The sequence below is a fragment of the Theropithecus gelada genome, chromosome 5, assembly GCF_003255815.1.
Source record: "Theropithecus gelada isolate Dixy chromosome 5, Tgel_1.0, whole genome shotgun sequence".
NCBI classification, from domain to species: Eukaryota; Metazoa; Chordata; class Mammalia; order Primates; family Cercopithecidae; genus Theropithecus; species Theropithecus gelada.
Window position 1 is genome coordinate 14,184,346 of NC_037672.1, and position 133,499 is coordinate 14,317,844.

General features: G+C 40.4%; 1 protein-coding gene across 3 annotated transcripts; it reads left to right on the top strand.

The window, feature by feature from the left end:
* Nucleotides 1-11,849: 11,849 nt before the first annotated feature.
* Nucleotides 11,850-116,606, top strand: C1QTNF7 (C1q and TNF related 7). Of its 3 annotated transcripts, none has more exons than XM_025386103.1 (3): nucleotides 11,850-12,120; nucleotides 109,789-110,034; nucleotides 115,641-116,606. In XM_025386103.1, exons 1-3 carry the CDS (start codon nucleotides 12,108-12,110, stop codon nucleotides 116,270-116,272), a joined length of 891 nt encoding a protein of 296 aa, XP_025241888.1. In that variant the 5' UTR covers nucleotides 11,850-12,107; the 3' UTR covers nucleotides 116,273-116,606. The 3 variants fall into 3 exon arrangements, with proteins under 3 accessions (XP_025241888.1, XP_025241890.1, XP_025241889.1); XM_025386105.1 differs by lacking the exon at nucleotides 11,850-12,120 and adding an exon at nucleotides 47,235-47,455; XM_025386104.1 differs by lacking the exon at nucleotides 11,850-12,120 and adding an exon at nucleotides 101,862-102,179.
* The last annotated feature ends 16,893 nt before the right edge of the window (nucleotides 116,607-133,499 follow it).

Here is a 133,499-nt window from a genome sequence, read left to right on the forward strand (position 1 = left end):
TTGAAAACACCAAACAATATTCCTCAGCGTCCACCATCAGCCACTTTCTCTTTTGACGTTTTAACAGCTCAAATGGAAAACTGTTGGGAACCCAATTCCTGAAGCCTAGTGAGTCATGTTATCAAGTTAAATGATACCACCTGCATACTTTGTTTCATCTGGAAGGCTTTTAAAGTATTTTTTAAGGAGTTGAAACAGCTGGCTACCAGATGCCAATGCCAGTCTCCACTTCTTAAGTTGTGTTGGTGGCTTATAGTTGGGATAACTTGACCAATCCTTACTCAAGTTGGTGCCTAGTTACCTCTAGGCTGGACTTTTGTTGTTACGTGGCATTTAAATCCAGGACAATGGAAGGCTTAATAAAAAGAAGGTAAAGATGAGCCAGAAGTATTGTCCTAAGGACAGAGTGGCTGTAGCCAATAAAAGTTTTTGAATTTTAGTTTAGAACCTTGTGCCTAGATAAGTAAATAAATTAAAATTAATATATAAAAATAAGACCAGTTTATAGATAATAATTCAAAACAACTACCAAATCGCAGTACATTTCAATATTTTCTAACATTTATCAGACATATATCTGTGATACGATAATATGAGGACAACTCACAGCATGTCTGAAGATCAATAAATCATCATAATTTTTGCCAAATACTATAGCATTTCCTTTTCTGAACAGAGCACGCAAGCTGAAGGGAAGAGTCAGAATTCTCAAGATAACTGCGGAAATTATTTTCAGGATTTTTTTTTAAATCAATTTTGTAATAAAATGCAACTTTTTTATATGTACAGTTCAATGAGTTGTGACCACTGTCTACCATTGTAACCAATACCACAATCAAGACATAGGAAATTCCTGTCACCCTCTAATGCTTTGCTGGAGCCCCTTTGCTTTCAGTTCTACTCCTACCCCCAGTCCAGGCAACCAGTGATCGACTTTGTCACTATTGATTGGTTTTGCCTGTTCTAGAATTTCATGAAATCATACAGTATCTTCTCTTTTGTAGCTGGTTTCTCTGGCTCAGCATAGTGTTTATGAGATTTGCCCATGTTACATATATCAGATAGGATTTACACAATTTATTTATTTACACCTATTGATGGACATTTCAGTTGTTTCCAGTTTTATTGCTGATATGATTTGACTGTGTTCCCACCCAAATCTCACCTTGACTTGTAATAATCCCACCGTGTCAAGGGTGGGACAAGGTGAACATAATTGAATCATGGGGGTAGGTTCCCCCATACGGTTCTCATGGCAGTGAATAAGTTTCACGAGATCTGATGGTTTTACAAATGAGGTTCTCCTGCACAAGCTCTCTTTGCCTGTTGCCATGTGAGATGCAACTTTGCTCCTCATTCACCTTCCGCCATGATTGTGGGACTTCCCCAGCCATGTGGAACTGTGAGTTAACCTCTTTCCTTTACAAATTACCCAGTCTCAGATATGTCTTTATTAGCAGTATGAGAACAGACTAATACAATTGCTGAGTAGTGTCATATCATATGGATGTAATATAGATATACCACAAATTGTTCATTTATTTGCTTATAGATGGATATTGTATTTCCATTGTTTTGCTATCATAAACTAGGCTGCTATGAATATTTTTTATTAACTTCCTGTTGACTGGGTGGTGGCTTACATCTGTAATCTGAACACTTTTGGAGGCCAAGGTGGGAGGATTACTTGAGCTCACAAATTTGAGATTAGCCTGGGAAACAAAGTGAGACCCTGTCTCTAACAAAAAAAAAAAAAAATTGTTTAAATTAGCCAGGTGTAGCGGCATGTACCTCTGGTCCTAGCTACATAGGAGGCTGAAGCAGGAGGATAGCTTGGGCCCAGGAGGTCGAGCCTACAGTGAGCCATGTTTGTACCACTGCACTCCAGCCTGGGTGACACAGCGAGACCCTGTCGAAAAAAAAAAAAAAAAAAAACTATTGTAGACATGTTATTATTTCATTTATCTTGGTTAAATAACCTAAGAATGGAATTGCTAGATTTCATGATAAGGGTATATTTAAGTTTTTATGAAAGTGCCAAACAGTGGTTGTCCCATTTTATACTCTCATCAGCACTGCATCAGAGTTCTAGTTGTTCCATACACTTGTCAGCTTTTGGCACTGTTAATCTTACATTTTAGCCATGATATTTAGCCAGGTATATGGTGTTGCATTACTATATTTTAAACTTGCATTTCCCTAATGAGATGGACATTTAAGATGTGTTTTAAGATCAGAAGAAATGACAACTGCACTCAGGAGCAAAGAAGGAAGGTTAATGGGTAGAGTTACCATATATTCTGGTGTGTGAAGGACAGTCTTAGTTTACACTTAGTACTCTGGTGTAATACTGCATTAGTCAGCTCAGGCTGTCATAACACAACACCATAGTCTAGGTGGCTTAAACAACAGAAATTTATTTCTCATGGCTCTGGAATTGGCCAAGTTCAAGATGAAATTGCCCATCATTCAGTTCCCCAATAAAAGTTTTCTTTCTTGTTTGGAGACAGCTGCCTCCTCTCTGTGTCCTCACGTGTCAGAAAATGAAGAAGCAAGCTCTCTCATGTTTCTTCTTATGAGGGCAATAATCCCTTCATGAGGGCCACCCTTATGACCTCATCCTAACTAAATTACCTCACAAAGGTCCCACCTCCAAATACCATCACATTGGAAGATAGGGCTTCAACATATGAATTGGGAGGACACAGCTCACCTCATAGTCTTGTAATGGCAAGGCTTTGAATTAAGTTTTGCTGTTCAATGTGTGATGTAATCCATCTCTTCCCAAAGCCTTTAGTAAATGTACGTCTCTCATCAACTTTTAAGGTTGGATTTGTGTTTATAAGTCTGGTCCCAAGAGCAGCTTGCCCAACAAGACCCTTTCACATTCATGCTACAATTAATGTAGGCTTCAATTATATTAAAAAGTATGCCCTACTAATAAGAATGATATAATGAACTTTGGAGACTAAGCGGGGGAAGGTTGGGAGTGGGTGAAGGATAAAAGATTACAAATTGGGTACAGTGTATACTGCTTGGGTGGCGATGTACTAAAATCTCAGAAATCACCACTAAAGAATTTATCCCTGTAACCGAAAACTACATGTACCCAAAAAATTATTGAAATAAAAAGTATGCACTACTCTATGCTTCATATTATAGAACCATTAGCTTTCTTCTAGATACAGTCTGGTATTTTGGTTTGAAGAATGAAGCTTACAGCATAAATTGTGATGCAAATTTCAAAAAATAATATTATAAATGAAAATACATAATATCAAGAGTGGGCTAATTTGAAAATAAATTTGAACATTTATCCTCTCATAGGTTTCTATAACATTTTCTTTTGGCCCTTTGCAAATTGAAAGAATCATACTCCATAATCAGGTATGAGTTTATTCATGAAAGCAAAATAAAAGTTGAACCAAGGATTCTGTCCATTCCTGAGACCAAATCCAAGTAAACATGTTTTTTTGACTTTCTTCCCATTCCTCGTTCATTCTGGTAATAATCTATCATCAGAATGTAATCATTTCAATTTCATATTATCTCTTTCTCATTATAATGAGGTTCACAAGATAATGCCCAGCCCCAAGCATTGTATCTGATACCACTTAATGATAGTTTGAAAATGGGTGAAAGAATGCATGCACACCTGAAATTTACTTCCTAAGTCTGACCACCTTTTCACTACCTAACCTTTTGAATGGTTTCAGTCTTGTGTGGCTTCCTTTGGCATTTTAAAAATATGTACATAAACACAAGATATTGTGTGAAGCACCATGGATAATAGAAAGTTACAAAAGTTCAAGACATAATCCCAGCCCTTGAGAAACTTAGACTTTAGTATAGGAAAACAAAAACCACACATACACACAAAGGCACATACATGAAGAGCTATGACATGAAGCAGAAAGTGGTAAGTACTCCGTGAGTGAGATAAACTACTGCAGCTTGACAGCATTGAGAGTCCTTGTAAGCAGGGCTTTACTCTGCCAAGAGAACTATGCATGCAAGAATTAATAGCCAAGTGAGGGATAAAGTCATGCTTTTATTAACAGCTGAGCCAGTGCCCGTTAATACCACCCTCTGGTCGGGGAGAAGAAAAACTGATCTCTGGGAGTGGTGTTGAAAAGCATAAGGCTTATGCTTCGAAGTTGAAGCAAACCTTGCTACTCTCAGCCTCTAACCCCTTAATCTGCAAAGCCAGTGCTAAATCCAGGTTTTGTTTTCTTTTTAATCAACTGTACAGACCCAAGATCTAAAACACACTTAAATAATGGTGGATTCACTCTGTAGGGAGATGACTTGCCTGTAACTAAATGAAAACAGAAAATTGAAAATCATCCACCTCACCTGAGGACAGGGAAAAAATGTAGACAAGAGGATTGCCCACCCTAAGAAGATAAATAATTCCTTGTTCCACCACAGAATAGGAAGAGAATTCAGCCAAAGAAGCCCTAAATGTTCAAGGTTGCGTCCCCACAAATAGTGAATCATGGCCAGTGAATTTACCAAGCAGATGATAATGCCTTTTCTGTTAGAGGGAAACTAGACAAGGGAAAGAAGATTATGGAAAGGGAAGGCAAGTATCATTATATGAATGTGCTTTGCACAATATTTGTACCATAACGTGCTCCTCAAGTTAGCATTCTTTGAATCAAGTGTTTTCTTGTAAAACATAGAATATTTTACCCGTCAGTAGAAGACTGAATGCACCAATGGTACCACTATTTTCTATCTTCCTGTATCCATGTCATTTGGTGGACTCTTATCACCGACTTTTGGTCTTGAGCATGACATTTGTGTTAGCCAATGGGTCAATAGCAAACTTGATGCAAACAAAGACTTGAAAAAGTACTTGAATATTTCCAGCTTTTCCCTTGGGCTTCTCAGTTGCCTGAGAACATGTCCAGACTATCCTGCTGGAGGATGAGACACACAGAGCAGAGCCAGTTACCCAGCCAAGGCCATCCTAGACCAACCAACAGTCAGAAGACCACTAGACATGTGATAGCCTTAGCCAAGACCATAACTGCCCAGCCAAGCACAGCCAAGATCAGCAAAACTCCCCAGGCAACCCCAGATTTATGAGGAATAATAAAAGGTTACTATTTTAAGTCACTATGTTTGGGGGGTTCTTTAATATGGAAATAGTTAATTGACATACCCCTCTTCGAGATTCCCGTATATAACTACGATCTTCCAAACTTCTTTTACCATGGAGCATTTTAAGAGTATGATTCCACAGACAATACTCCAGGGAAACACTAGATTTTTTAAAAATGTAATAATAGAAATGCTCCATGGTGCCAATTTTAGAGATATAATAAAGAAAAGACAATGTGGATTTGATGACTGAATGTTTTGGGGAAGAAGAGGAAGTAAAACCAATAACATGTGTTTAAAATTCTAACCACTTGAGAGGACTGTGGTATTAATGACAGAATTAGGCAACTCAGAAAGAGTGGGTTTAAGGGAAAAAAGTTGTGATACAGTTTGAGATATCAAACCTGAAGGAAATGCACTACCTCCAGGAAGTGAGATCCTGCAAGCCTTAGAAAAGCACAAATGATGCCAAAGGAGAGGTTGGATTGTCCTGTAGATTCTAAATGGTGAACACCTGACCCATGAAAGGAGACCATGCAGAGGATGAGAATCAAGGGCTAATTAAGGCACCTCACATAGGTGTAATACAGGTGGCCACAACACGCAGAGGCCAAAAGCGGGAAAATGACTTCTCAAGTCCAATAGCAGAGTTGAGTCTATAACTCAGACTTTTGATTTCTTGGTCACCTTACCACACTGCTCATGAGTCATTTAACCACTAATTAGATATTGGCTCACTGGAGGGCAGCCAACCAAGATAGTAACCTAATTGAAATCATATTGCATGAAGAACATTTAAAATCATTGAACTTGAAGAAAGGGAGGTAAAGTTGGTGGGTGTGGGGGAGGCTGAAAATTGCCTTTGGATATCTGAAAGGCTCTTGCGTGTGGAAAACAGAGCAGAAACAGTCACTGTTGCTCAGAGAATTATTCTGATGCCATGTGAAGCCATGGCCCCCTTCCCTAGGAGCAGTCCAGCAGAAGTGGTGTGGTCATCTGCCAAGGACATGCAGATGGATCAGGAATAGAGTGAGAGAGTGAATTAAAATACTCTCAAGTCTTATTCCAAATCTCTGATCCTACAGTCTACAAACAGATCCTTTCTAGTCTCCTTTTCTAGTTTTGACTATCTGCAATAAGTTGACCTGCTACCCTAAATCACCAAGGAAGTATAAAGAAGCCTTCAGATTTGCTCACCATGGTCAAAACCTATGAAAAGTGACTTAGAGACTACAAACTCAAAGACATGACTTCCGTGTCTCCAGTACTCCACAGTGACAAGCACATGGTGGGCATCTGTGTGCCATCTGACAATTGGGAAAAAGCTCAGCACCTCCTGAGTGGCTTCCCTTTGAAGTTGGGTTGGATCATTTTCTACCACCCTGAATAAAAGCATTTCAGTTGAGCTCCAATCTCCAAACATTAGAAATGTATACAAAGGGATGGGGTTTTCAAGCAAGGTTCATTTCTCCTTGATCTCTTCCTCAATGTCTTCACATGTCTGATAGAACTCAGCAAACACTGTATTATAAAATCCAGGTGAAGCCACCTGTGTTTCAGGATATAATTTGAAACCTGGATACTGCATGCAGGCAAAGGAATAGAAATAAAGTTAACACACAAAGCCTACTACATGAAAAACATGAAAAATGTTCAAGCCTTATAATCGCATTCAGATAGGAAAGTGTTTGCTGCCTCTAGCCGTTTAGAACATCTTTCAAAAGTAATCTGTATTCATCTCAAATACCCATCTTAGCAATGAATACTAAGGAAAATACATGGTTTAAGCATATTTTCTTCATTTGACATGAATGTGTTTTCACCAACACTTGAGAGCTTGGATTGCTGGAACCAAACAGCCTAGGTTCAAATCCCAGATTTGTTTCTTACCTTCTGTGTGATGTTGAGCTGGTCCCTTAACCTCTCTGTATTTCACATTCTCCATTGGTAAAATAAGGATAATGTTGTATCTACTTCATAGGCTTGCTGACAGCATATGATGGGTTTGTACATTTATAGAGCACTAAAATAGTGCCTAGTACATAGTTAATGCTCAATGAATATTTGTAATTATTGTTACTGTTGCTTTGAAATCACAGAAGGATAAAAGGGTTTGACTCATTTTTAAAAGGTTTGTGGAATGAAGGAAGCTGCATTTCTAGTGGAAATGCTCCAAATACCTGAAGAGGAAACAAAGGGTGTGAACTAGGACCTTCTGTACCTCTGTTCTGAGCAGTTCAAAGCCAGTAGGAAAAAAGCATGTGGCCTCAGTGAATGGTAGTTAGTAGGAAAATTAGCTCTTGGTCAGCATTAACAAGACATTTCCTCTATTTCCACTGAGAAGCAGCCTGGAACAGTCAATGTCAGAACACACAGTAAAGCAAACGTTTAGGCAAGTGGAGTTTATAGTAGTAAATGCTATGGAGAGTATTTAACTTGTATTAATAACTTGGAGTTTATAATTTCCTTTACGCTCTGCTTTGAAGGTTGTTCGTGAAAATCTAATTGTAACTCATTGGATAATTTTCTTAATAAATGCATACATTTTTAAAAGATGGAGGGTAAATTTTTTTTTTGTTTTCAATATCTATTTCTCTCACTAATCTTTCCATGATTTTCAGTTTACTTAGTCTATTAGCACACAATTTATAAAGCTCAAATTTGTACAAGTACTCACAACTGGCATTTAGCTGGATCATCTTTGCAAGGGCAAGAAAGTAGGGATTTGTGGTTAAGATAAAAATAGCTATCAAAGGGCAAAAAGTTTCAGTTATATATGATGAATAAGTCCTAGATATTTATCATATAGCATAGTATCTATAGTTAACTATACTTATTGTATGCTTAAACATTTACTAAGAGAATAGATATTATATTAAGTGTTCTTATGACAAAATAATAATAATAAATAAGGAGGGAGAAAAATTTTGGGGGGGCAGATGGATATATAGGTGGCATTGATTGTGGTTTCACTGGTGTATATTTATCTCCAAACTCATCGAGTTGTATACATTAAATACGTACAGCATATTGTATGCCATTATACCTCAATGTGGTGTTCTATAAAACAGCTATCATTTGTTGAGCATTTATTATTGGGTTGGGACCTTTTCTCCATTCTTTAAATATAATATTTTACTTAATAGTCCAAGAAGCTTTCAAAGTGCTTGTATTAGAGCAACTGACACTAGCTAACTCTGACAAATATATCCCAAAACTCCATGGAGAGACACAATGTAAGTGTGTATACTATTTAGGAAGATTCAATGCAGGCCAAGCAACTCTCCTAGGCAGCAGACCACTGAGGGATCCCCCAGGGTTCAGCCTTCCTTCTATTACTGGGCTCCGCCTCTTCTGAGTCATTTGCTTCCAGCCATATGGAGAGAAGAGTGAGAAAGAATGTGGAGTAGACACATCAGCTCTTGATTACCTCAGCCCAGAAGTACCCACCCCATGACTTCTGCTCACATCCCATTGACCAAAAATCGATCATACAGTCAACCACAATGCAAAGGAGGCTGGGAAATGTAGAGGAATACATAAGCATCGGTAAGCACCAAAAGTATCTGCCATAGTTTACTCCCTGGTTACCAAGAATCAATGTTCTCTCCTCTTTCCAAACACAGAACATCCCTACTGCCCCCGCCACTGCCCCCACTCCACCACCCCCCCGAGAGTAAGCAACCTCTAATCCCACCTGCTCACTGCATTCAGCACCTCCGAGGTGATCTGGACTTCTGGGGCATGTGGAGTTATCTGCATAACTCTGGGTGTGGCCATCTCTTGATCCAGTGACCTGTGAACTAGAAAGGAAGTGATCTATGAATGAAACATACAAGTTCTCTCTCTCACACACACACACACACACACGTACACACTGTGTTAATCCGTTTTCATGCTGCTGATAAAGACATACCCAAGGCTGGGTGATTTTTAAGGAAAAAGAAGTTTAATGGATCCACGGTTCCACATGACTGGGGAGGCTTCACAATCATGGTGGAAGGCAAAAGGCATGTCTTACATGGCAGCAGACAAGACAGAATGAGAATCAAGTGAAAGAGAGGAAAAAAAAAAAAAGAAAAAAAAAACAGAAACAAAAATAAAAAGAGAATCAAGCAAAAGGGGTCTCCCCTTACAAAACCATCAGATCTCATGCGACTTATTCACTACCATGAGAACAGTATGGGAGAACCACTCCCATGATTCAATTATCTCCCACCTGGTCCCTTCCACAACATGTGGGGTTTATGGGAACTACAATTCAAGATGAGATTTGGTTACAAACTATATCTCTCACACACACACACACACACACACACACACACACACACACATACACACACACAATGTAATAGCAATAAGAGAACCATAACATAAAAACTAATTTGGAAAAGGGAAGAATGGGAAACACATAGCAGCCACTGATGCCCAGGCTGGCCAGGCCAACATAGTAAAGGCTCACTGCCTTGTGGGTGGTGTCGGTTCTTGGCCCTGGTTCTGCTCTCCAGGGAATATTACTTTGTCCACCAAAGGAGTATTTCTCTGTGGCCACTAGTTCTTCCTTCTGAGAGGCTCCCCTTGCCCATTCTCCTTGGCCACCTCAGAGGTGGGTTTCGGAGAGTTTCCCTCCATGCAGGCCTATAGCCAGCCTTGCCTGCCACTGGGAGAAGTTGTTCCCAACCTTTAGAGACATTTGTAGTACAGGATTACAGGCTTTTTTGTTTTTAGCAATATACGTCCCTCAAAAAATTGGTAGGCTACTACAAGTCATCAAATGTAGGTACTCTTTCCCGATTCCCTCTTATTTCTGTTTATAAATTAGCTATTTCTTTCCTGAGTTCATCTCATTCTTGAAACACTTTGCCAAATGCACTCAAAAGTACCCAACCCACACAACTAACATTCTCTCCCCATCCTTTTCCTTTAGAGCTACACGGTTACTTAGCATATATTGCCTTACAAACTGTCATAGGTGTCAGTTTCACCAAATGTTTAGCTACTGCAAAACATGGAACTTCATCTTTCCAACCTTTGATATCAGTTCCCTTGACACTCACAATGAGGCCAATGCCGCCATGTTTAGGTTTTTGTCAGAGCAGCATCCCATGCCTATTATCAGTTTTGAAATGGGTCAGGAAAAGCTAGGCTAGTTGCTGTCATGAACATCCTTAAATCTCAGTGACTCCTCAATAGGTCTTGCTAAGTACCTGATGCGCAGCAAAGTGCTCAATTCATATTTGTTGTATACAATTATGTGAATAGGTTGCTTTTACTTATTGGCATTTAATCTATCTCAACTAAGGAAACCAAAGTTCAAAGAAAGTAATACATCCAAGGTCATGTAACTGGAATGTGGTAAATCCAGGATCTGAGTTCAGGTCTATGACACTACACGTGCTAGTGCCTGCAAATCTCTCCTCAGTGGAAGTTAGAGTGAAAATAGACTCCATCTTTTCTCTGCATTCAAAGCAAATAACACCTAAAACTTGAACGTTTCCTTGTAGTTTTCAATCCTTTCTTTCTTTGCACTATTAAAATCAGAGGTATTATCCTCTGCCCATTGCATAATAGTTATTTTAGGTGACTCAGAAAACATAGCGGAAAAGAAGCTGTAGTTTTTGAAATAATGAATGAGGTTTGTTTCCTGAAACTTGTTTGCATAACTTTGCATGGTGAACATATTTAATAGATTATGCCCATGTCAATATTTCTATTATCTACTAATTGGTCTGTTTATTTAACTGATGTTTTCAATTCATTTAGGAAACTTTAATACATCATAACTATTCATTAATGTATGCCTGGCAAAGGTATGTATTGTCTTATGTTTACTTCTATACAAGCTTTGACATATTAACCATCTCTAATGGGAACATGTACGCAAACCAAAATTGTCAAAACTGTTGGTTGGTGTGAACATATGCAATACTTTATTTATTCAGTATTTTTTGAGCACCTGTTATCTATCAGGTACTAAGCAAGATCTGTTTTGAGATATACTATCAAATATTTTTCATATCACCATTTTCAGTTGATCACACTGTAAGTTGGCTATAATTTGAATTCACAAATGCTCGTGTGTGTGTGTGTGTGTGTGTGTGTGTGTGTTTTAGTGGCAGTTGATGGAAAGCAGTAAAAATAATAACATTTGTAACACTGGTTACAGATCAAATGTCAGAAGATTTATTCAGCCACAGACAGACACTGCAAAGTAAGCGTCTTCTCTAGTTCATGATTCGTATGTAAGATAAAGTTTAAAATAAGACCAATGCAAACATCGTTTTAGGCAGTTTTCCCTTTTGTGAAAAAAAATCGCATATAATAATTTAGATTTTTCATGCAGATAAATTAGGCACAAATTGCATGTAAATAATTCTGTTAGCAAAAGTGATGTTTAAACATAATTTCACCAGCATCATTTTTCCATAAGTTGGGGCATAAACTTTCCTGTGTACTCTTTTTGCTTCCAGTGACATGATACTATTTGGTCTTTAGGCATCACTTTAAAAGGCAGAGCAACTAGAAGTAACATGGTAACAAGAGCAATGGATAAAAGAGAGAAAGAGAACTGTTTAGATACCTGAGACCCCTGCTTTTCATTCGCCTCAGTCTGGGGATTGCAGAAGAACACTACCCACTCCTACTTGTTCTTAACTAGTGTATATATTTAAGCTCTTTGAAATGTGAGTATTATGGGAAGGATCGCAGTTGCTTTAAATTATAGAAGTTGGCAAGTGCCTGGGAGAAGGAGTGGGAGGTTGTTTAAACTGAGAAAGACAGTTGCAAAACTTCGTACAACAGCATGAGCTCCAAGCTTCAAATGCATTCTCATGCTCAGACGAGCACTTTATTTTTCATCAACTTATTTTTTGCATTGTTTTGGAGCAGCTTTGAATAATAAACACATATTTCTGCTTTAAATTTGTAATGGTGACTACATTCATGGGACAACCAAAGCAAGAAAGCCTCATGTTTTGGGGGAAAGTCTGATACCAGCAATGTCCAGACAAGGTAAGCTACCATTTTCACTGCAGTTTTTCTCTTTTCACCTCCTGTTCGGCCTTCATCAAAACATTTACTGGGAGAACTTAAGAAAGCTCCTTGTAAAGAAATGGGGGGACTTGTAAAAAGTATGTCAACAAATGATAAATCAGAGGTTAGAAAACCTCCGCAGGAGAGCGTTCTCCTACTTTCTATTCTGCTTGACGCATGAACCTCTTTAACTATCTTTCACTATATAAAAAATGCCATTGGTTTCAGAAAATGTAAGCGGAGTCTTCAAAATCTCCAATCTGATGAACGTAGCATTTGTCAGTGTGTGGTGACAGGCTAACTTATTGCCAAAGTCAGTTTATCTATGTTTTCTTATCCCGTTATGTGCAACTCAACTTCCGGAGCTGTGACTCTCCTATTAACTTGGAAATGTTTCCCAAGGAAGATTTTAATATCATTCCAAAAATTCTCCTAAGCGCAGTTACTATGTCTTCTTATTAACTTGTTTTGCAGAATATGTTTTTAAAAGTTAAATAAATCATTTGTCTTTTCCTTTGTAACTGACATGGGAGGATGTTACAGATATTATATATCCTGGGAGAATGAAACGTTCAACCCAACATTGATTAATTCAAGTCACAGTCGGCTGACAATGTTATCTAAATAGGGTGACTTTGCCTTCTCGATTGTGCCTCATACACAGGTAGGGAGCAGCGAGGATAAGATGTTTTCTTATTTTTCTGTGCATTGGTCACATGAGAAGTATCTTGTGGGTTGAGGTGGAGGGGCATATAAATATGTGATGTGTTGTTCCATTTTCCCTGAGAATGTCTCTGTTATCAGTGTTCCCATCTTTCTGAGGCACAATTCCAGGTGCAAAAAACCAGATTGTCACAGAAATCTGCACATTCTTCCAGCAGGCAGAGATTTTATCACAGCTCCACATTCATTCCTTCACGCACACATGCGTGCTCACAGGCAAAGGTTATAAAACCCTGTGGATTGACAGAGCTTGAGTGGTTTGGGACATTTAGGTGACCTCAGGCTGCAAAATCCACTGGTACAGAAACATTAGCAAGGTTAATTTCTCACCCATTAGGCCTGGGTGAGCAATGTGAGCACTGCCTGGGACCCTGCCCTTGGGCTGAGAGGGCTCTGTCTTCTTGCTACACCAGTCCTTTCTCTGTTTCTGGAATATTTTTTTCCTTCTGTGTCAAATTCTAGTTACATAAAGTGAACTGTTGTGGCTTCCTCTGCCTCATGGTCTCAATGATAAGAAAGCGATTTAGGTAAGAAGGACACTATAGAAAACCAAGATGTCAGCTTGATCGGCTCCTTGCAAAGTGATCAGGAGATACCATCAGTTGCCTCTCTCCAGCCATAGTTAGTGCGGCGAGTGACCCGCAATGCCAATTCCTTATCTTTCTCTTTCCCAAATCTTCTGTTCTCCTTTTCCCCTCCACTTCTATCTACACCAGCCCACAGAACATTAAGAGAGGGAGTAGCAGGTTGGACACACAGTATTACTGTCTCCTTGCCGGTCCTCTCGGCCCATCCCCAGGCCAGTCGGGGAAGCCCCCACCCTATTTGGAGTGGGGTCTCCGGGCCCCACCCATGACCTCATCGCAGGCAGCTTGAGAGCTGGGATGGCCAGCGTTTGCATGGCGCCTGAGTGCACCCTGGGGACGGGTGCGGCAGAGAAATGCACAGTGTGGCATGACGTGACTGCTGAGAAGCCGGAGCGCGAACTTCCTCACCGGCTCCAATGGAGGCTGGCGGCATCACTGGAAGCCAGGCCCGCCAGGCCCCACCCCTGAGCCCCAGAAGGCCCCAAAGAGGACAAAAACAAAAAGGCTATTAGGGTTGCTAATGAAGCCCAAGCCAGGTGACTCATCTAAGGCGCAGTCACTGGGGGGCTTTGTAATGAAACCTGGACAGAGCCCTGGAAAGGACAGGTCAGGGTTGTCCCATAAAGGGCGCTGATGAGAGAGGCCCACAGTGACCTAATCGTACCTCCTCGCCTCCGAGAGGCTGGGAGAGAAAGGCAGCATCTGCAAGGGACAAGAGCGTTAACCAAAGAACTGCCGGGAGTGTGTCAGCCACGCTGTGTTAGCTTTGGGTGTGAGCCAGGCTTAGTCCATGTTTCGGGCCACAAGTTTGTGAACCTGGACCTGAAATGCCCCAAGGTTAGGGATCAATGGCTGATGGGCTAGAAAAAGAGACCATGGTAAATCAATAAACCTTAACCGAGTGTCCACTCTGTGCCAGATACTTTACCAAGGCTGTTTGAACATGTCCTTGACAAAGACAGACCAAACATTAAAAACAGCATAGGAAAGATGGCAGGAACACAGAGGGGCTTTGCAAATCAGCCTGCTGAAATCAAAGGAAGCGTCCCACAAAGCTGTACTTGAACTAGACCTTGAAAGATGAGTAAAATATCATGAGAGAGCCAAGAGGGCCAGGGGTTCCCAGTCAGAGCCCGGCGGGCAAAGGCACAGAGGTGCAAAGACCATGGATGCACCCATAAGCCAAGTAGCTTGGGCGTGGCAGGGCTCTACTCCCCCAAGTGTCTTGCAATGAACAGCACTTTCATGGGTTATTATCATAATAGGAGGATAACCAAAAGTATATCCTGGTCAGGCAAGTTTGGGAATGTTGAAAACTGTGCACCGTGGTGCATCAGCACTCTGGCTCAGGGGTCACAAACATCTGGCTTCAAATGCCAGCTCTGCTCCTTCAATGACGTGTGAACTTGGACCCATCCAAACAATCAGTTTCTTTATCTGTTAAATGAAGATAGTAATCATATCTATCTTCTATGGGCATTGTGAGGATTAAATTAGAGAGTCTGTGTAAGGGTCTACTATCAAAATGCCTGACATATAATGAGAGCTTAGAGAATGTTAGCTATTCTTATTAGTTGCTAAATGCCCGTTTCTTTACCTCAGTAAGTGTCACATGTTTTAGTTGGCTAATGTGTGCACTGACTCCCATGATTGGGTTATTACTTAAAATCTAATGTTTTCCAAAGTCATTTGACCACGAAACCATTTTTTCTGAAGTATTAAATAGACCAATGCATGCTGGAAGATGGTGAGGTTGAGCTGTCCTGGTGAGTTGAGGTCACATGTCCTTGGAGGATTAAATCAAAGTTTCCCAAGATTTAACTGAAATGTACTAATCTCCACCAGTCATTTCACCAAAAAAAAAAAAAAAAAAAAAAAAAAAAAATTCTCTTCTGTATCTCTATGAAACAGAAGCCCAACAATTGGGATTCTCATCTCTAAGGAAATTAACTTTTTTTTTTTTTTTTAACTATGTTCAACTTTTGGGAGGAAAAGTGTCAGCAAAGCAAATTGTTTTCAGGATTTTTGCACTTGGAAGGTCAGCCTTTGCCTAAGTTTGGCGACCTGCTGTGGTGAAGGACAATGCAATAGGGACAGTCTAGAAGAAAACAGCATCCTACCTTCAAGGAGCTACCGATTGAATGCAGAAATAAAATGTGCATTCCAACATCTAAAATGCAAAATTAGATATTGCAATTTAGAATGTCAGAGAACTCACAGTGAATGCAAGTTCAAAGAAGATCACAGGTCCCTGGAGTAATACCAATAATTAGTCACATTCTTGGACACTTACCAGATACAAGGAATTGTGCTGAGTACAATAGAATTAACCCACTTATATCTTACAACCAGGTCACAAGGTGGGTGTAGACTTACCCATTTAGCAGATGAGAAAACTAAGCCCCAGAGAAATTAAGTAACCTGCCTGCAGTCTTTCAGGACCTAAGTGGCAGAGTAAGGTTTCAAACTCAGGTCCATGTGATTCTCTGTATCCCTCACCCAGGGAAGACTCCTCAGAGGAGGTAACATGCAATCTGGCCTTGAAGAATAGATAAGGATTGGTGAGAAGGGCCTTCCAGGCAGAGAGGAGAATATGAGCAAAAGCACAGGAGACTGAGAGAACAGCATGGAAAGTAGCAGGAAGGTTTCCCTCTAGACAAAGTGCATGTATATAGTGCAGAAGGAGATAAGCTTAGAATACTTGGTTGGAATCAGATCACAGAAAGCCTTGAATGCCAAACCACAAAGTTTAGATTTTCTTTTAATGAAGTAATCATTTAGGTTTGTAAACAAGAAAGTAACGTGATGAAAACAATGAATTGAATGAGTAACCAGTGCACAGCTGTGGCAGAGACTAAACTTCCAATTAGGAATCTAGATATGTCCAGGCAAGAGACAGCAGCAGTGGTTGCTCACACAGCTGTTAAGGAGTGGAGGTGCACATCTGGCCCAATTAACACCAAGACTTTGACCATCTCAATGGTCTTTCAAAATGACAACCCTCAGACCTCAGTAAATCCAGATTCTACGTGGGCCTCAGTTTAAACCCTGTAAAATGGGAAGGGTAGGAGGGGCTAGTTGACCTCTGAGGTCTCTCTGACTTCTCACACTCTGTGAAGATAACACTCTAAGCACTTTTATGGAAATCATAAACTATACAGTTCCCTATTCAATCAGCAGGTTCCAAACTTCTCTTTCATATCAAGCAGGCACATTTCCAAAAGAACGTTAGGGTCTACAAAATCTTATGCATTAACTGCTATAGCAATTACATAATAATAGTATTGGCACACAATGATTAGGGGAGGGTGCATTTTTATATATTCCTTTGGGAGAAACTTTTTCCATCCTCCTGGCTATCTGCCTTTTGTAAAATTCAACTGTCTACCTCTCATGACCGAGAACTTTTTCTGCAGTTTTTGACATATCAGGATCTCACAGTGCTGTGAATGGTAGTTATTCATGTAGGTGTCTTATGATCTTCTGCAGCTCCCAAATAGGTGGTAAGCTTTTAGAGAGCAGACATAAATATATCTTTAGATTTTCCAATGCCTTGCAACTATAGCAGGTCTGAATCTTATAAACACAAGTCTGCAAGAAATGTTCTATTTCTTTATTTTCTTGAAATCAACATAAATCTGGCATAGAGTCTATGCCAGCAGGAACTTTAGTTTCTTACACTATTTAGGCTCCTACCTCCACCACCTTTAACACTAAGGTCAGGCAAAAATCCTGGGAGGTATTTCTTCACACCAATTATGCCCAGTCTTATCTCATAAATGACCTCTCCCTTTGGAATCTGTGGATTCTGCTTTCAAGCCCTGCTTGGGGACTAAAAGTCACTGTCAAGGCCAAGAACCTGGTGTCTGAGCAGGACCAGGCAGCCCTCCCTTCTGAGGTCTAGCCAGGGTGACCGTTTCTACTTCTCACAGATTCACCGACCCCCAGTCTTTCCAGGTGTGAGAAAACCTCCCATCAAGAGTGTCTCATTCCCCTCTCCCCAGCATATACTCTTGGGCTTGGAATTTCTGAAAAGAAAGCAAGTGTTATTTTCAATAAACCTCTTCCTGTTCTGCAAAATCCTTGAAGCAAGGAAATACAGAAGGCTGGGCAACACTTGTGAAATGATAAGGCAGAGGTGAAAAACAACACATAAATTAATATTTAAATAAGGTATTCTGCCACCCAGCAAACAGGTGTTTAATAATCATCAGCAAAATAGGTGGCCAACAGATGATAAAACGGCTTCTTCAAAGTTACTCAGTTTGCCACCAGAGAAGGCATATATTATAATCAGATTAATAGTGTCTTTTTATTAAGTGCCTACTGTGTGCCGGGACTTTATATATACTGTCTCTTTGTCCCTATTGTTTAGATGAGGAGAGGTAAGTAGCTCACCTAACATCCTATACATGCTAAGAGAGGGAGCAGGTGTTTAAACTTATATAATGCCGGTCTTTAAAACCTGCACCCTTTCCACACTGCCACCAGGACTCTCGGAAAGGATTTTTTTATTTTCTATTTAGCGATCTGGAGTTCTATTTTTGCCTAATCCTTCAGTCATTATTTCCAACTAAAATGTATTTTAAATAGAGGATTTCTTAATGAAATTTATTTTGCTGAAAACTTAGTATGGCTTTGTTAGATATAGTAATGAACCCAAAGAATGGTTTATTACCCCATCTCACTGCTCATCCGCAAGGTTGTGGGGTGAGAAATAAAGTACTTTGTCTAAAGCTAGAGGGTTAGAAGACAGCTCAAACTTCAATACATGTTTGTCTGTCTTCCATCTCCAAGTAGAGGAGAGAAAACTGGTTCTAATTAATGAATTATTAATTGGTTCTAATTAATTAAGACTAATTATAGATTAGTATTAAATATTGGCAGTTTTAGGGCCTTCATGTGTTACCAGTGACATAAAGCCATGGCTCATGTCGTTGCCTCAAAACACATCCTACCACACATACTATGACAGTATTTTGAGAGCTGTCATAAAAACATTCATTGGTGGCCTTTCCAACAGCTAACATGCCCCAAACAGCTTACTCTCTTAAATTGGTAATTTTTTCTGGTTTCTTTCTTGCACCATTAAATTATGTAGAAAGACTTTTTATGAAGTCATTTTAATCCCATTCCTTTCTAAAAATCTAATTTGACCACAGTGGAATCTTATTAAGGGATTCTTTGAATGTATCAGAATTACCAATCCATTTCATCACAGCTGTATCTATCAATTTCCCAGATCATTATTAGCATTCCCTCCTTTCCTTCATAATAAAGACCATATTCCTTGACATGGCCCCAGGAGCCTTTGAAGGAGCTGCTTCTTGACTGCCTTCCTTGTCCATCTCTGTTCCTACCACTCTCCTCCATATTCCCAGTACCAACTCGTAGTGAACTCTTCACTGTCTCTTGGGTATCCTTCTTCCTTATGCAACAGGAATCTGAGTTCATTCTCTTGACTTTATGTGAATGTATAAAGTTTCTAACCTTCAACCACTTTATTACCTGCAAAACAATGGCAACTTTATATGATTCCAATATAATCTAGAGATGTAAAGAAAGACTCCCATTTCTTGAAGACAATTTATGTGCCAGGCTCTTAAATATAACAAAAATGTGTTCATTGTCCTCCTGTTTGTCCTTGGGACTGAGATGGAATGGTGTCCAGACAGACTTTTAGAGTTTATCCAAGCTACCGATCTCACCTTCAGCTTCAATGCCAGCAGCAGCAAAACACTCATACTTCATAAGGCCGTTCCTTCCGTTAATACACCACTGGTCACCAGAAAGTTCTTTATTATGCCAGAACCTGATCCTTCTTAACATCTCACATTCTGATCTTTGCTCTGCTTTTAGAAGTAGCAAGAAAAAGTCATCTTTCCTCTGGCATTTTAAATGCTTGAAGACTCTCATCATCTGCCTTCCTGGCCTTCTCCCAGGGTCTTCCTGTGCTTATAGGGAGGACTTTCCCCAGAAACCCTGTGGTTCACCTAGGATATGCATGCCCCTCTTGAAACAGACACCCAGACTTGCTCATCAAATTTCAGATGATTTTCACAACTTGTGCCAACTCCATATGGATGTTCTGGGATGGATAGTGGCTGCCTGAAGCCCTGTACTGAAAAGAATCTGAACCCAATCTGGAGTTAGCAGGAAGGTGTACAGAGTTCAATTAGTGATGTCTAAAGGAGAATCAGATGTTTTCCAGGGCCTCTGTACCCTGGATATTGCCTGACAGCCCAGAGTACGGAACTATTACCTTCTCTGATCTAAACACACTATTTTCCTTAATGCTAAATTTGCATCAGCTTTGCTAGTAAGCCCATCTCATAAAAAGACCAAGTGAAACATTGAGAGTATTTCTTAAACTTTCAGTAAGGCCTCTTTTAGTTCATAGTTAACTAAAAAGTGCCAGTTCCAGCCCTAGCCCTTTCTGGTTGTGTAATCACGGTTAAGTTACTCTAGTTCTCTGAGCTCTGTTTGCTCATCATTGATAATGGTAATAATATATATCTGTTCCACTGGACTCATTAGAAGTATTAAATGAGATATTATATTTGCAAGCTAGAAGATAGTTACTTTAGAAGCCCAATATATTTGGTGGGTCAGCTAATCTTTCTCTTTGCCTCTTTGCTATGGGGGATTTCCTCTCCATGGAGAAATTGATATCCAGTGGGGGATTAAAAAGAAAAGTACAAGCAAAAGGAATAAAAACACACTAAGTACTTAGTGAATGGATTTGCATGTGGGTGTAAACATGTCAAAGGAGAAAATTTCAGTGGAGATGAAAGTATTTCCACAATGCTGTCAAAGCAGAGTGACAAGCAAAGTCCAAACTGCCTCTCCCTGACTTGCTTTGATTATTCAAGGCCTGGGATGTTTGGTTTGGAATGATTTGTACTTGCCATTTGCTCACACAATTCTTTATTGCTGCCTTCATGCCTTTGCCAGCATTCCTCAGGGATATGTTATCAGCAAGACATTAGTGTAGCTCCAGGCAATACACTAAGTCAGGGGCTCTCATCTAAATCTGCAAGACCAAGCAGGAAATGCCCATCAGTAAATAGGCAGGGCAGAGACCCCGGAGACTTAGGTTGCATGCCTTACCTAAAGTGGGCAGTCACTGCAATGCATGGTGTCCTTGGGGCAATATGGCCCACTGGGGCCAGGTCTTCAGATTTTTCAGGAAAACTCATACATCTGGACAGTTTTATGTGAAATGCTTCTATTCTTAAAATCCTTGCTGTTTTTGACCTATAGAAATGCCAATGTCATATGGTTCAAACTAATATAATCTAGAGACATAAAAGGAATTACCATTTTCTTGCTGTGTGGGAAACCTCAAGAGCCTTTGTCATTCAACACCTATGTCCTAAATCAACATGCACAGGCATGCACAGTGCTCTAAAGTAAAACTAGACAGCAGAGCACACTCACTACACAGAAGGCACAGTTGCAGGTAAACCCTCATTCCATCCTCCCAACACCCCTAGAAGGTGGTACTAGGTTTACTCCTATTTTACACATGAGACCCAAAGTCTGCCATCAGTTAGAAGTGACACATACTTAAAAGAATATGTAATCTCCTTGCCAACAGAGCCAGTCTCCTTAAGTCTCTTGCCACACAGGACTGGAGGAGGAAATGTAAAATGTAAATTTCTGCACATTTCCCCAGAGTGAAGCAAATTGGGGTGACAATGATTCTCCAGGCTCTTCTTGGAAAATTTAAATCTTCATTCCCCGTTGGCCCCTTCTACGGAGAATCCACACCCCTTTCCTCTCTCTTCATCTTTTTTGTACACTCACCTCCCACTCATTCTAAATTCTTTTTTTCTTTACATTTATGCTTTATTTTCTGCATTATATATGACCCCAGATAACCGAAGGGCCTAGCACAGTGCCGGGGATATAGTAGAAACTGCATGCATTTCAGTTTGCTCTTTCTACACAGGATTTGAGGCAAAATGAAAGAAATATGCAAAATAAAGCAGTTTAAATGGAAACAGAAAAGCAAAGCCATGACATGAGGAGGAGGAGGAACTAAATATGTGAACCACAAGGACCAATCTGGTTATAATGATTGAGTGTGAAATTTCACTTCCTGGCAGCCAGACTCAGAGCCTTTGCAGACTTAAAGTGACCCATGTATTCTCTCTTGAGCTCTGGGTAAAGGACCAAAGGAGAGAAAATGAATTCCTTTTCTTTTCCTTGACCCGGGTCTTGCCTTGGAACAAATGTTTTTCCCCATATCTATTTGATTTTCAGCATCCATTAATCTCTCACTGAACATCCACTGCTGTATTGTGCTCAGACTTCACTGAAATCCTATTTAGAAAGATGTTTTGTGTAGTAAAGAATACAAGTCTCATAAGGAAGGCAATTTATAGTTGAAGCTGTTGCTAGGGTGTTGCTAAAGGAAATCTGTAACTCTTAGTTAATCAGAAAGCTCACTGAATACAGACAGAATCAAGCTACAGCTGGATGGTTTGTAGGAGAAAAATGTTAGCTAAAAGGAAGGCAGGGAGGGAGGAAAGAAGGGAGGAAAGGAGGAAGGAAGGGAGAGAGCAAGGGAGGGAGGGAGGGAGAGAGGAAATGAGGGAAGGAGGGAGAGAGGAAGGAAGGAAGGCAGGCAAGCAGGAAAGAAGGAAGGGAGGGAAGGAGGAAAGAAGGGAGGGAGGGAGGGAAGGACGGTGGAAGGAAGGAAGTGAGGGAAGGAGGAAAGAATGGAGGGAGGGAGGGAAGGAAGGAGGGAAGGGAGAAGGAAGGGAGGGAGGGTAGGAGGGAGGGAGGGAGGAAGGAAGGAAGGAAGGAAGGAAGGAAGGAAGGAAGGAAGGAAGGAAGGAAGGAAGGAAGGAAGGAAGGAAGGAAGGAAAAAAGAATTCTGAATCTTTCTTCACTTTTTCCTAAAGTTAGTCATTTTCTTTCCCCTGTAAAGTTACTCATTTTCTTCCCCCCGTCACCATTGCCTGACCTCTGAGATCTGCAGATGAATTCCTCTCTCCATCTCTGGCCACTCCCTCTCAGTGGAAATCTAGTCCTTTTCTTCTAACACTTTCTCCTGAACATAGAAATTTAACCACCACCACAAATTCTCTATTTCGTTTTGACCCAGCCCTTTTCCTTAGTTGGTTAATGACTAAGACTGTCATTGCTATATTGGACTAGGGACACCACATGTTAATAGGGCCATTATCAAGCTGAACCAGAGAGAGTGTGGGTGTCCAAGCATAAGAAATCTATTAAAACCAAAGCACATGAAGAATAGTTGCAGGACCTCAGGATAGCTGTCCTGGAGAAAGAAAAACTAATGGGAAATAGGAGACTGATTTCAGGTATTTGAATATCTCCTTTGGGTAAGATGTTTGAAGTAATTTCCCAAGATTTGATGTTAATTACTTAGGATTCTAATCCAAAAGGGTAGCAAAATGTAGGCTGACTCTGAAGTCCCAGTCAACCTGGATTAAAATCCCAGCCTTCAGTTTCCAGGCTCATGCCCTTGGGCAACTTCTCAACTCCATTTCCTTGCTATAAAAAATGAAGATAATAGTATCCATCTCATTAGAGTTTTTGTGAGGATTAAGTGAGATAATATGGTGTTCTACAAATCATAGCTAATATTAAAATTGCTGTTTCTTTTATGGAAGTGAAACAGAAAAGAAAGCATTAGATATGCAGAGTATTGTTAAAATTATAAAATATAAGATTTTCTTTTCTGTCTTCTTCCCTCCCTTTCATCCTTCCTTCTTTCCTCACTTTTCTTCTCCTCCGTAGCCATCTAGCATGAGCATACATTAGGTAAGCTTTCTAATTAAACACACATTTTAGCTTTTCTTTAACAACACCATAGTAACAACTAAAACTAAAAGTTGCCTTAATTATAAGATTTGCATCTTTTACTACTCGAAAGAACATCCTAAACGAGTTTTGACTGAGATCCTGAAAAAGATTCAAAAGAAGCCATTTGGCAAGTAGGAGAAACAGAGCATTGCAATATTACATAAATAAAGGAGAGTGGGAATTTTAGCTGTTTCTCAACCATGGCTGCACCTTAATGATCAACCAGGGAAAAGTCCCAAAGCCCAAGCGGCGCCCAGACTATTACATCAGAATCTCTGGGGGGTAGAACTCAGGTGTGAATAATTTTTTTAAAGCTCCTCAGAGGATTCTAATATGCAGCCGATGTTGAGAACCACAGTTTTAGGGGAAACAGCGGCCAATGGTGTGGAAAGCTGCAGAGCTGATAAGGCTGCATACTGTGTGAACAGCGTGAGGATGTCTGTAACTTTCTAGACTTTGCAGAGGCTTTTCAGGAGAGTTGAATAAATAGAAGTCAGGCTGTGAAAGGAAGGAGTTAGTGGCTAGGGAAAGTCTACACTAAATGTTACTTAGTCCTTCAACAAACATAGAACAATCTGGAAGGAAAGAGAGAGGAAGATAGCCTGAGGAGTTAGCAAGGCAACATAATTTGTTTTTAGAGTATGGGAGGCCTAAGCGTATTTGAACCAAAGGTGCATCTACTGTATCTTGAAAGTTTGCAATTTAAATTTTGGAAAATGATGAGAAAATTTTGCCTCTACCCAGTAGATTTCATCTGATGAGTTCAGATTCATCAGAGAATCTTAACCAAATATGCCCAAGCTGCAGCTCTACACCTCACTATTTATTTCATTTTAACCGCCATTGATTAAATTTCCCACTGTGTGTCAAATGTCATTTAAATACGTCTCTTCATCCTCACAAAAATCCTATAAAATGACTGCTTCCCATTTTAGAACAAGGAAATTTTTCAGATGAGGAAATGAGATTCAGAGAGGTTTGGCAGTTTGTCCAAAATCATTAAGTGGCAAAACCAGGATTCAAGCCTGGATCTGTATGACCCCAAGACCCACAGTCTTTTCAGTCTGCCACCATGGATGCAACACAAAAATTTAATCCTTGCAGAGCTGCATGCCCCCTCCAAAACCTGTAAAATGACAAAAGCTGTGTGCTGAAAGATAATGTCCCAACACCATGGCCTCTGAATAAAATGAATGAAAAGTGAAAATGTATCAGAGGCTGCAGCTAAAACCTCAGGTTGCAGAAGGGCTTGAGCAAGTATCAGATTGTTTCACAGAGTGCTGGGTGGGCAAAACAAGACATTTGCCATCATTGACACAAATGCCCAGTAAGGTAGTGGAGGAACAGCCAGAATCAGGATTGCTCATAACTGACATGAATCAGAGAATGCAGCATCTTGCACTAAGGGCAATTGGGGTTTGGGCAGAAATGGCCATTCTCAGCACTGTTCATCTCCACCATCTGCCTAACTCCTTCCTCCTTCCCTGGACACGTAGTCCTTGGCGACTGTTGCCTGCCAAATCATCTCACACACGCCAGCCCATTTGGCCATCTTCTTTGCTGAAATCAAATCTCCATATCCTTGATTACTCCTAAAAACTGATTAGTGTCCATTTGCAAGCAATATTTTCCTCCTAATATATCCAGGTATGCATGATCCAGAAGGCTGCTTTGATTTCTGGAATATTAGCTTAGAAAAGAATGAAATCTAATAAAAATACCATATTAGCTCCAAATAGCTGCATAATCTGTGTCAATGAGATGATTTCCATTTGGTGTGCAGACTGTAGTTATTAGAATTAGTTATCCTTTGTACCGAGATGGGGGAGTGAGCAAAATTTTCTCTCCCAATAAAAAGGTCTCAAATCTTGGAAATTGCTGGTGCAATCTCCACTTTAAAAAGCCAGTGACATTTTGTGTTGCCTTTTTTAAAAAAATAGTATTGTATTTTAAAAGAAACTGGCCTTCAAGTTCATTCCAGGACAAGTTTTAGATTCTTTAGGAATCAAGTTCGGTAAGACCATAACAGAGACTGTTTAGTTTGGACAGACAAATTGCCAACATACCCATAAAAGGGAGGATTGTCTGAGCATTTTTCTTTCAGCTCGTATTTTCAGATTTTCTTCAAAAGCTAGTCTAACAAAAATTTGAGAGGAGCCATGTGACACACCCATAAAACACAAATACCTCAAATAGAACTTGTGTCTCAGACCAAATCGGTCCAGGGAGTCTGTGAAGATGTGGGCAAGGCTGCCATCTCTGATGTCCCTAATTGGTTATAAAAGTCATCAGAAGAAAAGAAAGAGGGCCATTTTCTTTTATTATTATTATTATTTTAATATTATACTTTAAGTTCTAGGGTACATGTGCACAACGTGCAGGTTTGTTACATATGTATACTTGTGCCATGTTGGTGTGCTGCACCCATTAAGTCATCATTTACATTAGGTATATCTCCTAATGCTAGCTCTCCCCACTCACCCCTCCCCACAATAGGCCCCAGTGTGTGATGTTCCCCTTCCTGTGTCCAAGTGATCTCATTGTTCAATTCCCACCTATGAGTGTGACCATGCAGTGTTTGGTTTTCTGTTCTTGCGATAGTTTGCTGAGAATGATGGTTTCCAGCTGCATCCATGTCCCTACAAAGGACATGAACTCATCCTTTTTTATGGCTGCATAGTATTCCATGGTGTATATGTGCCACATTCTCTTAATCCAGTCTGTCACTGATGGACATTTGGGTTGATTCCAAGTCTTTGCTATTGTGAATAGTGCTGCAATAAACATACGTGTGCATGTGTCTTTATAGCAGCATGATTTATAATCCTTTGGGTATATACCCAGTAATGGGATGGCTGGGTCAAATGGTATTTCTAGTTCTAGATCCTTGAGGAATCGCCATACTGTTTTCCATAGTGGTTGAACTAGTTTACAGTCTCACCAACAGTGTAAAAGTGTTCCTGTTTCTTCACATCCTCTCCAGCACCTGTTGTTTCCTGATTTTTTAATGATTGCCATTCTAACTGGTGTGAGATGGTATCTCATTGTGGTTTCGATTTGCATTTCTCTGATGGCGAGTGATGATGAGCATTTTTTCATGTGTCTGTTGGCTGTATGAATGTCTTCTTTTGAGAAGTGTCTGTTCATATCCTTTGCCCACTTTTTGATGGGGTTGTTTTTTTCTTGTAAATTTGTTTGAGTTCTTTGTAGGTTCTGGATATTAGCCCTTTGTCAGATGAGTAGATTACAAAAATTTTCTCCCATTCTGCAGGTTGCCTGTTCACTCTGATGGTAGCTTCTTTTGCTGTGCAGAAGCTCTTTAGTTTAATTAGATACCATTTGTCAATTTTGGTTTTTGTTGCCATTGCTTTTGCTGTTTTACACATGAAGTCCTTGCCCATGCCTATGTCCTGAATGGTATTACCTAGGTTTTCTTCTAGGGTTTTTATGGTTTTAGGTCTAACATTTAAGTCTCTAATCCATCTTGAATTAATTTTCATATAAAGAGTAAGGAAAGGATCCAGTTTCAGCTTTCTACTTATGGCTAGCCAATTTCCCCAGCACCATTTATTAAATAGGGAATCCTTTCCCCATTTCTTGTTTTTGTCAGGTTTGTCAAAGATCAGATGGCTGTAGATGTGTGGTATTATTTCTGAGGGCTCTGTTCTGTTCCATTGGTCTATATCTGTTTTGGTACCAGTACCATGCTGTTTTGATTACTGTAACCTTGTAGTATAGTTTGAAGTCAGGTAGCATGATGCCTCCAGCTTTGTTCTTTTGGCTTAGGATTGTCTTGGCAATGTGGGCTCTTTTTTGGTTCCATATGAACTTTAAAGCACTTTTTTCCAATTCTGTGAAGAAAGTCATTGGTAGCTTAATGGGGATGGCATTGAATCTCTAAATTACCTTGGGCAGTATGGCCTTTTTCACAATTTTGATTCTTCCTATCCATTAGCATGGTATGTTCTTCCATTTGTTTGTGTCAAGAGGGGCGTTTTCTTAGTGTGCACTGTGTGTCTGGCTTGTGCCCTGGGTCCTAACTGGGAGTGGGACAACTAACTCGTTTGGTCATTCTTCCAATTACCCCTCAATGTTGGTATTATTTCCATTTCACCCAGAAAGAAAGAGAGGCTGAGGAAGATTAAAAAAAAAAAAATCTGGACAATACGGCAAGCATGTAGGGCAAGATATGAGGTGGAAAATGAGGCTGAAACTCCTTGTTTAAAATGTGTTTAAATTAATGAACTTATGAATCTTTGAAGACTTTTAAAAAAGAAATTTATCATACAATGACTCTAGAGGCCCTGATCTATTCTAACCCTTGAAAATTGGAAGCAAATGTGTTGTGGTAATCTAAAGCTTCAGTCAAGGTGCACTGCAGTATTCATGGATCTCAGGGAAGAGGCGCCACCTTCTCCCCCAAGGCTGCTGTGTGGAAGGCTGGCTGTGCGCACTTAGTCCTCACCCAAACCTGTTCTCCAACTAGGGTACATGAGGCTCAGAGGTCTCACACCTCATGGGACAGAAGGATGAACAGGGTCTGAAGGAACGGGAGGACTTGCGTAAATTTGGGAACAGGAAAGGAAAGACTCACACAGAGTCTTTGGTGAATGCCAAGTAGCCCTGTTTGGTCAGTGAAGAATGTTCTGGAAGGAAAGTAGTTAGGTAAAGGGTTGGATAAAAGAATACAGGAGAAGTAATTTTGACCTTACTCTGAAGGAAATGGGATTCCATCAAAGGGTTTTGATTGAGACAGACATGTGGAAAGCAGAGTTTTAGGAAGACAAAGCTGACCATGTGTAGGGGAGGGACTGGACGTGGGGAGGCCAGATGGGGAACTCTCCTCAGAAGTATCCCATGACATCTGAGGGTCATGGCTGTTCTGAGGCTCTGCGTGTCATTTGAGCTCGGCTGCGCTCTGTTCTGGGTTCCGGAAAGCCATTTAGAGGAAGCAGCATCTCTAGGCTGCCTGTGCTCTGCCCAATGTGGTTCACATTGGATGGTCTAAATCCCTGGCCTTTGATGTGGAAATGTCATGAGAACATTGAGTGAATTCCAGGAAATCTTCCAGGGAAGAACACACGATAAAAGAGGCCCCACACTACACACATGTTGACCTCAGGAAGCAAAGACACAGTGATCAGAGGGAAAAAGTAAGATTTTTTTTTCCTAATGCTACAAGACATAAATTTACATTATGGGCTCCCAGACAAAAACAACAGAATGGGAAGGGTTCACTTGACCTTGGCCAATACTTTAAGGACAATTTTCTTTAGACATGTTGCCTCACCCCCTTCCTGCTCATATATGCATGTTTCACCACAGGATTCTTGCATTGGGAATATCCTAGCCAGGGTGCGCTTTGGGGGATTAATGGGTCCAGGCTGTTTACCAGTTGTAAAAATTCAAGAAGGCTGTGCCACGGAACTAGGATTCAACCTGAGGGCACTCATTAGCCATGTGACCTTGGACAAGTTTGCTCAGTTGCAGAACAGTAATAGAAACATGAGGATCTGAGGAAATAGTACATGACAGCATCTTACTCAAAGTAAGGAGCTGACACAGCAGTGAGCAGGACCATAAATCAATGCAGGCAGAGCCAGGCGGGAGATGCAAATGAATGCTGTGGGCTGGGTGAAGACCTGAGGAAGTAAACCTCATGTGACTCACATGAAGAGGGCACCAGCTACTGCCCCCTCATCTGCTGCCATAGGAGAAGTCAGAAATAGAGATTTCTATGTGAAATTGCCCAATTTTTAAATAATAGCAACTAATATGGATCATGTGTTAAATCTCAAACTAAGCAGCGGATCAATTTTGCTGCAAGTCTGCTAACAAGGACTAGCAATTTGCAAGTTGTCATAGATACTGAGATCGTGCACGGTGAAACCACTGGAGAGGTGGCTCAGACCACCATTCAGGCACTTGCTAGTTGTGCATGTTCTCCAAAGCTTACTTTTCTCATCAAAAAAAAAATGTGGATTATAAAGACAACTCTTAAAGGGATGGTAAGAATTAACTGAGATCACGTGCACAGGAGTCCATCAATCAGAAAGAGGCTGGAGCTGGTGAGGAAAGTCCCCTGCCATGCAAGGCATTAACCGTGTGGTTGCTGGTCTTTGGAGAGGTCTGGTGGGTTGGACTGGTGGGTAGAAAGCTGGAGCAGCAGCTTTAACAAAAGCCCTAAAAGCCCTTTGCCCAGTTCCAAGCCCTCTGTAATGCTCAAAAAATAGCAACAATATTTTGTTTGTTGATTTGTTTTTAAAAGACAGGGTATCACTACGTTGTCCAAGCTGGAGTGCAGTGGCCCAGTCATAGCTCACTGCAGCTTCTAACTCCTGGGCTCAAACAATCCTCAGCTTCCCAAGTAACTAGGACTACAGGCCCATGCCACCATGCCTGGCTAATATTTTTATTCTTTTGTAGAGACAGGGTCTCACCAAGTTGTCCAGGCTTGGAATGGTTTTTGTTTGTTTGTTTTCCGTTTCTTTTTTTTAATATACTTTAAGTTCTAGGATACATGTACAGAACATGCAGGTTTGTTACATAGGTAGACATGTGCCGTGGTGGTTTGCTGCACCCATCAACCCGCCATCTACATTAGGTATTTCTCCTAATGCTATCCCTCCCCTAGGCCCTAACCCCATGATGGGCCACAGTGTGTGATATTCCCCTCCCTGTGTCCCTGTGTTCTCATTGTTCAACACCCTCTTACGAGTGAGAACATGCAGTGTTTGGTTTTCTGTTCCTGTGTTAGTTTGCTGAGAATGATGGTTTCTAGCTTCATCCATGTCCCTGCAAAGGACATGAACTCATCCTTTTTTATGGCTGCCTAGTATTCCATGGTGTATGTGTGCCACATTTTCTTTATCCAGTCAATCATTGATGGGCATTTGGGTTGGTTCCAAGTCTTTGCTATTGTGAATAGTGCTGTAATAACCATATGTGTGCATGTGTCTTTATAGTAGAATGTTTTACAATCATTTGGGTCTATACCCAGTAATGAGATTGCTGGGTCAAATGGTATTTCTGGTTCTAGATCCTTGAGGAATCACTACACTGTATTTCACAATGGTTGAACTAATTTACACTCCTACCAACAGTGTAAAAGCATTCCTATTTCTCTACATCCTCTCCAGCATCTGTTGTTTCCTTTCTTTTTAACAATTGCCATTCTAACTGGCGTGAGATGGTATCTCATTGCGGTTTTGAGTTGCATTTCTCTAATAACCAGTGACAAGGAGCTTTTTTTCATATGTTTGTTGGCTGCATAAATGTCTCCTTTGAGAATTGTCTGTTCATATCCTTCACCCACTTTTTGATAAGGTTGTTTGTTTGTTTTTTGTTTGTTTGTTTGTTTTTGTAAATTTAAGTTCCTTGTATATTCTGGATATTATCCCTTTGTCAGATGGATAGATTGCAAAAATTTCTCCCATTCTGTGGGTTGCCTGTTCACTCTGATGATAGTTTCTTTTGCTGTGCAGAAGCTCTTTAGTTTAATTAGATCACATTTGTCAATTTTGGCTTTTGTTACCATTGTTTTTGGTGTTTTAGTCATGAAGTCTTTGCCCATGCCTATGTCCTGAATGGTATTGCCTAGGCTTTCTTCTAGGATTTTTATGTTGTTAGGTCTTACATTTAAGTCTTTAACCCACCTTGAGTTAATTTCTGTATAAGATGTAAGGAAGGGGTCCAGTTTCAGTTTTCTGCATATGGCTATCCAGTTTTCCCAACACCATTTTTTAAAATAGGGAATCCTTTCCCCATTGCTTGTTTTTGTCAGGTTTGTCAAAGATCAGATGGTTGTAGATGTGTGGCATTATTTCTGAGGCCTCTGTTTTGTTTGATTGGTCTATATATCTGTTACCATGCTGTTTTGTTACTGTAGCCTTGTAGTATAGTTTGAAGTCAGGTAGCATGATGCCTCCAGCTTTGTTCTTTTTGCTTAAGATTGTCTTGGCTATACGGGCTGTTTTTTGGTTCTATATGAAATTTAAAGTAGTTTTTCTAATTCTGTGAAGAAAGTCAATGGTAGCTTGATGGGAATATCATTGAATCTATAAATTACTTTGGGCAGTATGGCCATTTTCACAATATTGATTTTTCCTATCCATGAGCATGGAATGTTTTTCCATTTGTTTGTGTCCCCTCTTATTTCCTTGAGCAGTGGTTTGTAGTTCTCCTTGAAGAGGTCCTTCACATCCCTTTAAGTTGTATTCCTAGGTATTTTATTCTCTTTGCAGCAATTGTAAAAGATCTGTTTGTCTATTATTGGTATATAGGAATGCTTGTAAGTTTTGCACATTGATTTTGTATCCTGACACTTTGCTGAAGTTGTTTATCAGCTGAAGAAGATTTTGGGCTGAGACAATGGGGTTTTATAAATATGCAATCATGTCATCTGCAAATAGAGACAATTTGACTTCCTCTCTTCCTATTTGAATAGGTTTTATTTCTTTCTGTTGCCTGATTGCCCTGGCCAGAACTTCCAATACCATGTTGAATAGGAATGGTGAGAAGGCATTCTTGTCTTGCACTTGCTTTCAAAGGGAATGCTTCCAGCTTTTGCCCATTCAGTATGATATTGGCTCTGGGTTTGTCATAAATAACTCTTATTATTTTGAGATACGTTCCATCAATACCTCATTTATTGAGAGTTTTTAGCATGAAGAGGTGTTGAATTTTATTGAAGGCTTTTCTGCATCTGTTGAGATAATCATGTGGTTTTGTCATTGGTTCTGTTTATGTGATGGATTACATTTATTGATTTGCATATGTTGAATCAGCCTTGCATCCCAAGGATGAAGCCGACTTGATCATGGTGGATAAGCTTTTTGATGTGCTGCTGGATTTGGTTTGACAGTATTTTATTGAGGATTTTCGCATCAATGTTCATCAGGGATATTGGCCTGAAATTTTTTGTTGTCGTTGTGTCTCTGCCAGGTTTTGGTATCAGGATGATGCTGGCCTCACGAAGCAGTGGTTATTTTTAAGGCTCAATTAAAGTTTGCCTCTTGTGCCTGCCCTTCACCATACAGAATGGTTTTTATGCAACTTGAAATTATGTTCTATACTAAGGGGGTGAAAAGAAAAGAAGCCAGGCTCTGACTATTAGAGGACATACCACATTTTAATGACTCATCACAGACATGGCAATGTGTAAGTGCCTCCTAAAAGGTGCAGAGGAGACAAATAGGACCAAGGAGTGTGGAGAAGGAGTGCAAGGTAAGCTACAGCATCTAGGCTAGGTCTGACCCTAGAGCTAGGAGTGGACAGAGTAGGATGAAGGGGCTTATAACACTCACAAGCAGTCCCAGGCATGGCAGTTGATGCTCTATGGTCACTGTCTTGAAATTTCCAATAGTTGCATTTTTGAACTTGTGTTTTGCAAGTAAAGTGGGACAACTGGGCACGTACCAGGGGCTTGGACTCTCCTTTCCTCTTTCAGACAGCTCCCTTGTTCCTGCCCGGCAACCACTGCCACCTTCTATTCCCAATGGGCAGCTAGCTAGGCACAGGCATGAGGAAGGTCAGGTGTGCACATTCCATAAGCCAAATCGCAGGGCAGGGTCCAATGCCTATGAGCGTCTGCTCTCACCAACCAGTATCGTTGTGCCCATGGGAGTTACATGAAATAGCAAATAGAAAACACTATGACAAGTCACAAAAGAGACCACAGGAAAAGCGAAAGGCATCTGGCTTTTCAAACAAGGTATCTCACATATTCATTTTGTTCTGGGCCCATAAATTATGTTGCTGGCCCTCGGGGTAAAATGAGGTGGAAAGAATCTCTGGGAACCCAATGGGTACAAATAAAAGAGAAGTTGATTCATGCTACTTGAATTTTGAGTGCCACAAATCTACCTTATGTAGAACTCTCTAGGGCATTGTAGGACACTTAGCATCCCAGACCCCTTTCCCCCTAAATAAAAGTGTCAATCCCAAATACTTCCAAGGGATTGTGATGCCACATCCCCACAACTGAATTAAAACCCATGGAGGTTTTCTCCCAAAAACCAGGGTGCTCAAAGGAAATGTTAATATAAGAAATGGACTATGAGATCTTTAAAATTTCAGCATTGAAGGGACCTTAGAGGCTATCGATCAAAATCCCTGGAGTTTTCAACTGCTTGAGAACCCTCGATGACCAGTCTACCTGCAGATTGTCAGGAGTGAGTCTGATTTCCAGTTCCAGGAATACAGCTCGAGCAGGCTCCTTTCCCTTCTGAAGCATGGCCCTTTGCCCAGAGACACATCTTCACAGTATGTGATGAACACAAGCAAGCCCCAGTACATACTCCCAGCCTTCCTAGACATGGTAAGGAAAAGAGGAGACTTTCTAGACAGAAAGGAGGGGCATGGTTACAGCCCCTTACCCTGTCCAGGCAGAGTTAGACCTGAGTGGTGGCATCATCCCTGCTGTTTATGGCTAGAGATATTCTTGGATTTGGCTTCATCCATCAAGGGTCTGGCAGGTGTAACAGCAATGTTCTATCCACATAAAAGGCCTTCAAAGGCTACCACTTGGACAGCCATGGCTTTGGGATTGGGTTGGGAGACCAGGTGTTTAAGAATTAGGTTCTATGGGTAGAACTAACCCATCAATCTTTTAAAAATACATACAGCTAATTCTCACTATTCACAGTTGTTATGTTCTATAAAGTCATTGTGAATTTGAACCATTGCTCCTAGGGAAATAAAGAGTTAGGTTCATGAGAGCCCCTGGTCATATTTTTGGCAACTGATCATTACATAACCTTGTTTTACATATGCTTACATTTAAGAACATCTTATTTTACATATATATTGCTGATTCATTAACATTGAATTCATGGTCAACACTGCTATAACTCATGCCTGAATGAAGCTTATCTAACACATGTACTTTCTTCATAAGGCACATCATAATTTTCTTGCACTTAGAAACACTAGTCAGCATTTCTATGCTTGGAGGACATTTTAAATAGCAAAATTACAAACAAAAAGTACAAAAATGCAAGAAACAGCACTAAATATGCTGCCAAAAAGGACACTTGTTTACAGACGGAGAGCTGAAAAGAGAAAGCAGAACATTGTCATCTTTGACCTGAGAGTTGTGCTTATCCATCCACAAAGGACCAAGAAAGCACCGTGAGTTTTGACTGGGGGCTTGCAAATAAATTTTAGCAAGTAGATGAATTTGCAATTATAGAATCTTCAAACAATGAGGACTTTTTCTAAAAGTCATTCACACACTTACCTACCAGAAATAGCATCTGTACTTAAACTTGGCTTAGCTGGTCTCCAGTCAAGTCATGTTAGGTAGGTTTATATTTAAGACCTATAAGTGGCTAAGAAGACACCATAGTAATCTCTGTATGATTGACGGAATTTAAGGATTTTCTCTTCCTTATCTATTGTTTTTTATGATAAGCTACTATATTTGTAATATGGAAAAGCAATTCTATTTAGTATTTAAAAGGATTAAAATTAAAACAACTTTTTGGTAATTTCAAGATAAAGTCCACGCCCCTGCTTGGGACACCAGACTTCACAACGTTTACGTCTTGGGTTTCATCTTCTAATATTCTTCAGAAGCACTTTTCACTTCGACCATCATGAACCACCTAAAACTTCCCAAACGTATACCCCTGTTTTCCACCTCCTGCTTGGAACATCCTATAGGTTAAGAAACTGGCTTGGGGAGATTATTCAAAATTACACAACTAATGGAATTATAAAAAAAAAACAAAAAACAAAAAAAAAACACAGTTGCTCTGAAGCCCATACTATCTCCCCAGACTCAGAATGAAAAACTGAAACTGTCAAGGTGATATTTTTCTAATTATCTTTGTGTCATAATCTCAGCATAGCCACATTAATTGCTTATACTGCTTTCAACGTTATCTGGGAGAAGAAAAACCCTAAAATATACTCTCTGCCATTACCATATATACAGAAGGTCAAAATGATGCCAGAAAGGTGTTTTTGCCTTTTGAGAGGAATGACCCAGTGTATTCAGAGCAATATTTCAGCCAGACATTCAAGTCCAGTTTGCAAACACATGCCCTGTGTAGTCAGATTTCATTAATATGGTCTACTCTGGTTTCTTTGTTTTTTTCATTCTAAGAATTTAATATTGAATTTCAAAACCCAAATGGCATAAATAAATTCCAGATGTCCTCCCAAATCCCTAAATCTCATATTAGACTAAGGAGAGGCATTGCTATATATGAGTAGATGGTTACATTTAATTCCCTGAAAAACCAAAAGGATCTTTGGGAGACTCTTCAGCCTTCTTCCACCAAGAAAACACACTAACTCTCCTGAGTTTCTTAAGAAGCTGAGTTCTCAAGATCCACAGTCCAGCTGTCTGACATATGTTGTGCTGCATTCCTCCCCTTGAGGGGCAAAAGAGCATCGTGGTGAACTGCAGGGCACAGAAGCCAGGCTGACTGGGTTCCAATCCAACTGGTGGCTTTGGACAAGTCAATTAAGCTCACTATTCCTCAGCTTTCTGTAAAATGGGGGTAAACATAGTACCTACACCTCAAAAGGCTGTTGCAAAAATTAATGAGTTAATAATTTAAAGTGTTTAGCACAGTGCCAGCTGCACAGCAAAATGTCTACACTCTTATTTCCTAAGAGGTAATGTATAAAGAGCTGACCTGGGAGGTCCTCAATGGCTGAGAAATTCCCTTCCCTCTTTCCCTCTATATAGAAAAGTCTAAGTCTTCAACCTTTGATTAGTAAGATTCATCCTTCTGTGGGGGACTAATCCACTAATTTCAGATCTCAGACCCCTCCCCTAAGTCTGGCCCATCCCCTACTTTTCCTACCTAAGTCAGCATTCTTGATCCTTGTGCGTTAGTCATAGGCAACTTGACCGGCAGCATAACTCCGCTTTCAAAATATAAAAGTTCTGTCTTCAGAGCATTTGTGAGCGTAGCTTCAAGTCTGCAATTAATTAAAGAAGATGATATATGTAAAACACCAAAGGGCTTACAATAAGTGATAAAAAAAATTATAGTTTTCTTCCTTCTTCCTCTTTCCCCATTAATGGCTGGCACCTCTGTTTGTAAGAAACATGTGATTATGACATGAAAGATTCATTGCTAACCTTTGACAGAGCATTTACAGCCCATATATCCTTTAGCATCTCAGTTTCATGCCTCTAGACCACACGTCAGTGCCAGATGGTAACTGGGCAAGCTTGGCTATTTCACGCTTGACTATCTTTTCACTTTTCAGTAGTAACAAAAACTTGCCTAATAACTTATTGTTTACGAAGTGCTTTCACATACATTCCCTTCAGTACACTCTATATCAATACTATAAGTAAGTATCAACATCATTATCATTATGATTTTGCAGCATGGAAAACGCAAACCTGGAAAGACAAAAAGACTGGCCCAAATTCACTCTGCAGATAAAAGGTTCAGTGAGAATTTGAACCCGGGTTCCCTGCCTTGAAATTTTGTAGTTTTTTCTCCCAAATTTCATTGCTAACATGATAGGATTAAATAATGAAAACCTTAAAATATACCTCATTAATTATTTGGTTACATATCTTCCCTTGATGGTATTTTTTCATTTTAAGCTTTGATTTTTCTGCTTTGTCTGGTGTTACCATGGTTGGGAAGATCAAGCTGAGCTTAGTCTTTCAGCCAAGTGCAGCTGTTTTTGTAGGTTACAGTGATGTGTGTTGGATGGTTGGTCTTTTTTTTTTTTTAAGACACGTTTAATTGTTCTTTTTGTTCAAGTAGAACAAAAATTTCATGGTCATAAGAGACCTAGGTTCATTCTACCTTTCTGTTCCTCCATCCTGGTATGTATGGTATGCAGTTCTCCCTATTGTAATCACAAGACATCTACTCTACCTCAATGCCATGCCTGCATTCTGGATCAATGGCAAACTACACAGAACAAAATCTGAACATGTAAGACCACCTGAGCCTTTCTCTTCTAGGAAGCTTTCCCAGCAACCTCTTCCATCAACCTCTGCTTACTTATTATTGTCCCAACTCAGTGGGTCACAGCCTTCACTAGCCACAAAAACTCCTGGGAAGGTGGGCATTTACCTGGCCACATTGTCTCCCCAGACAAATGAGGCTTCTGTTAACAAGAAATAATGGCAAAATGAACATTGGAAAGCAACTAACAGAATCTTCTAAGAAAATTACCATTTTTTGAGAGCCTGAAATGTGTTAGGCACAAACTAAGACAATACAAAGGAAGAAATGTCACTATCTTTGCATTAGACATATAGAAAGTGATATTCAGGAAGATGTAAAACGTGAAGTGAGATGCCCTTGTCTCTGAACATTGCTATATGGGTTTTTATCATGTGATGATACCCAGTTCAGAGCAGACACTCAAAAAATGGCTTCAAATGTTTCCTTCCCTTTCTCTCCTCTCTCGAAATTAGAAATGCAATGTCAGCTTCCACTTGGAATGCCTTTATATTTGCATTGTCTAATTAATCCTGTTATCATCCCACTATGGCTACCATTCTGGCCAGTGTTATCTGTATTCTCTAACCCATCACACCCCTGACTTGTCAGATCCTGTCAACCTTTTTTTGTGTCATGTTCTGTCTTTTTGGTTGACTCTCTAGAGCTGTAATGACATTGTTTTCACTTTTAACATCATCAGCTAAGACACAGTCTTTGGCTTGGTGATTTATCAGCCTCTTCATTGTACTTGGCAATTAGGAGGAGCTCAATGATGTCTGTTGAATGAATGAATCTCAGCTTCATCATTTACCAGCTGTGTGATCTTGGGCACGTTTCATAGCTTTAATGAGTGAGGAAAAAAAATAAATGTTTGTTGTTATAAGCAACTGAGACCTGGGAGGTGTTTATTATGCAGCAGCATTAATAGCAGCATTAGCTGATGACTACAGCCTGCCACCATGTAGATGGGGGAAGGAAATTTATGGAAGAGATGCTCAGCAGATAATGCCAAAAACATTTGCCATAGAATATTATCTATGCTCTAATAAGACACATTGTTTCTCTAGCATTAGTTAAAATGAACAGACAATCCTGGATTGTAATAACTTCACATATAATAAATACTAAAGAAATTACACATAAATTTTCCATATTGTATACATGCTCTGCGATTTTTAAAATAGGTATGGAACACGACCATGGAGAAAAAAATATATTTCCTGGGCAAGCATCATCCCGTTGCATCAGCGGTCAAGTACATGGGATGATCATGACAATTCAAAATATCCAGAATACTTCTCTCACTGTCACAGCTGCATTACAAATATGTTGGGTTTGAGGTATGGGAATGGTCTCTCTGAACAGTGAGTAGAATGGGTAAATAATATCTTTTTTGTGAGGCAAGAATAGCACCTTTTGATGGTCAGTGAAAACCAAAGCTGGAGTACTTTTGAAAAGCTGACGTATCATCACCTGGAGCTTCCTCCCAAGTGGAATGAAAATACACACCAGAGTTGAACGGAGTTTTTCCTCTTGCTTTGCACACTCATGTGTCTGACTTCTTTTCATGAAACATCCAGTGAAATGGGGATTTTACAAGCAAACGAGCAGGTGTTTGGCACCATATATAAGTTCATACATAAAGGTATGAATTAAAATCTAGTATATTTCAAGGCCTTCGTCAAATAGCAAGGGAAAGCTCTTAAGAGATCTCTTTTCTCAGGCAGCATAAACTACTGGAAATATACTTGTGTACCTTAGAATCATGAAGACCTGGGTTTGATTCCAGGTCTGCTGTTTAACAAATGTGCAACCTTGAGCATATTATTTCTCACCACTAAGTGTTTTCCTCATCTGTGCAAAGGAGATAATAATATTTAAAATGCTTCAAATGGCATTTCCACATTTGCAGTCAAAAGAAGTTGAATATCAGTGATTTCATGTGGTTCAACTTAGACCCGTCTCTCGGGACTGACTCCAGAATAACAGAGCTCATGTATGTCTATTAGTCACAACTCTTTTGGTTGCAGATGAGAAGCACCCATCTCAAACCAGCTTAAGAAAAGAGGGAATGCATGAGCTCATGAAACTGGGCAATCTAGGAATAGTGTTAGCTTCATGTATGATGGGATCCAGGGGCTCAAAAGACGCTTCAAGTATTTTTTTCTCTCTTTCTCCCTCTGACTTCCTTCTGTATCTGTTGACTGTCATACATGGTGGAGAAGATGATCAATGACAGGCTTCACTAAGAGCAAAAGGGATTCCTCCCTCCCAAGGGCTGTCTTCCTTGTGTTCCATACTCATCCCTCAACTAACCACTGTTGCCAGAAGTGCAAGAGATGGCCTGTTTTGCTTAGTCTACCCTGGCTGACCCACTCACCCCAGGGAAGGCAGCAGGAGTGAAGGACACTATGCATGACAGCCCAACTAGAACCGCAAAAAATAGGAAAAGCATTACCCAAAGATTACTGGGGTGCTGAGCAAGCAGAATAAAAAGATGTCCACTACAGTGTACACAACATAACACAGATCCCAGCACATGGAAGATGGGTTAACAGCTGGAGAGTTTCCTGTGCAATCCTCAAAGGATGCAAGAGACACAATTTACTGTCTTACTCAAAGATAAGATGAACAGCTTTTCCTGATTTGCCTGAGACTTCTCTGGTTTTAGCACTGAAAATCCCACGCTGTGGAGAACTCCTCGGTTTTAGACTGAACTATCCCAGTTTTAAAACTGAAAGCCTCACATCTTAGGAACCCCTTCAGTCCCAGGAAAATTAGGATAGCTGGTCACCATATCCAAAAATGGCACTTGTGACTGTAAACCTTAGCTACAGTTGAGGGGATGCTAAGTCAGTTTACTGTTGCTGCATCATGGCATAGTATGGCACATGAAAAACCACAGATAGTCCCCTGGAAAAAAATGCACAGCCCGAGTCTGTGTTACTTGCAGTTACAGCATCTAAGCCTTTGCTTTGCCTCCCTCCTCTGCCTTTTCTTTTTCTTTCACTGTGTCTTTCTCCATTTTTCTTTTTCCTCACTTTTTCCCCTTCCTCTCCTTCCTTCTTTTTTCCTTCCTTCCAATCTTTCTCTCTTATTTTCTTCTCTTTTTTAAATGTTCTTTTGTGGCTACATAGTTACCTTTCAAATAACATGTGACTTAGATGTTGTTTGTAATCTCCAAAGGAACTGCTATATGTTCCTGGACTAAAACAAGCCAGCCTCAGTAAATGTCCTTATCCTCCATGATCTACCGACTAAGTGAGAGCTTCATTGTTCATTAAGACAGGAAGTACATGTGTGATTCCTGTGGACTGGTTGAGACAGCATGGTCATGCTGATGCATATGAGGAATGGAAAAATTGGGGGGAAAAGATAGTGATGATTGTGAAACTAAGAGATTGGAAATTCGAAGGGCTTGATACTAGGTTCTTTTAAGGGACATTTTGGTTCAACTATTTACATAGGGGATACATCTATTTATCCATAATGAAAATTGCTGAGATTTGGAACCTCTTTCTTCTTTTGAATCAATTAATGAATGAAACTGGGCAATCTAGGAATAGTGTTAGCTTCATGTATGGTGGAATCCAGGGGCTCAAAAGATGCTTCAAGTAATATAAATCAGGAAGTGCTTCTTGGTCTCAAACTACGCTTTGAAGTTAGGCGTGCATTTGAATGTTTTCAATCCAAATATTAAAATTAGAAAGAAGGCAATTTCCAGTAGTCTTCAAAGGAGAACTATTATTCGGGAAAATAGTCTTCTAAATTATACTTTTGAGAGTGATATGAATTTTGTTGCTTTTATTAGGTGCTAAAGTTCTAAAGAATTAACTCCACTTAGGAAGCAAATCCAAATACTCTCTCCTGACAAGGTTTCCACCAAGTGGCGGTCATATACTTGGGACTTCCACTACATTTTCAGCATTCATATATCACTTATACAATTTTCATAATTACCTAGTATTACCAGCACCATTTATTTATCTGGCATTTTTCTACAAGTTGACTTTTTAAATTAGACACACTGAGTTGATGCAGCCAATGTGGCTCACTAGGATGTATGTGTATCAATGTCAGAGGGACCAGGCTGATTCCCAGATCTTGTTTTTGAAATCCTGTGGGAAAGAAAATTATTGTCACCTACAAAAAAAGCAGAGAAAGGACTTGGACCCTCACCACCTGGCCCTTACCTTGGTTCTACCTTTTGGTAGCCTTGAGATTTGGTTTAACTGACTTTAATTTTCTACCCACACAGTGGTAAAGATTAATTAAGATAATGCCCAGAAGAATCAATGAACTTTGCTAGCACCTAACAAATGTTAGCCAGGAAACTTGTTAGTCTCACTGGTTGCAAGTGGCAAAGACTTGCATAGTTCTTTAGGGCAGATGGTTCATTTATTCTGGGAAAGCCAACCAAATGGTGAATGTAAAGAGAAGATCATTTTCTGAAATATGTGGTTTCAAGTTGTTACACTGCCTTGGAGAAAATGATGTAAAAAAAAAAAATTAAGTTACAGCCAGGGACCATCTCTGCAGGCTAGGATATTTTGAGAGGAAATATGTCTTAATTAGGAAGGGACAAAGAACATGTCATAGTGTTCACTTCCCTCGGCTTCTTCAGACCAGATTTTGATCTCTTGCGGTTAGTGAGTCAGAGGTAAGGATGAGAAGGGAAAGGAAAAAAAATATTTTAGCAAAATTTTGAGAGTCTCTGTACACAAGTTGTGCTGATTAAGGCTCAAGTGAGAAAACAGCCCAGAATTAGGGAGAGGCGAGTCTCTCCTTCCTCTGCAGGGAAACCAGCATCATTTTAGATTTTAGAGGGTTTTTAAACATTCTATTTTCTGATTATTTTGATATATAGGAAGGCTACTTTCATGCATGTATTTTTGTATCTGTAAATTCTGTTAAACATATATTATTTCTAATGGCCCTTGTTAAATTTGCTGCATTGTTTAGGTGTATAGTTTTATTATCTTCAACAATGATAACTTAGCCTCCTCCTATCCATTAGCTATACCTTTTATTGTTTGTTTCCTGCCTTATCATATATAAATTATTTTACCATTATTTAAGAATGATTTTACAAGTTTTCCATTTTTAATCTACTACAGTAAGAATTACTTTGAAAACTGAGCAATTAACAGCCCAACGAATAGCTAAAACTCTTTCGTGGTAACTTACATATAATATAATGATACGCTGGGAATGCCTTTGTAATCCTGTGATGAAAACAACGGGAAAGAAGGCCTGTGAAGTTATATCAGTGAGTGATATTTTAGTTGAACACATGAATGAACATAATGGAAGGTAAGCACCAAAATTTGACTGCAAGGCTTCAAATGTAAGATAACACCAGGAAATTATTAACCACCTCACTCAGCATTCAGTTAAGAAAATAGCATCAGGTAGAGATTTAAGGCAAGAAATTAAAGTTTTAAAGAGCTATTGAAAGAACTGTAAATAATCTATATATGAGATCAAATTGTATTCAACTATACTGAACTATGCAACACACAAGTGAATCTACATAAAAACTGGTAAAAACTGAAGAAGATCTGTAGTCTGCCTAATCCTATTGTACTCATGTCAATTTTTTTATTCTATGATTATTATAGCGATATGAGATGTCACCATTTGAAGAAGCTAGGGTATTTTTGTAAATTGTTTTGCAACTTCTTATGAGTCTATAAGTATTTCTAAATAAAAAATAATTGTTTAAAAGGGGTTCATGAGACCAACAATTGCAGAAAAAAAGCATTCTGTCTGGCTGTAAACTGAGAAGAACAAGTGTGAGATTCTAGGATCTCACCCAGAAGTTGCTGCAAACCATACATCAGCTGGCTGTTTCCACTCTATAACTGACACCAAAGAATAATGTCCTCTAATTATTTTCTATCTTTCACAACCCTGTGTGTGCCCTCCTTGGCTGACTGTAATTAGGAACTGTGCCTACAAGTGATTCTGGGAAATGTAGTTCCAGGCTTCCAGTCCCTGTTGCCTCAGAGAGAGAGTAGAAAGGGCCAGGGATAGTGCTGAGTTGAAAACATACATCCCCCAACTCACTTATATTCAACAGATACTATAAACTTACATTTTAGCCTTTGAAAGGAGATTAGAAGAAGGAAATTAATCAAAACTTCTGGTTTATAAATAAAAGAAATTTATAAATAATTCCATTTCCCAGCATGGTTTCTTAGCCTAATATTCTAGTTATCTTCATCCAAAGAATTTGTAATAAAAATATTTTCATAGGATTTTTTTTCCAGTTTTTAAAGCAATTCCATATGTACTCTCCCACTGGCCCTCCAAACAATTTTGAGAAATAGATATTAATGGAAACACTTAAGATTTATCTGATACTTTCATTTCTACTATCACATTTCCTTGTAACTCACCAACAAAACTAGGCTTCTTGAGGTTCCCTAAACACAACATGCTGTCATTCCATTTCTTTGCACATGTGGTTCCTTCAACTGAAAATGTCTTTCTCTGGTAGGAATTCCTCCTTGTTCCTACACATCTTCACACCCTGTCCCATCAGCTCTTTCTAGGAAGAGACTGAGGCTGATGGGGTATGAACAGGCAGCCCCATCCTGCAGAGGGTTAGGCTCTGTTGCCCTTGCAGGGACCCAGGCATTGACCAGCAGGCAGCAGATGTGACCCAGGATTTGCTCCTCAAGCTGCCTCTCTTCACATTAACCACCTCATTCTTGATTAGCCAAACCTAGCAAAACAGACAGGGGAAGAAAGCATTTGGTGGTACACAGAGGGCTTAATAAAGGGGCCTCATTAGACTGTTCTCAGACATACGCTTGCTAGTCATACTGCTGCAGGTGAATTTTGAAGGGCCTTTCTTCTACTATTTACTTTTCCCGGTTTGCCCCTGTCTAATCCTCCCTTGCTCCTCTGTAGCATCTCATGTTAGTGTTCTAATGGCTGGACAGCTCTTAGTAAGCAAAGCATCCCTGGCATCAGGGAGCTTACAGACCAGTGAGGGGGACAACCATTATGCGAATTATCTTAGAAATATAGACCTATTGCTATAACCACTACAATAATAAAACAACATTTATGAAATCTTATGAAAGGAGAAAAAATTATAAAGGGGAAGTGTAGGACAGTATAAGAGAATATAGTGAGGAAGAGTAAGGGTCGGGAGGGTCAGATCAAAGAAAACATCCTGGGGAAGAAGCATGTGCGTTCCGTTTGAACTAATGAAGGGACTTATTAACGTGAAGGAGGCTGGGAGGGATGCAAGGAGAGAACATTCCAGGCAAACTCTACAGCTGTCAGTCTAAGCTCAGTGGGCACATGAGGGAATCCCCATGGCTTCCTTCTCATGGTGCTCTGGGTAACAATGTCTTGCCTCCAGGCAACTAAATAGGAGAAAGTGGGAAGGGAAAATAAAGGGTCACGGCTCAGAACCTAGGAGAAAAGAAGAGGTGGAGGCAGAATGTGTCATGAGGGGAGCAGGGTTCTGGTCGTCATGGTTTACATTTGGTCACTGCCGCTTACTAGCTTTGGGACCATAGAAAAGTCACTACCAACCTATCAATGTTGTTTTGACAATTCAGTGAGGAGAAAAAAAGGCTCAATAAGTATTCGTTCCCTTCTTTTACTTCCTGCAGGCTTGCTATGGACTGAATTGTGTCACCCCAAAATTCATGTGTTGAAGCTTTAACCCCTAGTACGACTTTATCAGGAGACAGAGGCATTCATAGCTAATTCAAGTTAAATGAGGTCATAGGATGGGTCCATAATCCAATAGGACTATGGTCTCTTAAGAAAAGGAAGAGAAAGATCTCCCTCTGCCCACCATATGAGGATACAGAAGGGAGGCAGCCATCTGCAAGTCAAGAAGAGAAGCCTCACCAGAATCCAACCACGCTGGCACCCAGATCTCAGACTTCCAGACTCCAGAACTGTGAGAAAATACATTTCTGTTGTTTATGCCACCCAGTCTATGGTATTTTGTTATAGCAGACCAAGCAAGACTCTACTAGAAAATTCTTCTTACAGATGATAGAGTGCAAATCTTAACTGAAATAACATTTAAATAATAAATTTATAAAAGGGTAAAAGAAGTGAATGGAACCATAAAATATGAGTTGGACTTATGACTTGATCATTTTCAAGGGGGCACTGATCTTGATTCATTTGATCTTTGTTCATGGCTACTTCAAAAATAAAGACATTCCCACTTGTGTCAAGACAACGTGGATGCCTTTCTGTGTGACTGAAAAAAATGTTTTCTCTTTGTTCTTCATTCTTACCATTACACAAAAAATGGAAGGACAATTTGAGCGCTAAGAAAGAAAACCAATAGCAGCAAGCATGGGAGACAAGTACCAAGAGGTGGGTAACAAGGGAAGAAAGACGAAATACACTCCTAAAAGGAAAAGGGGGAAAAAGGTCAAGGCAGAACCCGGGAGCCCTGGCACCTAGTGGTGTCAGCCAATTACACAGATGAAATGGGCAATGGTAGTTGCACATCCCATTGGAAAATACCACTGTCTCAGTCCATTAGTTCTGCTACAACAGAATACCACAGATGAGTAATTTATAAACAACAGAAATTTATTTCTGACAGTTCTGGAGGCTGGGATATCCAAGATCAAGGTACCAACAGGTTTAGGGCCTGATGAGGTCTCTGTCTCCACTTCCAAGAGGGCACCTTGTTGCTACATCCTCCAGAGGGACAAATGCTATGTCCACACATGACAGAAGGGTAGAGGGCAAAAAGGGCTTAGCTAGTTCCTTCCAGCCTTTGTACAAAGTCATGAATCCCATTCACGAGAGCCCTGCCATTGTGACCTAATAACCTCCTAAAGGCTCCACCTCCTAATATTATCACATTGGATCTTAGGTTCCAATGTATGAATTTGTGGGGAGACACATACATTCAAACCATAGCAACTACATTTTAGTTTCAAAGCCTGAAACATTGCAAAGCACTATCTTGATAAACACCTCATTTGATTCTAACCACAACAAAATGAGGTAAGTGCAATGGGACAGGGATCACATACCCAGTGAGTCAACTGTGTTTTGGAATGTTTAAATGACTCCACAGGGCTCCCTTGGCTGTTAAGTGTTCCAGGCAGTGGTCAAGCTTTGATTTTCTATTTCTAGATCTAGTGTTCTTTCTGAGGCAAATGTTAAGATATGCTGTATACCCTTTCATCTAATTTTTACCTGGATTTCCAACGTAAAATTTTCTCCATGTTCTATCTCATTTCCTGGCCACTATACTCCTCCTTCTCCATCCAAAAGTCACTCAATGGTTTCTTTCAGTAAGAAAATAATATTGAATGGAAATGAGAATGGAAAGGAGAAGAGAAGCATGTAAATGGGGCTGGGTCGACAAAATTTCATCTTAGGATACAATTGCTTTCATCCTGGACAAAATGCTTTCAGAGAGATTACCACTTTGTATGACCAAGCAAGGGTTACTATTACGATTTTATTCTGCGGCTGTGAAAACCAAGACTCAGAAACATCAAGGGCCATGTCCAGTGATAGGTATTTTAAGATTGAGAGTCAGATCTCCAGTCCTTGCATCTGCCTCCACCTCCCTACAGTGGACACAGCACTGGCTTGACAGTCGGCTCTTAGGTTCCTGTCCTTCTGCTAACTAGCTGTGTGATCCTGGTCAAGTCTTGTAAGCCCTGGGCATCATTTCTTTTGACTGTCAACCGAAAGGGCTGGGCTGCTTGGTCTCTAAGAACATCCTGTAAAGCAGCTGATAAGAAAGAAATTGCAACAGCTGGTCTTTGAAGACCAGTCAGAGGTGCCCTGATTTCTCCCAGCACAAAAATGATAAGGTGTTCAGCTAATGTTATACTTTTAGAAAAAATATTGTCCAGACTCACTGTGCTATTTCCCAAATATGATTTGGGGAACGAGCCAACAGATAAAGAAGGATATTTATTTTTGTTTGTAATGTCGACGTCTTCTTTCGGGTTCGATCGAACAATCAGGAGATCTGTGTAGGCCACAGCGTCATTGCACGCCGGGGTCCTTGCCCACTCCCTCTCTCTGCCACCACTCAAAGCCTGGGAGAATGCTTTTGAAAGCGAATCAGGAAATTACTTATCAATCTGAAGCCCTAAAGAGTTATGAATAATCCTTGCTGCCAAAGGAAAGGGGATTTCGAGCAAAAGCTCCACATCTGCGCACACTAGAGTTCAAAGACTCCAGCTGTTGGAAGGTCTTGCGAGCAATGTAAGTAAACAGCCCTCTCTCCATTGAAGTAAGCGTCTTCAGGCTTTTTTTCCTTAGAAAGGCGTCCTTTGGCTCATGTTGGTGTTTCTCTCTCTCTCTCTCCCTCTCTGGTTTTTGTTTTTTTGTGTGTTTTTTTTGTTCGTTTTTTTAATTGATGTTCAGGGGTGTTTACCGACTGGGGCTTAGTCAATAACACGAATCCTCTGGGGGTTCCTTTTGCTGAACAAGAGAGGGAAAGCGAAAGTCGTCAGAATCGGCTTTGCTTGGGAAGGGTTAGTTTTGAAAAGCCTTTCCTTGCCAATTACGCTCCTTCATAGTTATAGATCCGTACTCAAGAGGAGTGTGAGGCCGACACTGACACTCGCGGGGGCAAGCAGAAGTGGCTCTGTAACCCTACTCTGAAAAACAGAATTGTCATCGTGTCTGTTCCTACATAATTCACATTGAAAGTGCTTTCTTCATTTTGATACACTGTAAGATTTTAGTAGAGGACAAAGAAAGCATTAAAGCGAATATTGTTCTGTGGAGATTTCCTTACAGTGGCATAAATCTTGTGTTCAATTTAGCTTTCATTAAGGGTGTTGATTTATTTACTGTCTATTTTATTTTTAAACAAATGTGCTCACCACTCCACTTGGCCATGGGGGGATAATGCAATCATTGCAATATGGAAGCAGAAATATCTAAATTGTGTTGGTAAAACTATGAGTTTGCATTACTAGTAATTCTATAAATGAAATGCATAATTTCATAAATGATGCATTGTACTGGGGTACATTTCTTTTATAAGTATTTCAAATCAAATTGTGGGTAATGACTGGGAAGTAGTTAAAAGAAATACAACAAACTTGAACGGAATCGTTTTGTTTGGATCAGCCTTTGTTCCCAGGAACTTGAATGTCCACTTTGCAGATCCCTCATCATGAATTCTATGGCTACATGGAACATATGTCCCGAGTCCTCACACTCTATCTTATCATCAGACTATGTATCTCCCAATTTGTTCTGATTCATGATTTCAGTAAGACTCCACACCCTCAGCCTGGGTTGTGTTCCCCCAACTCACTGGAAAGCTCCTCCAAAATAAAGAATAATTGCCCTTAACTCTAGTTGACATCTGACTTCCTTTCTTCTCTTTGAGTAAGTTTGGTGTACACTTCCACATCCTGTACTGTTAAGACGGGTTTCATTCCCAATATGTCAGTCATTGTCAGCACACACATAAGCTACTTCCAAGAGTCGAAAAGCTCTAGGTTACTGTACATTTACAACAGCAATTTTCTATGTAGCCCTTTCTCAAGCAACTCATCTATACTTTAATTTAAGGTGATCTGTAACCTTTCACCTTTAGCTAATAAACAGAGAGTATGTGCCTAACATGCTGAAAGCAATAAAAACCAAATGTGACACAATGTTCCCCTTCTTGTATAAACGTGTCTGTAGTTTTTATGCAGCCCAAGTGCACTTTTGTGTTCACGGGCAATAGCTACATAGGGTTGAACACTGACTGTCTGAGCTGTGCCGTGGACTGCGTAATGAAATAGGAGGATGAAGTTTGTAATGTGAAGTAAGTTATTCAAATTTGGGGAAATATTGACTGAGCATTTGTCATGTGCTGGGCCCTTCCTCATCATGTCTTGTGTGCTTGTGGGAGCAGCAGGCTCACTGGTAAGGCGTAGAGACTCTGAACCAGAGTTCCTGAAGACACAAACCAGATTCACGTCTATGTGAATCTGGGTTGGGTTATTTAACTCCTCTGTGCCTCAGTTCCCTTACAATAAAATAGAGCTCATAACAACAGGGTTCATGTAAAGTTTGAGAGTTGATATAGACAAAGTATTGTTTTTGTCTCTTTCATATATGAGAAAACCAAGGCTAATGAAGTTTACTTGCCTACAATTACACAGGTAATGATGGCTGGCAGGGCTGGGATTTGGAAGTAAATGACCTGTTTTAATCATAATAGAGAAAGTCCACATTTTAAACCACAACCTCCTGCCCTTTTGTTGTTGGATTCTTTCTTCTGCATTCCTTTATCCAGTTCTTACAATAGCATTCTAAATAAACATTATTGACTATGATGATTTCAGACAAGTAAACTGAAGCTCAAAGACAGGAAGTGACTCATCCAAAGTCACATACCTAGAAATTAGCATCACTGATGTCTGAACACAGGTTTTCAAATTCCAAGTTTGGTGCATTTTTTTTTTTCTCTTGCCAATCTGTGAATGAATGGGTCAGGCCCACAACTGCCCTTTGGGAAAGAGTGAAATAAATAACAATGCTAATGGTCACCATCAATTAAGCTCTCACTCTGTGCTTGGCACAGAATCTCTTTAATTAAAGTAAGTCCCTGTGCCCCTTTGGTAATAAATTCTCTAGATGATTCTGGTATGCACTAAAGTTTGACAGTTCTATAATCTGGGACAAAATGGAAATTGTTATATCCAGTATGACCTAACCTGAAGAAGGTGAAAAGTCCTGATAGGGACGAGAAATTTGACATTTTCCCCAACTCAAATTTGTTGATTACCCTGGGGTCAGAATCAACACTATTTCAGGGTTATTTCCTGTCTTGTTGATACCTCCATGCTTTCTTCATCTTTTGGCCCATATCATCTGAACTTTTTATCATCTTTGATTGCATCAGGTTTCAATCATCAGCAGATGGGTGGATTTCTTTCTCTTGTAGGCTTTTCATGGCAAATTTGTGCAACTCAATGGGATTCATCATCAAATTGAAATAAAGCTATAAAAAATATTAAAAAAGAAATAAAGCTATAATATCTATGAGAAATTTACTCAGTAAACTTTATACAGAGAAGCCAGCAACAAAGAGTATTTACTCTGTTGAATATAATACATTCAATATAATATATTCAATGTTGAATATAGTATATTCAAGTTGGTTTCTCTGAAAACTATAGTGCCCAGATAGATATGAGCCAACAAGGGATGCCAAACACAAACTTGGTGTACTAGGAACTTCAGATGCCCGGGAAGAGGTCATGGAGGGAGTAGTGGAGCAGGAACCATTGAACACTGGAAATAATTTCTTGTGATGTCAGGACTTGAAGCAAAATATCCCTGGCTTTCAATTCTGGCTTATCCACTTTCTATCTGACTTTCTAACTGCAAGGCTCCAAGCACATCACTTACCTCTTAGTTTATGTAACACACACAAACAACTTAGCACAGCAACTAGCATAATAGATGCCTAAGAAACAAGAGTTCCTTTCCTCTTTAGCTCTGGTCCATTCAATCCACAAATTTGCACTGAGGACTTACATGTCCTAAACATTATTTTAGATATAATAGTGAACAAAAGCCAAAGTCCCTACCTTCGTGGAGCTTGCACTTTACAGGAGACAAACCACAGAATCATAAACCAGAATGTAAGTTCAGAAATTGAAAAGTGGTATGAATAAAATAAAACAGAATAACAAGACAGAGTGACTAGGTACCAGGAAGGAGCTAATTCTTTAACATGGTCAAGGACCACCTCATTAAGGGAGGGGCATTTAACTCAAAGCTGAATCATCAGAAAGACAAAATGAGACAAAGCCATGATTAAGTAAGACACTGACTAACCATGGGACACTAGACAAGTCACTGAAGCTCTTTTTAGGCCTGTTTCATCACCTATTAACTGCACAGCTGGAGTAAATCTATGGGGCTTCTCTAGACCCTGGTCTGGAAACTCTGCTTTGGAATTTTCTTTCTCTTTCTTAATATCACATGCCATAAGTAATTGTATGAAAAGAAGAAAGAAAAAAATCTCTGATCCAAACTATATTACAGTAGCCGTTTCATTCTTTCGTTCAATATTCTGGGATTTTTCAACATGTTCTTTCTCATCACAGATAAATTAATATGTCCTAAGTGAATGAAGATTAATTAACAATTTTTTAAAAAGCTCATATCATCACAATTCCTAGGGATTACATTGTTGGAGAAGACAAGAACCACCGCATGGCAGATTTTTAGGGATGAATTGTGAGGCTTCACAATTACTTCATGTGTGGCTTCAAGTCTGAAATTGTACATATGTCAGTGGAGTCAATATGCAAGGCTGCCAGAAGTCAGTCGATCCAACACTCTATTAGCCAAGAACTAATAGAGTGTACAGCTTTTAAAAACAATCCAGGGTCTGAAATGTTCCTTTTCTTAAAATGGCGCAGCAGATCACTTGGGTCTAAGTTAGTGGCCTACTGAAATTGAAGATCATCATGCAGAGAATTTGCACCAGAGAAGTAAACTTTGTCTGTCAATTAGCCTAATAATTGTGGCCAAATCCTTGGCTGTAACAATTCAAATGATTGTCTCATTACTCCATTTTTTCTTTGTCACCATAGTGACCTCAATTATGAATCTGTAACCTAGAATGAGAATTTGATGTGTATAGCAAAATAGAATATATGGGTCAATGTTTTCAATTTTCAAGTACTGTTATTTTTTGCTTACTTTATAAAACTGCAATTCCCCAGAATGCAAAGCACATTTTTTTAAATAATTTTTTTGGAAACAAGTTCCTGAGTTAAGATTCAAGGACTGAAAAATAAGAGTAAACAGGATGGGATTAGGAAATTGGAGTTAATTAGCCTGTAGTGAAGAAAGTTGTGGAGCAATTCATGGTGCTTCTTGGGCTCCGACACAATTTCAACCAAAGAATAGTGGTAAGTAGTTGTCCAGTCAACAGAGAAGGGGAAAAAAGAACTGCTTTCAAACACTTACTTTTATGATAAATAATATTCCCAACATTTTACATATATTAGCTCTGAACCATAACTTTAGGGATTATAGTGTAGCTATTACTTTGCTTATTTTCCAGATAAGGAAATGAAGCTTAGTGATGTTAAATAACAAGAAAGTTCATCAACTAGCAAGCAGCAAAACCACAAGTCAACCCAGGACTGCTGGACTCCACAACCTGCTAACTTTCCACTTGGTCACTCTGCTTTAGAAAAATAAGGGGCTTTTTTTTACCCACATGCAATGCAAATTCTATTTCAGCAAAGGAAGAATTTACTGCGAGTTTTTAAATGTTGACATGGTCTCCTTAGGGAAGAGGCTGTGGAATTGTCTTCTTTGGAGGTCTATTAAAACCAGATCAGTTATCATATATGTCTGGTATGACTTCAGTGTGGTCCTTCCCCAAGGTGAAAAGAGACAAAATGATTCCTCAAGTTCCTTTCTAAACTTTCCAATCAAAGGCCAAGTCTACATCCATGAAGGCAAAATGGTGGGGACATGTTGAGTTCAGCTGTCCTATTCTTTTTCCCCTAACCCAGGCCAATCACTTTGGTTGAAGTGATGTCCAGATTGTCTGGAAGGGCCACAGTTGCTTGGATCATACCATGTGGGCCATTTTCCCATAACCAGGGAGTGGACCCAACTCTTTTGCCATTAATGCCCAACAAAATGAATATCTTTCCAATGAATCTGTTGTCTAATTCAAGGGCTATACTTTCAGTATTTGGGAACTACAAATTGTGACAAAAGCTGGCATGAAAATTGAACTGTGTTAGAAAATAGGAATACCTTTTAAAATTCTGGCTATTAAGTGCATCACCTAGGATTATATTTGTAAGTATCAGAAAACACAGTTCCTTTATTATGCAGGGGGTTTATTTTTCTCACACAACAACAAGCCCAGAGGTAGGTCTAGGGATGCTGTAGCTGTCCAAGGATGCCACCAGGAAACCAGTGTCCTTCTCTATTCCTGCTCACTAATGCTCGCATGGGCTTTTATTTTTATGGTGGCAATATAGCTGCTGCACCTCCAGGTATTGAGTTTATATTCCGTGCAGGAAAACAAAAGCCTTTTCCTTGTCAAACTTTGCCTTTTTATTTCAGAAGGGAAGCCTTCTTCCAAGACTTTGCATGTGCATTGTATTGGTGAAACTGTGTAAGTAATAGGGTTACCCCTAGCTGCAAGGGAATCTGGAAGTCTGTGTATTCTGCTTTCCAGCCTTTCATGTAAAAAAGGTAGGGGGAGGCCAGGCACAGTGGCTCACATATGTAATCCCAGCACTTTGGGAGGCCAAGACAGGTGGCCAAGACAGGTGGATCATTTGTGGCCAGGAGTCCGAGACCAGCCTGGCCAACATGGTGAAACCCCATCTCTACTGAAAATACAAAAATTAACTGGGCATGGTGGTAGACACTTCTAATCCCAGCTACTGGGGAGGCTGAGGCAGGAGAATCGCTTGAACCTGGGGGGTGGAGGTTGCAATGAGCCAAGATCACACCACTACACTCCAGCCTAGACAACAGAGTGAGACTCTGTCTCAAAAAAAGAAAGAAAAAGAAAAAAAGGTAGGGGGAGATGTGAATTAGGTTGGGTCTTGAGTGAATCAACAAACCATACTTGTCAAAATATGCCATAAATTCCTATTTCTGAAAACAATAAATATAGAATTTAATATATAAATTGGACTATATTACATAAACATTTACTAGCTGTATCTTTTTTAATATTTAAAAATTAGTGGCCACGCATAGTGGCTCACACCTGTAATCCCAGCACTTTGGGAGGCCGAGGTGGGTGGATCACAAGGTCAGGAGATCAAGACTATCCTGGCTAACACGGTGAAACCCTGTCTACCAAAAATACAAAAAATTAGCTGGCCATGGTGGCGGGCGCCTGTAGTCCCAACTACTCAGGAGGCTGAGGCAGGAGAATGGTGTGAACCTGGGAGGTGGAGCTTGCAGAGCAGAGATGGCGCTACTGCACTCCAGCCTGGGCAACAGTGCGAGACTGTCTCAAAAAAAAAAAAAATATATATATATGTGTGTGTGTGTGTGTGTGTGTATGTGTGTGTGTATATATATATATATATATATATATATATATATATATAGTGAACATGAAAATATTGTCTTAAAAAGTGAAAAGGGGCAGATAGGCCTAAAGTAGATAAAATGGGAAAAACATGAATTTGGGTGCACATCAAAGTCTGAATTCCAGCTGTGCACTTAATTAGGTATGGGATGTCTCTGGACTAGTTTCTTCATATTTAAAAAAGAGCAATAGTAGTTACCCATAGAATTTCTTTATAAATAAATAAGATATATAAAATGTTTATATGCCATAAAAAGAGGCTACCATGAAATAGACATTCAGGAAATGGCAATTCTCTTCTCCTTTGCTTTGCACCTTTTATTCAGGAAGTGCATAATGGAACGCAACTTCATGGAACCCAACTCAGACAGGATTGACAGTTGAAGAATCAACTCTTTGATTGTGAGAAATTAAAACAAATCTGCTGAATGGTGTGTAGCCTTTCTCTATCAGTGCACGCCAAGATTCTTTCATTTGGGGCTTCATCACATTATCTTAGCAAACCAGACAAAAATGTCTAAGCAATTTCGTTTTCCAAGCTGCATCGTATGTTTCAAAGTGCCATCTGTTTGTAACTTGTTACAAAACAGAGTCAACAGAGCCATTTGGTGACATTTTAAAAAGTGACTTCAGTGTTTGTTTCCAAGGGATATAATTCCTAGAATTTGTGCAATTTGTTCTGTGTTGCTGTGATGTGAAATAAAGCCTTCACAGAGGCTCTCAGCTGTTTCAATACATTATCCTCATCTTAACCGGTGAAGCCAGGTTTCAAATTAGGTTTTCTTTCCATTTTAATTATCTCCCCATGTCACTGTGACCTTTCCAGTCAAAGATTTAAAGCTTGTCACCTCATAGTCACCACTACAAAATTAAAAAGAGGAAAAACACCACCAAAAAAAAAGAGCATACAGATTTGCATACCAAAATCTATTCACTAGTCAAAAACTCGTTTCTGCGAGATGATAAAGCAAAAAAAAATTCTAGAACACAATTCAAAGCCACGGGTTCTTGTTCATGAATGAATGCTGTGACCTTCAGCAAGCTACCATTTAACCTTATTCTCTCTCTTTCCTTACCTGGAAAAAAGAATTAACATACCTGTCCCAAACATCTCACCTGGTCAATATGTAGATTGTTGAGATAATGCATTAGAAGTCACATTCAAAACAATACATGATATACTCAGGCCTATTTTGGTATTTCCTATCTATTGTAGTACAGTTTGCATCACATTGTTACACATGATGAATCCCATACCCTTCTCAAACTCCCATCTGCTTTGTCTCCTTATTTTTGCAGCCAGGCTTTCTTTAAAAAAGCCATTGCTCTTGCTTCACCATCCCCCTTGCATACTCTTAATCTAGCCTTAGTTGATTCTTCCTGGATCCTACTTGATTCAAGCTGTTCGGACTAAGTATCCAGCTCTCGGCAGGTTCACCACCCTTTCCTGGCCCAGATGCTGCCAAAGTCATTACATGTTCATTGAACAAATACTTTATTAGGGCTTACCAAATCAGGGGTGATCAAAACAGACAAAAATCCCTGCCCTCTTACAGAAAACATTTTATTTCTCTGGACTCAGGAGCCTGAGCATACTGATAAGGACACTCAAATGTCAACAATCCAATGTCATGCCCTCTCCTCTCACTGAGCAACTTCACCTAAGTGTTTCTTGATGTCTGTGTGCTGTGCCCACGTGTACTCTGAAACTCCAAGGCAGCAGTCACCATGCAAACCAAGGACTCTAATATTGTCCTTCTTGACAATGATAATATTTATGTGACAAACGCAATCTCTAATCCTCCCCCAATCCCCCCAAATGATAATCTTCATGCAGCCAGAGTATTGCTAGGTTCAGGGCAGAGGTAGAGAGACAGAAAGCCACTTCACTCTCTCCATAAAGGCTTAAAACTAGTCACTGGGCAAACAACAAAAACAATGTGTCCTCCATTGTCCTAACATATCCCCTTTCCATTTAGGTTGTTTGTGCATACTCACCCCGCACACCTTTCACTCTTAATGGCCAATCTCCAACTCCTAGCTGGCCTTAGCCAGAACACTGTAGAAACCAATGAAATTTAGGAAATTTATCTAAGGCTTTGTACCTTCAAATTGTTATTGTTCAGAAATAGTCATTCACACCTGCTCCCAACCACAGAATACTAGGCACAGCTGAATGCTTTCAGGCAGCAACGTCTGTAGTATCTTTGGAAAGAGCTGATTTGCGTTCTTCGCGCCTTGCTAGTCCCGAAAGATGCCTTTAACCTTCCAGGTCCACCTTCCTTGGAAGGACAGAGATGCATGGTGTTTGAGGTGGCTATGGGAGCCAAGTCAAGGTTATTTCAGAATGGACAAAAATTGAACATTTGTGTAGGTTAAAAGCAACCAGCCAGTGGTAGAAATGGAGGCTATCAGAGAATGAGAGAAGGTAGTTAGACCAGGTAATCTTGGAGAGGCAAGAGGTGGATCAAAACAACCACCCAGGTGGAGGACTTGGTCTTGAACAAGCGTGGCTCCTGACTCACAGCTGTGTCCACTGAGGCAGGTGAGAAGCAAGTGAAGATGGGGAGGAATTTGAATAAACTGGGGATAGTAGGGAAATTGAGGTGACTATGATAATGTTTTTCTCTAGGAGGTTGAACCTGGGATCATTGCTTAAGTTAAAGACAGTGAGCTGATTAAATGTGTGCTGAGAGCTCCCAGGCCAGTCCTTGTCATAGAGTAAGCACTAGAACGAAAATACATATTCACTTCTGTCTTCCTTGACAGATTGAAATGATAGCAATTGTTTATTTACAAAAGATCTCATCTAACAATAGCCCATGACACCATGCATATATTTTGCCTTTCAAGTGAAACACAAATACAACTTTTTAAAAAAATTTTAAACCCTAAACTATAATGACTTCTCTAAGTTCATCTCAGCTTTGAAAATAACTTGGCCCAGGTGTATACTATTCGAGAAGACCTCTGACCACACATATTCTCTATGACCCCTGAGCCTAGAGAATGTTCTGGAGCTTCGCCAGCAAAGAGGTGTGTGCAGGAAGAAAACTGAATTCTGGAGCTTTTGTGTTCAGTGTTATAGAAACGGTTCCAGACATGACAAATGAAAGGGAGTTAATCTAAACCATAGACTGTTTTTATACTTGGCCTTTGAAAATTTTCTTAAGCATAAACTTCCCTGGGCCAGATCAGGTTCTTACCTCCAAATGTTTCTGATTTTGACTGTCTTCCTTTAACTATTTGAAATCATAAGGGCTGGTTTGGGGAGGCAGCTGGCAGGCAGACCAGAGCAAGTAGTGGTCTCCAGGAAGTGGGGTTGCAGGATTCTCTTCCACCTTGCCCTACCAACCCTCACCAGCACCACAGCAGGGAGAAGCAAGAACTGGGGTGGATGGCCCCAGGTTCAGCCAGTGCTTCAGGGCTCCCAAGAGGAGCATTCTCTTGCCAGAACAAGGGTTAGGAGCTTGCAATTTCTTGAACACTGGTTCTCTCCCTCTCTTTCTCTCTTTTTCTCTCTGTCTTCCCAATCTCTTGTAAATAAGTACTGGTCTCTTTGACTTGTTTTTTAGGAATTCTAGTTACCCGCAAGACCAGCACAAAAACACAGAGGCAGGACTAAGCGCTCATCCAGTACCTGGCACTATTGTGGGTGCCTGGGACAGAGCTGTGATCAAAACAGGCAAAGTCCCTCCCTTTAGGCCCTTAGAGTCCACTTGAGGGGTGACAGACAAAGAAAACATGAAGACGTACATGTCAGAAGGACCACAGAAAAGAAAGTGGCGTAGTGACAGAAAAGCGTAGACAGGTGGGTCAGATAAGGCTGGGAGCCATGGATAGCCAATGTTACAGCAGAGACACGAGCCACATCAGCCTCTAGGAGAACAGCGTTCGCAGCTGAGGAGTGACAAGCAGGACAGAAGGCAGGATGGACTGTGCTTGGTTTGTTTCAGGAACAACAAAGATGCCAGGATGGCTGGAAAGGATCCCATGAGGCAGAGACTTGAGGTCAGAAGGCAGTGGGAGGGAGATCACCTAAGGTCTTGAAAAGACTGAGTTCTATCCCGGGACAGGTGGGAAACTACTGCAGGGTTTTCAGCAGAAGAGTGACTGACAGATCTGAAAGTCCACTCAACTGCTATTTGGAAAATGCACTGTCAGCAGGCAAGGCAAGGTGGATTATACTATCCCCGCTCCAGTTCTCAGTACCCCGGCTGGGCAATTTAAACAGGAGCGTGCTCGCTTGGTGAAGAATTCACAGGTCAAAATAAAACAGACACACACCGAAAATTTAACAACCACCTTCCTTACGGCATATATATTACATTAGATTACTCTGTGTGAAGAGAGACATATCACATCATAACACAATAATAAAATGAAATTAATTTCACTAAGGACAGTTCTATTTGTAGCATTTTGTTTCACCAGCCAGAAAAACTCAAATACCAGACTGTTATGCTCAAAAACCAGACCTGGAAGCCAAAACCAAAAGCCGTCTATTCTTCCTTTTCCTTGGACCTGCCTCTCCTGGCAGAGTGCTGTCCCTCAGAGAGCAGGGAGGATGTCCGCATCCCAGCCCGGCTCCCCAGGGTTCTGGGCTCCTCCTCAGGAGTTTGAGGCCAAAGCTCCAGATGGCACACACTGTTCCTTTCCCTGGCCTTGTCGCTCATGCATGGAGCTTTTGAGGAGACCATGGAGGAGGCTAGTACAGAAACTAGCTCACTGAAGTCTTAGATATGAGAGGTCATGGGTCCCAGTCAAATATTATTTGTCAGCATTTATAGCTTTTATTTCATTTTTTCATCCAACAAATGCAGGTCCCTAATATGCACCAGACACTGTTCTGGATGTTCAGGACTCAGCAACAAAAAGCGCAGACAAAAATACCTGCCCTCGTGGAGCTTCCATTTTATGGGGAAGACAGATGATCAAAAAAAGAAATACGTAAAATACGTGGTACCTTAGATGACCATACACACAATGGAGAAAACAAAGAAAAGGGGGTGTGGAATGGTTTGGTCTGCAATTTTAAGGAGAGTGGTCACAAGAGGCTTCATGGGCAAAGTGAAATTTGAGTATACATCTGGAAGAGGTGGCAGAGCAAGATGATGCTATAGATAGGTATAGGTGGAGTCATAGCCACACACATCTGAGGGAAAGGCTTTCTAGGCAGGAAGAACAGTGTGTGCAAATGTTCCATGGCAGGAGCATGCACAGCAGGCTTGAGGAGCAGCACAGAGACAGGGTGACCAGAGTTGAAGGAGCAAAGGAGAAAGAAGTAGAATATGACGTAGGCTGGTTGGGAGAGGCAGGCCACGGAAGGCCTCCTGGCTCACTCTAGGCCTTTAGCTTTTACTCAGAGTAAGAAGAGTAAGAAGGGAAGCCATTAGAGAGTCCTACCAAGAGGGCTCTGTCTGCTGAGTGGCTTCTGCAAGGACAGGAGCAGGAAAACCAGATAGAGACTGTTGCAATCATTCAGGCAGAAGACAGCGTTGAAAGGGAGGAAGGTGACAGCAGTAGGGATGGGGAGAAATGCTGAGACACTTGAGGTGATGTTTATGGGGAACCAAAAGGATTTGTCAATGTACAATTTGCAGGAAAAGGAGAATCAAGGGGGACTCCAAGGTGTTTGTCCTGAGCATCCGAAAGATTTGCTACCAATTATCAAGACGAGGAAGTGTGTGGGGGTGCAGGTTGAGAGACAGAAGGAGAAGGTGCTGGATGAGTTAGGTTCATGAAGCCAATCAAACATGCATGTGGAGGTGTCTAGCAGGTAGCTAAATGTGAGTGTGGCATTCAGGAGGAAAGTCTGGGCTAGAAATAGACATTACAAGCCATGTGGCTAGACAAGATCACCAAGGGAGAGTGCAGGTGGAAAGTAAAGGTATCCCAGGATTGAACCTGGGCTTCCAACATTTTTCAGATTCAGAAGAGAAAGGGGATCTGGGAAAGGGGGCAATGAGGAGTCTAAGGGGCAAGAGGAAAACCAAGAGACAATGGTTTCTCAAGGACAAGAGAAGAAAGAGGGAGAAGCAAGGGGGATTCCAGTGACTAGTGGGACAGAAGCCTGATGGGGTGGGTTTCAGAAAGAACGGGAGGAATGCAACTGTAGAAAGTGAATAGAAATCCTTTATTCAAGGACTCTGAGATGGAAGGGAACAGTGAAATAAGGTAGTGTCTGAAAAGAGAAGTGGTAGTATATACAGTAATATATATGCTATAAACAGTAATATATATCACTGCATATATTTAATTTACTTTGCATATCTAATTTTACATACATGACTAGATTTTTATATCTGTATATATTACATATATATAGTCATACAGATATATACATTATCCTTCAAAGAGAAGGAAATGTATGCAGGACAGAGAGGAGAACCACTGTAGTGATGTCAGGAAGTAAGGGAGAAGAGGAGAGAAGATGGTATCCAGGGCACAGGTGCAAGGTTGACCTTGGATGGAGGCACTAACCATTCATTCTTATGGAAGAGGAAAGGCCAACCACACCAGCATGATGCAGTGAAAAAGGGGTATCTATGTGGTGGGGGGAGATTGTATATCTTCTGATTACTTCTCTTTTCTCAATAAAAATGGGAAATAAAGCCATTCATTGAAAGTAAACAGGGGAGAAGAGGTGCCAGAGGTTTAAAGATAGAGAAGATATGAAATGGTTATAAAGGAGAGTTGTATGTAAAGAAATATGAGACTGTAGTATCATTGACATGCAACATTAATGAAGGACTATTTTGAGGTGAACCATCATATGTTGAGATGGAGAGCAGTCGACATGGTTCTGTATTTTCCTCCAGTGCGGGAAAACATCCAGGCAGAGTGGTGGATTAGCCAAATAAGTTACAATATAAAGAGGGGCCAAGGAGTCAAGTATGTGTTCAGAGAGCAATTAGACTCTAAGCAGAGTAAGGATGGAGGTGAACATGAATAAGGTACAAATTAAAGGTAAAGTGTGCAAGTGAAGTCAAGGAGTCGTGGAATTTGGGATACACATGAACAGAAAGGATAGAAATGGTGGCAGGACAGTGGGGAGCTTGAATTTGAATTTGTGAAGGTGCTGTAGTTACTGGTAATGACAAGGTCAATGATATGATCATGTAGGTAAGAGGCTGTGGTGAGAGGAAGACAAAACCATTGGAAGAAAAAAGGTCCAGGAACTGTGAGACCAAGATATGTGATGAGTTTTCCAAGCAGACACTGAAATCACTGAGAGTTATGACAGTAATGTTGGAGAAAGTGACAGGGGACCAGGAGCTGAAATTTCCAAGAAATGAGGAAGGTGGTATAATTAGTAGATGGCATCATCCAGGAGGACTAGTAAGTGGTGTAGACAGAGGACATGAGATTCACCTCTGGAGGATGGATGGTCTAGAAAGAGCAAGGAGGAGCAGGGAGGTCACCCATTTCACCTCCAGGCTCAGTGGAATGAGGAATGAAGGGCTGAAAACAGCCTCCACCTGGTGGGGTGCAGGAGAGGAGCTGTCCTCAGGGGAGAGCAAAGCTTCAGTCCGAACAAGAAGGTAAAGGACATTCAGAGGGATGGTGAGGATACAGGGGACTTTGCTGATGAGTGGCCTTGAGTTTTAAGGGGCAGTGGGGAAGGGCTTCTGAAATCAGGAACGGTTGGGAGATGAGCCAGGAAGTAGTCATAGGAGATGAAAGTTCACAGGATGAGCAGTGACCAGGGGAGTCTGGAAGAGCATGAACTGGGGAGAAGGGTGTGATGAGAGCCTCCAATGGCCTAAAGGCAGGGCATGCTGGTGAGGCTGTAAGTGGGTGGTGGGAGTGAGGTGGGGTCTACACAAACCATGACAGGTCTGTGGCTTCTCTTCACTCCTGTCCATGATGATTGGAGGTGGAAAAATGAGGCGTCTTTTTCTTTTTTAGATGGAATTTTGCTCTTGTTGCCCAGGCTAGAGTACAATGGTGCAATCTCGTCTCACTTCAACCTCCATCTCCCAGGTTCAAGCGATTCTCCTGCCTCAGCTTCCCAAGTAGCTGGGATTACAGGTGCACACCATCACGCCCAGCTAATTTTGTATTTTTAGTAGAGACAGGATTTCACCATGTTGGTCAGGCTGGTCTCGAACTCCTGACCTCAAGTGATCCACCTGCCTCGGCCTCCCAAAGTGCTCGGATTACAGGTGTGAGCCACCACACCCGGCCCAAACTGAGGAGTCTTGTGTGGAGCACCCAGAAATCTCTAGGGTGCCTTCCTTGATCCCCTAGAGCTTTTTATAAACTATCTTGAGAGGCACAGGTGTATTGGTAACACTGGATTATAAAATGTGAGTAGGTCAGGGGGCAGGAAATGAGGCGCACACAGTCAACAGGGCAGGTTATGGAGAACTGTGCATCGTGTTAAAGACTTCTTCATTAATCCTACAAATGAGAGTCATTAGTCTGTGGTGTGAGAGAGGTACTTTGGAACTATGAAGATTATGGACTCTCTTCTACTCCCACATAATCCTACACAGCCATTATGCCTACAATTTCAGGGAGAGGAGGAATTTGTCAGTTGTATACAAGACTATTCAACCAGAGAAACAGATGAGTAGGAAATATATATTAAGAGGCATATTGCAGGGATTCAGATTATGCAGATGTGGGGGTTGGCTGGAAGTCTAAAATCTGTAGGGGAGCCCTCCAGGAAGGGCAGGCTGGAACACTAAGGAAGGAGCTGATGCTGCGGTCCACAGGCAAGCATCAATCAAAGGATTGAAGCTCTGCTCCTCAATCCTTTCAACTGATTGAACTGAGGCACCCAGATTATCTAGGAAAACTTTACTTACCATCAACAGATTATTGAATGTAATCATATCTACAAAATACCTTTACAGCAAAACCCAGAGTGTTTGATGAATAACTAGGGACCCAAGCCTAGCCAAGTTAATGCAAAAAACTGACCATGAAATCAGTGTATTTCCTGAAACCTACAGATCCATGGCTGGGAGTTCCTTTTGTGGGCAGGGTAGGAGCCCACGAAACATTACAGGAAGAAAAATGAAATGGTCCACTTTGCATTTCAGAAAGATCAGATTCTCATGATTAAGTGGTAAGAAATCTTAGTAAAGAATCTGAACAAACAGTACTAAAAATAAAATATAACTTTCTCCAGTGCAAATCCATGTGAATTATAGCTGGTCTCAGTGGAAAATAAAGCAAGCTGGGAAGAACCCCAAAGAAAAGTTATTCCAGACTTCCCTGAACACTCAGGAAAGGAATTATTAGTCCAACGTGCAAGGACTTTTAAAGTAATAGATCAAAACTCCCAATAACTATCTAATCTTCCATTGATTCATGATTAATGAATTGACAAGCATTTATGGGCACCTAATCAGCACCAGCTTGGTCATGAAAATAGAAAAAGAAATAATTAGCCATAGTTTCTGCCACCTCCCACCCTCCCAAAGAGACAGTCTATTTGGGGACTCCATCGGTTTGCACTCTTTCAATTGAAAGTGATGGAACACACAACTCAAAATGCCTCAAAGCAAGAAAATGGGGAAGGGTGTTTTTGAATGCATATAACTAAAGTCTGGGGGTAGATCTTCTGATTTCATGTTGTGTTGAATGCAGGTGCTCTAAGCATACGGTCTGAACTCTGTCTCTCCACATCTCTTAGTTCTGCTTGTCTCTGAGATGCTATAGCTGTTGGTCAGGTCTCTCCTTGTAACGAGAGAGAGCATCACCAGCAACTCCAGGTCTACACCTTAGTAACTAAGCAATCCCTGTTGAGAAGATTCCTGGACTCCCAGGGTTGGGTAGACTCCTAGAGTCCAGTCTCAGTGGACTCACTTAAGTCACCTGCCCTCCCATGAATTAATCACTCTGGAGCCATGAAATATCCTGGAGATGCTGGAGCATGGGGGGGAGACCCCACCTGAACTGTATATTTTGAGAGAAGGAGAAAAAAAGGTCCCCAAAGGAAAATTAAGAGGCTATTTCCAAAGAGGGAATTGGGTGTTGGATAAACAACAAAAGTCAGTGCCTTTTCTTGGGGACATCATACCTCAAGCCCCAGAGACCAGTGCAAACCAGCACAGACCTGAGAATTCCACTGAGCATCCTGCCCTAATGCAAAGCCCAGTTGCCCCATCTCCAAAGGGGGAGTAATAACAACACTTGTTATTAATGTGTGTTTGTGTCTCCCAGCAACAACATGCATTATTAAAAATCAAAGGAAATAACATATGCAATTATGCCTTATACATAATAAACATTGCATACAAATAAGATATGATGAAAGCCTTATCGATGGGGTGGGACTTCAGTTTGTGGTGAGAAGGAAAAGGAGGAAGAAAAACAAGCAGGAAGAAGTACCGCTATTTGGGCAGTTAAGAAGGTGAGATTTGAACACAGGTCCAAAACCCAGGTTCTTTCCATTGGCATTGCAACGTGGGTCTTATCAAAACAGACAGGCAGGGAGAGAGAGGAAAGGAGTGGGGAAAGCGTTCGTGAGTGCCCAGGTCCTCAACCTGGATTTAGTTTCAGCAACAGTTAGCCAGCTGAAAGTTTAACTTAAGCTGTGGACTGAGTGATATTAATTAGAATGAATTTGTTAGAGAATGTTTTAGCCAGGACAAAAAGAACTGAACATTTTAGGAATATGTCATAGACACCAAGCTGAATTTAAATGCTCTTCTGTCTGAGTCCCTAAACCCTCCATTCATCGAGATATTGAGAAAGATTCCATTTCTTGCCAGGAGACTGGGCTTCCACATTCATCAGATCCATGGTCCACACCTGTGTATATCTAGGGGTTGCTTACTTAAATCATCTCATTCATTTTCCACCACTGCCCTCTCAGTGGATACAGCATCCTCTCAGACCCAAGGTACACACACAATGGAGTGTGAACTGCCAGTGTGTGAACCAGACTTCTCACCCCAAGCCCGGTGCCCTTTCAGCCCCATCACAGGTGCCTGTGCAGGGAAGCAGCCCTCACCCAATGATGCTAGCCCTGCCTTCCACATTCCAAAAAGCCCTGAGGCACATCCACATCCACCTGGGCCCCAGCTCAGCCTCTCCAGGGAGGCACTGGTACAGCCCAACTTCCTCACTTCTCTGAGCGTGGAATGATGCCAAGCATCTCTCAGGCACTGGCAGAAGAAGCAGAGGGTGTGATGTGGGTGACATTTGGGCCAGGCATTCTGTGTGAGTCTGTTTTGCCTCCCTCTGGGCCTATTTCCTTTCTCCCTCGCCTAGCAATAAGCACCAATAATTATGATATAGAAAGGAGCAACATGGGATTTTCAAGGGGAATTTGAATGAAATGAAAATGTACAGATGAGAGTAACCTGGAAAACAGGTGAATGCCAAACCCTGAGAGTTTGCTATCCTCCAACAAGGAAGTCAACATCATGACTGCAATAAAAGCCCATGAACAGAGACCCTGACCTGGCCTGGGAGACACACTCTGATATGGTTTTGCTGTGTCCCCACCCAAATCTCATCTTGAATTGTAGCTCCCATAATTCCCACGTGTTGTGGGAGGGACCTGGTGGGTCATAAATGAATCATGGGGGTGGTTTCCCCCATACTATTCTTATGGTAGTGAATAAATCTCATGAGATCTGATGGTTTTATAAGGAGAAACCTCTTTGGCTTGGCCCTCTTTTCTCTCTTGTCTGCCGCCATGTAAGACATGCTTTTTGCCTTCTACCATGATTGTGAGGCCTCCCTAGCCATGTGAAAATGTGAGTCCATTAAGCTCTTTTTCTTTATAAATTACCCAGTCTTAGGTATGTCTTTATCAGCAGCATGAAAACAGACTACTATACAATCCCTCTAGCTGGAAACAACGTGGGTCCCACAGTCCTCTGCAGGCCATTCTGCAGGACTCTTCCACTGTGGTAAGTACCTACAGGCCCCGGGCTGCTAAATCTTAGAAGGAGGCCCTCCAGGAAAGCTTAATCACACTAGAAGTCAGAGGTTCTCAACCCTGCCCTTTCTCAGAATCATCTGGGATCAGGTTGAAATGCAGACTCTTGAGCCCCACACCCAGAGATCTTTATTCTGGAAATGTGAGGTAGGGCTTGGGCATCTTTGCCTTTAACAGGCTTCCCTGGAAATTCTGAGGACCAATGGATTTGATCACCACCACTCCAGGGAACTTCCTTGCTGTATGACCTGGGGCAAGGGAGTTCACCTCTCTGAGCCTGTTTCCTCAACTTTAAAATGAGGCAAACCTACCTCTTCCACAGGGTAGTTGTGACTACTAGACACCGTGAGAGCACTCGCACCAAGACAGGGCTACTCACTCATTCACATGTTTGTTGAGGCCTACTATGTGCTGGGCCCTTTCTGGCTAGAAGAGACACAGCAGTGAACCAGACAGAAACTCTGTTCCCACACAAGCCTTCCTTTCTAATGAGGATAGACAGATAAGAAACCAGTAACCATTTCCTACATCAGATAGTGACTGCATTAAGGGGAAAAGTGAGGGGAGAGGAGGTGGGTAGGGCCAAGGCAGGAGGGCTCTATTTCATATAGGAGGGAAGGGAAAGGCTCACAGGTACGTGATGTTTGAGCAGAACACCTTCGCCTGAAGGAGGTGAGTGAGAGAATGAGCCTGTGAAGGTCTAAAGTATAAACATTCCAGGCAGAAGGAAAGTCCTGTGCAAAGGCCCTGGGATGGGAGGATATTTGGAACACTTGAGGAAAGCACATAAGGTAAATGTGGCTGGGGCAGAGAGGTGCAAGGGATGATAACAGGAGCTGAAGTTGGGGTGAAGCCCAAGGCCAGATTGTATAGGCTTTGCCAGCCTTCTACATGGAGAGTGGGCTCTCAAGAAACAGTGGCTAAATCTAAGACAGCCAAAATGTGCCCAGTAGGGGAATGCCCAAATAAGTTATAGTCAGCTCATACTGGAGAATGCTAGGCAGAGAAGAATAGTCACCATATATTGTTTAGTGAAAAGAGCATGTTGCAGAAAATAGGTATGTCTGGATTCCATTTCAAAAAGAAATTCATCTTCATATGTGTACATATTTGTGCAGAGTCTTACAAGGTGGAAGAATGCACACACAAAAGTATGAACAGTGGGAATCCTTGAGGAATTGGGTTCAAAGGAAGGGATCTGTGTGTGGGGACTCCCACGTTTTACTTTGTGTAATTCTATATCGTTTTTGTTTTTATGACAAATATAATTTTTATAATTTTCAAAAATTACAAATATGTGTTGGATTCTGATGGAACCAGACTCTCTACTCTTCAAATTCTGGGGATCACGGGAGAGATGACGATGGGTCTCAGAAGGTCTCGAAGCATAAGGCCTGGCCCTGGTACTTTTTTACCTAAAGCATCCAAAACTGCCTTAGGATAGAAATTGGTGGCCAAGGGGATTCTCACTATGAAAAACAATTTGAACACCTCACCTGTTTCCCAAAAGAACTTGAGTAGGACTGTCTTAAAATGTACCTGTGGGATTTTAATTTATGGAGGTGACTCCGTGACAATACAAACAGACTAATGCCATTGAAAGAAAAGTTTTATAACTTATATTTCCCAAGAGGAGGGGGCACACCATGCCACATAGGGCCACATGGGAAAGAGCCTGGCTGGTCACAGGGCAGAAGAGGGAGAGGAGAGAACCTGGGCCAGAGCCTTCATTGTGTTTTCCATGGGAAAAGCAAGACAGGGCGGCATAAACAGTTTAGGACTGGACTGGCTAGTTGGAATAAGTCTGATGGCTTTGGAGCATAGGGACTGTCCCTAGTTGTCTGGTGCCTGGCCCTGGGGTGATTTAGGGAAGAGGGAATACGGGCTCCATGGGTAAGAATTCCATAAAAGAGATGGTTGGGGGTGTGGACTCTGGATTGGTGTTTTTGCCTTTAAAAAAAAGAGTGTTCTTGGGCAAACCCTCTTGCTTTCTGTAAGAACTGGCTAGGCCTGGGAGGTGCAGTTTCTCCCCAGTCAGATGCCAGAGCATCAGGAACACAGAAAACAAGAAAAGATAGTAAACACAACTGGCCCTGTGATGAATGGATGCCAAATAGACACAGACTCTAAGAAAACAAAGTTGTTACAACAACAACCCAGTTAAAAGAGGCCAGTATACTCAGACTTGTAACTCAGACATTCTCTGCCAGGAGGCATGATGGGTTGGGAGCTGGGGGATGGTGAGAAAATAGAGAAAGGCAGGGCCGAGGGAGGGTCCGTTGTTCAAATGACACCAAAAAAAAAAAAAAAAAAAAACCAGCAGAAAATTGTAAGACCTACTCTGTGCTGAGAAAATACAGTGCACCTTACATATATTGTCTCTAACAACCAAACCCTTTCAAACACATATTAGTATCACCATTTTACAGATGAGAAAAATGAGGCTGGGAGAGTAAGTATGCTGCCCCTGTGGTCATCTGGCCAGTCAGTGGTGAAGTAGACCTCAGTCTTTTTGACTCCAAAGACACTGTTTTAACTTTAGAGTCTAATTTCTCTGAAATCTGGACTTGAACCTGGGCAGATGCTCATCTCCAAAGAAATCAGTTTTAGTAAGTGGGGGGCAATGAAGAGGGCTCTAAGCAGTGGGAGTTCCAGGTCAGAGCAAAGCTGCACAATTCCAAGTAGAGCTTCCAAACAAGCAAGTGGGTGTGGCTGAGACCTTCACAAGGACCTCAGGGCGGATGTCATTCCAACTTGGCCAGGGCACCAGCAATGGATGAGGGCTGCAGCCTGACAGCACCCAAATGTGAAGATTCAGCCACTTGTACTGCATCCTGGGCCTCACTGCTCCAAATTCCCACCAAGGTGGGCCTGAGCCAACCTCCAACAGGTTGGAGATGATTGAGATTGAGAGGGTCTGGTTGTGCCTTCAAATGGGAGGGGCAGGGGGCAGACAGCACTGACACAGAGGACTGTGAAATGTATCTAGCAGAGCAGGAGAGCCCCATCTGGAGGTCAGGCGAAGTAGTGCAGTTGTGCACTACCTTTTCTGGGTGCTTCCAGAGTTAATCATGATCTGGGGGCAGCTGAGCAGATTTCATGTATTCAGCAAGTATTTATTGAGCACCAAGCAGCACATCATATTTTAGTTTCCCAAAACCCTAAGACAAAGACTTAGGGGGCACATTATTTATATACATAAAGCAGGAAGTAGGGACAGAAAAAGGGTAATAAAGCTAAAAAAGGGTGCGTTATTGAGTGATTGGCACTGTGGGCAACTGAGGCTCTGTCCCCCTGGGGACCCTGAGAGTTCCTCAGAGCACCCCTCAGAGTTGTCCTATCAGCAGAGGAGAGGCTGTGTCTTCATTGACTGAGCGTTGTCTGGATGGCTTTCCATCACCAGCCCTTCCTGGCAGCCCACACACTGAATAAACTTTCCTATAGTTCCAGAGAAAGGGACACAACAAAGGGGCATACGCAACTCAGGGGGCAGCTGTTAGTGTGATGGTGTATTAGTCTGTTTTCATGCTGCTAATAAACACATACCTGAGACCTGGCAATTTACAAAAGAAAAAGGTTTAATACTGTTCCTCGTGCCTGGGGAAGCTTCACAATCATGGCAGAAGGCAAGGAGGAGCAAGTCCCGTCTTACATGGATGGCAGCAGGCAAAGAGAGAATGAGGAAGATGCAAAAGCCGAAGCCTCTGATAAACCATCAGATCCTTAAGACTTATTCACTACCACGAGAACAACATGAGGGAAACCACCCCCATGATTCAATTATCTCCCACCAGGTCCCTCCCACAACACGTGTGAATTATGGGAGTACAATTCAAGATGAGATCTGAGTGGGGACACAGCCAAACCATATCAGATGGAAACTTCTCACTGCAGCTTTAAGTGAGCTCAGAGGCGGAGGGCCATGGAGCAGGGCAACAGCAGTTTCTGATCCCCTAAGACCCCTCGGAGACTGTTCTCCCACAGTGGACTCTATAGCTACTCACCTGCTCTGCAACCTCCTGGGCCTAAGCTCAGGGCTCCTCTATCTGAGTGTCACCCCCTACTCAAATTCAGGAGTGAGCACAGGCAACCCTTTCTCCAAAATGCCCTTCGTGACCATGTAACCTGAGGCACGAGTGTGCCTCCCACACCTCTGGCTATCTCTAGAGGCACCTGGATAGTGGTTACAGGCCTGAGCTTCCAGGTGCTCCATGTCACACTGGGCTTGAAGATAGTAAGTCATGGCCCTTACCTTCAAGGGACTTAAAGTCTCAGAAACAAGATCACAACTCTCTCTAGGCTGTGAGCATTCCCAAGAGTTCTTAAGGCTTCACTTAGAAACATGCTTTCTGAGAAAAAAAAAGAGCAACATTTCTATGCACTCAGCTCCACTGTAGATCCTAAATTAGTCATAGGATCCCCAACAGCCCACCTACCAAAGCCGCACCCAGGGAGTTTCATTAACAAATCAAATTGAAATATCTCAGCAGATGCTGGCAACTACACAGTTCTACTTCCAAGAACTCCCAAATCATCCCAACTGATTTTGAAGCTGCAAGAGACCCAGTGGAATTAAGGCCCACCACCCTCACCTCACCTCCCCCTGCAGAGTCCTTCCTAAACTAGACTCACAAAGGAACGCAGACACAATTTCAGTCTTTCTTGTTTCTTTTCTCAACTTTACTACCATTAATCTAGTTTTTCATTCATTTTTTTTCATTCACTCAGCCAACAATTTCTTCAGTGCCACTCATGAATCAGTTGCTGTGTTTGGCTCCAGCAACATAATCATGAGTGAGATATGGCCCTAGGTCAAAAGAAGCTTATAGGCCACAGCGATGACAGCAGTTTTATTCTTCCACACCCAACTGGTAATTTTAAAAGCACCTGGAGTTACCAAGAGATCTAATGAATCATTGCTAAAAACCATTTCCCAAACACTAAAGGCAAAGCTAATTATATCAGACTTATGCTTAATATCTATCATTGCCCCCCGCATTGATGTCCAAGTCCCTTTATTTACAGTTAAGCATCTTGACCGGATTCCCAGCTACTATTTAAGCCTTGTCCTCCAATATCTACCTTCACAAACTCTCTGTTCCACAATGAACACTTCAGCATATCTCTTGTGGGACCACCTGGGTCCAGGCTCAGGACTCCTCTGTCTGAGTAGACAAGCCCTACTCAAATCTCAAAGCTGAGCTCAGGCATCCCTTTTGCAGAAGTGCCTTTTGTGAACATTCCCCTGAGGCAGCAGTCTGCTTCTGTTACCTGTGGCAAATCCGTAGGGTCTGCAGCAACCTCAATTCTTGCCTGCTCAGAAGAAAGAATTCAACTGAGGGGCATAAAGCAGAAGGAGAGACTGAGGCAAGTTTTAGAGCTGGAGTGAAAGTTTATTAAAAAGCATTAGAGCAGAAATGAAAGGAAGTAAAGTAGGCTTGGAAGAGGGCCAAGCAGGCAATGTGAGAAATCAAGTGCATAACTCTACCTTTTGACTTGGGGCTTTATAAGCTGGTGTGCTTCTGGGGTCTTGCATTGCTTCCCCACTGATTCTTCCCTCCGGATGGGCTGTCCATATGCACAGTGACCTGCTGGTGGTTGGGAGGTGAGCATGTGCAGTGTGTTTACTGGAGTCGTATGCATGCTCACCTGAGGTGTTCTTCCCCCACCGGGTCTAGCACTCCTAGAGGAAGGTCATGTACCAGTTAAACGCTGCCATTTTGCCTCTTAATGCGCATGCTTGAGACCACTCTCCGTACTCCTGAGATCTTATCAGGAAGCTACTGATCACCAGTTTCAGGTGTTTTCTATCTATTGGGAAACTGCCCTTTCCTGGTGCCGACTGCAACCAATTATTATTTTAGAGAGACAGGTAACTTCCTGACCATCAGCTGATGGTCACCTGACATTCCTTGTGAGTGGGTGTGTTGGGAAGGAAGCCCTCTCCTGCTCTGCCAGTGCCTGATGAGCCACCTACTGTAACACTTCCAGCAGCTCTGAATATCTCTGTAGGCTCCGCAGATAGTAGTTAAGGACATGCACCCAAGTTATACTGACTACAGGACCCATTTCAATCGATGATCTGTGACTTCACCAGGTTCTTCGTATCTCTAAGCCTTGATTTCCTCCCTTTAGAATGGGGATAATAATAATCATGTACGTAGCATTGTTATATGGAATAAATGTGATGACCCATTTAAAGACTTAGCCCAATGTTTGAACACGTAGTAAGCCCTCAAACATTAACTACTGTGATATGTACACTTCATTTTAACTGTTAGCTTAATTTGACTATCACCTCGTTACCTATGTCTTGTATAACTATAAGTCCAACTGTCCCACATGCCTGGTATATAGGTATTAAGTAAGTAAATGAATGAACTGAGATGCCACTTACAAAATTTGGAAGGTGCTTTCAAGTAGTATATTCTGAGTGCCCACTTGAAGCCAGGCATTGCTCCAGGGCCTTTCCCATATATGAGATCATCTGTTCTTCCCCATATTCCCGTGGGATTAAAAAGACTACTGCCATTATCACATTTTTATGGGTCAGAAAACAAGTTCAGAAAGTCTGTCCAATTTTTCTGAGGCCATGACATTAGTGAATGGCAGGACAGAGATTTAAGCCTGGCTTCTCTGGTTCTGGGGAAGAGACATCAATGTGATTGTAACACACAAGCTAGATTTTAGGGAAATAAGACTGCAACTAAGACATTGTCCATTGTTGCTAGGCCCAAGAGGAATTCAGAGATGCAAGGTTTTATTCTTCAAAAATGTCTTGGATTGTACACACATGTTTTTTAATTGTTGAGAGAATAAATAACTTGACTGAAAAAATAAAAAAGGTAACATTTACAGTCTGTATATTTCAAAAAGATCTAAAGGCATCAGCTCCCATAGGTCTTTGAGGGATATAGATGATCGGTGTAATCTATCATGAATCAGCCAAGTATGTTAAGCAGCAGTAAATAATGCTGTCAACAGCATTAAAGTTGATGCACGAGAAGACATATTTATATGAAAGGGAGTGGAGAGAAACTGAAAAGGATTAAGTTCCATTGTTTTGTTTTCTGGTGAACACAAGAAATCTGAAACCTTCTGCAACAAGAAACCCTAACTTTGGAAATTCTACAATATTTTCCCTCCAACATTCAAGGAGACCATTGAAGCTGGTCAGTGTCCTGGCTGGATGATGAATGGTCTGCTCTGATCCACACCTTCCAGCCAGATCTCATGACCTTCTGAATTCCCCGGCTTCCTAATGTTTGTTATAGAAATCATTGGTTTTTCCTGCCTGTATTAATCAAAGAGGCTAAGTTAGGCGGCACTAACCAACAAATCCCAAATCTCAGCGGCTTCAAACAGCAAAAAGGTTTATGTACTGATGCATAAATACATAAGCCTTTATGTTCCATGCTCACTATGGAGCAATCGGGGTCTCTGTTCATTGTGGGCACTCAGGAACCAGCCACCATCATCATTTCCTGATACCCCCATCACAGCATGAGGCTTCAGATTTCACCACGGAGGGGAAAGGGGACATGCAGGTAATTCATGTTTACTGCCCACACAATTCATCTAGCCAGGCCTAATTTTAGAGATGAGGAAGGGTGATCCTGCCAAGTGTCTTAGAAGAGGACAGAACCGGAAATACTAGTGGGCGCACCCCAGTGCTGCATACCACACATAGAAGAAGTCAGAATAGTCCCTTTAGAGAGCTATTTCCATGTTGCACAATAGCCAGGGGGAAGGGAGTGGCAAATAAATGAGGAGGACTGGGAAAACAGATCATTTCTGTTGTGCAGGAATAGTCTCTGATGAGGAGACCATGTCTGGGGTGGAAAGGAATGAGGAGCGTGTGGGCAGGAGCGACCTTGCAGCCACAACACAATCTGCATCTTTAAGTGCTTCAACCTGAGCCACACTGGCCTCCTGGACACCAAAACCTGAGGGGGATGTTTCATCAAGGCCAGCTGAGTAGGAAGAACAGAAACCACAAACCTATTGGGGCCTGGTTAACTGAACGCTTCAAGCCCCCTCTGCACTGTTGTTGGCCAAATAGCTGGATGCATCTAATCACATTTGAATAACACCAATACCAAAGCCAGGCAAGGGCCCCAGCATGGGTATTGTAAGAGCAGGGAGACAGGAAGAAAAATCAAAAACAAAAGGCAGACACAAAATTACATACATCATAAATGATCCACCACCAGAGAACACAGAGATCAGTTCTCTTCAGCCTTAAATGAATCAACATCGTCATTTCTCAGAAAAGAAAGTTTAAAAACGAAATGATCAGAAAATAAATAAGATGAAGACAAGCTGAAAAGTAGCAGAGCTCAGGAAATCAATGGAAGATAAAAATAAAACAATTGTGGACGTGAAAGTCAACTTCAAAGCAACGGAAAACAGATAAATGCTATTGAAAGCACAGGAAAGCTTCAGATATCGCACGAAATGAGAAAGAAAGAAACAATGTGATAAAAAATGATTACAGACAAGACAACACAAACTGAAGCAAAAGGGAGGCTGACATACCCAAATTGGTATTTTGAACAGAAAGAAAGGAATAGGAAAAAACTTAAAAGCCAATTCAAAAAAGCTTTTTGAATTTAAAAAAGAAATTAGTTATCTCTAAGTTTAAAGGGCACACTATATCCCAGGAAAAATAAGCAAGACTGGTAACATCAAGATACGGACTGTGAAAATTCAAGGGAAAATGTCTTGTATGTGTTGTTTAGAGAACAGACATCACAAGCGGAGCCTGGCAGGTTCCTTTAGTCTCCACCACAATCCTCAACACCAGAAAATAGCAGAGCAATCTCTATCAAGTTCTAAGGGGAAAAGGTGACCCAAGATAATTTTTTTTCACTCAGCCAAGCTATGCTATAACTATAAAAGAAACAGGCAGGCATTACTAAACATGTAAGAATACAAGGTCTGTATTAATAAAGCCCTTCTTGAAAAGTATTTGATGATGATATCTAGCATAGCAAGACATGAATCAAAATTAAACACCCAGCAATGAAGAATCCACCAAATAAGGACATGAGCAAGTGTTAGATCTTTTACAAACCGAATCAAGACTAAGCAACAGTGGGAATTATTTGACAGAAAAGAATGTAAATGTTATAATTCCAGGCAAACCAAAAATAATAATGTAACTGGCAAAAATCGGGAGGCTAGGGGTGGAAGAGAAAATGAAATAAATAAAACCCTCCTCTTTCACGGCAGAAGATAAATAAATATTGTATAAAGTTAAAACATACAAAGTTTTAAAAAGCAAAATGACACTAAATTCTGGAATTTTTTTCATCATTGTCATCTAACCTTAGAAATATCTGAAGTTCAGCAATTCCTTCAGTTGGATTCTAGTTTATTTTTATTCTGATACCTTCAAGTAACCTTACATTCAATCATTTTTTATAAAAATAGCATGCATAGTATGAACTTTTATTTTTGTAAAATTATATCCAGCAAGGCTTCTGGCTAAACCTGTGCCTCAGAGAATCTGGAATGATGTTCATCAAATGTTGGCAAAATGATTTCTGAGAGGTAAAAGTTTGTTTTGCTTTGCTTTTTCCTGTTTTTTTTTTTTTAAATAAAATTCCTTGACATTTTTGTAATAAGCAGATACATTTTCACAAAATCACCACAATCTCCCCCAAATAATCACCTTCTACAAATCATGTCAGCTACTTAGGTGCCTGAAAATCTGCCTGTCTCTGAGTTCCATGCTTCCCCAAAATACTATTCCCCAAAATACTGCAAGCCCAGCAGTCGACTCTGCTCAGAAGAATGTGCCCAGGCAGCGCAGCCCTTCCCTCTTGGAATCAGCAATCAATTTCGCTCTGTGTTATTCATTTTGGATGTTCAATGTTGGTCTCATTCTGTCTCATCCTCTGACTCTAGTAATGCTGTATTAGTTTCCCAGGACTGCTTTAGCAAATTATCACAACCTGGGTGGTTTACATCAGAAATTTATTCTCTTGCAGATCTGGAGATCAGAAATCCAAAATCAAGGTTTTGACAGGGTTTGTTCCCTCTGGAGGCTCTGCAAAGTCATTCATCCCTTGCCTCTCTCCTGGCTTCTGGTGGCTGCAGGCAATCCTTGGGGTTTCTGGTATCATAGGCACAACACTCCCATCTCTGCCTCTGTCATCACCTCACCTTCTTCTCTCTTTTTCCCTTCTCTTATCAGGATACATTGGATTTAGGGTGCACCCTAATCTAGGATGATCTCATCTCAAGATCCTTAATTACATCTGCATAAACCCTATTTCAAATTAAGGTTGCACTCACAGGTTTGAGGTGGACACATCTTTGAGGGTGCTACTATTCAGCCCACTATAAATGGTGTGATTTCTGAATGGTATCACAACCAAAACTGCTTGCAAGATAGCTGTGCTCCAAGAATTGCCCAACTCTGGTAAAATAGTTGTATTCTTAATGTTTTGTTCAAACAGGTTTTTTTCTGTATTATGAAATGATATAAAATACCTAAATTTTAAAAACAAAAATGTCCTCTATTTTTAACATTCATAAAAATACTACTATCAATATATTAGTTCAGTATCCTCCTAGAGTACTTTTCTATGCAAATACAAACATATCATGTACTAATAATGTACTTACTATTTACAACTCTTCACAATGAATCTATATTTGGCATTTAGTCAAATAGATTCACCTGTTTATTTAAGTAGTTTCTTTAACTTGACATTTAAATTGTTTCCCATATTTTGTTATATCGCAAGCTGGCTACAATAAATATCCATATAGATGTTTTTAGATATATTTTTTAAAAGACCAAAACCATGAGCTGCTTCTTCTATGCAGTTCATGGAAGCAGCAAGCAGCTTGCTAGAGGAGAGTTTCTCACAATACATGGGGCCTAAGGATCCCTGAAGGCACAAGCAGTTTTGGAACCAGATATATTTGAGTACTAGTTCTTCTTACTTAGCTGTATGACTTTAGGAAAATCACTTAATCTTTCTGAGTCCTGATTTTCACCAGGAAAATAATCTCTAGTCTGTAAGTCATGGTGAAAGTTAAATGATGATTAGAGTTAACACTTACAAAGCATCTAGAATACAGCAAGTGTTTTTTATGCTAGTATTATAACTTATGCTTCAGAGAGACTATTCCAGGAAGATCCACCTCAGTAATTTCACTGTGGAACAGGGAAAGGGTTAAACCCAAAGGTATTTGCATGAGTCAATGACTAGGATCACTTAGTATATTCTCTGATCTTGGCTAAGCATTTGTGACTTTACAGCAGCATAGTCAGAGCAGATTGACTGGGGTAGGGTTGTCATTTTATTCTTAATGGGAACCAAGCTCATGGGAACCAAACAGTCTGAGAGAGAAAGCAAGACCAATCGCTTCTCGAGTAAGGGATGTCTGCACAGCACAATAGAACTCATTCTTATATTAAGTGGCAATTTAATAGCACATCCCCAAAGCATCTGTGATCACAAGCCCTTATTCCAGAACAAACAATTCATAAGTTGGGTTCAGTAATTGCTTCAATTTTAATGTACATTGAGATATTCAGAACTTCAATGATTTGCATAATATTCCATGGAATTAATAACAGAGTCAGTTCCCACTTTTTCTCAATCATAAGTATCAGTTAGGAATGCTTTAGCTGCAAGCAACAGAAAATACACACAACCATTGCTTAAACAAGTAAAAATTTTTATTTCTTCCTATAACAAGAAGTCAGGGGGTCCCTGGCAGTGGTTCAGCTGCTCATTAAAGCCATTAGGGAATGAAGCTGCTTCCCTCGTTCCACTGTTTCATCCTGAATATGTTGTCTTTCATCCTCATGCTTGTGTCAAATGACAGCAGGCGGGCTCTGCACTTGACATTGTGTCTGTGTCAGAGGCAAGCAGAGTAGGTCACAGGGATGTGCTGATTGGATCTGTGTCCTTTCATCAGGAAAGCAAAAGCCTTTTCAGAATTTCCCATAAGGTGCCTGCTCATGCCTTATCAGCAAGATTCCTGTCAGATACCTCCCAAGCCCTCCCACAGAGGCGACTGGGAAGTGAGGATACAGGTGAGCATATATTACCACCCAGTGGAATCATAACTCTGGTAGCAGAGGCAGAGGTGGAAATGGATATCAATTTATTAACAGTATCTGCCACAGAAAGAGACCTGAAAGGCTCGGAGAACTCAAGTTCACAAAACCTGTTGCTTCCTCCTAGCCAATACCAGCTAGAGTTATCATTCTCCCTGCTGAGTATTTATAACCTGGATAATTTAGTTGAAGATCGAATTTGAGCAAAGTGATCGCTTAAAAATGGAAATGAGGTCATGTCCCTCTGCTGCTTCCTTCAAGACCTTCCTATTGACCTTCAAATAAAAGTTAAACTCCTCCACAGGGCCTTCAAGACCCTGCATAACCCAGCCTTTGTCCAACCCCTCTGGCTTCACCTGTGGTACCCCCACTTGCTCTGTCCTCTGCCATCTCACTCTCCTTCCTGTGGCAATTGCCCTGCTGCAGTGCCCTTCAGCTGTTAGTCTCTGTAGGAAGAGCTCGTCCCCCCAGACTCAGGGGTTACAACTTGGCATCATTTAGATCTCTACTCAAAGGCTGCTTCCTCAAAGAAACCTCTGACCTGCTCCTTAAACCTAAACTAGCTACCCACCCCTTCTCCAGGATTTACCATTCTCTTAAATGCTTTCTGGTCTTTGCAGCACTTACACTGTTTGAATAATCACTGCGTTTGCTTGCTGGCTCAATGTCTGCCTTCTACTCTACAACACCACTCCCTAAAGGCAGGACTTTTTCTGTTTTATTTGCCACAGTTTCCCCGCCAGGATCCACCCTTTGCACATAATACGTGTTCAATAGCTCTCTGTTGAATGAGTGAGAGTATAGACCAGAGCTAAGAAGCCAGACATCAAATATCCAAGCAGAACCAGCAATAGGGATGCAAATTCGGGATAACAGGCTAAGGGTAGAAGCACACTGAGGACACCCCATAGTGCTAAGTATTAGAGAGGAAAAATGAAGATGAACTATGTGTGCTCGCTGCTCTCAAAAGAGCTTATGGTCCACCTAGGAAGACAGGCATACACAAACAACACAAAGGACTCTGCAAAGGGAAGTAAGAGGAAAACAGGGTGGGGGCTGAGTATGCTGCCAGCTTCAAACCTCCTAATTGGAAAATGATGCACGAAGATTTCACTAGAGGGATGCCTATTACAATATTACTGGCAAAAACAAAAATTAAAAACAACCGTACCATCCAACAATAGTGAATTAGCGAAGACAATTTTAACACATCCATATACTATAATTTAAAAATTACTCTGTAGAATTATATTTTACTATTTAAAAATTGATCATATATAGAAAGAGGTAATAGGATACACAAAATGAAATGCATAGAATAGTTCAATTTTATTAAATCTTTAAAGGGGAAAGAGACAGGGAGAGAATACATATCTTTCCAGATGTAGATCCCAAAATGATAACAGGGTTATTGCTGGGTGGTCTGATTACAGCTGATTTCTATTTTCTTCCTTTTGTTTATTCATACACTCTAATTTTTCTATGATTAACATGTATTAATTGTGTAATATTTTTCCATTTTGGAACAACTGATTCAAGTGCATGTTTTAAATCCCATCTCAACAGTATGATTAAAACACTAGATAAAAGAGTGTCATTCCTTGGAGCAGGAGACAAAGCGGCTTTAATTATTTCAAGTACATGTAAATGTTTAAGAGGTTCTGCTGGGCATGGAACAAGAGTGTCAGGATGGTAACACCAACGGTACAGCCCCATTGGTAGCACAGCCCAGACAGCCCTTAACTTGAGGTCGATAGCACCCTATGGACCTAGGAAATAGCCACCATAGCAAAAATGTCACATTAAGTTGTATTCTGTGCCAAACTCACTTTATCCACAGAACTTGCAAAGTAGTTATTATTCTCCCACTTTAGAGATGAGAGTCCTAAAATTCAGGGAGGCTCAGAGACTTGTCCAATATCCTCCAGAGAGTAAAATTTAGATCAGCTCTGCCCAACTCCAAAGACCTGGTTTGTTTACATGCACTGACATCAGCCACGAGCCTAATCAAGTGGAGAACACCTGGCCAGAGGCTCATCCAGTGGATATCACACATTTCCTTTCATTGTTGTTCCAGAACCATGGCTCTGGCTAAAATCTTAATCAGTGGCAAAATCAAATAAGTCACAAAATGCAATGTGGTCTACTGAATTGGATCCTGGGAAAGACAAAGAGCATTAGTAAAAAAAAAAAAAAAAAAAGCAAAAAGCAAACACAAAAACTGGTGAAACTTGCACAGCCTGGACTTAACTAATATTTTATACAATCATTCCAGAAGAGCAGCTCCTTCATGTTATATATATACATGTTAGCCGGGCGTGGTGGTGGGCGCCTGTAATCCCAGCTATTCAGGAGGCTAAGGCAAGAGAATCACTTGAACCCAGAAGGCGGAGGTTGCAGTGATCCAAGGTTGTGCCATTGCACTCCAGCCTGGGTGACAAGAGCAAAACTCTGTCTCAAAAAAAAAAAAAAAAAAAGAATGTATGTATGTGTGTATATACAAATAAGAATGCATGCATGTATATACAGATAAGTATGTATGTATATACAGATACAGATAAGGATATATGTATATACAGATAAGAATGTATGTATGTATATACAGATAAGTATGTTCGTATATCCAGATACAGATAAGTATATATGTGTGTATATATACAGATAAGAGCGTATGTATGTATGGACATATGGATAAGTATGTATGTACAGATAAGAAGAAGCTGCTCTGGTGGAATGATGAGGATGGAAAGGGGCTAACCTATTGACTTAGAAAGCTGTAAGCTGCAGTGGTAACACCCTCCATCTCAGCCCCGAAGAAGGCTCTAAGCTCCTCTGGGGAGCACTTTGGATATCCCTGAACTGTTCCAATCAATCTTATAGTCTGAAAACAGGAGTAACTTTCCCAAGAGCACTCAGCTGCTTATTGGTGGAGAGGATTAGAAGCCCTGTGTTATGGACTCCCTGTGTTATGAACTGAATGTGTGTGTCCACCTTCCACCACCAAAATTCATGTGTTGAAGCCCTAACCCCAGCCAGTACCTTGATCTTAGAATTCCCAGCTTCCAGAACTGTGGGAAATCAATGTCTGTTATTTAAGCCACCAGTTAATAGTATCTTGGTAGGGCATCCTGAGCTGACTAAGACCCCCAGTCTCACCAAGTCCAATGTTCCTTCCAGCACCCCAGTTGACATCCAAGGACAGATGGGATTTTCAGATCAATTTTCAATTCCACTTCTGCTCAGAAACATCTCCAACTAAAATAACCACTCTCTAAAATTTTTAGATTTTTGTAAAACTAAGAAAAATTAACTTGCTTTATCAAATGTCTATCTTCATAAAAGGCTGCATGCAGCTGATATATTATTGACATAAAAAGGGTGAAATTGCTATTATTTGTATTCAACTGGACATCACTGTATCATGGTAGTGATGGTCCTCAGCCTCAGGCCTTTCATCCAAATTATCTGGGAAGCTTGTTAAAAATCCAGAGGTTTTCAAGGCCTACAAGACTCTAAGTGACTGCAACTTGGAAATGGGCCTCTGTATCTATCTATATTTATTTAGTGCTCCTTATTTACAATGGTTTTCTCAGGTAAGACAAACTGGGGATGAAAGATGAATGTGGAAGAAAGACTTATTTTCACTATTCATGCTTTTCATTATGAAATTTTCAAAAACCGTTGTGTACATGCACAGCCATGGTCAGAACCTATGAATCTAGTGAGATGCTGTTAGAGCTCTTAAAAACAGAGCATTGTGCAGAATTGCCGGGAGGGTCTCGGGCAGCCTAGTCAGCCTGAGCTCCTGGAGGAGACAGTGAACTGTGGAGTCCGACAGCCCAGGGTCTGAACGTGCTCTGCCCACCCAATGAGACACCCTGGGCTTGGTGTGCTCACTTTTCTGAGCAGCTCGTCTATGAAATCTGTATAACAGGACCGACTTACCAGAGTTGTTAGGCTGAAATAGGACAATACATATAAAGCATTCCACACACAGTCTGGCACATAGCGAGCCCTCAGTAAATCATACATATGATGACTCTTTTTGTTCTCCATTGTCCTTGTGCTAGAATGAAGGTTATTGAAATGATCACAATTAAATTATCTGGGGAAGCAAAACTCTTCTTTGTCTCATAAAACCAAATCAGTTGACTTAAAGCCAGAAAGTGTATGTGCTAAAACAGTTTCTATATACCCCGTGAAGTGCAAATGGCCAAAATTTCTCACCCCAGCCTTCCTGCCATCAGCACTAATCCAGGAAACTAGAACTCCTGAGGCATTTTAATTTAGAATTATAAATGTGTGCAGTCGTAATTTTCTTGGACATCTTCCACACTATTTTGGAGCTTTGGCTTATTGCTTTATGTTTTCATTTATTTTTTTTCTTAGAGATGTAAATAATTATATTACGAAATATATGGGAAATAGAAAGTAGGAAAAAAACAGTTCATAATTCCACCACCTTCACAATGGATACCAGCATTTTGGTATATTTTCTGCCAGGCTGTTAATGTGTGAGCTGTATCATTACAAGCATTATAATTGTACTGAACACAATTTTGACTCTCAATGTTTCTCTTAACAGTATATTGTGAATATTTTCCTTATTATGGAAAAGGCATTATAATCAGCTTTTCAACTAACTGCATAATATTCCACTGAGTGACTAACCCAAAATAGATTTAATAACTCTACTATTACATGACATTTTGGTTTATTCCAGTATTTTCTGTTTTTCATAGTGCTGCAATATAAACATCTTTGTATGTGAACATTTTTACTGAATTCATAATTATTTTTCTTAGGCTAGATTCACACAATTGGCTAGCCTTCAGCTTTAGAGATATAAATTACACTAGATTATGGTATTTAACTAACTAGGTAAACTTAGAAAAATCACCAGGATTTCACGTGAATATGCTTTCTCTCTGGTTTTCGGAACTATTAGGGGAATAAATCTTTTGCAAAGCAGCAAGAAGGCAGCCTGTAATCTACCAGAGACATACAGAATTGCAACAAGGTCAAAGGGCACCACTTTATTTGGCTGCTACAATGTCAGCATCGACTTTGAGTTACAACCCAGAAACAAAACAAGAGTTTTGAAAAGCAGCAGTGCCTGTCATCCCAATTGCATCTCCCTTCCACAGGGGAACAGGAAGCAAAAGAAACTCCTACTGGCCCCCTACTGAAGGAGACTTTCACTGTGGAAATGTACATGTGTGTTAACTTCCATTATTCCAGGGAGTCAGCAAATTCATTCCAATAAGAACTCATTATTTTAATAACCATTTACATTTATTGAGCACTTACAATGTGCCAGTGTTCTTAAATATCCTAAACATATACTAACATTTGTCCCATTTAGTACATGGGACATATACTAACTTTGTCCCCGAAGGCACACTGAGGCATAGAGAGAACATCGTTTTCTGAAGATGACCATTATTTTCACAGGAAAGACAAACGAGATGAAAGATGAATGTGGAAGAAAGATTTATTTTCGCTATTCATGCTTTTCATTATGAAATGTTTTTTTAAAAAACCACTGTGCCCATGCACAGACATGGCAGAAACTATGAACCTAGAGAGATGCTGTTGGATCTCTTAAAAACAGACCATTGTGCCGAATCACCAGGAGGGTCTCCGGCAGCCTAGTCAGCCTGCATTCCTAGAGGAGACAGTGAGTTGTGGAGTCCGACAGCCCAGGGTCTGAACGTGCTCTGCCCACCCAGTGTGAAAGTGGTTAGTAGGAGGTGGAGCTGGGCTTCAAACCCAGGTATGCTGGCTTCAGAAATCACTGTCCAAACCAACCCAGACACCCCTTATTCTTTTCGTTGCCTACAGCCCTGGCAGGGTCTCCTGGCTTCCCCTGGTATATTAATTTTCTATAACTGCTGTAACAAATGATCACAAACCTGGTGGAGCAGTTACCATCTTATGGTTCTGAAAGTCAGAAGTCTCAGATGGGCTTCCAGGGCTACATTCCTCTTGGATGCTCTGGGGGAAATGCCGTTTCCTTGCCTTTTCTATCTTCTAGAGCAGGAGTCCCCAATCCCTGAACCACGGACCAGTACTGGTGCAAGGCCCATTAGGAACGGGGTAGCACAGCAGGAGGTGAGTGGCAGGTGAGTCAGTGAAGCTTCATCTGTATTTACAGCTGCTCCCCATTGCTCACATTACCACATGAGCTTCACCTCCTGTCAGATCAGGAACATTAGATTCTCACAGGAGTGCGAACCCCATTGTGAACTATGTATGCAAGGGATCTAGGTTACACACTCCTTATGAGCATCTAATGCCTGATGATCTGTCCTGGCTCTGATCACCCCAGAGGGGATGGTCTAGTTGCAGGAAAATAAGTTCAGGGCTCCCATTGATTCTACTTTATCATGAATTGTATAATTATTTCATTATACATTACAGTATAATAATAATAGAATAAAGTGCACAATAAAAACATAATGCACTTGAATCATCCTAAACCATCTCCCACTCCCACCCCCACCAGTCTGTGGGAAAATTTCTTCCATGAAACCAGTTCCTGGTGCCAAAACGTTTGGGGAGCACTGTTCTAGACTTCCCACATTTTCTGGCACAGGGCTTCTTCCTCCATCTTCAAAGTCCTCAGGGTAGCATCTTCTCTCATTGTTTCCCTCTCCTTCCATCCACACCATCACCTTCCTTCTATAATTCTGAACTTCTGCCTCCCTCTTAAAAGGATTTTTGTGATTACAGCACAGGGCCCACTTAGATGATCCAGGATAACCGGCCCATCTGAAGACTCTTCATTTAATCACATCTGCAAATCCCGTTTCGCCACATATGGTAAACACACTCACAGGTGCTTGGGATGAGAACTAGACATCTCTGGGAGACTATTGTGCAGCTCACCACACCTGGCAAGTAAATTACACTAAAAGACAACTTGAAAAGACACAAGTGCACCTGTGTAACTACTTTTCTGGAGATTTTTATAGAAGGCAAAACTGTTAGAATTCCAGCAATCTCAACGAGTGAGCAATAGGAGACACAGATCACATAAAAAGAACATGAATCAATCCCTCTCAGTTTTTGAGCCCCTAATATGTTCTACAGACTGTTCGCCTAACCCATTTCTCTGTCACATCAACACTGGCAGCGTGCAGTCTTCTCTGCAAAACAGAGATGAGAAAAGTGATATTCAGATCCGTTATAGAACTCTCCTGGGAGTTGCACCACCCAGGTGGCTCTGACTTCAAAGCCCAGGTACTGTCCACTGTAGCAAGATGACCAACACCAAATTTGAGCAAAATGAACAGCACATTTTAAAGACATCAAGCATCAGGGATCAATAATAACAGACGCAGTCTCCTGCATACAACCTCCATAGCCATCCTCTGTGTTCATATCATGTGCTTCTACCACCTATTTCCATGGTTACTTATCTGTCTATGTTTTTATTGTCATCTCCCCAGAAGGTAAGGACCTTGTCTGTTGCTGACTGCTATTGCACTAGCTCTGAGTAGAGGCCAGGCACATAGTAGGCACTAAATAAATGTTTGTGTAACAAATGGATAACACTCCTTTGACCCGGAGATAATCGATATGAATAAACCCAATCACTTGCAACATGGATGGTATGCTAAAAATTGGCAAACACTCCAAAAAGATTTCTCAACAGCCAAAATAAACAGTAATGAGTCCAAGTTAATGCACAATCTCTTTGGAAAATCCTGTGAGACCCAATTGAGAGCTCATATTCTCTCTTTAAAAACTGATTTCTAACCAATTTGTTGAGCTCTTTACTGCTGTACTTTTTGCTAAAAGGAATATGCTTCAATGGTAGTTTAAAAAGGAAGGTTAACTTTCTAAAACACATGAGACAGAGAAGCAGGGTAACTGCACATTAATATAATAGCATTCAGGCCGGGCGCGGTGGCTCAAGCCTGTAATCCCAGCACTTTGGGAGGCCGAGACGGGCGGATCACGAGGTCAGGAGATCGAGACCATCCTGGCTAACATGGTGAAACCCCGCCTCTACTAAGAAATACAAAAAACTAGCCGGGCGAGGTGGCAGGCGCCTGTAGTCCCAGCTACTCGGGAGGCTGAGGCAGGAGAATGGCGTGAACCCGGGAGGCGGAGCTTGCAGTGAGCTGAGATCCGGCCACTGCACTCCAGCCTGGGCTACAGAGCGAGACTCCGTCTCAAAAAAAAAAAAAAAAAAAAAAATAGCATTCAAAAGATGCATCAGCAAAGTTACAGCCTCTGTGGATGGAGACAAGGATTCAGAGAGACTGACTGATTTCTCAAATTGACAACCACAATACTGTGTGATCCTTACTCAGCCCCTACAAAGTGGGTCAACTCAGTTTTTAGTTCCAATCTTCTCAAACACAAATGTAACTGGAGAGAGCAACCTAGAGTCAAGGAGACAAAGATGTTTTCTTTCATGCATATTGAACATTGTCATTGCAATGTGTATTTAATTGTTTTTAAATTTTGACTCTGCACAGGTATAATGGGCACTACCTTTTTGATACACACTTGGACCTCAAGCATTCTTCTCTCATGGCAGCTATTCACTTTGTGTCCTTTGGTGTCTCTCCTAGAGTTCTGTATGCTTCTTCAGGGCAGATAAATAGTTTAATCATCCTTGAAGCTCTAAACTTAATGATTGGAAGCTATGTGCTGAATGAATGAATAAACCATTTATTATTTTAAAAATTCATGATCATTAAGAATTTCAGAAAATACAGAAAGGGAGAGAACAACAAACAAATCTGTGATCATAACATAAAACAAGTAACATTTCATGATATTTCTTTCTGGTCTTTTTAAATGTAGAGGCTTTCTTTTCATTTTTCTCCTTACAAAATCATACGCACACATTTTCTATCAGGACTTTTGCACTACACATTATAACCTAAGCATTGCCCAATGGCATCTCATAGTTCTGCAGCTTGATTAAAGTTAAAGAACACACTAATAGGGCTTTGGGGGTACAAACACATTTTCTTCCATTCAACACATTATTAACTCTGGTGTGATGAAAAGAGAATTCTGCCTGCATCTCAGTGGTTATAAATCAGGCTTGAGTTCCCCAACCTGACTAGAATATCCCTTTGTTTTGCTTCCTTTTCTATTTAGAATCTGTGACCTAAATTTAGAATCTCTCCATTTCTCCTCAGTGTGATAAGCAGTAACAGCCCTCAAAACTCTCAGTAGAACCTTCCAGCAAGAATCCTTTGGCAAAACATAGCGTCAGTCACTCTGATTCTAGAGTTGTTCTATTTTTTTTTTTCTATTAAAGTAAATGTTTTCATGAACTCACAAAATGTGTTAGTCATAGCCATCATAGAGTTCCAGTTGATGATTAAAAAACAAACTAGGTTTGGGATACAATTCAAGATGCCTTCCTTACTCCAAATTTGTTCTTAGTCAACAGAGAATAGAGGCCAATGCCTTGAAACCAAACATAATTTTATGAAACCAAACATCATAAAACATGAGTGTGCATACCCTTACATCACTCAGACTGCTAAGATTAATAGACATGCTGAAAGCATTTGCTTCACACTTGCTCAACTGAACAAATACATCTTTTCACAAAACAAGTCCAAAATCTTGGCCATTCCCAAATGTCTAAAATCCAAGACTCTTTGCTTTCAAATTCCTCAATGAGAAAGCACAGGAGAAGGAGAGAATTCAGATCATTAACCAGATGTTTAAGATTGGCACCAGGAAGAGAAGGAGCTAGAGTTGTACATTGAGGAACCAAAAAAAATAAGAAAGAAAAGAGGAGGAGGAAGAAGAGAAAATACACTAAAAGAAATATTCAATGACACTCTTTTACATTATCAATTATTTATTTCTTTAAGAAAAAGGACATTTTTTTTCATCCACACAAGATATTGTTTGTTAGATGAGTAGAGCAAGTTTGTTTTGTTTTCGTGTAGCATTTATTGACTTGTTTCTAAGACCAAAAGAATATGCTTATTTCCCCTTGAAAAATAGTTGGAAAGTACAATAGAAATAAAATTAGAAAATACAAATTGCCCATAACCTCTCTGTATAGTAATGTGGCTACATTAATATTTTGGTGTTGGGCCTTCTCATCTTTTTATTTGATGCATATATATATATATATATATATATATATATAGAGAGAGAGAGAGAGAGAGAGAGAGAGAGAGATCAGAGATGGGGTCTCACTATGTTGCCCAGGCTGGTCTCAAACTCTGAGCTCAAGCAATCCTCCCACTTCAGCCTCCCAAATTTCTGGGAATACAGGCATGAGCACCCGGCCTGTATATATTATTTTTAAACTGGAATAAATGTTACAAACTAGAGACACTATTTGGTAGCCTCCTTTTTCCATTAAGCAATATGTTAAAAAAGATTTGCCTTTGTCATTAAATGTTCTTTTAGTACATAGATTTTTAAGAACTGCAAAACAGTCCTTTTGCTGATGTGCCATTGATTTAAGTAATCTTTAATTATAGAACAAATCATTTATAACATCAAAAAATGTTACACTGTGATTACCACTGCTGTAGAGCTTTGAGTACTTTTTAAAAATTGTTGTCTTTAAATTACATCCTGGGAAAGTGTTGGGAAAAAGGGTTTGCACAATTTTCAGACTCTTTATATATATTTGCCAATATAAATTTTGCACTCCTAAAAGTTTATACCACTTTATATTTGCATGAACAATCTATAAATGTGCCTGCTCTTTAATTAGTTTTAATTCTTTGCATCTTTACCAAACTAATAACACCATTAGAAATTATTTCATTTTGCTATTATTAATTAATTCATTGAACAAATATATATCCAGCACTTTCTACATGCCAGGATCTGTTTTAGAACTAGAGGCACTACCGTGAACATAGGCTCTGGCACTGGGCAGACAGGATTGGAATACCAGCTCTGTTCAACTCCCTCTGTGACCTTAGGCATGTTCCTCATCTGAGATTCCATTTCCTCCAGTACAAAGTGCCGGCAAACCAACCCCCACTTAGAGGTGATCCTGAAAGTTGACCATGCTGACATGTACACAGTGCCTGGACCAGGCAGGGTACAGGGGCCTCTCAGTAGGTTGGGTTCCTTAGCTCCCCTTACCTGTAACCTGGGCAGCCACTCACTAGAGGCACCGGTTCTCTCCACGATACTCGATCCTGCCTTGATTGTAGGGACTGAGTTCTTGACCCTGAAGTGCTCTGCTGTCTCACACAACTCCTTTTCCATCTGAGGAAAGACAGACTAATTGTAAGAAGCCAACTTCTGCAGTTTGTTATATCTCAGATTAGCATTGCATTATTGCATTGATTCTAATATAGGAACTGTGGCCGCAGCACACCAAATTGAGTCTCATGACCTCGAAGTCCTTCCTCTTGTGTTAAAAGTCAGAGGAAAGAAAAATCTTCAGTGGAAAGAAAAATCAGCCGAAATGCAGCCAATACTGCTTTCTTGCTTGTCTACTGCATTCTCCTTAGTCTTAGCTGCATTTCCCTATACAAAAGATTTTTCAGGGATAGCCCAAGTAGTGACAGTTTTTGTTTTCCTCCAGGTCTTTTATGTTATAAAGAAATTTAAAAATTATAAATTTAGCTAAAGATCTACCTTTTATTCTTTCTCTGTCCTTCAGTTAACCACTGAGGACCTGAAACTAGTGCATTTCATTCCCATGTATTCTTTGTAAATTTTTTTATTGAAATGACCTCTCATAATGAAGAACGAACCACCTTAAAATATGCAATTCAGCAGCATTTAGAACGTTAACAATCTTGTGCAGCCACCAACTATATCAAGTTCCAAAACATTTTCATCACTTCAGTAGAGAACCCCATACTACTAAGCAGCTATTCCCCATTTCTCACTCCCCTGAGCCCTTGACAACTATCAATCTGCTTTCTGTCTTTATGGATTTATCTATTCTGAGCATTTAATATAAAATGACTCATGAAACATGTGACTATGTTAGTCTATTCTTGCATTGCTATAAAGAGATCCCAAGGCTGTATAATTTATACAGAAAAGAGGTTGAGACCAGGCACCATGGCTCATGCCTGTAATTCTATCCCTTTGAAAGGCCAAGGCAAGAGGATCACTTGAGTCCAAGGTTCGAGAACAGTCTGAGCAGCATAGTGAGAAGCTGTCTCTACAAATATGGTGGCACACACCTGTGATTGCAGATACTTGAGAGGCTGAGGTAGGAGGATTGATTTAGCCCAACAGTTGAAGGCTGTAGTGAGCCATGATCAAGAAAGGCTCTGTCTCAAAAAAAAAAAAGAAAAAAAGAAAGAAAAGAGGTTTAATTGGCTCACAGTTCTACAAGCTATACAAGAAGCATGGTGCTGGCATCTGCTTCTGGTGAGAGCCTCAGGAAGTAAAGGAGGAAACAGGCCTCTCACATGGATTGAGTGGGAGAGGGAAGGGAGAAGTGCCATATACTTTTAAACAACCAGATCTCTCAAGAACTCAGTCACTCTTGCAAGGACAACATTAAGCCATTAATGAAGGATCCATCCCCATGACCCAAACACCTCCCACCAGGCCCCATCTCCAACACTGGGGATTACCATGGGGGCAGAGAGAAGGTTCGTCAGGGTGAGCCTGCATGGACAAGCGCCCAAAAGGCTTCTGGCAAGAGGCTACATCTCACCCATCAGCACTTAAATAAAAGTCTGTTGAAAATCTCTCTACTTCTCTCTTTATCCTTTGCAGCCACAGTGACCAGACATGATCATCTTTGCCCACTTGGCTGCATCAGCCTCCCAACTTGCTCCCACCTCCCCGCCGCCAAGCCCTCTCTAATGCCTTCTCCATCATCATTTTATGCACAACAAAGATCATGGTCTCCTCTAACCCTCTCATGGAACCCCACTGCTGTTAAGATAAAAGCCAACCTCTTCAGGCCCTGAAATGACTTGACCCCTACTATTTTTCTGACCTCCTTTCTTACAGGCTATTTTGTCTTATAAGCTCCAACCCATTGTCCTTTCAGTTACTAAAATTCCCGAAGTCCTCTCCTGCCCCAGGGCCCTCTCACATGCTGTTCTCCCTTCTTGTGAGGCTTTTATCCCATCTTCACCTGGCTAAGACATCCTCAGGTATCCCCAGGTATCTCATCCTTAGAGTGACTTTCCCTGATCTCCCAAACCACAGTAGGCACTCTTTTTAATCTCTTTCACCAACCCCTCTTCTTTTCTTTTGTAGTGCTTGTCTCTCTTTAGTTTATATAGGTATTTACTGAAAAGAGGTAGCAAAACATAGTAGTTAAGAGCCTAAGACCACATGGCCTGAGACAAGTTATTTACCTCTTGTGCTTCAGTTTTTCCATCTGAAGAATGAAAAGAACAATAACAGTATCCTTCTCCTGCGGTTATAGAGAGACTGAGTTGGTGCATGCAGAGCCCTCAGCACAGAGACTACCCAGAACCCCTGGCTGAGATTGTGTAGGCAATTTGGGGCATTTATGCAAAATGACCTCTGAGGTGCCACCCAACTCAAAAATGGTACAATTGCCAATACCATTGTGGAACAAGTTTTGACGCTCTCTTCACAGCAGAGGTTAGCTTCACTAACCTTTAAAGCTACTTCCAAATCTGAGATTCTGTGGCTCTGTCTGTGTTCCAGGGACAAAAGGTGCCTGACTGTGGGGGAACTTACATTCCCCAGGATTTTGTTTTTATACAGGGACGGGGCAGTGTAAATTCACACAACCTTTTGGAAAGCAGTTTGGCAGCATGTACCAAGAAAGACATAAAACATACAGACCTTTTGATCCAATAATTCCATTTCTGGGAATCTATCCTAAGGAAATAATCCTAAATAGGGATAAAGGCTTATGCACAAAACTTTCAATGTAATCTCATTTATACTAGGAAAAAATAGAAACAGCTTAATTATACCATAATAGGAGAGAAGGGGGTTAAATAAATTATTGTACAACTGCTTAATGGATATTGTTTGGCCATTATTTGCTCTAAAACATAATAGGGGAAACACTTATGATATAATATGAGGTTAAAGAAAAAGCACACAGCAACAGTGCATAGGTACTATTACAAATCTTTGAACAGAAGACCTATGAATACACAGAGAGAACAAAAATAACAGAAAGAAAGAAACCAAAGTGGTAACAGCGGTATAGTTCTGAGAAATAGAACTATATAAATAATTATTTACTCTTGTTTTTCTACCTTTTCCTCCTGATATTTCGTTTGTATATTTAAAACAAAATACAAATAGTTCCATAGGACAATTATAGAAAATACATGAGGTTTAAAAAAAAAAGTATATGTATTTTGATCAAAAAGTGTATATGAATAGGAAAAAATACTAAAAGGAAATCACATACATCTACACACACACGCACAAACATACACACACACACACGGCCAAACAAAAACCAAACAAACCAAACCTCTGCCTAATCTTCTAGAATCCCATTATATTAGAATCCTCGCCAGTTGTGGGGTGGTTTTCTTACCTATCTTTGCCCAAGTCTGCTTCATTTTTGCTGCCTCCCATCCTTTCTCCAGATAGCAGTCCAAGAAATCTATCTATTAATAGGAATTATATATGGTTCTCATCACTCACAAACTCTTCACTGGCTTCTTAATGCCCTGAAGATAAAGTCTAAGTCCCCCAAGAAAGCTTAGCCTCAACATCCACAACCTCCTCAACGGGCTCCACCCCCTGCCCTTCTTCCTCCTCACTCTTCTTCAGCCTCCCCAGCTTTCTCACCCTCTCCAAGGTGCCTTGTTCTCTCTCAATGCCAGGCTTTTATTGAACCATTAGCTCTCGCTGAAGAAACTACTTATTCCATTCTGGCACTTATTTTCTCAGACACCTTTCAGTCATACTTCAGTTTTCAAGAAATTGCTTAGAAGTTCTATCCCTAAGGAGAGTGTTTCTGATCACATAGATGAGATTATCCTGAAAACACAGATCTAAAGTGCCTCCAAAGACATGCATTTCCTAGTCCCAACAAGAACGTAAACTGTAAACACTATCAAAAGAAAAAGGAATGCCTGTAACTTAAATATGCTCCTCCCTGCACCAACAGAAATCAACATTTTTTGAGTAGCACAAATGTGTCAGTCAACAAGGTTCATTACTTCATCAAACTTTATAACAACCTTACTTTGGACATTTTTTAAATTTCAATTTATAGAAGAGAACACTAAGGTTTCAGAGGGGTAATGCTCAGAGTCTTTTGCCCAAGGCAATTTATTCAAGGTCACATGGCTGGACAATGATGACTTTGTCCTTCAAAGCCAGCAGTCTTAATCCACAAAGAAATGTCAGTGGGAAGGGGGAAGACATGAAGATTCCTGCTAGTTTAGACTCTAGGGTAACATTCCATTGCTTTGTCTTTTTTTTTTCCAAACCTCAGTGCTCAGTTTTCCTCCCCAGCACACTATGAGTCATTGTTGGATTTCCCAGCTCTCTCTCCAATGTGATGGAGTCTGCTGAGGACATCGTTTTGGCTGGAAGTGAATGTGTATGCAAGAGGCACCACCTGCCGCTAAATCTTTGCCTTTGTTGGGTCTAATGTAGCTCTTGACCCTGAACTTGGCTTACGTCCTCAGGCACCCTCCCCACAGAATGCCTCACATGTTTTTAGCAATAAACAAAGCAGAGAACATGGACCCCCCATTATCCGGATAAATGTTTAGAAACACCAAAATGTTCAAATAGACCTTAGATGCCTGAAAGAAAAAGAGAGTTGAAGAGCTTTTTCTACTAAATAATAAATGTAAGGTATTAGCACAGTATTGTTATGATCACCACTATTTTTATGCCTACATAATGTCACAAAGACACTCTCAAAATTCTGTGGCTGGAATGGTTTGCATCATTGAGTGGAGGCTTTGTTTCCAGGCCTCTGACCTTCGGACGCTTTTCAGGCGCAAACAAGAGGCGCGTAGAGAACTCAGGATAGTCAATGGCACTTGTCAAAGAACAGTAGCCAAAGCTCAGTAGTAAGAGCAGTGGCAGCTATGTCAGCACTATTCACCCACTTCATATTTATGGAGCACCCACGAAGTGCTAGGCAACAGGAACTCATTTTCTGTGGATTATTTCAATTAATCTTTACAACAATCCAAGGAGCCAAGTACTATCACTCTCCTCATCTTAAACCAAGAGCTTGGTTTGAAGGTCAGACAAATCTGGGTTTGAATGCCAAATCTATCACTCAGTAGCTGTGTGACCTTGGGCCAGTTCTCTCATTTAGAAACTTCAGTTCCCACATCTGTAATAAGGAGATAACAATACCTACTTCACTAAGTGGTCAGGACTCACTGTAGGTAGCACATAGTAGATGGTTAATAAATATATAGATATAGATATTTAAAATTTGTGGTACAGCAATACAATGGAATACTACTCAGCAATGAAAGAAACATGCAACACAAATGACTCTCAAAAACATTATGTTAAGTGAAAGAAGAGAGCCTCAAAAACCCACATATTGTAAGATTCTATTTATATGACACTCTGGAAAAGGCAAAATTACAGGACAGATATATGATCAGAGGTTTCAGGCAGCTGGGGTGGAGGAGATTGACAACAAAGGGACAAAAGGGAACACTTTGGAGGGAATGGAAATGCTCTGTATCTCTTTTTTAGTGGTGGCTACACAATTGCATACATTGGCCAAAAATCATCATATTTACCAAATTTTACCAAAATCAAAAATTTACCAAAAGGGTAAATTTTATATTTTAATAATTATACTCTAATAAACCTGCTTTAAAAAAAAGAAAAAAAAGATATTGCTCAGATATGACAGCAAAGGAGCTTCTTAATCCAGATTCCTTGGGATTTGGCAGATTTTTTATCTCCAGTTCATTGACCTGAACATGCCTAGTTGTTCTTTTCATATTTGCCTATCCGAGAATTCATCCTACCTTCCCCGGGGCAGAATAAATCAAGAGGTGAGGGAGGAAAAGGGTGTACTTGGAAAAATCCTTCCTTCTGAAGACCAAAGGATCAGGGAAAATGCATTCTCATCTAATATCTACCCTAACCGAATATTATTTCATCTAATATTATTTCCTGTCTATTCAATGCTAAATTTCCAAATAGCTCGGTGGGTACATGGAAATTCATTATCTACTTGATCTCTATTTTTTTAACATGTTTAAAACTTTTGATAATTTTTTTTTTTTAGAAAGGGTCATGCTTTGTCACCTAGGCTGGAGTGCAGTGGTGCAAACACGGCTCACTGCAGCTTCAACATCCTGGGCTCAAGCCATCCTCCCACCTCAGCCTTCTGAGGAGATGGGCCTATATATGCATTCTAGCAATGGCTGGCTTTTTTTTTTTTTTTTTTGAGAGATGGGGTTTTGCCATATTGCCCAGGCTGGTCTCAAGCAATCTTCCCACCATAGCCCCCCAAAATGCTGGGATTATAGTCATGAGCCACCACATCTGGCCAACTTTCTATAAGTTTTTAAGTTTTTTATGTTTTAAAATACGAGAAGTGATATTTTGGGCAAGGTAAAGTATTATGATCCAGGATAATGCTATATTGTTAATTCACATTTATCCACAATCATGGATATTTATGTAGATTAAAACACTGGATTGTCTTCTACATGTGAAGTTAGGAACCAGGTATCAGTGAAGGCTGTAGAGCAAAGACTCTTTTGGCCATCCTGCAGGCACCTGAGTTCCAGTTCTGGTTTAGCATAAATAGGTTATTTGGGCAATTCACTTCTTACTGAATCTGGCTTTTTATCTGTGAAATGGAAACTCAAGCAGATAAAACCTCTGAGATCCCTTCTTCTCTAACAGTGTGAAATTCCCAGTGCAATGTAAGAACTGTGAGTTGAGATCCTGTCTTCTGCTTTCAAAGCTGTATGTTCAGGGCCCAGCACAGTGCCTGGCACACACAGGGGTCAATGACATTTGTTCATTCCATGAGTCAGTGAATTGCGTTTTTTAAATATGCAAACTCCTTTTCTCATAAGAACCCACCTCTTTTCCTGCAATGACAGCAGATTCAGTTTACAAACCAAACTGAGTCATTTCAGCTGGTTGAAGTCAGCTTGAAAAGCCAGGAAAGCGGCAGCAGGTACCACCTCTACCTGGTCAACAGCCTCGTTCATGAAATCCCACTCACAGCCCTTCTGGGGAACCTACTGACCCCTGGATAAGGATCAGAACCTCCCGTAGCCAACAGAGCCCCGCCTGGCCCAGGCACATCCTCCCTGCAGGCTCATGCCTGCCTTTGCTCTTTCCCACTGGCCTCCACTCAGCATCATCCTCTTCCACCTCAGGGCCTTTGTATATGGCATTCTCTCAGCCTGGATGTGTTTTTCTGCGCTTCTGCAAGGTTCATGCTTACTGTTTTTCCCCCTTTTAGGTCAGATGTCATTCCTTTAGGCAAATTCTCTCTTTAGGCAAGATTCAACTGGGTTGTCCAGCTAAACACTCCACAATATCCGTTATTTTTTCCTTCAGAGCATTCTCCAAAACTTATTGAATTTATCAAATAGTATTAACTGTCCTTCATATGATATGAATAACAAATAATCTCATTTTTCTTCCATCATTTGTTCTTGCCAAATTCTGTTGGATCTTTTTTCCTTGCCCTTTCATGACATCTCAGGCAAATTTCTTGGCTTTCTGGTAACTTCCAGTTACATGAACAATTTTATTAGTCAATTGTGACTCATTTTCAGATATTAAAAAGACAAATCTAAATCAAATTTTCTATTATATATCCAATACAATACTTGTCCATCTCCATGACTGTAGTTCAGGATATGCTATACCCTTTCACTCTTCTCCCATCTCCTGCCACCTCCTTTCACTTTCAGCTCCTCTTGAGTCAGGTCAGAGAGTAGAAGAATCAGGAAAAAAGCGACTGAATTATTTTTAGTTAATAAGTGCTATTTGTATGATCCTCTACTGGCTCCAATGTCTGCTGCTGTGCACTCCAGGTAGCCAAATGCTGGCTGTTTCGGGGTGAAGGTGTTCCTTGGTTGATAGCTTGCAGTGCTTCCACGCCAGCCTCAGCTTCTGTATGCAGTGATACACCCAGTGACTTCTCAGTGGCCTCCCCCAACTAGGAGGACTCGTTGGCCCAGGAAGTCCCATCAAGATGGCCCAACTCAGCTGCCTTCCTCAGTACCATCTCTCTCTTAGGGAGGGCATATATTCTTGCCTCTCTGACAGCTGCCCCTGCACTGCTTTCCCTTCTCCACAACTCTATCTTGATGCCTCTCTTCAAACACTAATCCTTTCTGAGTTTCTAGTTTTCTCTTATGTGGACTGAAAATGGCTGATGGTGACTGCCAGATCCAGCTGGATTTTAACAAGTTCTAAGTCCATGTATGAGCACTGGTTGCCTATCATTCTCTGCTTTGTGTTTTCAGCTGAAATTCCAAGTGGATGGGAATTCCCAATTCATATCCTGTTAAGCATAGTTCTGTGATTATTTCATAAATACCTCTCTTCCCCACTAGATTTTGTCTCTACAAGGACTCTTTGTTTGCTCCTTACTGAACACTAAGACCAAGCGTTCAGCATCTGACATATAGTAGCAGCTAAATAAATATGTGATGAAGTAATAAATAAAAGAACAGGATGAGACACAAAGAAGACCATATTTGTATCACTACAACTCCCTGGTTTGTAAGGACAAGCAGATAAGGCATCATTTGAGCAACAGTAGAGAAGGCAAAGATTCCTAGAGCCTGGCTGCCCATCGGAACCATCCACAGAGCTTTTAAAAAATATCAATGCCTAACTTAATCTGCTGATGTGCTCATTCAGTAGATCTAGTTAAGAACCAGCGAGCTAAAGTGCATGAGAGATCCAAATTATGTGCTAGAAGGGTTCAGGAGAAGACAAGGTTGTATCTGGTTGAGAATATCAGGGAGACTTTCTGTAGAAAGTGATGCATACAGAAGATAAATGTGAACAGATGGAGAAAGAGCCATAGGGACGACATGGTTGGTAATGGCTTGCAGCTACTGCAGATGATATAAGCAAGGCACTGAGGTTAGAAAGAGAAGATTCGATTCCTAACACAACCGAGGGCACCCATGGAGAGGAGAAGGAAGAAACAAGGGGTATGCAACTGCAAGTTGTTTGGATGCAAAAAATGTGGTCTTTTAAAGTTAGCAACAACCTAGGAAGTAAATATGTTAAGTGGTTAGGTGTGTCAATTGTGGATCAGACTGTCTAAATTACTCAGCTGTAGAAGGAGGATAATGCAATTATCATCACCTCAAGAGGTTATGATGAGGATTAAAGAAAGTGATGCTTGTCATGTCTTAGCACATTGTACATGTTCATTACATATCAGCTAGAAACGTCTTTTTAAAATAATTCTACTACCTAGAAAAATGGTGTGTGAGTGTGTGTGTATGTATGTGTGTAGTGGTGTGCAGAGCTAGTTTACACCTGCCAGCAAGGGCCAATTCTACAATTCTACATTCTATAACTTCCCAACTCTGCATTCAGTGAAGGTCAGATTGTTAGCTTGAAATTGACCATGTCGGGGGTATTCACTCAAAGAAAATTAACAAAAGCTACAAATCTGAACCTTCTTTTTGAGAGCTAGGTTAGTGGCAAACTGTTAGTTGCTCTGGGAACACTGATGGGATTGGAATGGAATGGACCGAATTCAGTTGAAAAGTAAATAAATGATATAGGGATAAAAAGGCACACAAGTTGAGAAAGGAAGATTATCTGCCTAGGAAAGATAAAATAAGACCCCATCACTGGGGTGAGTGGCAGGTAAAAATGGAATCTGACTTTTATTCTGAGTCAATACTTCCTTCAGCATATTTTTCTACCCATCACTTCACCACTGCTTCTAAAATAAGTGTGAAAATAACTGAGTGAAATAGACACTGACAAGCTTTATCAACATCTGAGGTTCTGAAAACTCTCAGAGACATTTTCAAAGGTTCATTCTCTCTGGGAAAAAGAATGAGTTCAGAAAGACATAGATTACAATAAATTATCTCAGATGAAAAATAATAAAAAAGAAAAAAAAATCCAACTTGTGTTGAAGAACAGAGAAAATACTGTAATACTTTAATGATACAAAAAACCTTATTTTGTTGGTGCTGGGAAAACCAGCTAGCCATAGGTAGAAAGCTGAAACTTGATCCCTTCCTTACACCTTATACAAAAATTAATTCAAGATGGATTAAAGACTTAAATGTTAGACCTAAAACCATAAAAATCCTAGAAGAAAACCTAGGCAGTACCATCCAGGACATAGGCATGGGCAAGGACTTCATGTCTAAAACACCAAAAGCAATGGCAACAAAATCCAAAATTGACAAATGGGATCTAATTAAACTAAAGAGCTTCTGCACAGCAAAAGAAACTACCATCAGAGTGAACAGGCAACCTACAGAATGGGAGAAAATTTTTGCAATCTACTCATCTGACAAAGGGCTAATATGCAGAATCTACAAAGAACTCCAACAAATTTACAAGAAAAAAACAAACAACCCCATCTAAAAGTGGACAAAGGATATGAACAGACACTTCTCAAAAGAAGACGTTTATGCAGCCAACAGACACATGAAAAAATACTCATCATCGCTGGCCATCAGAGAAATGCAAATCAAAACCACAATGAGATACTATCTCACACCAGTTAAAATGGCAATCATTAAAAAGTCAGGAAACAACAGGTGCTGGAGAGGATGTGGAGAAATAGGAACACTTTTACACTGTTGGTGGGACTGTAAACTAGTTCAACCATTGTGGAAGACAGTGTGGTGATTCCTCAAGGATCTAGAACTAGAAATACCATTTGACCCAGCCATCCCATTACTGGGTATATACCCAAAGGATTATAAATCATGCTGCTATAAAGACACATGCACACATATGTTTATTGCAGCACTATTTACAATAGCAAAGACTTGGAACCAACCCAAATGTCCATCAATGATAGACTGGATTAAGAAAATGTGGCACATATACACCATGGAATACTATGCAGCCATAAAAAAGGATGAGTTCATGTCCTTTGTAGGGACATGGATGAAGCTGGAAACCACCATTCTCAGCAAACTATCGCAAGGACAAAAAACCAAACACCGCACGTTCTCACTCATAGGTGGGAATTGAACAATGAGAACACTTGGACACAGGAAGGGGACATCACACACCGGGGCCTGTTGTAGGGTGGGAGGAGGGGGAAGGGATAGCATTAGGAGATATACCTAATATAAATGATGAGTTAATGGGTGCAGCACACCAACATGGCACATGTATACATATGTAACAAAGCTGCACATTGTGCACATGTACCCTAGAACTTAAAGTATAATAATAGAAAAAAGAAAAAGAAAACCTTGTTTTGTGTGGTAAGCAACATTAAAGAGAAGTTAGAGAAGTTACCAATGACACAGAAAAGAAAATATGAATATCCACAAATTGTATGAACACTTTAAGGCAGAAAAATAAGAATGCATCTATTCTTTTATTGGTCTACAAATTCACCCACTTCTGAGCCCCCTGGCAGAGATTGGGCTACTCCAAAGAAGAGATAATAGAAAAAGCCCACTTAAGAAGTTATCGCTTATAAACAAATAAATGAACATATTAAAAGGCTGTATCATCTGAAATTAAGCTTGTAAATGGGTGACATCGGACATCATCATTTGGTTCGAGAATATTAAGAACTATGAGAAACCCTGGAAATGATCAAGGACAACCATTTTATTTTGAAAATGAGAAAACAGACCCAGAGACTTCATCTGATTAAAATTTGACTCTAATTCAGCAGTAAGCTATGACTAGCTTCTATGCTCAAGATATTGTTTTGACCATACTATGATGGCATTAAGATTTTGGACAGCCAACAAATTCAAAGGACCATTTCCTCCAGTGTGGAGAGTGGATCCCAAAGGCAAAATTAAGTTGATCAGAATGGGGAGCCCAGCAGTCTCCTTGGTCAAGTGTGTGGTCAACGTCCACTTCACTAACTCTGGAAACATTCCTTTCAATAAGAGTTCTCATTGCTTGAGAAGAATGAGAGGAAAATAAAGATAAAAACAAGATTTTTTTCAGCTGTCTAATTTCCATAAATGACATCATAAATTATATATCGCTGTTGCCAAGGAAATATAAGAAATACACAGCAGAGGGAAACAAAGAAATTGATTGCACCATAGACGACTAGTCATATGCTTTGGAGAATCATTCTGCCTTTTGAGATGTTATGATCAGTTCTTTAGAGGCACAAAGACATATTAGTTTTCTAAAAATACCCAATCATTTATCCATTCAGCAAAGAACAAAGAAAACAAAATCAGTACAATTCTCATAACCCTCTTTCTTTTCACAGCACATAGAATGAGGGGCTGTTTTCCTGCCATATTTACCAAGAATAGGGACAGTGCTCATTATTCCACAAGACACCATCCTAGGTCCAGAATCTAAAGGCTCTACCTCCAAAACTCTCAAATACAAAATGGCTTTTTTCTCTAAGTTAACAACTAATTTCCAGTCAGTGAGTAATTTTTTTCCTGAAACATTCACTCAGTGGAAAACAAACGAAGAGGGAAAAAATTAAGTAAACAAATCTGAAAAAGAGGCCACAACACACAGAGATGGAGAAGCTCTAAACTTACCACTGAAGGAAAGCAGGCACTTAAAGTTTATCCCAAACAAAACTGTAATTTTAACTGGTCCCCGAGTTGAGCCTCACTCGATGAATGACTTCCAGGGCCTTTGGCTCTTTGGGACTAAACGAGAAAATTATTTTTAGCACAACTATTTGGAAATCTTTGAGAACTTGGATCTGTTATTCTGTCTGGTACCAAAGCAAGTTTTTCACTGAGCTCTCATGAAAGATCCTCAGTCTCTTGTGGATTTAGAATCCTGCAGCAGCCCACCATCTAAGAGCAAGGTATGGTGTTTACTCTTTTTCTTAGAATTTTAGCAAATGTAGATGGAATGGCCTGTTCTCGTGATGGGAGCTTTTTAACTTGTTAAACAGATGATTCTGTAGGAAGATTCCATAAAACTAAAGACCTAGCTTCAAATCTCTGGACTGACACTAGCTTTCTAACCATAGACAAGTTGTGGGACTTCTCTGGACCTTGGTTCCCCATCTAACCTACCACAAGATGGTTTTGGGGAGGATGATATGGGCTTAGCATTGCTCTCTAGGATATAAAATGTTTTGCAAATGTCAGGGTTTTTTAAATCATTGTGCCATAAAGCAGCCAAAACTTTATCAATAATGAACTATTGACAATAATAAATATTGATGAATATTTTTTCTTCATTGAGTCTCTACTATAGACTAGTCTCTGTCCTAGAGTTCACATTTTAGTGAGGAAACAAGCAAGTCAATAGATAGCCATAACACAGTGCAATTGTGTGGCCTTGCAGGGACTTGAGTAGTGCCAGGAGGAGAAGGAGGTTAATTCATGGCAAACAGGAAAAGCAGTTCTGCAGAGGAAAATTGGAGCCCCCAAAGGCAAGGAGCTGGGGAACAACAACATAAAAGGAACTGAGGCATGAGCAGCTCAGGTCTCCATCCTGTCCCAATCACAGTGCCACTCCCGGTGCAACAAGAGAAGCACAGAGCCTGCTGTTGTGAAATCTCCACCTCTGCAGGCCAAGGAAATGTCTCATTTTGGCTTTCCCTGGTTACCTATTCTCTTCTTAATGATTTCCAGGCAAAGCACATTTCAACTTGAATTAATTATCAAGTCCAGCCCGTTGTCATGAAGTAATACGTTATAGTTTCCCTCACATCATGTAGGGACAAACTCAAGTGTTTGAAGACAAAAGAACTCAGTTCAAATTCTGGCTGCACAATTTCATGCCTGTGTGGACTTGAGCCCACCAAGTATCAATGTTCTTACTTGTAAAGTGAAGATAACAGCACTTACTTCATAACAAGTGGTGTGAGGATAAAGTGAAGGATGTCCTTAAAACACCTGGCACAGAAATAAGAATACTGGTCTGTCCCTGCATTCCAATTCATTTTTTTATTCAGTTTTTTTTATTATGGTAAAATACACATACCATAAAATTTACCACTTCAACCATTCTTATGTATATGGTTCTGCAGCATTAAATACATTCATATTGTTGTGCAATATCATCACTATCTCTCCAGGACTTCTTCATCTTCCCAAACTGAAACTCTGTACCTAAGAAACTATAAATTCCCATTCCCCTCTCCCCTTCTTCTTCCAACAACGAGTATTCTACTTTCTGTCTCAATGAATGTGACTACTCTAGGAACTTTGTGTAAGAGGAATCACACAATATTTGACTTTTTGTGACTGACTTATTTCACATAATATAATGTCTTCAGGGTTCCTCCGTGTTGTAGCATGTGTCGGTATCTCCTTTCTTTTTAAGGCTGAAGAAGATTCCATTGTATGTGTAGACCAGGTTTTGTTTACTCATTCACCTTTCCATGGACACTTGGGTTGCTTCCACCTTTTGGCTATTGTGAATAACGCTGCAGACATGGCTGTGCAAATATCGGTTTGAGTCCCTGCTACTATGAACATGTGCAAATATTTGAGTCCCTGATTTTACTTCTTTTGGATATATGCCCCAAAGTGGAATTGCTATATCATATGGTAATTCTCTTTAATTTTTTTGAGGAGTCACTATATTGTTTTCCACAGGCGCTGCACCATTTTACATTCCCACCACCAACATATTTTATTTTTACAAGAAAAAAAGTATAATTGGAGTCTACTTACACTGGGGAAATAATAATATGCTATTTACAAAGGGATCTCAGTCTATGAACATGTTTTCCAGGAGTTCAGCCTTTGTACTGAGTTAATCAGTATTTCTCCAAGTATTTTCCGTGGCTAGTTTAGCAAAAACAAAGGGTTCCATGATTAAATAAATTCACAAAATACTATATACAACATTTCTGCCTCAAATATAAACACATTAACATGGAGGCTCACGAATCTAAAGTAACACAAATTAAATTTTTTAAATGTGTTTTAAAAACAAAAACCTGTTGCTTTGTAATCCCTACAGAAAAATAGGACTGAGGATTATTTATAATTAGCATCCAGGACAGACGTGTTCAAGATTAACAGTATTTCCAGGCTGGGCACGGCAGCTCACTCTTGAAACCCCAGCACTTTGGGAGACTGAGGTGGGCAGATCGCTTGAGTTTAGGAGTTCAAGACCAGCCTGGGTAACTTGGCGAAACCTCATCTCTTCAAAAAATACAAAAGTTAGCCAGGTGTGGTGGCACACACCTGTAGTCCCAGCTACTCATGAATTCAATTAAATGTTTTAAAGCATGTTGTATGTGGAGTGACAGCTAAGGGGTACAGGTTTCTTTTTGGAGTTTTAAAATAGTCTTTAATTGGATTGTGATGAAAATTGAGTTGTACACTTTGGTAAATTTTATGGTGTGCAAATTATATCTTTATAAAGCTGTTAAAAATTATTATAATGTTTATGAAATTGTGACCCACATGGTTTATTCCCAGTCAAAATAACCAAGTTCACTGCAAGGCAGTGGGGGAGTGGGTAAAGAGTGGATTATTCAATACAAGGAGTTAAAAATATAAAGTTGTATCCCTACCTCACACTTTTTATCAGAAAAATTCTGATGGAACAAATTTTTAATGTGAAAAAAATGAAAAATTGAAAGAAAAGCACAAGGATTCTTTTCAGGACCTTCAAGTGGTGAAGGCCTTCTAAACACAATAAATTGAACCTCAAAAAATAGTTTCATGGTAAAAATATTTTAAAATACATGAGGAAAGACAAAGGACAAACTGGGGGAAATTATTTGCTGCTCACATCATAAGCCATTTGTAGATAGATAGATAGATAGATAGATAGATAGATAGATAGATAGATAGATAGATAGATTCATTGCACCATTGCTTATAATAGCAAAAGAAAGAAAATAGTCCAAATACCCATCAGTAGGAAACTGGTTAAATATTACAAACACATCTATATGATGGATTTTTTAGCCATTAAATTAAAAAGGACAAGACAGCTCTACACATACAGGTGTCAATACAGAAGCTATAAATACTCATATGGAAACTAAGTGAAAAGGCAATGCACAGAACATTGTATATGGGATGCCAACATGGGAAGGAGGACACACAAGAAACTGGCACAGGTGATCACCTCTAGGGAGGGAACCTGGGTATCCAGAAGACTCAAAGGGAGGAGAAGAAATTGACTTTTCATTGCATACTCTTTTTCTTTTGAATTCCCTATAGAAGAAAAGTTAATATTAAAATATTTTTTAAACACCCTAGACTATGTCACATTAAAACAACTCAAGTTTTTTATTTGTATTTCTCAAACACTGCAAAAAGGACACACAGACTCCAGGGAGATTTCTTCAAACCCCATTTCCCTCTTTCTTGTGTAATGTTCTCATATTTCATAATTTCTCACCAGTTTTTTTCCCCCACAAAGCTCAAACCTCCCCACAAAATTATCCTCTTTCTCCAGCCATGTTTTTTGGGTTAAGCCCTGCTGTAGGTGGTTGGACACATCCATGATTTCAACAAAGATCCCTGCCCTCATGTAGCTTACATTCTATCAGGGAAAATGTTGATATAAAATAAAGATAGGAATTAGCTACTGAGTTAGAGGTGAAAAGTACAATGGAGAATAGAAAAATGTAGAGCAGATAAAAGGAAGGTCATGGGCAGAAGAAGGCAGATAAGCATGGTGATAAGGGTTGAACTTAGTGACAAGATAACATTTAACCAAAAATGTGAAGAGGGAGATGATGAAGTAAGCTATATGGACATCTTGGTGAAGAGGGATTTAGACAATGTGAAGAGACACGTGAGACCCTAAGGCGGGGCATAACTAGTGTCTTTGAGGAGCACCAAGGAATCCAGTGTGACTGGAGGTGACAAAGTGAGGAGAATAGAAGATGGAGATGAAGTCAGGGAAATAAGGAGGGCCTTGTAGACCATCGCACCATGTAACATGAAGCTTTGGGCCCTTAAGTGCAATGAAGAACCAAACAGCGTGATGCCACTGTGATTTTTGCATTATAATCCACACCCCGTGGTCTTCTTGCATCAACTGAGTCCCAATATTTGACTGACCAGTCACCATCGTGCCACTAGCATGCATCAGGCACCACAACACATTGTTCCTCAATTATTTTTGTCTTTTCAGACAGGGTCTGGCTCTGTTGCTCAGGCTAGAGTGCAGCGGCACAACCTTGGCTCACTGCAACTTCCACCTCCAGAGTTCAAGTGATTCTCTTGCCTCAGCCTCTCGAGGAGCTGAAATTACAAGTGCATGCCACCATGCAGGGCTACTTTCTGTATTTTTAGTAGAGACAGGTTTCACCATATTGGCCAGGCTGATCTTGAACTCTTGACTTCGAGTGATCCTCCCACCTGAGTCACCCAAAGTGCTGGGATTACAGGTGTGAGCGACCACATCCGGTCTGTTCCTCAATTCTGATAAGGATTTTTATGGAATAATCACTTTGAGTGCCTTTTTTAAAGTTTTAATTGGGAATGCTTGAAGCATTTAGACTCCTGTACAGGCAGTAGTATTGTAGTGCATTTGTCATGAAAGCGATCCATTTATTCAAGGAATAAATCTGTTTCCATTGTTTTAATGTATTCCTTCTTTGAGTGACTTTTTGCCTGGCTACTGGCAATACTGAATATCCTTTCTTCCAATCACATCTTTAAAATTTCTGCTTCCTTTGTCCACCATCAACTAGACCCTTACCACACTCTTCTTCACAGACTGTTCCTATGACTGTTGGCATAGTTGTGCTTTCACACCTGCATCACCGTGTCTGAGAAGCCACTGTCCAAATCAACTTCTCTGCAGATGCTTTCAGGTCCTTCCTGAAAGCAACTCTGGCCTCAGCCTATACCCTTGCACCCCATAGCTAATTAAAAGCCTCATTATGAGTATCTTCTATAAACCTTTATTTTTTTCGTAGAGATGGGGTCTTGCTATGTTGCCCAGGCTCCTCTCAAATTCCTGAGCTCAAGTAATCCTTCAACCTCAGCCTCCCAAAATACTGGGATTACAGATGTGAGCCACCATACCCAGCTTTTTGTTTCTGGGGAGGGGAGTGCATTTATTTTTCTGGGAAGGGAGGTGATTTTATTGCTGTCCTGCTCCATCACCACAGCATAGTGGGCCCTGCATGCTCCAGGCCTGCATCATGTATCACCACAGCAAAAACATGATGTACTTGAACATGTTCCCTCCCAGGATATATATTAAAATTTTTTAAAGAAAAGAGAATAAAGTAATAACTTAAGTGATTAGGCACCAGCAGCAATTTGAAAAAGTAAATGTCCATTTTAAATGGTAACAAGACAAGAACTTAAGATTGGGCTTACTCTAGCCCATCGTCTCTTCCTGTCAAATTGCAACAATTCTATGGGCAATGATTCTAAATTTCAAGACACAAGTAGCAGACAAATACGTGACAACACATATCACCAGTAATCACAGGACAGCCTGCATCTCCAGGAGGCCTCCTCGGCAGGTAGCCCACTGTGATTCCAGGCCCCAAAGAGCTTGGCAAGTTCCAGAAAGGTGACCCCCTGAGGAAGCGCTTTAGAGCTCCTGAGATTAGCCTTGCTTCCCCCACATTTTAAAAATGAAGCCCCAGACAGGGCCACTTTCTCATTCCTTCTGAAAGCCTCCTCTAATCAGCCTTTCGCAAGGGAGAGGGAACTGCTAATTTAATCGATGCATCTTGTTCTCTTGTTCTGACCGTGGCAGAGGGTGTGAACAGAATGTTCTTTCCATATATATATATATTTTTTATCTGCAGCTCCTTTGGAAGGCCTGTATTGAATGCACTGGGCTTGTCAGAAAGTGCCTTAATCCCAGTTGAGCAATAGAATCAATAATTTTGGATTTGTGCTGTATGACAAGTCTACCACACAGGGCATGGCAAAAATGTTCTCCTTGCTTTTTTTTTTAACTAGTAACACTGAGATTTAGTCAAAGTTACAGAGCCTGAATTCGGATCAGTTGCTCTGGTTTTTCACTAATAAGATTTCTAGGAATCAGGCTTACTTCAAAATCACATGTGCACACTGTGTTTTTCTTAGTTTGTCATTCCTATGCTCTGGCAAATTTCTGGGTATAATTCCAAGATGTTGCAATTTCCCCCTGGGTACCACAAAAATGGTGATGTGTGCCTGGTCAATTTTCTTACATGGCTGTCAAAAAACAAAAGAAATTTCATCTGATTGCTTTCCCCACATTTTGTGATTATTTCCTTTGGGAGAGTATCCACCAGGTCAAGCACTATATAGATTTCTTGTTAAAGCACAGGTCCAATCATCCAAACACAACTCATTTACATGACCCCAGAACCACCTGTATATATTCTTCCCTTTAAAAAACTGCTAATCCTAAGGAGCATTTAGCCTAAAAAATCAGGTATCCCCAATCTATACCATTCTCCATCTCACCTTCAGCCTATATACCAAAGTGCCTACTGATAAATGGCCCATCGTTCTCAGCTTCTAGGCTTTGTCGGGGAGTAGGGTTGGGGCCCAGGTCCTATTAGATCAGAATTGAAGAGACCTGCTGCCTGCTTCACTTGGGGCATGTGAGCCATGCGCGGCTTAATTTCACACGGCTCTTTAATTGAGCCCCAGTGCTAACAGCTTAATGGGACACCACGGCATTACATCCTGCAGATTTTAAATTAAAGTTTGAGACCCCCCTCAGGACATGCACAGTACTCCAATTAACACTAATTGGCATTACACATGATTACCAAGTGAAAAACAAGGTTTTCCTGAAAATGCCTCCTCTTTTCTCCAGCTTTCAATAGTCCATAAATTCTAAGGAAACAATCATGAGTGCATGCAAAGATTAGCTAGAATGATATCTAGCATGATGTTTATATTGGGAGAACTTTGGAAACAACCTAAATATCTACAATGGGGGTTCTGTACGTAAAAGATAACGTAAAAGCAATTATTTTTTAATGTTACACATAATTTTGACATAAGAAGGCGTTCATGATACATTGTCAAGTGAAAGAAGTTAAAGAAGTATAGAAATGGTATGGTATCACTTTCTTCATAGTATAGACAAAAGAGACTGGAAGGATATATACACTAAAATGTAAATCTCAAGGTGGTAAAAATAATGGTGATGTTTACCTGTTTCATTTCCAGATCTAAATTTTATTCTTTAAAAAATGCACTACTTTTCCGAAAAGAAAATGCCATTTTTAAGTCCATCATTGATTTCCAAAGAATAAATGCAGTGATTTCTTTTGAAATGTGTTTAACCAATTCTTCATCTGCACCGACTCCTGTGTAGGGCACTGAGGATTCTATATCAATTATGTGTTAATAATTTTCAATGGAATTATGAAGGTAAATGGGGTTTTACATGTGTGGAAAGATGAACACTAGAGTGAATTGTTGCAAATGCACATCAGTTCACACTGATTTAATCATGCCAAACCACCCCCCTCCCCATACAGAAAGTTCATTTATGTCCATATGTTTCTCTTCCAGAGCCAAAGATGTTTGTCTTGCTCTATGTTACAAGTTTTGCCATTTGTGCCAGTGGACAACCCCGGGGTAATCAGTTGAAAGGAGAGAACTACTCCCCCAGGTATATCTGCAGCATTCCTGGCTTGCCTGGACCTCCAGGGCCCCCTGGAGCAAATGGTTCCCCTGGTCCCCATGGTCGCATCGGCCTTCCAGGAAGAGATGGTAGAGACGGCAGGAAAGGAGAGAAAGGTGAAAAGGGAACTGCAGGTAATGAATGAGAGGTTGCATAAAACACCCTCCTTCACCCCCACCTTAAAACTGTTCCCCTTTCTTTGTTACTTTTTCTAATGGGAATTGCTCCTGAAACCCCTTCTCTACTTTCATTAATCATAACAATTTACTGAGCCCTTACTAGGCTTCAGATGCTTCCCTAAACTCTGTACCTGCATTCTTATTTCACTGTAATGTCAACTCTTTCAGCTGAACACTATCCCATCTTATAGATGAGAAAATTGAGCCACAGCATGATTAAATGAATTACTGAGAATGGACCGGAGTGGACATGCACTGCCAGTAGCTGCCAGAGCTGGACTCAAACATCTGATGCCCAGAAGTACTGGGCTATTGCAGCCAGCAGGCAATGGCTGGATGTGCAAGCACATGAATGGACAGACAGATGGACAGAAGGGGAAATGGACAGACTAAGCAGAGGCAAAAACCAGGAGGCAGATGCACGGATGCCATCCTGCTCAGCATGAATATCCTGAACAAATATACATAAAGGGCTTCTAAATTTTATTTTTCACAGATGAAGTGACAATAGCACTGTAAAGCCTACCTTTCCTAGCTCATCACTTTCCCACCTGACACATAGCAGCTAAAAAGTAGATTTTTACAGCTCTTTACAGCAACATAATTGCCCAATAGTCCTTCAGTAATTTTCACTTTGTTTCTCCCCAAAATAAGTAGGTCCAGGAAGCTTGCCAGATTTTTCAGTCCTTCAGATTCTAGACAGGCTGTGTTAACTCTAAAAGAGGAAGGGATTTGGAATCAATCTTTCAAGACAAGTTGCTGAGCATAAAAGTTGGGACAAAAGATAGGAAGGAAAAAATTCTATGTATCTCCAATCACCACTCTTGATTTACTGAGTTCTGTAAAACAAAATCATAATATATATTCAGATTATTGGATAATAATTCATTTGTGAATTTGCCATGCGGATAATATTTGGCAAATCAATTATCAAATCTATGAACATTACGCAATAATAGATAAAGAACCTTTAGGGAAAACTTCAACATCAGATAAGAAGCTTTAATTTGGAGCTAAAATGTAAGTTTTCAAAGACATGTGTAAGGTAACACCTGTGAATACAAGTTACACTGAGTCATAATTATGAATATTCTTGAAATCCTATAATAACACCAGGATTATAGTTATATATTGCATTTTGTTTGGGTCTGGAAGCAATAACGTAGTGGCTATACAAACAAACATTGGAGTCAGAAAGACTTTGGCTCAGATCTTAGCTCTTTCAATGACTAATCTAGTCATTGAGGCTCAGTTTCCTCATTTGTAAGTTGGTGGTAATAAGCGTGATTGTTAAGTTTAATGGCAAGAGTACATGCAAAACCCTCCACAGGATAACTGCCATGTGATAAAAACTCAGGAAATGTTATAACTTATTAAATTTTGATCTGCAAATATGAGTCACAGCTAAATTTGTGACTAGCCAAAGCCATATAATTAACTAGACATTGGTAATTCATCGCATGAGGTAGTTCTAATGTTAAAGACGTATATGTGGATGTGCATTCAGATTAAATTAAATGTTCAGAACTGCTACCGTTTTAACCATATATAAGGCCAGCTATACTACCACATTCATAGATCCATTCATTCATCCATGTATCCAGGCATTATTCATTCAATAATATTTCTGTGCGCCTATTACTATCCAATATTATTCTTCCAGTGTTTCTCAACCTCTACACTAATGAGAACTGGGGTAGAATAATTATTTACTGTGGAGTCACTGTTCTGTGCATTGTAGGATGTTCAATAGCATTCCACTAGATGCTAGTGGCACTCCTCTCCAAGCTGACAATCAAAATTTTTCTATATGTAGCCAGCTATCCACTGGGTAGAAACGTGGACAGTGCAAAATTTCACCTGGTTGAGAACACTGTTCTAGACACTGGGAACGCAAGCATAAGACATTGTTCTTACGTTGATAAGCAGACATTCATGTGGGGGAGGCCAATATATACAGACATAATTAAAATACATCATCATAATAACCATTTACTAAGAACTTACTAGGACCTTTACGTTTCATATTTAATATCTACTATAACCCTATTAGCAATAATGATAATCAGCAATAAAATTAATGTTACAAATGAAAAAAATAAGATTCAAAAACAAAATGACTTTCCTAACCTGAGATTATTTAAATACAATATACACACATAAGGATACATAACAGCTCAGAAAGAAAAGGTAGGAATGACTATGTGATTGATGAAGAGAGGTGTACCTCACTTATAAACTACAGGAAGAGACTGGGAGATTTGGGGATGTGTTTTTAATATGGCTGTAACTGGCCACAACCTGACTGGGAGTGCCTGCTCCCTGTTTCCCCTTTAATGACACTACAAGTGCCTTCTCATTCACATACTCTTGGTGAATACCCTCACCACATCCAACCCAACCATGTCCAGTCAAGCATAATTTTGGTCCAACTTCCCTTTCCTAAATGAGAAATGCAGAGTTTATTACACTCAGTTATAAATTTTCTATTAAAGTATCTGTCTCCCTCACTGGTCTGTTGCAATGATTACTGTAGCATAATATTAGCATTTAATTTAATCTGGGTACCTATCCATATAAAAATCTTCAGCTAACACTAGAATAACCTCATGAAAAAGATCATTCATTCCAGTTTATCATATGGATTTAGGTATTTGTGAATTTAACTATGGCCCATATTTGCAGATCCAAGGTCATAAGTAATAACAGCTAATTTGAGGGTCGGGCAGATGTCTTTCATGCCCATGTTTCACTTAGCCCCTAGTCCATGACTGGTATGTAGTAGATGGTCAATTAATGTTAGATGGTTTACTTTGATGCATGCATATATGCATAGATCCATGGATAGATGGATGGAAGGATAGAATGAATGAATGGATGGATGGAAGGAAGAAATGGTAAGGAAGAAGAAATCTAGGTAGACCCATTTCATGGAGAACTATAAAGAAATCCTTTCTGATCTAGTTTCAATATCTAAACATAGACTAACCCTTACCCCCATAATCCTCCACTCTACCCAAGCATACATCTGACTAAATAGGGAGAAGGACAATGACTCATCCCTTCTTTCCATTCTTAATGTGTGGAACCTAAGCACGTGAGCAAATTCTTCATACAAACAGGAAGAATAACTATACATTATTACAGCTAGTCCATGACTATGTATCACCCAATTCAGCATCTCAAACAAACGTTATTCTAGAAAATGCAAATTTTCAGGCTGTGAAGGCGTTTTTGTGGACAGCATTGTAAAATTGCATCCCAAAGTGTATGATTTGGTATCAAGGAATTTTCAAGAGGGTGAGACCTCAAACGATCTAGTCCAACACCTTCATTTCAAGGACTGGGAAACTAAAGCCAGAGAGATCAAGCCCTTTCTTAAAATTCACCTAACTGATCCATGGCTGAACTGGGGTTTTATCCCAGGTCTGTTTGCTGCTTTGCCCAGTAAGTTTGGATTGGACTTAGATCCAATCTCCCCTTATTACAAATGGAGCATTTAAAACCCAGAGAAGAAATGACTTGCCAAAAATTTAAATTTAGGTTTGGCTTAATAAAAGTTCTCAAGAATAAATACATAGGTAAAGTAAAACTACACAATTCATCAGCAATATGTTATATTATATATAACATATATTATGTATATTATATTATATTGTATTATATAATGGCATCACAACCAGCTACCCAGAAGAAAGACTACCTATTATATTTAACAAGGTCCTCTTCAATGAGGGAGAGCACTACAATCCTGCCACAGGGAGGTTTATCTGTGCTTTCCCAGGGATCTATTACTTTTCTTATGATATCACATTGGCTTATATATTATATATAATATATATGTTATATATAATATATATGTTATATATTATATATGTTATATATAATATTACATTTATTACACTTTTCTTTCTGAGCTGTTACGTATCCTTATGTATGTATATTGTATTTAAATAATCTCAGGTTAGGAAACTCATTTTGGTTTTGAATCTTATTTTTTTCATTTGTAACATTAATTTTATTGCTGATTATCATTATTGCTAAAAGGGTTATGGTAGATATGAAATATGAAATATAAAATATATTCAATATATTATATATAATATGTTATATATATAAAATCATTGCTTTTTTATATCTATACAATGCCTTATATGTAAAATGTCAATGTCATATATGAATCAATGTCTTATATATAATCTATTTTATATATAAAACATCAATGTCATATACAAAATCAATGTCATGCAGATTTTATATATATAAAATATTGTATATATAATGTGTTATATACATAATCTATTTAAATTTTAAACCATTTATATAAATTAAATTGATTTTGCTTATTTCCTTCAACCAGGATCACCATTTTTCTGTATTTAGCCTATAGTTGGTCTGCACATATAAAGATTTAGACACACAGAAAATATTCCTGTATGGTGATTTGGAATTTGTGAAAATTCTTTCATAGCAATTATGTCTTTTCTGTATATAAAGAGACTCAGAAAAATTAAGGGACTTAACTAAAATGATACAACCGTTTAGTGACAGAGCCAAATACTATTTAAGATTCTTGACTCCAGCCCCAAAAGTAAAAGGCATTTTGATGAACAGGAAACATCATTCAACTAAGAAGGCTTGGATTCCAGTCCAGATACAGAGGAATTTTTTTTTTTTTTTTTTTTTTTTTTTTTGAGACTGAGTCTCGCACTGTCACCCGAGCTGATGTACAGTGGCGCAATCTCTGCTCGCTGCAACCTCCACTTCCCGGGTTCAAGCGATTCTGCTGCCTCAGCCTCCTAAGTATCTGGGACTACAGGCGTGCACGACCACGTCTGGCTAATTTTTGTATTTTTAGTAGAGACGGAGTTTCATCGTGTTAGCCAGGATGGTCTTGATCTCCGGACCTCGGCATCCGCCCGCCTCGGCCTCCCAAAGTGCTGGGATTACAGGCGTGAGTCACTGCACCCACCCCCGAAGCAAGTTTTTTTTACCTGTCTGGGACTCAGTTTTCTCCTCACAAAAGAAGCTACCGCATGGTGGTGGCAGTCATTGTTTTTTGGTTATTGTAGTATGTTGAGCCCTCACTATGTGCCAGATGCGCTTTCGAATGCTACGCTCCTGCTGGCCGGGCATGGTGGCCCAGGCCTCCCAAATCTCAGCACTTTGGGAGACCAAGGCGGGCAGATCACCTGAGGTCAGGAGTTCGAGACCAGCCTGGCCAACATGGTGAAACCCAGTCTCTACTAAAAATACAAAAAATTAGATGAGCGTAGTGGCAGGTGCCTATAATCCCAGCTACTTGGGAAGCTGAGGCAGGAGAATCGCTTGAACCCAGGAGGTGGAGGTTGCAGTGATCTGAGATCACGCCACTGCACTCCAGCCCTGGTGACAGTGAGACTCCACATCCAAAAAAAAAAAAAAAAGTTTATTATTTAGTAATACACTGTTAAAGGTAGCCTGAAAAGACAAAGTTGGGATGTGCTGGGACCACGTAGGTATATTGTTTGTGATTATATCTTTCGAGGAACTATTAATCAAACTATATACTCTTTTTGAAGGTTTGAGAGGTAAGACTGGACCACTAGGTCTTGCCGGTGAGAAAGGGGACCAAGGAGAGACTGGGAAGAAAGGACCCATGGGACCAGAGGGAGAGAAAGGAGAAGTAGGTCCAGTTGGTCCTCCTGGACCAAAGGGAGACAGAGGAGAACAAGGGGACCCAGGGCTGCCTGGAGTTTGCAGATGTGGAAGCATTGTGCTCAAATCCGCCTTTTCTGTTGGCATCACAACCAGCTACCCAGAAGAAAGACTACCTATTATATTTAACAAGGTCCTCTTCAATGAGGGAGAGCACTACAACCCTGCCACAGGGAAGTTCATCTGTGCTTTCCCAGGGATCTATTACTTTTCTTATGATATCACATTGGCTAATAAGCATCTGGCAATTGGACTGGTACACAATGGGCAGTACCGGATAAAGACCTTCGATGCCAACACAGGAAACCATGATGTGGCTTCGGGGTCTACAGTCATCTATCTGCAGCCAGAAGATGAAGTCTGGCTGGAGATCTTCTTCACAGACCAGAATGGCCTCTTCTCAGACCCAGGTTGGGCAGACAGCTTATTCTCCGGGTTCCTCTTATACGTTGACACGGATTATCTAGATTCCATATCAGAAGATGACGAATTGTGATCAGGACCAAGATCCCTGTGGTAGACACTCTGATTGAATCTGGGGTTCCAGAAGGTGGAACAAGTAGGAATGGGATCCAAAGAGACTCCCACTCAGATTCTAAAGCCTTTAAAGACAATTCCAGCAGAATTTATCAAAACAAGATGAAACACAGAAAAATTGAAACCACAACAAAATGAATTCTATTAAAGAATAGCCCCAGATATAAATTCTTTTGAAAGCAATGTTCGTAAATATTTAAGCAAATTAAAGACAATATTAACAAATTTTCTATTAAATGCCCTGAGTGACAAAACCAGTTGGCAATAATATTGCCTCATTAAATCTTCAAAAATATATTTTAGTCTGTTATTTAAGAGAAACATAACATAACATCCCAAAATCTTTGACAATTCTCGAAAGGCTATATAGTAAGTCAAAAACCAAAGGTAAGAGATGCTATTTTTCAAGCAAGCTACAGAGAAATGACAAATGTCTTGTTTTATTATTTATTCCTTCATGTTTGTATATATTCACTCAACAATCCTTTAATGAGCCTGTAAGGACCAGACACTGTGGCGCTGAATCAGATTTAATAATGAGTTAAGACAAAGCCCCTGCCTACGGGCTAGTGTGTGGTGATCAAACGATCACAATTCAGTGTGATGAGCAGCATAGCAAACAGATGGATTTGATGCTAAAAGCACACAGGGTCTGCTATTCCTGAGACTGGGGTCCAGAGAAGCTTTTACACATGGAAAAACACTAATCATGCCAAGGTGTATGTGTTTAAGTGGGTGTGATGGATGCAAAGAGAATGAGGAATTCAGCATTGCATTCTCTTTGCGCCCTCAATGCTTATTGGTATTCTCAACAGCGAAGGGGTGAAAAATCTAGAGACAGAGGAGGCCTGGCAGAGGTGATAAAAATGAAGACTGAAATGAAGAGAAATAGCCAGTAGGTGATTCTTGTAAATCCTTTAGTGTGATGGTTTCCCAAGACAAATATTTGTCCTAATAGCTTTCTCATAAATATGGGCACCACTTTACATTGTGGTAAGACATTGCTTCTCATGGATCTGCTAGGTATTTAGCTCAAATAAAGTAAGGCATGTGTTCACTGATATATGAGTAAGCTGATGAGAGTAATGAACAGGAGAAGGAGGGAGAGAGACCAAACGTCTGAGTAAACAGACATACCTTCCAAGTCTCACACCTCCCTTAGTCCCACTCTTGCTTATGTCAGCACCTTGTTCTTCACTGAACTGCAATTCTTCAATTATTCTCTTCCATGTTTCTGTCTGATCTACTGTTCCCATGGTTTATGGTAATAGTATTTCCTTCATCCCTCCCTTTTGGTAACTTCCAATCCTCCTTCTATGTATTCCTTTCTCTGCTCATTGACTTATAAATAGTTTTCATATCTCTTATGTTTGAATCACCATGCTAGATTCTGTGAAGACAGAAGAGTATTAAGATTAATATATTGGCCGGGCGCGGTGGCTCAAGCCTGTAATCCCAGCACTTTGGGAGGCCGAGACGGGCGGATCACAAGGTCAGGAGATCGAGACCATCCTGGCTAACACGGCGAAACCCCGTCTCTACTAAAAACACAAAAAATTAGCCGGGCAAGGTGGCGGCACCTGTGGTCCCAGCTACTCGGGAGGCTGAGGCAGGAGAATGGCAGGAACCCGGGAGGCGGAGCTTGCAGTGAGCTGAGATCTGGCCACTGCACTCCAGCCTGGGCGACAGAGCGAGACTCCGTCAAAAAAAAAAAAAAAAAAAAAAGATTAATATATTAATAGTATAGCCCTGACTGGTAAATTTCTTTTTTTTAATCTTCCCCAATTTAAATTTTGTAATTTAAAAGTAAATTTTACTGTCGAAAATGCAAACTTGGGGAGGGCAGAAGCATCACACACAAGGCTGCCACTTCACACCTGGAGGGTTGCATGGCAGCCAGGCAAAGGTGCTTCTCACTTCACAGACAGAGGGACGGCTGGGCAGAGGTGCTCCTCACTTCCCAGACTGTGCAGGAGCCAGTTCTGACTAGTACATTGCCAAGGACACAAGAAAGGAAATGGCATGCACACACACAAAATACCTATAGTTTTGGAAGAGAAAATGATAAAATATGCTAAGTTCTAGGCTGGAAATAAGGGCGAAATACTGTGAAAGAAGAGGAAATGTTTACTTCCAAATTAGGATGTGACAGAGAAGGGATATGGAAATCCTCTCTGTTCACTGGACCTTATGTGATGGGTGACACTTGGAGTGGCACAAGTTGGGGAAAAGCACACTTGAGACAGAGGTAATGATGGGGATGAAGTGAGAACAGAGACCCAGAAGCAGAATCAATGGACCATATTTGTAAGAGCTTTGAAAGCCAGCCTGAGAACTGGAGAGTTTATTCATAAGAAAGTGTGGAGACCCTGTGTATTTCAGAGCTGGATACTGCCATTAACACAGATGAAAGTTGCAATCATCTAGCAGTTGTGTGTAAGGGCAAGGCTAACTTTTCCTGTCTTTCAACCCTATCTTGCTTTCACTGTCTTCATCTGCCTGCCATATTTGTGCACTTATTGCTCTCCTTCTGAGTCAGGACATGTGTACAGGAGACCAAGAACAATGAATATTAGAAAAAAAGGAGAGAGCAAAGGTGGTTTGAGGTAGTCACCTGCTTACAAATAATAGCCAAAGATAGAATTCCAAGTTGTAAAACATAAAAAATAGCCAACAGAAGTAACTAATTTGGGAAAAATGAACATATGGGCCCTTTGAAGACTACAGGATTTGCTGGATAAAGTGGAAATGGAGAAGTTATGGCAGACAGTCATGAACCACAGATTACTGTGATTAAAATTTTCTTCTGATCGTAATCCACAAATGCATTCATTTTTTGGACATTGCTTGCCTATCTTTTAAATGTTTCTTTTATTACAAAGCCTATTTTGAGTAGCTTTTAAAACTGAATTTTCTTTAATTGGTTCGAAGCCTTGAGATGAATTTCGTTTTGAAATATCTGGTGGAATGGTAAAGAGAACTGACATGAGAAAGGAGGAGTTGTTTTGGTATTAAATGAATCAAATCTTAAACAAATGTAGGTGTCTTTTATTCTTAAAAAATAGCAGATACAGTGTATCCACATTTGTAAATATTTGTATAAAGAAAGTAGCAGAACAATTTTGGTTTAAAAAATTCCAAGTCTCATTCTAATCGTTCTTTGTAAAGGCTGACTTGTAATGAGTGTGTATTAAGCAATATTTATTGACTCTATACTGTCTTGTTCTAGAAGAGTTTAAAGTCACTTATGAAGATAAATTAAGATATAAAAAGAAAAAAGCAGTAAAAAGCAGATGAGAAGAAATAGGAAAAACAAAGAAAAAAGAAAATAATGAGGCTAATATAATACTGTGTGTACATGAAAATGCATGTGCCTGTGTTACATATTTTCAGGTCACAAATGTTTCTTTGTGCCCCTGAATGCACAAAGGTATTTCCAGGTCATTTATCATTGTGAATAATGTTGCTTATGATAAAAAATAGATTCCATAAACTCCAAATATCTTTTTTTCTACCACTCTGTGTAAAAGATCATGAACGTAAATAAATTTTAGATATGAGCTGGGTAAGTCCATTTGCATTGCTATAAAGGAATACCTGAGGCTGGGTAATTTATAAAGAAAAGAGGTTTATTTTGGCTCACAGTTCTGCAGGCCATACAAGCAGCATGGTGCCAGCATCTGCTTCTGATGCGGCCTCAGGAAGCTTCCAATCATGGTGGAAGATGAAGAAGGTGCCATCATCCTATCACATAGTGAGAGAGGGATCAAGAGAGTGGGGCGGGGAGGTGTCACACTTTTAAGCAACCTGATCTCACATAAACTCATTAGCATGAGGACAGCACCAAGCCATTCACGAGGGATCCACCCCCATGACCCAAATTCCTCCCACTAGGCCCACCTCCAACATTGGGAGTCATATATCAACATGAAATTTGGAAGGGACAAAAACATCCAAACCACATCATTAGGTTTCTCTCTTTGTCTCTCTCTCTGTGTAGCTCCACTTTAAGTAAATAGCATCATTACCCACCTTGCACCAAAGCCAAAACCCTAAGGTGCAAGCTAAATGTCTTCCCTCCCTTCCCTACTGAATTTTGCCCAGCATAAAATTCTTATGGTTCCAGCCACTAAATGCACATATCTGATTCACTGCACATTTCCATTCCCGGTGCGAAAGGTATCATTTATACATTCATCATCACTTCCCTCAATCAGTGAAAAACGTTGTAACTGGCCCTTTGCCTCCAACTACAACCCTCCAATCCATCCTCCACACTAGATTGAGTATATCCTTTTAAAATGAAAATGTGCATGCCATTTCCCAGCTTAAAAAACAGCAATGACCCTCCCGACCCCTCCACTATAAAAGGTATTTTGAACTTCTATAGGTTTGCCATCAGGTGTGTATTTCACATTGTTTTCTGGTATCCATACCTAAATTCCTTCTGAAGGACCATCTTCCTTAACATGCTAAGTCTATGAGCTTCTCAGTGGAATTGACACTTCCAGTATGTAAATCTCTAGCCTAATTAATCAGAGTATAGCATCCCACTCACCAAAATAATTGATTCAGATGACTCTGTGAGAGTCAATGAAACTTTGCTGGGACATCTATAGAAGAGAATCTCCTTCTTTTCCATTGGACTTGAGCCTGTGAACCTCCACCAGCCACATTACCAACACAGAGCATAATACCATGCAAGAATAGACCCATGCAGAGATGAAGCAGAGAGACAAAGAGAGAAAATGGCTCTTGGAATCATCATCTGAACCCCGATCCAGACATATCTATAGCCAGCTCTTCCCTTGGACTTTTGAATTACGGTAACTGTTAAATGCTGTTTTTACTTAAGCCCTTTGATTATTTGATCTCTTGGAAAAGATATTATCCTACCCAACATTCATAAAAGCATCATTTAGCATGGTGCATTGAGCCCTTGAGGATGTAGCTTCTGCAAACTTTTACAGTCACATCTTCAAAAGTCACCCACATGCAATTATTATCCAAGAATATGCAGATAACTGCAATTCTAGGGTACTTTGCCCTAGGGTGCCTCACCTTTTCAGATTCAGCTCAAAAGTTACTTTCTTTTCTCTAATCTTTCCCTTCCCCTGTGCCTAAGGAGAATTACAGATGACCACATGTGTTTTCCTTGCCATCTGGGAACCAGTGCATAGTCATGGTAGCAATAGCAAACACTTTTTTCACTGGGCACTTTTTGAGTGGTTTACATATATCAGCTTACTTGGTCCTTGCTATGGTCTGCATGTTTGTGTGCCTCAAAAGTCATATGTTGAAACCTAATTGCCAGTGGGATGGTGTCAGAAGGTGGGACCTTTGGGAAGCAATTAAGTCATGAAGGACCTACCTTCATAAATGGGACTCCTGCCCTTATTTTTAAATAAAAAGGACCCAAAGACCTCCTTTCAACACGCGAAGACACAGTGAGAAGATGTCCATCTATGAATGGGGAAGCAGGCCCTCACCAGGCACCAAATCTGCTAGCACTTTGATCTTACTTTCTAGCCTCCAAAACTGTAAAATAAATTTCTGTCATAATCTATGCAATTTTTGGTATTTTGTTATAGTAGCTCAAATGGATTAAGACAGTCCTCACAACAATTATTCTCCTCATTTTGCAGATGGGTAAACTGAGAGGCAGAGAGGTTACAAAATATGTGGAGTAAATAGTAAGTGGCACAGTAGCCCTAGGCAGTGACGCTCCAAAGCCCACTCTCTTAACCACCATGCTGGCACCTTGCTCATATATTTTTTGTATTTGTCTATCTGATGGAGAGCTTGTTTGCCCTATTGATTTTTATATCCCAGGACTCTACATGATGACTGCTATAGTATGTGCTCAATAAAATTATGATGGATTAACTAGTGACAAGTTCTTTTCAGTCACAATCTACACATATGGTCAGAGTCAAACGGGGGAGGTGTCACAACAGGAAAATCCTATAATCATCTGGTATGTTAATATTATTTAGATTATAACTGCCAGGCTCCAATTCAACATGGTTCAAGTAAAAGGAAACTCACTGAAATAACAAAAATCCCAGAGCCAGATCTAGGTACCCAAACAATGTCACCAGGGTCTTATCTCTGTCCCTCCTACAGAGAAGCTCCCCACATTGCTGGCTTCACTTTCAGGAAGGGTCTTACCTTTATTTATTGCAAAGATGGCCTCCAGCAACTCAGGTTTGTATTTTGCAGTCCTAGCGGGGGAAAAAAAATTCTCTCTCTCAACAGTTTCAGTGAAATAACCTGGAAATGACAGTCTTTTGATTCTGATTGGTTCTGCTTGAATCATGAGCCTATCCCTCAACCAACAATTGGCCAAAGAAATGTGATGTTGCCATTGGCCAGGCTTACATCACAACCCAGCCCTAAAGCTCAAAGAAAAATCCATCTCATCTAAATCACATGGACAGAGGTGGTAGGAGGAGGAAGAGATTATTTTCCAAAGGAAAATGAAGATTCCAGGTCAAGAAAAAGAGAGATTAATTAATTGGCAGACAAAATTAACTAGAGATTTCCTAAGATGTTTTCATATAAAATCAAAACCACATTTATTGTGTCTGCATGATGCAAAATAAACGTTTTGCTAGAATGATTTGTCCCTGAAATAATCTAATTTTTGATAACATTTGGTCAGAATTGACTAAATATTTCATACTATAAAAGCCTGGCATCTGTGATGATCTCATTCTACAGGCTGTCATAATGCTGATCTCCAATGGCTACTTTTAATGAAAGAATAAATTATTTCCAACTGAAATACTTCTTCTTCCCCTCAAACTCTCTGATTTTTGACATCAATACCCTAGAATAGGCAATAACATATGCAGCTATTTTAGATAATTATAAAAAGAAGAGGAAGAGCATCCTTGGAGATGAGTCTCTATGGTATCAAAAAGAGCCAGCTTGAGATTGCAGAGAAAAGAGAACACTTATACACTTTGATGGGAGTGTAAATTAGTTCAACCACTATGGAAAGCAGTACAGTAATTCCCCAAAGAGCTAAACACAGAACTACCATTCCACCCAGCAATTCCATTACTGGGTATATACCAAGAGGAATATAAATTATTCTACCATAAAGACACATGCATGCAAATGTTCACTGCAGCACTATTCACAATTCCAAAGAAATGGAATCAATCTAAATCAATGACCCTGTCATTGCCCATCAATGACAGAATTCATGGTACATATACACTGTGGAATACTATGCAGTTATAAAAAAGAATGAGATCATGTATTTTGCAGGAACATGGATGGAGCCAGAGGCTATTATCCTCAGCAAACTAACATGGAACAGAAAACCAAATACCACACGTTGTCACTTATAAGTGGGAGCTAATTGATGAGGACTCATGAACACAAAGAAGGGAACAACAGAGACACTGGGGTCTACTCGAGAGTGGAAGATGAGAGGAGGGAGAGGATCAGAAAAGATAATTATTGGGTACTGGGCTTAATACCTAGGTGATAAAATAATCTGTACAACAGACCCTCGTGACATGAGGTTATCTAAGTAACGAACCTTTACATGCACACTCCAACCTAAAATAAAAGTTTTTTTTTTTTTTTTTTTTTTAAAAAGGAGCCTGTAAATCCAATTCATTCCTCGGCCAACACATAATGACAGCCCTGAAAGGCGAGATTGAAAAGTTACCCTCAGTTGTTAACTGCATTGCTGACTTCATGTTTTCCTTCTTGTTTCCTTGAGAGACCACTAGTCAGTGCCTCATGATACCAGCAATTACCATTTACTGTGTGCCTAGTAAATGGCACCATACTGGATCCTTTCAGCATGGTACTTTATTTTATCCTCAGGAAGAGCCCCTGTCAGTGGCGCATTCTAACCTCTAGAGAGAATTCAGCACCACTCTCACCTTCTTCCTTTCTTTAAAAAAAAAAAAAAAAAAAAAAAACTGAAAAGAATGTGGACATTGGGATGGAAGCTTCCCAAGTTCTGGGATGCTGCTTCAGCATCAGAATGGAGAAGTTCAAAGACTCTCAAGGCTACATATCAAGTTCTCTAGGGGTTCTTCTCTCTCCAGGATGTGCCTATCAGTGTTCAGGCAGAAGGCAGCAGAACACTTTCAAAACGATTTCACTATGGAAGGTCGAATGAAACAACTATATTAAAGGTGTCGGTGGGGTGAAAAAAACCACACAGGGATGTTGAAGTATCCCAGGGCTAGCAAGAGCAGGAATGTTTCACCATCCCAAAGCCTGTGATACCAGCACTTTGGGAGGCTGAGGCGGGCAGATCACGAGGTCAGATCGAGACTATCCTGGCTAACACGGTGAAACCGTCTCTACCAAAAATACAAAAAAAAAAAAAAAACAATTAGCCAGACGTGGTGGCAGGCACCTGTAGTCCCAGCTACTCAGGAGGCTGAGGCAGGAGAATGGTGTGAGCTGAGATCGCACCACTGCACTCCAGCCTGGGCGACAGAGTGAGACTCCATAAGGAGGACAGGCAGTGGTGGTTACAAAGTGCAGTGAAGAGCTAGAGACTTGGGAGAGGGACCAGCCTACAGGAGCTACATCTGCAGAAGAGCTCAGCCACTGCCGGAAGTAGGGAAGAAGCCAGGACTGCGAATCCCCTGACCACCCTCTTCTACCCTTCAGTCCCCTGTTTATACCCCTCACTGGTCAAACCCCATGACTCCAGGTGCCCAGAAAGTCTTGCTGATGCAGTGCACAGAGATGAGCTTCTTGGGCAAAATGCAGAACAGACAGGGATACAAAATGGATGGGAGCCAGGAGAGACGGTGAGAGCAACGGCAATCAACCAGCACAGGGCTCCCCTCCCAGATCTCTCCTTCTCTAGGGTCTCTCTAAAACTCCACACAGCTTATGCAATAAAACTGGCTCTCTGTTTTTACTGGTTCCTTGAATGCATACAGCAGAAGGAACATTTTTCCAGAGCTGTGTGTAATTTATGCACAAGGAAACCTTGAGTCTCAGAAGTGGTCCAGCTCCACTTACAAAAAAATTGCATGGGATTTTGGAGTGAAGTCCTTGGACTGATGAACAGAAGGTTTTTGCCAGAGTGTCCCTCTCTAAATCCCTCTCCTAAACTTGCAACAGCAACAAGCAGCTGGTGGAGATTTAGGAGTTCAAGATTCTAACCTAGTAGCTTTCCAGCTCATCATGAGTTAAATGCTCTTCTTACCCCTTTAGAGGTGAGAATACTGAGGCTCAGAGCAATTGAGCAATTTGCCCATGACAAGCCTTAATAAATGTGGGATATTCTAGCTCTGCCCATCCCCCTCCAATGCCCATGCCCTGTCATGAGCACACACACACCTGCACTCCTGTGTCTCTCAAGGCCTCTTCTTTAAGACATATTTTCACAGTAAAATCATTGCATTATGGAGGAAATGCAACATCCTCAATTATCTTCCTTTGATCCTAGTAAACATCTTTTTCCTGTGACCTTAGCTGGGAGCTAAGCCTGTCACAATCATGACTGGCTTACTCATGATCAAAATATTCAGTGCGGCCAGAACATGCAGCTCAGCAAACTCTAAGGAGTCCCAAATATAACAACCTACTTTGCTCTGCCCAAGGAACAGAGACTGGCCTCAAAGGACGGATGCTGACCCTTTGCATCTGGTTTAGTTCCACAAAAGGAACTCAGGCAATCTTTTAGCATCATCGTTGTACTATTATGCTTAGAAAAATCCAGGCAGTCTAAATTCCTCTATACATACTACACATTCTTATCAAGATTAATCCTAACAGAAGCCAGGAGCAAGTAGGACCACACATTCCACAAGCCTTGTGTGTCCCCTAATGTGGTTTGTAGATCAGCCTGAGACATGCCAAATACATTGGGTAACTGAAGAGTCTTTTGAAAGAGAAAATTAAAAACAAAAAACAAAAAACAAAAAAACATAAAATTTGCAGTGCTGTTCCACGGTTTTCAAGAGACTCATTGATCACTTTTTATTTCTGCTCCTCATCACTGTTTCCTAAATTCAGTAGGAATCTTGCACTTTGAGCCAGATCCTTCTTTCTTTAAGGGCTGTCCTGTGCATCACAGGACATTAGCAGCATCCCTGGCCTCTACCCACTAGATGCTAATAGCATCTCCACCCAACCACGTGAGTCATCACAAGCAACAATATCTCCCATCGTTGCCAAATGTCTCCTGGGGGGCCAAAATTGAGAACCACTTGTGAACCATATCTGTACAGTCTTGTCATGGTGAGAGAGTCTACTCAGTCCCCAGAATCTACTTTTTCCAACTGAGCTTTTTCCAACTGACTGTAAATAAACTGACCTCTATTTACAGAAATGACCCCATAGCTGCTCCTCATTTCAGGTATGATATCTGTTCCCTTGTGAGAGTCCCAAGTTAAAGAGACTCCAACCTGGAAGGTGTACAGGAAGAGCAAGAAACTGTTCCCTCATCCAAATTCTCTTTTACTATAGCCAGGATTTTTTAAAATGTTGTCTAAGACACAAAAATCACCAAGTCTTCCATTTCTAAGAATTTACTCCAAGAAAATAATAATGTGTGCAAAGATTTAATTGCAGGAAGAGCCCTGCAGCAAAGCGTGCAATATGGAAAATTGAGAAATAGCCTGAATATGGGTAAAATGAGCTGGATACACTCATCCAATGAAATAGTCATAAAAAATGATAAGGATGCACCACCAGGCACAAGAGCTTGCACTTGTAGTTCCAGCTGCTGGGGAGGACTGCTTGAGCTCAGGAGTTGAGGCCAGTCTGGGCAACATAGGGAAATCCTGTCTTTAAAAAAATGAGGATGGAAATGTATTAGCACCATAAGATATTCACAAAATATAAACTAAACAAAGTAGATGACTAAGGAATACTTTCAGTACTCATTTCATTTTTAAAGTTTGTTTGCCCATATGCATAGAAAAAGTCTAAATTAAAATATTAATGGGGAATTTTAAATCTCTACTCTTTTAATCTTTATTTTTAATTTTTAGAATAAACATTTTACTCATTTTACATAAAATATTTTTATGTAAGCTCTCAGGCTAGTTGCATATTATTTTGTTTCCAAAAATTGCAGAGAAAATATCTAAGGAGAGAGAAATAAAACTCTTAGGAGTTGAATTGTAAAACACAATATCATTCTTAAAGTTTCCTGGTGGCATACCTGAATGTCTATTCCAGAGGATTTTTTAAAGCAAGAATACAACCAAATAATACTAGTTTATATGTTTTTAAATTATTTCTTCCTAACTTGAACAGGGAGGGAAATGAGTCTTGAGTTGACATCATTTTATTGAGTTTTTCTTAGTCCAGAACTATAAACCCAATGGGTTACTACAGTATGAAGTCATTCAGAGCCAGTGCATTTGTCAGATGGCAAAGGCATTTATGAGCAGCTATATGAAGAAGACTGAATTCATGGCTTTACTCCAGTGCCATCATGGAGCTGGCAGAACTTATTGAGGTAAAGACTTGCCCAATCTAGTCAGGGTTCCAAAAAATGATCTGCTAGCACTAGAAGGAGAAAAATCATAAACTCTAAGGGGTTGCATAGATGCTCTTTCATTACAAAAGTGCTATTTTTCACAAGATTGTGAGATGCTGCCTTGGCGGAAATAAACAAGAAAAAACAAAGTCTCAGTGATCTATTCCAACCACAATTTCAGATAACAAATTTGGCACCACTGAGCATCCCCATTGTTACTGAAACAGAAAACAGAAGACTCAGGTCTTACTATTGTTTTTACTCCAAAACAATACAGAGAGTTGCAAGGATTTTCTACAGAAAACATCCAGGTCTTACTACATGCAGAACTAAAATTAAAACACAGCCTCCTGAGATGTCCCAGTTGGTCAGAATATTGACAAACAATAACTAGAAAGTCGGGGCCCAGAAGCCATATATCCATCAATATATCAAGGTGTGTCCACACAAGGAGTTGCCCACCTCATTTCCCTTTAGGGTTGCCAGATAAAATTCAGAAGATTCAAATATAAATTTCACATCATAATCATTTAGCAGAAATCTGTCTCAAATATTTAACTGGGTGTCCTGTGTTCCTATTTGCTAAATTTGGCAACTCTAAATTATGAACTAAAACTCGCCTACAAAAACATAAATGTGAGTCCAACTAACTTTTCAGAGGGCTGTGCATATAATTTCTCATATAACAAGAAGAAATTGGTCTTATGAGAAAGGATTCTTAGCTTCCTAAAACAGTTTTAAAGAGTCAAAGTTAGCTGTATGAGAAAGCCATAAGAGAATCTTTCGGGTAGAAAGTCAGAAGACAAGATCTAGCCCCAGGAATTCCAATAATCAGCTTTGTGTGACTTTTAGACAAATCACCTAAATCCTTTAAGCCTCTGATTCCACACTGGATGGGTGGTAGAAAGTAAGTTGCTGTCTTTCTCCAAACTCGTGACAGACATTGCTAATAGATAGCAGCATTTCTTCCCACTGTGCCTCAGGATTCTCAAGAAAGTCTCCAGGTCCATCCATCAATAAGCATGCACCCTTGAGATGAAATCGACTTGCCTCCCCTGAATTAAAGGAGCCTTTGGTTTCCCTTCCAGTTCTAACAAAAGTTTGGAATTTCTTGTATTCTAATTCAATAGGCAAGGCTATACCTAGTTTTGCACTCCCAATTAAAAGCAAAACTTGGCAACTGCCTTCTGAGATCGATATTTTACAAAATCAGAACAGGAGTAATGGGTGCTGGAGTTCTGCTTGCACCAGGCCTTATAGGCCATTACTTCAAGCTGAGTGGCTTCAACAGCCCTCCAGGACCTTGGTGGAGGCCAGGGTAGATCCTGACACTGTCCCCCAGTGAAGAACTTGACTCCACTCTGCTTCACGTCTCTGCTTCTTTTGCATCCATGGGCTTCTCATACCACTCACAGGTTTCCTCACCCTGTCTCTGTCTTTTCTAGTACATGGGTTCTGATTTCTCATCATTTCAATCTCTGCTGGCATCTCCCAGCCCAGCTCTAGTTCATGACATGTTCTTTGCTTTAGCTCCAATTGCTCAATCCCTGCTGACCCTTTCTTCATGTCTCAGTTCAAATCCCCAGAGTGAGGATCTCATGCTTGGCAGGCCCCTGTTTACCAAAGAGCCAGCCTGGGGATTGGCTGCAGCTGATCCACACCCTCCTTTGGTCCCATCAGCTAGGACAGTGAATACTGGTATAAAGCACAGTTGCCTGCTCAAAGCCCATCGGCAGGAGATGTAGGCAGTTTTGTTTTGTTTTTTCCAAAAGTGTGTCATCAGGTAGGCATTGCGATGTTCAGTTCATAATATCATAGGGTCTTTGCAAGAACAAATGTGGTAATACATGTAAAAAATGACAATTTTAGCAGGTTTCCCCCAAAAGCAGACTCTGAGACAAGGAATTGAGTATCAGTGGTTATTTGGGAGTTGCAGGAAACACCAATAGTGAGGAAGCAACAGAGCAACGATAAGTGTGTGTCTCTAAGCTAACTGCCACAGTGGCTGACTGAAGCTCATCCCAAGGAGCTGCCGGGAGAACGGGATAACACTCATCCAAAAAGAGAGGAAGCTGGAGTGTTTAAAGACCAACTCCCAAGAGTCATTGGCTGAGGACCACTCTCAGGAACAATATTTTTCCTGCACTTTGGGGGTGCCTTTGGTGCTCAGGTAAAGTGGCTTTTCAGGGTTCTGAAAAAGGGCTTCAGACACAGAAATGGAGATAAGACAGTTAAAAATCTACCAAAGCACCCTGAATTGGTTAATGCAAGAGATATGGAAGAGGCAACAGCTTCACCTGCCACAGTACTTGGTCAACCCTCAAATAAATGTTGGCCCCACAAGGGAAGGGGGTATTGTATGCTTAATTCCCTGTACCTGAAACTGCCTGGTGCATAATCAAAGCTCAGTAAATATTGGTAGGATGAATGAATGAATGAATGAATGAATGAATGAATGAATGAATGAAGAAATGTCTATATAAATGAATGAATTATTGGGACAATTGTTGGAGATCTTTTCAATTTGTTTTGCTTCTCTTGTGAATGAAGAGGTAACAGGATGGGAGAGGGTAAAGCGGAGCAGCTAGGGGGACACAGAACCACCACATACCAAAAGAGGCCTGAGTTTTAAGACCAACTCTTTTTGCACAACTACCATGACTCAGGTAAAGCAGAACAAAACATGTCTCTCCTACACACTCTTCAAGTTGAATTTTAATGATTTTTTTTCTACTATTTGCCCCTTACATTCATTTCAGTTTGGTTTCAGCTGCATAAGGTGTTGATAAATGAAGAAGGGCTATATCTGTCTCCTTTCCCTGGACCTGTGTCCCCAAGGACAACCCTGAGCCCCACTCTTACCTAAACCCTACACCAACAACATCACAAACAAGGCTGCAGTCATTAGAGTTGTGAGGGGACAATATTAATCCACCTCCACTGACAGGATTTGAGAAGGGCTTCCATTTAATCCTACTCCTCAGTCCTGAGAGTGCCAAGCCAATTGAGAAATGCACACAGAAGCCACATATGTACCAAAATACTGGTCTTCCTACTGGCAGCACCAAATTAGAGAAAGCAACTTGGATATGAGGCTGAAACAAACTTCCCAGTAGTTGCCTCCAGGTCTAGACCTGATGAGCATCCCAGAACGGAAACTTTTCCATTCAGCCTCAAAGAGAACAGAGGTCTGCCTCCCCACAAATCAAGCTCATAGAACCCAAGAGAGGCCACATGTGCAAGTGACTTTTTACACGCCGCCCACTCCCAACAGTGACACAGAGCCCAGGGGGTGCCAGACTCTTGCCATCTCACCAGTCAGAGAAATCCTCCTCCTGCCTCCACCACAAGGAGTCATTGAGAGGTAAGCCACTCATTATTAAGGCGGCGGAAGTTCCTATCTTTCAGAGCGGCAGGAACTCAGGGAAAGGAAAAACATTATGCCTTCCCTACCACATCTATGAGAAAAGAGCTGATCTGAAAACATGTTTACCTTTTAATTCTCAGTGACCAGATAGGGGCAAGAGCACCACTGGATACAGCGAGGGGCTTGCTCTAAAGAAGAGTCATTTTCAGTTCCACTTTCCTCCTGTTACACAGCTATCCATGCATTCAGGTCTGTGCAGAAACCATATGTTCTTCACTAACTAGGGCTGGACCTTCTGCTCCTTCCGTCTCTCATGCTACAATTGTTAGTGAACTCTGCAGTGAATGCTCAGCCAGAGTTTGGAAATGTCATCTCACAAGCGCTAACATGTCAAGGAGAAAACTGTTTCTTTGGGAATGTTTCTTCCTAACCAAGATAAGAAAACAGTAATTTTGCTTTTGCTTTAAGGCATACTTTGATGACAGGAGAATTCCGTTTACTTTTTAAGGTACTGACCTCTAGTGGCCAGCAACAACAACTACTCTATTAGAGACCATTTCCAGAGATGATGTAAAATCCAACAGTGGGCTAGGAGAAACTTCAGAAATCAACTTTCTCTGCCCACCTCATATTCCAGAAGAGGAAACAGAGATCCATAAAGGATGAGGGCCTTGTCAGTGGTCACTAAGATGGGACTGGAGTCAAGATCTTCTGTCTTCCATTTGGATCCCCTCTCATTGCCTAGTATACATTTATTAAAGCTACTTATCCATATACACTGTAATTAATCAACAATTAGAGTAAAAATGACATTTTGGTATCTGATAATCCCTCTGTGGTTTCCTGCAAAGCTTGATTGGATAAGTGTGAATAGACGTATATTCGTCTGTTTTCACGCTGCTGATAAAAACAAACCCAAGACTAGGTAATTTTTAAAGAAAAAAAGATTTAACGGACTCACAGTTCTATGTGACTGGGGATGCCTCACAATCATGGCAGAAGGCAAAAGGCACATCTTACATGGCAGTAGACAAGAGAGAGAATGAGATCCAAGTGAAGGGATCTCCCCTTATAAAACCATCAGCTCTCGTGAGACTTACTCACTATCATAAGAACAGTATGGGGGAAACTACTCCCATAATTCAATTATCTCCCACTGGGTCCCTCCCACAACACACGGGAATTATAGAAGCTACAATTCAAGATTAAATTTGGGTGGGGACATAGCCAAACCATATTAAGAGGTTTCAACCTCACTGGATGGTAAACAGCTAGAGGGTGAGGATTTTTTTCTTAATCGTCTTTGAATCTCTAGTACTTTGCACCACATCTGCCATGTGGCAGGCACTAAATAAATGTCAGATGGATGAATAAATTGATGGAAAGATACATTTTAATTTGAAATTAAACATCAACTAAAACCAAAAGCTACCTGCCTTGCTACTCAATTAGCAAACGGCAGATTTAAGATTTGAGGCCAGCAGTTCAGTTTCACACTAAATGCTACCACTCCTAAAGGACCCCCTCACTGGCCCTAGGAACCCCCTTCTACTAGTGATGACTTTCCCAGATTTAACAGATGCAGCCTTTCTGGCTCTTTGAATCCACACAGCTGATTCGAAAGTAGGTTGTGTTTTATAGACTCTCAGTCATAAGTTTGTGTTTTTTAGACTCTCAGTCATATGTTTTTTAGATTCTCAGTCATAAGTTTTTGTCCTTAAATAAGGACTCAGTGAAGGCTTTGCTTTGTGTATTGGTTTGTTCCTTCACTCACACAAGATATTTACTGAGGGTCTACTATGCACCAGGAGCTTCCCTGAGCAATGGAAACTCAGCAGGAAAGACAAAATGATGTCTTTCAATGTCAACAGCTACGCTTGTGGTAAGCACTGGAAGGATAAAGAAAGAAGAAAGCCTTGTTAATGATGATGGATCCTTCTCCGGTGTTAGCAGAGACTTGAATTAGGAGGGTGTCTTGAAGGTCTCAAGCATACATTAGTATCATGGAGAAAATGTGAGTGATTCTCAGGATCCCTTGGAAAAATATCCCAGGCTGGCAGTGAAGAGAGAAAATCTCCATATAGGAAGGTGCAAACTTACGCTCAACACTGATCCCCAATCATTATTCCTAAAATTTACTTGCCTTTTGAGAATTTTAGCAATCTCCACTGATCCCATCATTCTTGCTCCTGAAATTATTCTTCTTTACTTTACCCTCTCATTTTGAGCATGGATATAAATTCTTTCTGTAATTCCCCCACAGCATAGATGAGTCTCTAAGGGAACAATTATAAGATTTTACAGATGTGTCAGAGATAAGAGGGAAAAATTATA

Excerpts from the sequence above, each read along its gene's own strand:
- C1QTNF7 (XM_025386103.1), top strand. Across the intron at positions 110,035-115,640 it reads AGGTGAAAAGGGAACTGCAG|GTTTGAGAGGTAAGACTGGA; the intron begins GTAATGAATGAG and ends CTCTTTTTGAAG.